This window comes from Zingiber officinale, chromosome 1B, assembly GCF_018446385.1.
Source record: "Zingiber officinale cultivar Zhangliang chromosome 1B, Zo_v1.1, whole genome shotgun sequence".
Classification (NCBI taxonomy): Eukaryota; Viridiplantae; Streptophyta; class Magnoliopsida; order Zingiberales; family Zingiberaceae; genus Zingiber; species Zingiber officinale.
In genome coordinates this window covers 110,647,418-110,791,596 of record NC_055986.1, presented here as the reverse complement: position 1 = coordinate 110,791,596, position 144,179 = coordinate 110,647,418, and the positions used below count along the sequence as shown (strand labels likewise).

The 144,179-nt window shown below is 40.2% G+C and overlaps 4 protein-coding genes across 4 annotated transcripts; 1 reads left to right on the top strand and 3 right to left on the bottom strand.

Moving 5' to 3' along the window:
- The first annotated feature begins 45,839 nt into the window (after positions 1-45,839).
- On the top strand, positions 45,840-48,371 carry LOC121987278 (probable receptor-like protein kinase At4g39110). Its single transcript, XM_042541177.1, has one exon. It carries the CDS (start codon positions 45,840-45,842, stop codon positions 48,369-48,371), a length of 2,532 nt encoding a protein of 843 aa, XP_042397111.1.
- Positions 48,372-55,917: 7,546 nt separating this feature from the next.
- LOC122040987 (basic endochitinase A-like) lies at positions 55,918-58,642 on the bottom strand. The gene is made up of 3 exons (XM_042600504.1): positions 58,622-58,642; positions 56,265-57,835; positions 55,918-56,139 (listed from the first exon to the last, which is right to left on the bottom strand). Exons 1-2 carry the CDS (start codon positions 58,640-58,642, stop codon positions 57,308-57,310), a joined length of 549 nt encoding a protein of 182 aa, XP_042456438.1. The 3' UTR covers positions 55,918-56,139; positions 56,265-57,307.
- Positions 58,643-58,786: 144 nt separating this feature from the next.
- On the bottom strand, positions 58,787-62,266 carry LOC121971912 (probable inactive receptor kinase At5g67200). The gene is made up of 2 exons (XM_042523435.1): positions 60,713-62,266; positions 58,787-59,604 (listed from the first exon to the last, which is right to left on the bottom strand). Exons 1-2 carry the CDS (start codon positions 62,172-62,174, stop codon positions 59,051-59,053), a joined length of 2,016 nt encoding a protein of 671 aa, XP_042379369.1. The 5' UTR covers positions 62,175-62,266; the 3' UTR covers positions 58,787-59,050.
- Positions 62,267-65,491: 3,225 nt separating this feature from the next.
- LOC121971905 (UDP-N-acetylglucosamine transporter UGNT1-like) lies at positions 65,492-72,332 on the bottom strand. The gene is made up of 10 exons (XM_042523422.1): positions 72,082-72,332; positions 71,218-71,294; positions 68,434-68,580; positions 68,204-68,337; positions 67,872-68,002; positions 67,748-67,792; positions 67,543-67,640; positions 67,342-67,449; positions 65,999-66,055; positions 65,492-65,914 (listed from the first exon to the last, which is right to left on the bottom strand). The coding sequence occupies exons 1-10, from the start codon at positions 72,224-72,226 to the stop codon at positions 65,840-65,842; spliced, it is 1,017 nt and encodes a 338-aa protein (XP_042379356.1). The 5' UTR covers positions 72,227-72,332; the 3' UTR covers positions 65,492-65,839.
- Between the last annotated feature and the right edge of the window lie 71,847 nt (positions 72,333-144,179).

Below are 144,179 nucleotides of genomic sequence, written 5' to 3'. Positions count from 1 at the left end.
CTATATCCATGACTTGTGAGATCAAGTCATCGAGTTGACCTACATGCTAGTCTTATTACATTAACATTGTCCCTGAATATTAATACTCGACTAGGAATGATTAAGAGTAGTGTTCCCTATATCATCTCACTATCGGTTCAACTAACCGATTGATATAGGTGAGAACCTTCTACTCAAGGACGTTATTATACTTAGTTTATTTGGCACCAATACAAGTAAGTATAATAACCAAAACTAATGCATTTTATTTATATAGAATATGATACAACAAGTCCATAATACAATCATCAAATGATTGGCTCTAGGGCTCTAGCTAATAGATTCTTTCTTAAGAAATTTTCTAAAAAGAATTATATTAATTCTTTCTTAAGAAATTTTTCTAAAAAGAATTATGTTAATTCTTTTCTAGAGATTTTTTCTAAACAGAAATCTATTACTTTTTCTCCTTTTTTGTCTGGAGCAAAGGGTTATAAAAGGAGAGGAGGTTGTGCCACAAAAATCAACAATTCAATTAAGAATTGATAAGTTCCTCTCCTTTACCTTAAGGTCAGCGCCCATTTTTTCTTTTCTTTCCTCTAGGACCGGCGCCCCACTTCTTTTCTTCTTCCCTTTCTTCCCTCTAGGGCCGGCGCCCCATCTTCTCTTGGTGGCCGGAGCTTGAGGAAAAGAAAATGAAGAGACGAAGCACCTTGGTGGCCGGCAGTTTGGAGGAGAAGAAGAAGGAGGAGGCATTCCTTTCTTTTCATCTTTTGGTGGTAGGCGGCTTGGAAACAAAAGGGGTTCGGGTGTTTTTGTCTTGGTAGATCATCGCCCACACGACATCCAAGAAGAGGAGAGGAATACGGCAGAAAACCAAGAGGTGTTTGTCTACGAAGAAAGGTACAACTAGTTATTTTTTCGCAGTACAACTAGTTTTGTTTTCTTTGTATGGATCCTGAAATATCAACACAAGAGGCTAGCGATTTTGTATTTTCATTTTTTTGCTTCGATTTTGTGTTTGATCTTGCTCTTTGATTGAGGTCTCTGCAGTTAAACCTAAGGTTATTGTGAAAAGTTTAAATATTCAATTTCTTTGAAAGGTTTTGTCTAGGAAGTGGTGGATGATCCCATAACCAAGAAGGCCTAGTGTCTTGCCAACGACCTGGAAGCCAATCCTTGAAATAGATATTTAATCAACTTCTGTAATATGGTTTAACTTCAGAAGAACACAAGGGTTGAACTTGGAGTAAAAATGTTAAGTTTCATTTCCAATCCAAGTTTAACTTTGAAGAACGAACTTGGAGTAAAAATATTAAGTTTCATTTCCAATCCAAGTTTGACTTCTGAAGAGCACATGAGTAGCTAGGAAAAGTTCTGTGCTTGTACAAATTTTTTTACAGGGGAAATAAAACGGTATTCCGAGTAGCACCCATCACTTCTCTGTCTAGGCTGCCGTCGAGGACCATATGCGCACTGCCTGTCTCATATATCCCTCCTCACTCCTCTTTGCTGGCCGCACAAGTATCTTCTATCCGGCCATCCCCGATGTCCAAGTCCACAGGCAAAGCGACTTCCGAGGCTTCTGGTTCAAGTGGCCAGAGACACATAACGACCATCATCCACTTGCCCACTGATGAGTGGTGTCACCCAGATGACGTCGAGCCACATCCCCCGAGCACCAGATTCGGATCAAAGGGTCATTGGCACAAGTGCGGGTCGATGCTAGGGCCCGCGGGTGACCATCTCCCCGGGGGAGCTCGCGGACATCCATACCTAGAAGGCCACTGGAGTATGTACATTGTTTTTATATTTACTTGCTTATTTCCCACTCGACACTTACTAACTTATTGCCACCACAGTTCTAGGTTGAGATTCTGGCCATGTGCCAAAAGCTATTTTTTTTTGGAGCACGAAGTCCAACAGATGCGCGCTTCGAGTGGCCCATCAGAGGCTTCCTAGGCATATGCTTGGAACAACTGACTGGCGAGGTGGCCAAATTGAAGGCCAATCTGGAGAGGAGCTCCAAACAACTTCAAGCTAAGTGGGACAAGAGTGTCGAGCAAGCCTCACGAATTAAGCGGCTCAACAAGAAGGCTAGCAATTTTGAGTCCAAAATCAACTCCACCAATACCCGAAAGCTTCATGCCATAGAGGACTTAGAGGTTAAAAATAAAGAGGCTAGGGTCCTGGCACAAAATCTGAAAGAGTCTAAGGCCGCTCTGGTCACCGAGCGGGAGAGTTGATCAAAAGAGCAAGCGGATGCTAAGCTCCAGCTCGACGCTAAGGATTCCTAGTTGGCTTCGGTGAAAGTCGAGTTAGAGGTGTCCCGAGCAGCTTCAAAATTTACCAAGACACAAAGCCCGACCGGTTTGAAGTTTTCAAGCATGATTATCTCCGATCGGATCCCTTCGACGATCGGCTCACTGATCAGGCACTTTGCCTCTTCAATTTTGGCATCGATGGGACTCTCCAACAGCTGAAGGATAACGACTATCTCCCTCTCACGATGACCAACAAGATCATAAATAGAGAAAAGCTAACTAAGTCATTGTCGGATGACGAGCTCGACTATCTTGAGTAACCTCCTCTCTATTTCTCAGGCCACCTTTTGTACTCCCTCCAGGCGTGCTGTAAAAAATCTTCTAAGTGTTAATGAATGAATGCCCATTCGACTCTTCTTCCTTATGTTAAATTTTACAAGTGTTCCTCCATGCATCACCGTTCGACACCTTGGGGTTGTCTAACGCCTTAACCACCTTATAGCATTTTGTGAAAATTTTCTAAGTATGCATTCTTGTACCTTCGCTCGCCAATGTAACTAGTTGACGAGCCGACGGACCACCTGTTTCCGTGTATGCCGAACAACCTCCTTGTTTTTGTTAGTGAGAATCTTTTCCTCCAATCGGTAGTTGGACTGGTGTTTGTAGTCGCCACATGACTTATCCCTAGTTTTGATCTTGGGTTTATAGTCGTCGTTCGGTTGTCATCGTAGACTCGAGGGTTTATAGTCACCGCTCGACTGTTGACGTAGACTAGGGTTTATTGTCGTCACTCGACTATTGACGTAGATTAGGGTTTATAGTCGTTGCTCGACTATTGATGAAGACTAGTATTTATAGTCGCCGCTCGACTATTGACGTAGACTAGGGTTTATAGTCGCCGCTTGACTTTTAACTTGGCTGATCGGCACAAGAGTCTAGGACACTTGTGAATTTTATTCATTGTTCACCTCCATTTACAGGACATATGTTGATACAATTTTATCTGGATTTAACCACGTACCTCTCACCCGACCTTATAGGGATAGAGATGGTTCGCGCTCTAGGGCCGTTCGAGCCTTCTCCCGTCTTTGTCCTGCAGGCTCCTGAGTGGAGCTTCTGAATGACTCTGTAGGGTCCTCCCCATGAGGCTTCTAGTTTGGTGATATTGCCAACCGGCTTCACTCTCTTCCACACCAAGTCGCCAACCTGGAATGACCTTGGGATTACTCTCCGATTGTAATTCTGCTTCATGCACTACCTGTACGTCATGAGTCGGGCGGTGGCCTTATCCCGCGCTTCATCAACCAGGTCAAGCTCCATGAATCTCCGCTCGACGTTTCCATCATCGTAGAGTTGCACCCGGTCAGACTCTAATTCGACTTCCACCGGATCCACTACCTCACCTCCATATACTAGATGAAATGGGGCGATGTCGGTTATCTCTCTTAGTGTGGTATGATGAGCCCACAATACGCTGGGAAGTTTATCGGCCAAACTACCTCCAGCATGGTCGAACCGAGCCCATAACCCTCTGAGGATTTCCCTGTTGGTGACTTTCGCCTAGCCGTTACTCTAGGGATAAGCCACTGAGGGGAAATCCTGTATAATGTCATAGCCTTCGCACCATTCCTTGAGCCTCTATCCTGCGAACTGTCTTCCATTATCTGAGACGAGCCGGTGAGGGATGTCGAATCGACACAAGATATTTTTCCATATAAATTTAATGACCATATGCTCGATTATCTTGCCTAGTGACTCGGCCTCCGCCCATTTTGAAAAATAATCTACTGTCACGAGTAGAAATCTTCGTTGTCTGGTCACCATAGGAAACGGTCCAACGATGTCCATGCCTCACTGGTCTAATGGACAAGATACCGTGGACTCTTTCATCTCCTTAGTGGGTTGATGCGGGATGTTATGATACTTTTGACACAACAAGTAAGTGGCTACTGTCCGAGCGACATCATCTTGTAATGTGAACCAAAAGTATCCCACCAATAAAATCTTCCGGGCCAGTAATCTATCGCCCGGGTGATTACCGCAGGAGTCTTGATGAACCTCCTGCAAGATGTACTCAATGTCCTCCGATCCAATGCACTTATGCAGCGGTCTTGAGAAAGCTCTTTTATATAACTGATCCTCGATCATGGTGAACGCTCGGTCTTTTTTCCCAACAAATGAGCTTTTTCTTGATCAGTGTTGGGATATGCCGATGCGGTGTGTGTTAAAACATGTTTCGTAAACATGCATTGTAAAAAATAAAGTAATAATAATTCCTAAATTATTACATCCCACGCACCACACGCATATAAGGATACAACATGTGAAAAATGATTGCATAAATAAATTTTTATGGAAAGTAAATTTATGGTAGGTATACCTTACAGATGACCTGTAACAAGAAGAGCATCAACCGTAGTGACGTTGTTGAACCTTGCCTCTATTCGTATCCACGCCAAGCTCCTCAAAATAACTCCTTTAGTACAAGCCTCTCCTTCGGAAGTTACTAGCCACGAGCGAAGAAGAGGAATCAAGAGAAAGAGGAAGAGGAAGAGGAAGAGGAAGAGGAAGAGAAGCACACAAGGAAGAGATTTCTTCCTTGTGGTGGTCACGATAACAAGGGGAAGGGCTTCCCCTTGTTGGCGGCGGCAAAGAGAGAGGGGAGAGTAGAAGAGAAATTGGGTTAAGGTTTTCCAAAACCTTACAAGCCAATTAATGATCTCATATATCTAATTTTCTCTTAACCATATCAATATATAGCCCTCATTAATGAGTTGGATTAGAAAGTCCAAATCCAACTCATTATCCCTTAACCAAAAATTAGCCCATTAACCCCTTAGTTTGGTTCACAACTAAACCAAGTTGGTTCACGACTAATTCATGATTAAACCAAATATGATCTAACTCTTCCATAAGAGATGTGGTTCATCCCGCTTCCATTGCGACAAATATTTCCATATTTATCTTATGTATGGTCCAACCAAACATTTATCTCTTAATCTAAGAATCATATTCTTTAACTTATTTTACATCTTTTAAAGCATCGTTTGTGCTTGTGACCTAATAGTTTCCCGGTTTATCTTAGTCATCCATAATTAACTACTTAATTATAGAACGATCGTGAGTGGCACCTAGTAGTACACCATGATCTCCAATTAGTCAAAAAATCATAGTTGATATTAGAATTAATTCTAAACTCTTCAACAGCTACAGTGAGTTGTGTCTCGTTTCTTTCACTCGTCTTATACCCACTTGGTTCAGGACATGGTCTATGTGTCCTGTCCCCACTAGGCTGACTACGTCACACCTAGCCCAAGTAATACTTCCTTGTTATGCAGATTCAAATTACTCATACATGTGTACAAGAGTCTCTCACTCTTAACATATGATGTTTCGGCTAAAGACTTTGAGTAATAATCCTAACGAGTGGACATAGGGTATACATCTCCTCGCAATGAGCGATGAAACCTCTATGGGCTATCCAAATACCTTCGGGCACTTCAACTTATACCCAATCATCCCGGGTCCACACCTCAATGAGATGCTTGCTTAAGATGTCAAAGTATAAGTTTCCATGACCAAGATGACTCGTATACCTCAAGTTGAAGGAAATTTACACTCGTGCTGCAGTAAGAACTTCACAGACATATATATATATATATATATATATATATATATATATATATATATATATATATATGTAGAAAATCATATGAAGTCTTACAACGAGTCACTCCAATGAACTAGTTACCATAACCAGTATCCACGTTTAACTCTCGACATTCCAATATCTCTAGCCAGTGAGAAAATAGCTGCTTAGCCGAACCAAGGAGTATAACTCGTGCTAGTCTTACAGAATTGATGATGTTCGAATGCATCAATTCGATGACTAGGAAATTTTTTTTTCAATATATTCATAATTGTACATGTAGAGATAATCACTAGTTGTGATCCAATCAAAAATTCTCTCATGCTATGAATTATATTACAGATATTCAATAAATGAGTTTAAGATAATCAAACATATAATATGCACTCAAATAGTGAATTTATACTTATCAAATGAATAGAAAAAAAATCGTAAGGCGATTGCCTTAGGACATCCCTCAAATTCTAACACTCCAACTTTGCCTAAAGCCCATCACCACAGTGTCCTAAATTGTAAGCATAGACATGACTCTCAAACTTGCTTTATGGTAGAGCCTTTGTCAAAGGATCCACTAGATTCCTTTCAGTGGGAATTTTCTCAAGTTGTATTTCTTTCCTACTAACGATCTCCCTGATCAGATGATAATGGTGAAGCATATGTTTTGATCATTGATAAGACCTCGGTTCCTTTGCTTGTGCAATGGCTCTAGTGTTGTTGCAGTAAACAGGTAATGCTTCAACAATTGATGGAACCACTCCATGTTCAATAACGAACTTCTTAATCCAAACCGCTTCATTTGTTGCTTGCGAAGCTGCAATGTATTCTGCCTCACAGGTAGAATCTACAACAGTATCTTTCTTGGAACTTTTCCAACTAACTGCGCCTCCATTTAATATGAATATGAATCCAGACTGGGACTTGGAGTCATCCTTGTCCGTTTGGAAACTAGAATTTGTATATCCGCGTATAGTCATATCACCATCTCCATAAACTAAGAACATATCCTTAGTTCTCCTTAAGTACTTAAGGATCATCTTGACAGCCACTTAATGATCCATTCTTGGATTAGACTGGTATCTTCTCGTAACACTCAGAGCATATAATACATCGAGTCTTGTACATAACATAGCATACATGATAGATCTTATTGCGGACGCATAAGGTATCTTATCCATGCAAATCCTCTCGTCTTCTATGCATGGGCACATAGACTTTGAAAGTTGAATTTCATGCCTCATAGGTATGAAACCTTTCTTGGATTCAGACATGCTAAACCATTTTAGCACTCTGTCTATATATGTCGACTATAAAAGACTAAACAACCTTTTCAATCTATCTCTATAGATTTTCATCCCGAGAATGTAAATTGCTTCTCCTAGGTCTTTCATGGAGAACGTATTGGACAACCAAACTTTAATTGACTATAGAACTGACACATCATTTCCTGTAAAAAATATGTCATCAACATATAATATTAGGAATACAACTACACTCCACTAACCTTTTGATACACACAAGGTTTGTCTAGATTTTGTGAGAAATCAAACTGTTTGATTGCCTCATCAAAATAGATATTCCAACTCCTGGATGCTTGCTTTAGTCCATAAATGGACCGTTGAAACTTGTATACTTTATTCTTGTTGACAGATGTCAAGCCTTCAGGTTGTGTCATATACACATCCTTGAGCATATTTCCATTAAGGAAAGCTATTTTTACATCCATCTGTCATATCTCATAATCATGATGAGTTGATATGGCTAAGAGTATCCGAATGAATTTAAGTATGGCCACAGGTGAGAAAATTTCATCATAGTCAATGACTTGCCTTTGAAGATAGTCTTTCGCTACCAACCTTGCCTTGTAGGTAATAATATTACCATCCATGTTAGTTTTCTTCTTGAAAACTCATTTGCACCCTATAGGCGTAATGCCTTCAGGTGGGTCCACCAAGTTCCAAACTTGGTTTTCGTACATAAAATCCATTTCCGACTTCATGGTTGTAATCCACTTGTCCTTTTCTGAACTATTCAAAACCTCTTCATAATTAGTAGGTTTCTCATCCTCAATGAGTAACACATCATTCGATTCTCTTACAGGAGAACCATATCTCTCAGGAATATTGCGTGTCCTACCTGATCTACGAGGAGGTTGTGTCATAATTGGTTGTGGTTCTTGACTAGGCATCTCGTAGTGTTTATTAGAGTCTCTTGAACTTCATCAAGTTCAATCATACTCCCACTTGCTTCCTGTAAGAGAAATTCTTTCTCTAGGAAGGTAGCATGCCTTGAAACAAACACTTTTTGTTCCAAGGAGTGATAGAATTGGTAACCCTTAGTTTCCTTAGGGTATTCAATAAATAAACACTTATCAGACTTAGCGTCCAACTTGTCTGATATAGTCCTCTTCACATAAGCAGGATATCCTCATATCTTCAAATAAGATATGAGGGGGTTCTCACTAGTCCATATACCACATATGGAATAATTGAGATTGCCTTCATCGGGATTTTGTTTAGCAAATAAACAGCTATCATGAGTGCATAACCCCAAAAGGTCTTGGGAAGATCTGCACGATTCATCATTGATCTAACCATGTCTAACAAGGTTTGATTACGTCTTTTCGATACACCATTATGTTGTGGCATATAAGGCAGAGTCCATTGAGACAATATATCATTATCCCTTAGATAATCTAGAAACTCTTGGCTTAAATATTCACCACTTCGATCGGATTGAAGTATCTTAATATTTTTACCAAGTTGTTTCTCTACTTCACTTTTGAATTATCTAAACTTTTTAAAGGCTTCGGACTTGTGTTTCACTATATACACATACCTATAAAGAGATTGGTCATCAATGAAAGTAATGAAGTAACTACAACCTCCTAATGCATGAGTTGTCATTGGTCCACATACATCGGTATGTACGAGCCCAAGTAACTCATCAACTCGTTCACCCTTTCGAGAAAAAGGTAACTTTGTCATCTTGCCTTTTAAACATGAATCACATGTATCAAATGTATCAAATGTATCTAATTCAAATGATTCGAGAATCTTTTTCAATTCAGACATGCGTTTCTTGCTTATATGGCCAAGGCAACAATGCCACGAGTAAGAGGTTAATTGATTATCTATTCGAGCGCGTTTATTGCTCTTTTCGATATTGAGTGCATCACTAGATATATTTAACGCGTAGATGTTATTGCATAAAGTTCCAGTACCATAAAAAAATCATTTAAGGTTATATAAAAATAATTGTTACTAAAACTTAAATGGAAACCTTTTCTATTTAAGCAAGAAATAGAAACAATGTTCTTTATTAATGTTGGAACAAAATAATAATTATCTAGTTCTAAAACAAGTCCACTAGGAAGCTTTAACAAGTATGTTCCGATGGCGACTGCAACCTTTGCTCCATTCTCAACTCGCATACTTGTTTCTCCCTTGACGAGTATTCTACTATTTCTTAGCCCTTGTATGTCATTACATATATATGAGCCACACTCAGTATCCAATATCCAAGTGTCTGAGAAAATAGCATGACAATCAATAATAAAAATACCTGAAGAGGATGGGGCATCAGATGCCTTATTCTTCTTCACGGATTCAAGATAGATCTTGCAGTTTCTTCGCCAGTGTCTCATCTTGCCATAATGATGGCATGGGCCCTTTTATGGCGGTTCTACTGTCTTGGCCTTTTTGCTCTTCCCTTTAGCCTGATGTTTTGGTTTCCTCTTAGAACTTTTCTTGGAGGAGTCTATTAACATCATAATTTTCTGTTCACCCTTAACAAAAGGCTCCACAGTCTTGAGCATATTTATCATCTCGGGGATGGTCGATTCCAAATTGTTCATCTGATAGTTCATCACAAATTATGAATGACTTTTTAGTAAACTATGTAGAATTAGGTCAATACTTAACTCATGATCCATTGTAAAACCGAGTGATGCTAAATGCTCTATATAACCGTTCATCTTTAATACGTATTGTACTGCAGACGAACCCTCCTACATCTTTGAGCAAAAGAGAAGCTTTGAGACCTCGAACTTTTTGGATCTAGCTTGCTCATCAAATAGCTCACGAATATGATAGACAATATCATACGCATCCAAATGCTCATGTTATTTCTGTAATTCAGGAGTCATAGTGGCTAGCATGATGCAACTAGCAAGTACATAATCATCCTTATGTTTCTGAAGGACCAACAGTTGGTTCGCAGTTGCATCAGCATCAAGACTGGTGGGAAGAGGTTGATCAAGGACATAAGCTAGCTTCTCATATTTGAGAACAATTCTCAAATTTCAAAACTAGTCCAAGAAGTTCAACCCAGTCAATTTGTTCGAATCCAAAATCAAACGCAGATTAACAGAAGTCATAATTAAATGATTAACCAAGAAATACAAAAACGAGAATGTATAAGAGACATGATTTTATTTATGTAAACAATTTACATAAAAGAATGCTTATTTATCAAATTCAAATACCTTTATTTTGAATTTGGGAGATGATAGGTTTTCTCTAAGTGGGTTGATATCCACCATAAATAAGAATAACCTTGAATTTTGCCAACAAGCTATTCTTAGCTATATCGGTAGATAACATATTTATTGATTACATATCACTTATATGCAACTATCACATTATGCTAGCAACTAATTGATCTTAGTATAAATATTGGGTTGTTAACATATTAACAAGTATACAGTAAATGCACATCACCCAACTTCACCTCTATCCACATTGATCATGGCTTTGGCACAACAAATCAACACTTCAAATTTAAAACCAACCCGTTAATCATGAGATTGCATCTCTATGGTTTGAACATATTTAATTTCAAGTTGAGCTTGACTTTCGGCAACAACTCAAACAAGAACTCAAACTCTGATTGTTACCATATTAACGGAAGGTGTATGCTTTAATATTGAGTAAGGGATTTAAGTCTCATCTACATCATGCAAAATTCTATCTATATGACATTACACGCATGACATTAATGATGACTTGACACATCGCACGCATGACATAAATGATGACATGACACATTACACGCATGGTATAGCATGACACATCATATATATGGTAAGATCTAATCACATCACACGCTTTGCAAAATCTAATCATGTCATAATTAATGTATCTACATGGCATAAATTTACAATAATTCTATTTTAGAAATAAAAATATATTATAAATCAGATTTTAATAAATCAATATTTATCTAATCAAATTAGGAAACCAATTTTCAAATTTAATTAACATATCTCATCTAGAATCTTTAATTATTTTTGAAATAAATTTTCAAATTAATTTTCTAACCATTTAGGAAATAAATAATTAATATTTATTAATTTATTATAGAATAATTCATAAATCCAGATTTTTTTTTTATGATTTTTAAATCTTTTCAAATTTGGTATTTTCTAAAAATTTAAGAAACTTTCCAAAACATGGAATATTTTAATAAATCTGAAATTTCCAGAAAATATTAATTCTATAATTTAATTTAGAATATCTCAAATCTGGATTTTTTATGATTTTTTAAAATCTTTTCAAATTTAGTATTTCCTAACAATTTAGGAAACTTTTCAAAAATAGAATATTTTAATAAATCTAAAAATTCTAGAAAAGATTAATTCTATAATTAAATTTAGAATATCTTGATCTGGATTTTTTTAAAAAAAAATCAGAATCTTTCCATATTTGGTATTACCTAACAAATTAAGAAATTTTCTAAAAATAAAATATTTCTTAAAAATTTAGAAATGATAATTTTTAAATTAACCAAATATTTATAAATTTAATTTTCTGAAATTATATCAGAAACTTTCTAAAAATGGAATTTCCTAACAATTTAGGAAACTTTCCAAAAATAGAAAAATCTTAATAATTCTAGAAAAAAATTTAAAATTAATTACAACACAAATTAAGAACTGTAAAATAATTTTACGATCATGTCGAAGCACAATCAAGTTCTGATGCCACTGTTGGGATATGTCCGATGTGGTGCGTGTTAAAACATGTTTCGTAAACATGCGCAGCGGAAAATAAAAAAAATAATAATTCTTAAATTATTATATCACTCGCACCACACGTATACATGGCAAAAATGATCGTATAATTAAATTTTTATGGAAAATAAATTTACGCTACGTGTACCTTATGGATGATCTGTAAAGAGAAGGGTATCAACCATTGCAACGTTGTCGAACCTTGCCTCTATTCGTATCTACGCCGAGCTCCTCAAAATAACTCCTTGAGTATAAGTCTCTCCTTCGGAAGTTACTAACCACGAGTGAAGAAGAGGGATCAAGAGGAAGAGGAAGAGGAAGAGAAGCACACAAGGAAGAGATTTCTTCCTTGTGGTGGTCATGGCAACAAGGGGAAGGGCTTCCCCTTGTTGGTGGCGACAAAGAGAGAGGGGAGAGGGAGAGTAGAAGAGAAATTGGGTTAAGATTTTCCAAAAACCTTACAAGTCAATTAATGATCTCATGTGTCTAATTTTCTCTCAACAATATCAATATATAGCACTCATTAATGAGTTGGATTAGAAAACCCAAATTCAATTCATTATCCCTTAACCAAAAATTAGCCCATTAACCCCTTAGTTTGGTTCACAGTTAAACCAAGTTGGTTCATGACTAATTTACGATTAAACCAAATATGATCTAACTCTTCTATAAGAGATGTGGCCCATCCGCGCTTCCATTGCGATAAATATTTTTATATTTGTCTTATGTATGGTTCAACCAAACATTTATCTCATAATCTAAGAATCCTATTTTTTTAAACTTTTTTTACGTCTTTTAGAGACTCATTAGTGCTTGTGACCCAATAAGTTCTCAGTTTATCTTGGTCGTCCATAATTAACTACTTAATTATAGAACGATCATGAGTGATACCTAGTAGTACATCATGATCACCAATTAGTCGAAAAAACATAATTGGTCTTAGAATTAATTCTAAACCCTTCAGTAGCTACAGTGAGTTATGTCTCGTTCCTTTCACTCATCTTATACCTACTTGGTTCAGGACATGATCTATGTTTCTTGTCCCCACTAGGCTGACTACGGCATATCTAGCCCAAATAATACTTCCTCGTTCTATAGATTCAAATTACTCGTACATGTGTACAAGAGTCTTGTACTCTTAACATATGATGCTTTGGCCAAAGACTTTGAGTAATAATCCTAACGAGTGGCCATAGGTTATATGTCTCCTTGCAAGGACAATGAATCCTCTATGAGCTATCCAAACACGTTCGGGCACTTCAACTTATAACCAATCATCCCAGGTCCACACCTCAATGAGATGCTTGCTTAAGATGTCAAAGTATAAGTCTCTATGACCAAGATGACTTGTATACCTCAAGTCGAAGGAAACTTGTACTCATACTGCAGTAAGAACTTCACAGACATATCTATATATATGTAGAGAATCATATGAAGTCTTATAGCGAGTCACTCCATTGAACCAGTTACCATAACCAGCATCTACGTTTAACTCTCGACATCCCAATGTCTCCAACCAGTGAGAAAACAGTTGCTTGGCCAAACCAAGGAGTATAACCCGTGCTAGTCTTATAGAATTGATGATATCCGAATACATCAATTTGACGACTGTAGAGATAATCACTAGTTACGGTCCAATCAAAAATTCTCTCATGCTATGAATTATATTACGGACATTCAGTAAATGAGTTTAAGATGATCAAACATATAATATGTACTCAAATAGTGAATCTATACTTATCAAATAAATAGAAAAAAATCGTAAGGCGTTTGCCTTAGGACATCTCTCAAATTCTAACAATCGGCTGGTGTGGCGTCCGATCGGAGGAACTCTATCGGCGACGTCCTCTAGTCGCATGGGAACTCTATCCCATACATCCTGTCGATGTATGCTACCAGTGAGACTTGTTCGATTGCCCTATCTATGATGATTGGAGATAATGAACTAGCTAACTTAACCAGCTCGTCAACAGCCTGGTTGTCCGACCGAGGGATCTTCTGTACAACTATTTCTTGGAAGTTTGCCTTCAACTTCTTGAAAGATTCGGTGTATAGCTTGAGTTGAGCGTTACTTATCTAGAACGTGCCCAGTAGCTACTGAGCTGCCAATTGAGAATCCGAGTTAATGAGGACCCTTGTGGCTCCTACATGCCAGTTGCCTTTAATCCAGCTTGTTGGAGTGTATACTGAAAGCCTAAGCTTTTGTAAACATTTGTTTTGAATAAAAATCACATTTGGTCAAATTATCTCATTTGTTTGTAGTTGTTCATATAATTTATATTGTAGATAACATAGTATGTGGTGTCACATGCAGAAGATGATGTTATCAGTACCTTATAAATTAGAAACAGTTGCTCACGACTAAAATGGAAAGGAACAAACCATTAGAAGGTCGTAGTGTAATTAGGTATTAGTTTATCTTAATTATATAATTACACTAGTACACTCAGAGTGTATTGAGTAGGACCATTTGAGGTCGTTTCTTTTATACTGACTTTATAAAGGAACAAAGACCTCAGTTATTATGGAAGTGTGTGCTCTTAATCCTAATATAATAACAAGCACATATATTTGATATTTATTTCTTTAATTTATCAATGGGTGAGATTTAGTTCGATGAATCAATAAACCCGATAAGTTGGGAAATGGTATCACTTATAGTGTGTGTTGTTGATTATAGAAGGAAACTGTGTCCTAGAGATACTAGGTTGATAATGTCCTCAAGAGGAGCTCATAAAGATTGTCATGTTAAACCCTGCAGGTGGACTTAGTCCGACATGATAATAAGGTTGAGTGGTACTACTCTTGGACTTAGATATTAATTAAATGAGTTGTCGTAACTCACTTAATTAGTGGACATTCGATATCTTAAACACGGAGACTAACACACTCATAATAAGAAGGAGCCCAGAATGTAATTTGGGATTGGTGCGGTAGTTCAATGATAGTTCTCTAGTGGAATGAATTATCATTGATAAAATTAAGTTGTGTGTTCGGGGCGAACACGGGATGCTTAATTTTATCGGGAGACCAAAACCAATTCCTCCTCTCGGTCCCTATCGTAGCCTCTTATTTGTAGAGTTCTATACCCACCTATACTCACCTTCTATACCCACCCAATAGGGTGTTGGGCTCTTGGGCCGCGAAAACCGCTTTTTGGGTGGCGGACTTGAACCCAAGCTAGTAGGGCCGGCCAAAATAAATTAAAAAGAATTTTAATTTTATTTTTTTTATTATGTGGAAGAAATAATTTATTAAAGAGAATTAAAATTAAATTATCTCTCTTGTAAAATTTACAAAAGATTAAAGGAAGAGATTAGATCTCTTTCCTTATTTGTAGATTGGTGAGATATTTTATTTTCTCTTTAAAAATTATTCACATGTTGATAAAAATTAAAATTATAGAAATTTCTTTTATTAACCATGTAGAGATTTTTAAAGAGAAATTTTAATTTTTTAAAATTTCCGGAAACAAATTAGGAAGTTTTAATTGTTGATTGAAACTTGTCCAATTTGTTCTCCAATGATGTGGCTGGCCAATGTAGATTTAATTGGGAAATTTTATTTTATTTTTCTCAATTAAATCATGTCAAGGAAATTAAGGAAATTTTATTGTAATTAAATTTCCTAATTTGCCTAGGCCAAGGAATATAAAAGAAGGGGTGAGGGTGCCTTCATGAGACACAACATCTATTATTTCTCTCCCTCTTTTGTTCCTTGGTGTGGCCGGCCATCCTCTCCCTCTCTTCCTCTTGTGGTGGCCGAATCTCCCTCTTCCATTGGAGCTCTTGTGGTGGCCGGATACTACTCGGAGAAGAAGAAGAAGAAGGAGAGAAAGCTAGCATCTCTTGGAGCTTGGTTAGTGTTTTGATTTTCTTCCTTGGTGAAGCTTCCTCTTTGTTGGCCGAACCTAGCTAGGAGGAGAAGAAGGTGATTGGTGGTTTCTCGTCTCGGAAGATCGTTGCCCACACAACATCCGAGGTTAGAAGAGGAATACGGTAGAAGATCAAGAGGTTTTTCTACAAGGTATAACTAGTAATTTTTCTTTCCGCATCATGCTAGTTATTTATGGAAATAATACTAAATACAAGAGGCTTACGTTCTAGAATTTCGAATATGTTTTTCGATGTTGTGTTCTTTTGGTTTTTCTTTTCCTTGTGATTTGATTGTTCTCTTTGGTTAACCTAAAGTTATTTTAGGAAATTAAATATTAGATTTCTATAAAAGGTTTTGTCTAGTCGGTGGTGGTTGCTCCCATATACAAGAAGGCCATGTGCCTCGCCACGTCAGTACTGGGAACCAATTATGGAAATTAATATTTAATGGAATTAATAACTTAAGGAGACTTGGGTCGAACATGTTAAGTTCCGCAGGAGATCCAAGTCAAAACCTAAAAGAACAAATAGATTAAGTTTTGGATCAAACGTGTTAAGTTCCGCAGGCGATCCAAAATTTAATTTAAAAGAACACATGGTAGCTAGGAAAAGGTTCAGACCTTTGTACAAAATTTTTGTACAGTGGAACCTATAGGTTTTCCGAGTAGCAACCAACACAGCTATCAAGGTCTCATACTCAGCTTCATTATTTATAGCCCAATAAACTAACCACATGAACAACTGCATCCTATCCTCCCGAGGTAAATTAAGAGGATGTCGATTCAGCTTCCTTGCTGGGTGGATGAACCATCTACATAGATCTTCCAAGTCACATTAGGCTCGGCGTACTAGATCTCGGTAACAAAATCAGCCAAGGTTTGTGCTTTGATCGTCGTTCATGGTTGATATTGTATGTCAAATTCGTTCAGCTTGGTGGTCCATTTGATCAGCCGTCCGGATGCTTCTGAGTTAAGGAGGACTCTCCCTAATGCGCTATTGGTCATCACAATGATTGGATGTGAGAGGAAGTATGGGCGAAGCCTCTGAGCAGCGAGCACTAGCGTGTACGCTAATTTTTTGAGACCGGTGTAGCAGGTTCTACGTCTTTTAATATATGACTTAGAAAGTACACTAAAAATTGCTCAGAGCCATTTTATCGTACCAACGCCAATCTAACTGCATATTCTGAGGATGACAAATAAATCTAGAGTGGCTCGCCAGTGTTGGATTTTGCCAATACATGAAGAGAGGTGAGGTACTCCTTAAGCTGCTCCAAAGCCTTGTCGTACTCCGCGCCCCACTGGAACTTCATTGTACGATGCAACACCTTGAAGAATGGGTGACTCTAGTCGGACGACTTGGAGATGAACCTTGATAATGCGGTGATCCATCCGGTCAACCTGTAACGACCCGCCTTCTAACTACTAGGCTGTAAGGCGAATCGCTACAGTTATTGCTAAACTATACTGTGCGGAAAGCTAGGCTAATTAAAATTTTTCTACTAAACTGATCAAAACTTAATACTCTGGGTGTACCTAGGAGTTGTACACTTGCTAGGGGAGACAACCTATGCCTCCCGGATGACCTGCTAGCTGTAATCAGGCATTTCAATCGATCCACCGATCGATTGGGCTGTCGGATCGATCACGGGATCGATCCAGCTTGATACTGGCATGGCAGAAGTCTCTGGATCGGTCGGCAGACCGATCCAAAAGCTTTCTCTTCTTCTTTCTCTTCTGTACGCACCTGGATCGGTCTGCCGACCGATCCAGGACCTCACTGATCGGTCGGACTGACCGATCAGTGAGCCTCCGTGCGTCTGCTGCGTTGGGCGCAGCTGGATCGGTCTACCGACCGATCCAGGAGCACCCTGATCGGTCGGTAGACCGATCAGTTCACCTCCCATGTCTCTGTTCGCCTCTGGATCGGTCGGCTGACCGATCCATGAGGATACAGTAGCATACTGTATCTGTCTGGATCGGTCGGCTGACCGATCCAGTGACACAGCCAGGCCTTGATCAGTATGGAGACCGATCAGAGTTCTGATTTCGAATCTGAACTCTGATTTCAGCCCCTGGGTTGTGCCAAGACTCCACCTATCAACCATCCCATGCATGATAACTATTCTAACAACATGTAATAACAATTTTAGACTTAAGCTAGAGTAAGGTTCACTGGTTCATGGCATTTTATGTCACTAAACACATTTAACAATTGAAAGTGTATGAAAGTAAAAATTGCTAGAGTTCTAATTGGTTAAACTTGCTAAGTCCCCTAAGGACCTTTGATTCCGGTTCCTGCCACACACACCATCTTTGCATTGCCCTCCAGCTTCCTCTGTTAGTCCATCTTTCCTTTACCTTTATCTGCAGTATAAGGAAAAGTAGAATCTGTAAGCTTAAAGCTTAGTAAGAAACCATCTACCTCACAAAATCATGCATTCGATGCAATATGCTTTTAAATCATGCTATTTGAAAATATGCGCTGAACTTGCTAAGACATGGTATACTGAACTCGTAAGGCATAACATATAAGCATGGCATAAGCACTGAATCATATCGTAGCAAGCAACAAAAGCACTGAACTGAACATAAGCTAAACTAACTGAAACTAAATCTGTAACTGGAAACAAACTCAACTAGCATAATTGATTTTGAGTTTTGAAATCTAATACATAATAGGTGAAAATACTAAACATGCTGTTGGGCCCGGCAACTGTACTTGCTGTGCGCGCATCCCTACTAGACCCGGGTTGCAAGGCTATCTAAACCTAGGGACGACTGTGGGAGTCCAACCCAATGGATATCTAATCCAGTACAGTGCCACTGAAAATAAAATACTGATATCTATAGCTGACTGATATAACATGCTGTTTCTAGGTTATCTGAACCTAGAGCTAGGTTATCTGAACCTAGAGGCGACTGTGGGAGCCCACCCATTAGACCGTAGTCCCATAAAACTGAACTAAACTAATATGCTGGTTTAAATGCCTCTAATGCATTTAATTGAGCTATTAAACATAACTGAGGTGGTATTTAGCTACACTAACATTTTACCGAACACTTGGTGTGCTCCAACTCTCTCCTCTAATAGGGAGATCACCTCTAGGCACCCGACAACGTCTAGAATCTCCAACTAAAAGAGGGTAAGCGTGTCCAGCCCATCTAAAGGTGCTCAACTAAATCCCTAAATCTGAGAGGAGGGTTAAAACACCCTACATGTCAACAAAATCTGCATATTACTAATCTAATGCATAGAAAATCCAAACGGAGCTATTATACTGCAGGTGAGGGGTTTCTTACTTCTTGATCGTAATTTCTTACGATTCTATTCGCTAGAGTTCCGGTGGAGATGATCCTCTCGACGATCCGATCACGTCTTCGCGTTCCTCTCGCGGAGAAGAACCTCTTTCGTGTTGGAGTCGTCGCCGGAAAGTGATCCGAGAGCCCTTGGGACTTGGGCGCCGAGAGAGGAAGAGGAGAAGGGGTGTTCGGCGTTGAGGGTTTGGAGAGGGAAAGTGGCGTGAGGTTTTCGTGAGGAGGAATTGCCGAACCAACTTGAAAATAAACCAAACCCCAACTTAAGTTCTTATTTATATTAAGTGGGTAACTAGCCCAATTCTAATATAAATATAATTGATTCCTCTTTCTTTCAGCACGGCCCTGCTGGGTTCACCGGTTACTAAACTTACCCGTAAACCATAGGTCTCGGGTTCGATTCCCGCCTAAGCTATTTTACGGTTCTAATTATTTTTGCTACTTCCGCTACTCGGAAAATTCCGGAAAAATATCTAAAAATTCCAGAAAAATCATACTATATTTCTAAAACAGTTTTGAGAATTTTTGGGCTTTACAATCCCCCATACCTTATAAAAAGTTCGTCCTCGAACTTAGAACAATTCTGGATACTTCTGTCTCATGCTGACCTCTGTCTCCCAAGTCGCCTCGGCGGCTGTGTGATTTTGCCAGCTGACTTTGACTAATGGTACCTCCTTATTCCGTAATTTCTTTACCGCCCGGTCTATTATCTGAATAGGCCGACTGTCATAGCTGAGATCATCACGGACCTGTACCAACTGGGGCTCAATCACCTGGGTGGCGTCTGGAATATGCTTCTTCAGCATGGAGACATGAAATACGTTGTGGACAGCTGACATCTCCTGAGGTAGCTCTAGCTCATATGCTACCTTGCCCACTCTCTTCGTGATAAGGTAGGGTCCCACATATCTGGGAGCTAGCTTGCCTTTCTTCCCAAAACGCATGACTCCCTTCATGGGAGCTACTCTGAGGAAACTGTATCCCCAACTAAAAACTCTAGGGGTCTGCGTCGTGTATCGGCATAGCTCTTCTGACGGCTCTGTGCTGTCTCTATCCTTTGGCGAATCTGCTGTATGGCTGCTGTGGTATCTGCTACTAGATCTGTCTGAAGCTCTAGTTCCTTATGTTCACCACTCTCATACCAGCAGATTGGTGATCTGCACCTCCGCCCATAGAGTGCCTCATAAGGAGCCATGCCGATAGTGGCCTGATAACTGTTGTTGTATGCAAATTCTGCTAGACTCAGATATTTGCACCAACTTCCCTTGAAATCTAGGGCACAAGCTCGGAGCATATCTTCGAGTACCTGGTTTACTCGCTCCGTCTGACCATCTGTTTGAGGATGGAAGGCTGTGCTGAATTTTAACTGGGTGCCCATAGCTGACTGCACACACCTCCAGAAGTGTGATGTAAATCTGCTGTCTCTGTCTGATATAATGGTCCGTGGGACTCCATGCAGCCTGACAATCTCCTTGAGATACAACTGAGCTAGCTGCTCCATGGAGTAGGATATTCTAATAGCTAAAAAGTGGGCTGATTTAGTCAACCTGTCGACTATTACCCAGATGGCATCAAAACCATTCGTGGTTCTGGGTAGTCCCACTATGAAGTCCATAGAGATATCCTCCCACTTCCATTCTGGGATCTGTATAGGCTGCAGAACTCCTCCTGGTCGCTGATGTTCTGCCTTGACCCTCTGACAGGTGAGGCAGATGCTAACATATCTGGCGATGTCTCGCTTCATCCCGGGCCACCAAAAACGGTTCTTGGTACATTTTGGTGGAACCTGGATGCATCGCATAGGGAGTCCTGTGAGCTTCATCTAAAATCTGTCTCCGTAGCTCCTCCTGATCTGGAACACAGAGTCTATCACCAAAATACAACACCCCGCTATCGGACACTCTGAATTCTCTACTTTCTAATTCTGTTAGCCCTTGCTTGATTTTCTGAATTTCAGGGTCCTGATCCTGAGCTGACTGAATATCACCAAGCAAGGTAGACTCTAAGGTCATAGTAGAGAGCTGTCCGACGATGAGTTCGAGACTAAAATCCGCGATCTCCTTCTGTAGGGGTGGTGACATGGCTGCTAGAGATAATAAGGTAGCGCTGGATTTTCTGCTAAGTGCATCTGCTACCCTATTGGCTTTCCCTGGGTGGTAGAGGATGTCTATGTCATAATCTTTGACTAGCTCTAGTCACCTGCGCTGTCGCATATTCAGATCCTTCTGAGTGAAGAAGTACTTCAGACTCTGATGATCTGTATACACTCTGCACTGAGCTCCATACAAGTAATGTCTCCAAATTTTGAGAGCGAACACTACTGCTGCAAGCTTAAGATCATGAGTAGGGTAGTTCTTCTCATAATCCTTGAGTTGTCTGGAGGCATAGGCGATTACCTTGCTATCTTGCATCAGCACTGCTCCTAATCCCAATTTAGAGGCATCACTATATATATCGAAGCTGTATGCATTTAGCAGTGTCAGAATAGGTGCACTAGTCAATCTCCTCTTGAGTTCGCTGACTCTATCCACTGAAATTTCTTGTTCTTCCGGTGAGAGCTGAGTGGGGAGGCTATCTGGAGAAGTCCTCTACAAACTTTCGTAATATCCTGCTAATCCCGAGCTCCGATCTCTGGCGTTCTTGGGTCTCTTCCAGTTACTACTTCTATCTTGTTGGGATCTACCATAATACCATCCTTTGAGATGATGTGACCCGGGAAGGACACGATCTAGCCAAAATTCACATTTCGTGAATTTGGCGTATAACTGTGAAGGGTCTGCAATACTAGTTTCGGTGCTCCGAGTGTTCTTCCCGAGTTCTGAGTAGATAAGAATGTCATCGATAAACACAATAACAAACCGATCTAAATACTCCCTGAATACTCTATTCATGAGATCCATGAATGTAGCCGGAGCATTTGTCACGCCAAAGGCATGACTACGAACTCGTAATGTCCGTATCCAGTCACGAATGCTGTCTTGGGTATATCACCTTCCTTGACTTGGTGATATCCCGATCTGAGGTCAATCTTAGAGAACACCGCTCCCTTTAACCGGGTCGAGCAGTCATCTATTCAGGAAGAGGATACCTTCTTGATCGTGACCGATTCAGGCTCGTAGTCTATACATAGCCGCATGCTTCCATCCTTCTTCTTCACGAACAACACAGGCGCTCCCATGGTGAGTGACTAGGCGTATGAAGCCCTTGTCAAGTAGCTCCTGTGGCTGCTCATGAAGTTCCTTCAGTTCTCTGGAGCCATGCGGTAGGGCGCTTTGGAAATAGGATTGGTGCGGGGAAGAGCTCTATCTCAAATTCAATCTCACAGGCTGGCCACGTAACTCTGGAAAGGCTTCCGAGTAGTCACATACAACTCGGACCTCTGCTAGTTGTTGGTCGCCCTGGCTGGTAGTGACTACATGTGCTAGGTACCCGTACATCCCGAATCCATCAACCACGTGCCTTCATAGCTGAGAGAAATTTTCTGGCTTTTCTCTTTGGTTCTCCGATGTACTCGAACTGTGCTTCTGCTTCGGGTTGGAATACGACTTTCTATTTACGGCACTCTATGGAAGCACCGTATCTGATCAGGAAGTCCATTCCAAGGATGACGTCGTAGTCAGTCATTTCTAGCAGGATCAGATCACAAAAGAGTTCCCGGTCTGCTATAATGACTGGCACTGCTCTGAGCCAGTGCGTTGATATCATGACCTCTCCTGAAGGTAGTGCCGTCAGAAACTGACCACTGAGTACCTATGGGGGTATTTCTAATTTCTCGGAGAACATCCTGGCTATATATGAATGGGTTGCCCCAGTATCAAATAGAACAGTAGCACTATACTAAAAAATGCTAATCTGACCTGTGACGACTGTCGAGGCATTTGCTACGTCCTCTCTGGTGAGTGAGTAGATCCTCGCGTTCGCCATAGCTGGAGGGGCTTCTAATCGGCCCTGGCTGATAAGTGGACCTTTTAGAGTGGCCTGCATCTGATGTAACTGAGCTGGCTAGCCTGCATACTGAATCTGTTGTGGCTGAGGAAGACCGGTCTTGTTCGGGCACTGTTTGGCCATGTGCCCTTCTTGTCCACATTCAAAGCATCCTCGTGTGCCCTTGCGACAAACCCCTGGGTGGAATTTCCCACAAGTGACACGCTTTGGATAACTGGGTCGCTTGCTAGATGGTCCTCCTTTTGAGTCACTCCCTGATTTGCGCTTGCTGTTGGAGTTCCCTTTTTAGTTAGAGCCGTGGCCTTGCTGTTTTTTGAGTGTGAGAGTTTCCTTAGCCCTTGGACTCTGAGGAGACTTGCTTCTGCTGCTTCATGCTGTTCTGGTAATGCTCTGTGGTCAAGGCACTGCTCACTAACTCCTCTTTGGTTTGTGGCCTATGTATGCCACCAGCCACGTTCACTGCTATCTCTGGCCTCAGCATCTTGAGCATCAACCTGATCCGTTCCTTTTCCGTGTTGACTAGCTCTGGGCATAGACGAGCCAACCTGTTGAATTTCTTCACGGCTTCCTCAACTGAGAGCTTGCCCTGACGAAACTCAGTGAACTCGTCATAGTGGCGGTTTGTAACCCGCATATGAAAGAACTCCTCAAAGAATTCCTTCTCAAAGTCGGCCCATGTCATCTGGCTCACTGGGCGCTTCGTTCTGATTCTTTCCCACCACATGCGCGCGTCTCCTATCAGGCAGAAGGAGGCACACTTCACCTTCTCGTGTTCTGGCCAGTCCAGAAGCTCCATCGTGCTCTCCAGTGTTTTGAACCAGGCTTGTGCATCTCATGGTTCACTAGCGCCTGAGAAGTTCTCTGGCTTGACTCGCTGCCACTGGATCAGATAGGCTTCCTTTCTTGGCTCAGCTGCTGGGGCTACTGGTGCTGTAGGCTGAGCTGGTGGAACCTCTAAGACTACCGGAGTCGTCAAATTCGGTTCCGGGGTGACTGTGGGGGTATTCTACTGATTAGCCTTTAAGGTGGCTATTTCCTGTTGCTGTTCAGCTAGTTGCTGCTGTAACTGAGCCACTAACGCTGTAAGATCTGGAGGAGGCACTGAACTGCCTATCTCTTGCTGGGGCTCAGTAGCTAGTGCCCTTCTAGCTGGGCGTCCTCGTGCCATTTCTAAAGACATAGAGAACATATGTATAACTAATACTATCACAGTTCTATAATCACTGATATCATGTTCAAAGACTATCTCATACAAGCAGGAAGTAGGCATATAAACATGAACTGTAACTAGAAAGCAATAACAATAAGGAGAGTAGAGGTATTCTTACTTGGAAGCTGCAGGTACAATGCTGATGTGTGTGTAGGAAGTATGGAACACTGCTCTGATACCACTCTGTAACGACCCGCCTTCTAACTACTAGGCTGTAAGGCGAATCGCTACAGTTATTGCTAAACTATACTGTGCGGAAAGCTAGGCTAATTAAAATTTTTCTATTAAACTGATCAAAACTTAATGCTCTGGGTGTACCTAGGAGTTGTACACTTGCTAGGGGAGACAACCTATGCCTCCCGGATGACTTGCTAGCTGTAATCAGGCATTTCAATCGATCCACCGATCGATTGGGCTGTCGGATCGATCACGGGATCGATCCAATTGATCGGCCGGTCGGTCGGCAGACCGATCCAGCTTTCTCTTCTTCTTTCGCTCGTCCGGCCTGAGAGATTCCCGGCCGACCGATCGGTCGGATGACCGATCGGTGAGCTCCGTCGTCTGCTGCGTTGGCGCGGTGGATCGGTCTGGGCCGATCCAGAGCACCTGATCGGTCGATGGGCGATCGTTCACCTCCATGTCTCTGTTGCCTCGGATCGGTGGTGCCGATCCGATCCATGAGGATCAAGAGCATATCAGATGTCTCGGATCGGTCGGTGACCGATCGATGCAACCAGCCCTCGATTGGTGCGAGACCGATCGAGTTCGATTTTGAATCGAACTCGATTTCACCAGGTTGTGCCAAGACTCCACCTATCAACTATCCCATGCATGATAACTATTCTAACAACATGTAATAACAATTTTAGACTTAAGCTAGAGTAAGGTTCACTGGTTCATGGCATTTTAAGTCACTAAACACATTTAACAATTGAAAGTGTATGAAAGTAAAAATTGCTAGAGTTCTAATTGGTTAAACTTGCTAAGTCCCCTAAGGACCTTTGATTCCGGTTCCTGCCACACACACCATCTTTGCATTGCCCTCCAGCTTCCTCTGTTAGTCCATCTTTCCTTTACCTTTATCTGCAGTATAAGGAAAAGTAGAATCTGTAAGCTTAAAGCTTAGTAAGAAACCATCTACCTCACAAAATCATGCATTCGATGCAATATGCTTTTAAATCATGCTATTTGAAAATATGCACTGAACTTGCTAAGACATGGCATACTGAACTCGTAAGGCATAACATATAAGCATGGAATAAGCACTGAATCATATCGTAGCAAGCAACAAAAGCACTGAACTGAACATAAGCTAAACTAACTGAAACTAAATCTGTAACTGGAAACAAACTCAACTAGCATAATTGATTTTGAGTTTTGAAATCTAATACATAATAGGTGAAAATACTAAACATGCTGTTGGGCCCGGCAACTGTACTTGCTGTGCGCGCATCCCTACTAGACCGGGGGTTGCAAGTCCCGAATTTAGAAGGGTTGTCTAGGCTATCTAAACCTAGGGACGACTGTGGGAGTCCAACCCAATGGATATCTAATCCAGTACAGTGCCACTGAAAATAAAATACTGATATCTATAGCTGACTGATATAACATGCTGTTTCTAGGTTATCTAAACCTAGAGCTAGGTTATCTGAACCTAGAGGCGACTGTGGGAGCCCACCCATTGGACCGTAGTCCCATAAAACTGAACTAAACTAATGTGCTGGTTTAAATGCCTCTAATGCATTTAATTGAGCTATTAAACATAACTGAGGTGGTATTTAGCTACACTAACATTTTACCGAACACTTGGTGTGCTCCAACTCTCTCCTCTAATAGGGAGATCACCTCTAGGCACCCGACAACGTCTAGAATCTCCAACTAAAAGAGGGTAAGCGTGTCCGGCCCATCTAAAGGTGCTCAACTAAATCCCTAAATCTGAGAGGAGGGTTAAAACACCCTACATGTCAACAAAATCTGCATATTACTAATCTAATGCATAGAAAATCCAAACGGAGCTATTATACTGCAGGTGAGGGGTTTCTTACTTCTTGATTGTAATTTCTTACGATTCTATTCGCTAGAGTTCCGGTGGAGATGATCCTCTCGACGATCCGATCACGTCTTCGCGTTCCTCTCGCGGAGAAGAACCTCTTTCGTGTTGGAGTCGTCGCCGGAAAGTGATCCGAGAGCCCTTGGGACTTGGGCGCCGAGAGAGGAAGAGGAGAAGGGGTGTTCGGCGTTGAGGGTTTGGAGAGGGAAAGTGGCGTGAGGTTTTCGTGAGGAGGAATTGCCGAACCAACTTGAAAATAAACCAAACCTCAACTTAAGTTCTTATTTATATTAAGTGGGTAACTAGGCTCAATTCTAATATAAATATAATTGATTCCTCTTTCTTTCAGCACGGCCCTGCTGGGTTCACCGGTTACTAAACTTACCCGTAAACCATAGGTCTCGGGTTCGATTCCCGCCTAAGCTATTTTATGGTTCTAATTATTTTTGCTACTTCCGCTACTCGAAAAATTCCGAAAAAATATCTAAAAATTCCAGAAAAATCATACTATATTTCTAAAACAGTTTTGAGAATTTTCGGGCTTTACACAACCGTTGGACCTCCTTCAAGTTACATGACAGGGGCATGTCTCGCAATGCCCTCACCTTACTTGGATTTGCCTCGATCCCCCATTCTGTGACGATGTATCCAAGGAAGCGGTCACTCTTTGCTCCGAACAGGTATTTGTTTGGATTCAACTTGATTCCATATGCCCTTAGAGTTTGACAGGTTTCTTCAATATCTGTGTCTCAACGACTCAGAGAGATTTTATCAGGATGTCATCGACGTATACCTCCATGTTACGGACGATCATCTAGGTCCTAATGTAAGATGTTTACTCTTTGGAAGAGTAATATGTGTCAAATTTTGAAGATTTGAACTTAATTCAAATTGACACATTTAGAAAAGGATAAGAAATATCAAGTTGGGGGTTTGACATTTTCTTAGAAGGTTAAAGGCGAATCTAAGCCTTAATTTGATTCATTTACTCTTTGAAAGAGTAAAATGTGTCATACTTTGAGGAATTTGTTTAATTTAAAATGGCACAAATTTAGAAAGGGAAAAGAAATGTCAAAATTGGATTTTGGCATTTTCGTGGGAAATCATGGGCAATCTAGGGTTAAATTTTAAGTTAGCTAGGGTTAAGAATACTTAGATAGGTAATCTAGGTAAACTTTATTTATGCTAACCTACCATGATTATTTGCCCATCATATGCCATGACATTATATTTAGCATTCATATTTTATTATGAAAAATATAAAAATACCATGTCATACATACATCATGTAGCTATAGCATATTTTTTCTTTTGAAAATTACTTATTTTGATATATGCCATTAATCATCATGTATTATGTCAATTTCCTTGTAATTAAGGACAAAAGACATTTATTATGTATGGAAGTATCCCAACAAGAGGGATCATATCAAATGACATCCTAGATATATAGATGATCATGATTTTTACAATGCCTAGATAGAGATGCATGATCCCTTAGTTTAGGGCAAGACCAAATATACATCTCACAAAGAACTATAAGGTGACTTGTATGTATTTTAATACACGTTAGATACAAGTGAGATGTTAGGATGGTGAACAAAACTCAAGATGTTGATTTAGTGCATCTTGTTGAGTTTTAAATTCATCAAAACACATAGTTATGTATTTTCCAATCATTGGGAAAGCTAATGTACAAGTCATGTGCATTGAACCCAAGGAATATGGTTGGATATTGGTTTTGAAAATGATTTTAAAATGCTTTTGGAAAACCTTGGTGAAGACTATCTTTTGAAAGATAGTGATCATCATTGAATAGTTAGACACAAATTTGAAAAAAACACTAAAGTTTTTACAAATTTTCAAATTTGTGTCAATCTTTAAAAATAAGAAGTATTTTCATAGAAAAATATTTTTCCTTGATAATATATACCCTAAGTAATATCTACATGAAATTTCACGATTTTTGGAATTTTGTAGAATTTTTGAGGAATTTTTGAAGTTGGCTGAAGTCAACTTTCAGACATATCAGGCATTCAATCGATCACCCGATCATTTGAGATGCCTCAATCGAACGGGCGATCAATTGAGAAGGCGTTTTATGCCAACAGAAATGTAGTGGATCGATCCACCGATCGATCCACACTGCTTCAATCGATCCATTGATCGATTGAAGTGTAGGTTTTGGCTGAAAAAGGCTGCTTTCAGCATTTTAAACCAACTTTAGTCTATAAAACCTTTCCTAATCCCTTGAAACACCTTTATATACATTTAGGGGGAGTTTTCATGATGAAAATAAGAATGAATTGGTTAAGGAAGACTAAGTAGAGGTTTAGGTTGAGGTTTAGTTTCAATTTTGAATCTTTGAACCTCCAAACTTCTCAATTTGGGGTTCCTATATGTTTAGGGTTTCCAAGTCATTGTTGGTGCAATGATAGAAGTTTGACCATGTTTTTAGGGGGAGCTACTCCTTGAATGCATGAAAATTTAATTTCAAGGACCTTGGAAGGGGGTTAAACCTTCATGATGGATAATACTTAGGGTCGAGTATTGGGGAGCAATGGAAGATTGGTTATCTTCATTGTTAGGATAATAAATGCTCTCGGATGAGCATTGTGGAGTAGATTATTGCTCAAGGGGGAGCATTGGGTTAATGAAGGGGATCGGACTTTCATTGGTAAAGTGAAAAATGCTCTTGGATAAGCATTGAAAAGAAGATTACTGCTCAAGGGGGAGCATTGAGTTAATGAAGGGGATCGGACCTTCATTGGTAAAGTGAAAAATGCTCTTGGATGAGCATTGAGAAAACGATTACTGCTCAAGGGGGAGCAATGAATACAATGAATGGGAGTTTTATTGAGAAGTTGATACATGCTCTAGGATGAGCAGTGTGAAGTGAAATAGAGCTCAAGGAGGAGCTTTGGCGGCAATGAAGAATATGAGATCTTCATTGTGGGGTTGTTAACAACATATGAGGTTGTAAACAACATAGAGTTAACTCTTCTGGAGAAGCCTTTATTTCCAGTTTTTGATGTGTGACAAAGGGGGAGAATGGAAGGTTAAGTGAGGTCTTCATCCCAAGCAGGGGGAGTTTGCCTTCTAGGAAAGGGAGAGAATGAAAGAAACTTTCATTCATGCCTTGTTATGAAGAGGTTAAGGCTATGGGATTTAGCCTTGATATAAAGAAAAAGTTAAGGCTATGGGATTTAGCCTTGGTATAAAGAAAAAGTTAAGGCTATGAGATTTAGCCTTGGTATAAAGAAGAGGTTAAGGCTATGGGATTTAGCCTAACTTAGAGGTATTATCAAACATCAAAAAGGGGAAGATTGTTGGGGCAATTTCCCTAGGTCAAGTTTGACCAGTTTGACTAAGCTTGAGTTGAGTCAAGCTTGAGTCAGGATTTGAGTTTTGATGTGAGTTGAGTCAAGCTTGAGTCAGGATTTGAGTTTTGATGTTTGACAATATAAGGAGATTGCTGGAGCAATTGTCCGGTTATGGAGATGATCAAAGGGTTGACCAAGTTGATGAGAATACAAGTCAAGTAGGTCAAGGTTGACAGGAGACTTGATTGGGAAAGTCCTAACTGGATATTAGGCATTAGGAAAGTCCTAGTGAGGAGCTAGGCAGGAGAAAGTCCTAGTGAGGAGCCAAGCAACGGGAAGTCCTAGTGAGGAGTTAGGCAGGAGAAAGTCCTGGTGAGGAACCAGGCAAGTGGAAAGTCCTGGTGAGGAGTCAGGCAATTGGGAAGTCCTGGTGAGGAGCCAGGCAACGGGAAGTCCAAGTGTGATCTTGGCAAAGGTTGTAAGTCCAAGCATGTACGTCTTGGCAAGGTAACTCCTAGTGTGACTTGGCAAGGAGAACTCGATAACTAGGATGAGACCGAAGGAAGCTCTTGAAGGCAAGGCATGAAGGATAGGGAGATATCCGAGGGACGCAAGGCTGATGGAGGAGGTTAGAAGGCTAGTTCGAGGTTGGTTGAGTGTGGTGGTATAATCCGACAACTAGGATGAGGCCGAAGGAAGCTCCTGAAGGCAAGGCGTGAAGGATGGGAGATATCTGAGGGACGCAAGGCTGATGGAGGAGGCTAGAAGGCTAGTTTGAGGTTGGTCAGGTATGGTCAGAAGCTAGGCATGATGTATCAACAGGTCATGGATTGACCAGATGTTGATTTTAGGGGGCTTTGGACTTGATTGGGCAAGTCCACAGGAGATGGATCGATCAACCGATAGATTGGCTCATTTCCAATCGATCGGTTGATTGATTGGGAGAGCACCCACGACAAAGGGTTCTCCCAATCGATCCATGGATTGATTGGGAGCCTTTACCGATCGCACAGAAAGCCTCCCAATCGATCGGCCGATCGATTGAGAGCCTCCAATCGATCGGCTGATCGATTGGGAGGTTGGATTTTCATGCGATATCTCTGGAAATCACACGAAACACAGTGAATCGATTGGGTAATCGATTCAAGGGATTTCCAAAGAGCACAGAGGCACTCTGAATCAATCGGCCGATCGATCCAAAGCCTCCCCAATCTATTGGGAGTAATCCAATCGATTGGGATTCGACCGTTGGCGCAGATAAAGGCATTGACGTGTGATTTCTTCGGTAGAACTTGATTCTTTTCTACATAAGCTTGCAAGGGTGATTTCCACAGTTTCTCCACAGCTCTCCCCGCCAGTCTTGAAGATTCTTGGAGGCACATCCAAGTCAAGAGGCGAGTTAAGACAAGAAGAAGAAGAAGCTAGGGTTTTATTGTATAAAATCTTGTAAGAGTTATTTGTATTTGGCTTCCTTCTTGCTTATTGTTGTATTGTGAGCTTGTAAGGCTTCTCCGCCTTCGGTAGTTACCATAAAAGAGGGTTTTCATAGTGGAGGGTGTGTGAGTATGTTGATCCGTGGACTAGTCACCTCTTCTTGAGGTGGATACCAAGTAAATCTACGTGTTAGCGTTGTAGTGCGTTGTTTCTTGTATTTTCCGCTGCACATCATCACAAGAAGCAAACCGACGCAAACGCGACGAAACACTATTCACCCCGCCCCCCCCCCTCTAGCGGGCACATCAGTCCCAATATACCCGAGCTAAAGGAAGACACGGTCGTCCGGATCTCGCACGGTCGTGCCACTCAACCCCAAAGGGAAGAGGAAGTTGGTCGTACGGATCTCGCACGGCCGTGCCACTCCACCCGAAGAGAGGGAGGAGCTGGCCATGAGGATCTCGCACGATCGTGGCACGGGTCGTGTGGCGCCCGTGCCCTAGCCTATATAAAGGGCCTTTAACCCTTCTCTGAGGGGGGTGGGGTGAGCCGTCAGAGAGAGATATACCTTGGTGTCATTCCACGCCATCCCGGACCTCCGTTTGACGATCCGAGATGACCTCCATCACCGTATCAACTCCAGAAGCAAAGGATTGGATCAGAAGATCACTGGATGACATTGAATAAGCATCTATTTTCCCTCTCTCTTCTAGTTTGGGATTATATGCCTAATTATACTATGACTTCGGGTTTTTCTCCCGCGTCTATAGAGTAGATTCTTTGTTCTAGGATCAGAGAGTAGTTGTGGATATGTATTGATGTAAGACTCATGTTTATGCTTTTTTCTCATTGAATGATTTCACTTGTCTAGTTTCTATTTGATATGCATGAAACTTGCTTCAAATTACCATGTCGTATTAATTGATTGTTTAGGAATTGCTAATTTCGTAAAGATAGGATCTTAGATTGTATACCCGAGGGGCCCTAGTGATAGGGGTAACACGTTTACGGACATCTAGGATACTCTCTTGAAAGGAGAGACAATTCCTCACAAGGAAGTAGGAAACCAAACCAAACCCCTATCTTTATTCTTAATGATACTGATCAGATTCGCATTCTTGTGATCTACCGCGGCACCCTAGTGACAGGGGTTAACAGTAACAAGATTTTAAAAGAATCTTCTCTGTTTAGTGCTTAAGGGTAGTAACTTGAACTTTCAACGAGTACGTGTTGATTGACGATGAGGAAAGGATAGAACATGATACATCAACTACCACCACAACGAAACCGAACTCCTAGAGATCTTCCCAAGCCGAGTAAAACTCTCTCTCTCTCTCTTTCTCTCTCACACTAGTTCTCACATATACTTCCCAAGTTCTTTTATTCTTAAGAAATAGTTCACCTACAACCATCGATAGTTTAGCTAATTCTACATGAGCAATCGCTAGTGCTTATAACCAGTCCTCGTGGGATCGATAACCTTTTATTACTGACGACGTATCCGTGCACTTGCAGAAGCGTAACACATGGTCTATGTGTCTTGTCCCCACTAGGCTGACTACGTCACACCTAGCCCAAATAATATTTTCTCGTTCTGTGGATTCAAATTACTCGTACATGTGTACAAGAGTCTTGTACTCTTAACATGTGATGCTTTGGCCTCGCAAGGACAGTGAATCCTCTATCGGCTATCCAAACACCTTCAGGTACTTCAACTTATAACCAATCTGAAACACCCAAAAATTCTCAAATTAATTTTAGAAATATTCTATTATTTTTCTAGAATTTTAGAATATTTCTATAGAATTTTTGAAATAGCAGAAGTAGCAAAAATTAACTAAAAACGTAAAACGGCCTAAGCCGGAATTGAACCCGAGACCTATTAGACTCTATGACTTATAGATGACCTTAGTAACCAAGGGGCCCTAACAGGGGTGTGCTGAAAGAAGAGGGGAACAATTATATTTATGATTGAGTTGGGTCATATTTACCACTTAATATTAATAGGGAATTAAGAGAGGAGTTATTATTTCTAAACGACAACTTCTCTTTTCCCTCACCCTCACCCGACGCCATCTCTCTCTCCCGCACCCTCTCTTCACGCCAAGTCCAAGAGACCTAGGGTTCCATCCCTAGGGTTGTAGGAGCACCTTCCGGCGACGACTCCGGCACAAGGACGCTCCCCTCCGCGAGAAGAAAGCGTAGACGTAAGAGGATCGTCGAAAAGACCGTCTTCTCCGGAAAACTAGCGATCATATTCGTAAGAAAACTAACGCAGGAAGTGAGTAACCCCTCACCTGCAGGATAAGTAGCTATTTGCATGCTTTTATGTCCTTAGTTTGCTCTTATGTTCTTAGCGCAACCATATGCAGAGTTAGAGCACACCAGGTGCTCAATAAAATGCCTAATACAGTTATATGCTACAGTAGGTGTTTTAATAGCTTAGTTAAATACCATAGGTGCATTTTAAATAGTATACATAGCCTTGCTTCAGTTATATGGGACTACGGTCCAATGGGTGGGCTCCCATAGTCGCCTGTAGGTTCAGATAACCTAGCTCTAGGTTCAGATAACCTAGTAAAAGCAAGGTAAGATAAATCGGTTTATAAATAGTATTTTACTTTTATCAGTGGCACTGTACTGGACTCTCAGATGTCCTTGGGTTGGGCTCACATAGTCGTCCCTAGGTTTAGATAACCTAGTAAACCCTACTCAATTCAGGATTTGCAACCTCGGGTCTAGTTAGGGATGTGCGCATAGCAAGTACAGTTGTCGGGTCCAACAGCAGCATGATTATTATTTTGATTTATGTATGAAAATAGTTTTCAACTTCACAAACCAGATATGTGAATACAGCTTAGCTCCAGCTTAGGTTGCTTAATGTTGTAACAAATAGCTTAGCTTATGTATCGATTTAGTTAGCTTGTTGATACAAAGATTTGTTTTTCCTTGTTCAGTATTTGTTAGCATGACTTAATTGTCTATATGCCATGTTTTATCACTTACGCATGATCATCAGCATATACTTCAAATAGCATCTTTTGAAAGCATGATTTTATCGAATGCATGTTTTTGTGAGGTAGATGGTTTCTTACTAAGCTCTCAAGCTTATAGTTGCATTTTTCCTTATACTGCAGATAAAGGTAAAGGGAAGATGGAATAGCGGAGGCTGAAGGCAATGCGATGAAGGTGTGTGTGTGCAGGAACTTGGAATAAAGATCTTTGGGGGAACTAGCAAATTTAAGAACTTAGTGTTTCAGTTTTGGTTATTTTCTGCACTTCTAGAATATTAAGTGTATTGAATTGTGGATGTGGGCACTATACTATGCCTAGACCTCTAGTTACCTTAATGTTAGTCATAAGTTATGGATCATGATCTGTTTAGTAAGAGTTTAGTGTTTGTTAGATGATATATCCATGTTTTGCTCGAGATTCTGAATTGCAGCAGAAATCATAGCTCCGATCGATCAGCCGATCGATTGGAGGGTCCTCAATCGATCAGCCGATCGATTTGGAGGTAATCTGTCGCGTACAGAGAACTGTGGAATTGATCAGTTGATCGATCGGCCATGGATCGATCAGCCGATCGATCGGGAATTTAATTCCCGCGAACAGAGAGCTTCTGAATCGATCTCTGGATCGATTGAACAGATTGGATCGATCAGCCGATCGATCCAGTTTTGACCCCGTGCACAGTAGTGAGTTGAATCGATCATTGGATCGATCAGACAACTCCAATCGATCAGCCGATCGATTGGAATGTCTGATTTAAGCTAGAAGTGCCAAAATTCAGATTTTGACCAAATAGAAGGTTAAGTTCCCTTCTTTAGCATATGTATAACTTCAGGAATGTATCCTGGATATAAATTAAGATGTTATGGCACACAGCATAAAATTTTAATTAGTTCAGTTTTTTTTCTTTTCCGCACACGAATAGTTAGCATAATGTAACCCCCGACCTTACAGCATAGTCAGTAGGAGGCGGGGCGTTACACAATCATTCCGGGTCCACATCTCAATGAGATGCTTGCTTAAGATGTCAAAGTATAAGTCTCTATGACCAAGATGACTTGTATGCCTTAAATTGAAGGAAACTTATACTCGTACTGCAGTAAGAACTTCACAGACATATCTATATATATGTAGAGAACCATATGAAGTCTTACAACAAGTCACTCCAATGAACGAGTTACCATAACCAGCATCCACGTTTAACTCTCGACATCCCAATGTCTCCAGCCAGTGAGAGGACAGCTGCTTGGTCAAACCAAGGAGTATAACCCGTACTAGTCTTACAGAATTGATGATGTCTGAATACATCAATTCAACGACTAGGAAAATTTTAATATATTCATAATTGCACATGTAGAAATAATCACTAGTTACGATCCAATCAAAAATCCTCTCATGCTATGAATTATATTACGGACATTCAATAAATGAGTTTAAGACAATCAAACATATAATATGCACTCAAATAGTGAATCTATACTTATCAAATGAATAGACCTTAGGGCATCCCTCAAATTCTAACAATCGGCTGGTGTGGCGTCCGATCGGAAGAACTCTATCAGCCGCGTCCTTCAGGCACATGGAAACTCTATCCCGTCCATCCTATCGATGTATGCCACTAGTGAGACTTGTTCGGCCGGCCTATCAATGACGATTGGTGAAAATGAACTGGCTAACTTAGCCAGCTCATCAACAGCCTGGTTGTCCGACAGAGGGATCTTCTATACAACTATTTCTTGGAAGTTTGCCTTCAACTTCTCGAAAGATTCGGTGTATAGCTTGAGTCGGGCGTTACTTATCTTGAACGTGCCAAGTAGCTGCTGAGCTGCCAGCTGAGAATCCGAGTGGATGAGGACCCTAATGGATCCTACATGTCGAGCTGCCTGTAATCCATCTATCAAGGTCTCATACTGAGCTTCGTTATTTTAGCCCGATAATCTAACCACAGGAACAACTACATCGTGTCCTCCCGAGGCAAAATTAAGAGGATGTCGATCCCGCTTCCTTGCCGGGTGGATGAACCATATACATAGATCTTCCAAGTCACGTCAGGCTCGACATTCTAGACCTTGGTTACAAAATCAGCCAAGGTCTGTGCTTTGATCGCTGTTCATGGTTGATATTGTATGTCAAATTCGTTCAGCTTGGTGGTCCATTTGATCAGCCGTCCAGATGCTTCTGAGTTAAGGAGGGCTCTCCCCAATGCACTGTTGGTCATCACAATGATTGGATGTGAGAGGAAGTATGGATGAAGCCCCCCGAGCGATGAGCACTAGCATGTACGCTAAATTTTTGAGACCGGTGTAGCAAGATTCTACGTCTTTTAATATATGACTTAGAAATTACACAGGCTATTGCTCAGAGCCGTTTTATCGTACCAACGCCAAGCTAACTACATATTCCAAGGATGATAAATAAATTCAGAGCGGCTCGCTGGCGTTGGATTTTGCCAATACATGAAGAGAGGTGAGGTACTCCTTAAGCTGCTCCAGAGCCTTGTCGCACTTCGCATCCCACTGGAACTTCATCGCACGACGCAACACCTTGAAGAACGTGTGAATTTGGTCGGACGACTTGGAGATGAACCTTGATAATACAGTGATCCGTCCGATCAACCGTTAGACCTCCTTCAAGTTGCGCGGCGGGGGCATGTCTCGCAATGCCCTCACCTTACTTAGATTTGCCTCGATCCCGCATTCTGTGATGATGTATCCAAGGAAGCGGTCACTCTTTGCTCTGAATAGGCATTTGTTTGGATTTAGCTTGATTTCATATGCCCTTAAAGTTTGACAGGTTTCTTCGATATCTGTGTCTCAACGACTCAGAGAGATTTTATCAGGATGTCATCGACGTATACCTCCATGTTACGGTCGATCTATCATCGGAACACCTTATGTATTAATCTTTGATAAGTGGTGTCGGTGTTCTTCAGTCCGAACGGTATGACGTTGTAGCAGTATGTCCCATCGACCATAATAAAGCTGACCTTTTCTTGATTTTCACTAGTGAGTGGCACCTTGTGGTAGCCCTGGTACACGTCGAACATGAAGATCAATTCACAGTCTGCCGTGGAGTCCACCATTTAATCAATTCAAGGCAACAGATATAAGTCCTTCGGGCAAACTTTGTTCAGATCATGGAAGTTGATGCAGACTCGTCACTTGTTGCTCGGCTTGGAGACCAGCACGACGTTGGCGAGCCAGCTCGAAAACTGCACCTCATGGATGTGGCCGCCTTCCAGTAATTTCTCTACTTCCACCCGGATGATTTGATTCTACTTTGCACTGAAGTCCCTCTATCTCTATTTTACTAGCTGAGCGTTCGGGCAGACATGAAGCTCATGTTGATCTACGCTTGGCGAGATGCCCGGAAGCTCGTGTATTGACCAGGCGAATACATCATTGTTTCGCCTAAGGCGAGTAACCAGCTCTTCCTTCTTCTCTTCTTTTAGGTCGGTGGTGATGAAGGTGATGGCTTCCGACCGGCTAGGATGGTTTTGCATTTCCTCCTTTTCCTTATAAATTAGAGTGGGAGGTTCCTCCATGATGGCGTTCACCTCCAAACACTGAATCTTCCATGCTGCCCTCGCCTCCATCTTAACCATCTCGACGTAACATCGCCTCACGGCCAGTTGGTCTCCTTTGACTTCGCTTACCTCATTGTCCACTAGAAATTTTATTTTCTAGCAGAATGTAGACACCACCGCTTGAAACTCATTGAGGGCAGGTATGCGCAATATGACATTGTAGGCAGATGACACATCCACCACAATGAAATTTGTGGTCCTGGTCCTCTTGAGAGGTTCCTCTTCCAGCGATATCGTCAGTCGGGCCTGGCCAATCGGCAACACTTCGTTGCCTATGAACCTGTATAACAGAGTCATCATTGACTACAATTCGTTCCAGTCGATGTGGTGCTGGTCGAACGCCTTGTTAAAGATTATATTCTCTGAGCTACTTGTATCAACAAAAGTTCGGTGAATTGTATAGTTAGCTATTACCGTCCGGATAATCAAGGTATTATCGTGAGGGATCTCCACTCCCTCTAAATCTCTAGGGCTGAAGCTAATCTCAGGTCCCTCGGTCTTTTTCTTGTTGCGTCCAACAGTATGTATATCTAGTCGTCGGGCGTGAGACTTCCTTGCTCAGTTGGAATCACTGTCGATTGGCCTACCGGCGATCATTTCAATTTCACCCTGAGCGGCGTTGTTTCGGTTCTCCTCCTCCCAAGTTGAGGGCTTGGTCTGCTTAGCAGAACCTCGGAAGGGACTTGTGTTATTTCTTCTTTAAGGCTGACAATGGCATTGTTTGTCCGCTAGTTTGTCTTCATCCCATCGCTCGGTTGATCGGCGCTAATGATGTCGAACGTTAGATGGTGACCGACAGCGATATTCTCATGGAGCCGGTTTGCTTGAGATTGGTGTTAGGTGATAGCAGTCACGTGTGTTGTGCGTCGCCGGCTGATGGAAGGAGCAAAGCAACGGCGTCCATGACTTGTCTCTTGGTGTGATTGTGTTACTCCCGATCGGGGGCCTTTCGGCGGTTGATGATTGGTGGTCGGCTGTCGTTCCGCGGGAGTAGTATGCTTAGCCGGTGCTTCCTTCCTCCGTGCCGCCTAGACTTCCTCCACATTTATATATTTCGTGGCCCTCCTAAGTAGGTGGTCCAAGTCCTTTGGCAGCCTCCGGATGAGGGAGCAGAAGAATTCCCCTTCGGTAAGCCCTTGGGTGAAGGCATTTACCAATATCTCCGAGGAGACCGATGGAATATCCATGGCCACCTGGTTGAACCGCTTAATGTAGGCTATCAGTGCCTCCTTGGGCCCTTGCTTCAATGTGGACAGATTAACACTTATCATCTGGTAGCGGCGACTGCTGGCGAAGTGATGCAAGAATGCCGCTCAAAAGTCTTTGAAGTCATGAATTGATACGATTAGCAATCGCCTAAACCAACACTGTGCTGACCCAGAAAGGGTGGTGAAGAAGACCCGACACTTTACTTCATCGGTGTATTGATGGAGCGTGGTCATGCTATCGAACTTGGCCAGGTGGTCGTCCGGATCAGTCATTCATTATATTCCCCGATCGTCAGTGGGGTGTAATGCCGAGGCAGAGGGTTGTCCAGGATCCCCTGAGAGAACTGTTTGTTGATTTGCTCAGGAGAATCATCAATTCTAGGTTCTTTCCCTTTCCATGCATCTCGAACGGGCGCGTCTTCTAAAGAGGGTCCCGATTCTCTCTTCGCTCGACACTATTCCTCTGAGGGAGTCTGGAACAACGCGCGATGAAAGGGGACCGGCACATTGGGTGCGTCCCCGTATGTGCCGATTGGCTTCTTATTCTGCCCTTGAATGGACATATGCTCTGCTCGGTCCTTGTATCAGGCCTGCTGACCACTGCTAATGTCACGGGCTCATGTACCTGGCGCTCGACCAGCACCTGCTGATGTCATTGCTCCACCATTTTTGCTGCTCAGGCTTGTATCAACATATCCAACTCCTCCTTTGTTAAAGTCAGCATGGTGAGTCGTCCAGCATCCTTCATCTTCACATATCATATGCAGGCTACGTTTCCACAAATGGCGCCAATATGATCCTGTCCAAAAATCATGAACAAGGCTGGCTGGGGTTGTGGCCTCTGGGTTGACTGCGTATAGTTCTCTCTCCACTCTGTAACACAAGAAGCGTCAGTGCCGAACCAGGGAAGAGGTCTCATGCGTTGGCCCTCCGACACTCAAGTTAATCACCGAAAAGATGGAAGGAAACGCGTATCTCTGCCGATGCATCGACTCCCTCTTTATATAGCACCCCAGCGGGCAACACACACACTCCTCAAGGCATGGGCACATTTTCTAAATTATCCTATAAAAGGACATGTTAGAAAAATGACTCTGATACCATACCTTAACAGGGCACGTAAATCCTTGACAAGACAATAGAAGCTTCCGTTATACAATCTGCCTGCTGACCATAGCTCATTGTCAATGGTGTTGGGGATCTTGCGGCCGGCTAGAAGAGGGGTTGAATGGACGGTGCCCCCAAATCGATAGCTCATACACTTGTTAGCTTGCGCAGTGGAATACAAGCAAATACAAAGTAAAGACAATAAAGAAAAGCACAAACCGCTAATAAGCTCGTTTATGTGATTCGGAGATAACTTGCTCCTACTCCATGGCTATCCGTAAGGTAGACGATCCCTCAATCCGTCGGTGGATTAGTCCCCGGAAACTCCGGCTAGCTCAAATCTCCTTGTGGGTGGAGAAACCTCACCACAACACTCACCAAGAATCACTTGGACACAAGGGAAACCTTGAGCACTAGTAGACTACTAATTAGACTTTAACCAAGTCAAATTTTGTCAACCTCAACCAAGCTCTAAAACCTTGGTTATATAGGCCACGGGTTGGAAAACTCTGCCTACCAGTTGACTGCCAAAACCATCAGTCGTCTGCTCTCTATGAAAATTTGAACGTTACATCCCAACAGCTGAATACCAGTCGACTGGTAAAAGTACCAGTCGACTGCTCCACACTGGCCGAGCGAACAGAAGCATTCAGTTTGCTCCCAGTCGACTGCCCAGTTGACTACACTAGTCGACTGATGAAACCACCAGTCGACTGGTACCCGAGTATAATCTCTCAGCACTCGGACCCTCACCCTTACGACTCACTTGACGCTTCTTTGCAATCTTGACTTCCTTACCTTCAAGCCTATTTCCTTTGGTTGTCGTCCCTCGAATGCATCCAAGCTCGCGGCTCTCCCTAATGTCATCCTTCGCGTATGCCTCGTAGTCACTTCCCTCGGCCCTTGTCCTTGCTGCCTTATCCACAGTCCCTCCGATGCTCCATCCTTCACCGGACCCGAAGCCATCAACCTGAGTCATATGTGTATTTTGCAAACCTGCACACTGACATACACATATCAAATAACAAGGGTGAACCTAACTTAAACCTTTTGCTCAAATACCAAAATACATGATTGCACGGACCATCGGGATCGCTCCAACAATCTCTCCCTTTTTTATGTTTGGCAATACATTTAAGTTAGGGAAAACATAATAGGAAAATAATATGCTAAAAATAATGGATTTACGATGCTAAGGCTACACACTTGGACTTACACTGCCGAATGGACTTACGTTGCCAAGGCTACACACTTGGACTTACACCGCCGAATGGACTTACGTTGCCAAAGCTACACACTTGGACTTATACCGTTGAAACAAAATGTAAACATGCATTAGAACCTATCACAAGGCTCCCCCTACACCTAAGTTCCCCATTGAGCTAGGAATTTTCCACAGGGATATTTAAGAACCTATCACAAGGCTCCCCTATGCAAAGGTACTAAAGTTTTCCCAACTAAACATTACTTCTCCCCCTTTGCCTAACATACAAAAAGCTCTCCAACAATATCCCAATTGTTGAAAATTTGTTATCCAACTGACCCTAAACTCATGTATTAATTCTCCAAAGATCTCATACACATATACGAGCTGACTCGGTCACAAACAATGCTGAAAAATAGTTTTAGGCTGGTATTAATCGACTGCCGCAAAAACACCAATCGACTGCTCCTATCAAATTCAACACACAGAATCATTCTGTGTTTGAAATATACTGTTACCAGTCGACTGGTAACTGTACCAGTCGACTGGCACCCTAATTCCAGCCTAATCAGCATTCTGAACACAATTTCATAAATGCGCCAATAATTTCACAGACATTCAAAAATCCTCAAATTTTGTGGAGAGGTTTGTTTTACTCGTGTCTATTTGGAAAAAATATATTCAAAAATGTATTTATCACTAATCCCAAGATTGATATAAAATCCAAAACTAGCTAAATGGTTCAATTGAACCTTGACCTGAAATCCTAGTTTTGGCTTCCTCTTGATGTATTTGCTCATATTAACCCACAATGCATCCCTAGCGTTGGTTTATATAGCATTTATTCATCAAAAATTAATTATCATGTAATATGACCCCAATGTCATATTTCCAAGTATGAAACACATCTCAATTGTACCAAATCTCTAGGTTTGAGACTCAAGTCCGTCTCCAAACCACTTAGCACATTCCATGACCCAACTTACACTCCCAAGTAAAACCCCACTTGAGATCCATTGGTCATGAGTCCCAATTTGACTCTTTGAGCTCCCCTAGAGCTCTTAACCTTAGTCACCTCCCTAGGCGACTCATCCATAATTGCTAGGTCATATCGGTGCACCTCCGGTGACACTTGGCCTACAAACCTAACCTTTTTAACCTTGAACACCTTGTCCTTGGTTAACTTCTTCTTACCATTAAATGGTTTTCCCTTGCCATTTATTGACTTCTCCTTATTATAGTTATATGCAACCCTAGTATAAGACTTTCCCTTAGCATTGGAGACATTAGATCGGTATCCCAAATTCGATCTATCATTGTTGGGTCTTTGGCTACCCAACACCATACCTAAACCCTTAGATTCAACATTGAATCTTTCTAGAGTTTTATCCAACTTATCAAGCTTTGCCTTCAAAGCTTGATTTTCCCTTTCTAAGTTCGTAAACCTAGAGTCAACATGCCCACCATGGACATTCCTAGACCTACCCTTTCTAGGCATGTGTCTCCCTTTCTTGGGATTAATGCCTAGGTTCTTCTTAGGTCTACCATTTCTAAGTTTATCATGCATAGATCTCCTAGGGTTATGATCTACATTTACTCTATTTCTATCATGATATTTAAATTCGAAATTTTGCATGGGTAAATAATAAAAATTATTTCTAGCATGCATAGGAGTATAAGAATTATAATTGCAATTCAAGTTAGGGTATACCTCCCTTATCCTTGAAGCTCCCCCTTGACTTGAGCTCCTCTTCTTCTCTTTCTTCCATTTCTTCAATTGCGCTAGCTTCTTGATCTCTCTCTTCTTAGGGCATTTGGTGTGGTAGTGGTCCTTCTCCCCACATGTGAAGCACACAATGCGCATTTTCCTTCTTTGGAATTCTTCATTCCTACAACCCTTGTTAGTATTCAAATTAACTTGAATGGGTTTAGGATTTACCTCTTTCTTACCCAATGAACATATACTCTTGTAGTGTCCCTTTTCATTACCACTGAAGCACACAATATGATCCTTTGACTTTGCTTCAGTGGAGATGCTCACTAGGTTGACTACTTCCAAGACCTCTTTTGCATCCGTCTTGGCTTCTTCTTCAACCTTTGAGGATGTCTCCTCATCCACACTTGTGGATGACATTTCCTCATCCTCCTTCTTCTCGAAAGTTGAGCATGCATCAACTTCCGGTTGCTCCACCTCCTCTTCTTGAACACTTAAATCCATCTCCTTGGGCTCTACCTCTTCATGTGTAGCCAAAAGTTCTTCTCCTAGAATTTTCTTCACTTTGCTCCATAATTCATGGGTGTTCTCATATTTATCTACACGACTCACAATATCATTAGGCAACATATCAATTAAAATTGATATTACCTTTGAATTTGCCTTCGATCGTTTGGTTTGCTTCTCTGTCCAATGTCGTGGTCAGAGCTTTTTTCCTTTCTTGTCCTTCGAGACTTCAAATGGTTCTTCCACCACCATCATTATGTCACAATCCATCTCGAAGAAGTTCTTCATCTTCACTAACCAAAAGGTGATGCTCCATAAGCTTCATCCTTCGACCTTTGGCGGTTCTATCAAGCCGGCCATCCTTGCTTCCTCGGTGGTTAGTCCGATGGAGAGTGACCTCGCTCTGATACCACTTGTTGGGGATCTTACGGTCGGCTAGAAGGGGGGTTGAATGGATGGTGCCCCCAAATCGATAGCTCTTCCTACACTTGTTAGCTTGCATAGCGGAATACAAGCAAATACAAAGTAAAGACAATAAAGAAAAGTACAAACCGCTAACAAGCTCGTTTACGTAGTTCGGAGATAACTTGCTCCTATTCCACGACTGTCCGTAAGGTGGACGATCCCTCAATCCATCGGTGGATTAGTCCCCGGAAACTCTGACTACCTCAAACCTCCTTGTGGGTGGAGAAACCTCACCACAACACTCACCAAGGATCACTTGGACACAAGGGAAACCTTGAGCACTAGTAGACTACTAATTAGACTTTAACCAAGTCCAATTTCGTCAACCTCAACCAAGCTCCAAAGCCTTGGTTATATAGGCCACGGGTTGGAAAACCTTGCCTACCAGTCGACTGTCCTCTGTGGAGATTCGACCGTTATATCCCAACAGCTCGATACCAGTCGACTGGTAAAAGTACCAATCGACTGCTCCACACTGGCTAAGCGAACAGAAGCATTCTGTTCCCTCCCAGTCGACTGATGAAACCACCAGTCGACTGGTACCCAAATACAATCTCTCAGCACTCGGACATTCACCCTTACGACTTACTTGATGCTTCTTTACAGCATTGACTTCTTTGCCTTCAAGCTTACTTCCTTTGGCTCTCGTTCCTCATATGCATCCAAGCCCGCAGCTCATCCTAATGTCATCCTTCATGTATGCCTCAAAGTCGCTTCCCTCAGCTCTTGTCCTTGTTGCTTTGTCCACGATCCCTCGAATGCTTCATCCTTCACTGGACCCGAAACCATCAATCTGAGTCATATGTGTATCCTGCAAACCTGCACACTCACATACACATATCAAATAACAAGGATAAACCTAACTTAAACTCTTTGCTCAAACATCAAAACACATGGTCGCATGGACCATCGAGATTACTCCAACAAATGATACTATCTCCTAAAGGGATATCAATGGATATGAGAGAAGTCCCACTGCTTGACCAAACGGAGGAGTCGCTCGGTTAGGAATCCCCGCTCGGTAGACTTCTACTGCTTCCATGCAATGACTTGGTTCGGTAGATTATTTCCACCCGACCGAGAGAGCGCTCTAGTCGCTTTGACATTCTTCACTTCTTAATGAGCATCTGATGTTCTTGTCGTAGTGCTCTTGACTATACGAACGTTCTGCTCGAACAAGCCGCTTGTCGATCGGACACTTCATGCCCGATCGACAACTGCAATAGACCTCCGTTCGATCCACCTTCGATGAGTCTATTGATTCCCTGACATTGATCGTCTTAATTTTGACCTCTACATTAATCTTGAGTTTAACCTCCACATCATCTATTACATCCGCCCTTATATATACTAGGTGGACCCCTTATCACGGTATCAATATAAATTTTGAGATTCATACTATATCGTAGGTCCTTTGTAATAAATACAACAATTGACGCGCATTCCTAATTTACCTCTCACTTTGATACTGGATTAACAGAGCAACACTGGTATTGTATTTCAAAAGTCAACACTAGTGCTACATTTTAAAATTCAGTACTATTGTTACGTTTTAAAATATAAAAATCCGACACTACAATGAGAATGCAGCACCGGCAAAGGTAAAATTTCTTTTAATCAATTGTTGTACTAAATACCATTAGATTAAGTAATGTCGGATTTGAGACTTAACCAAGAGCTTTTGTATGAAAGTGCACGAAAGATCTGCTAGTTTTGCCCGAGAAATAGGAGACACTCCCTGCGATTTTTTCTCTATAGCTAATCTTATTTTGATCTCTCCATAAATAGTACGGATCTTAAAAGATTATCAAAATCAAAGGTCGTTCATGGAGCAAATTGCGCCATAACAACAATTATAGTCACTTTTCTTCTTCTTCCGCTTCCTCCTCTTCTTCCTCCTCCTTGTTCTTCCTCTTCCTTTCCACTTGATCCCCGAAGGGGATCGGAGAGAGAGACAAATCGAGTGTTCATTTGGCAGAATTGATGGTGTTTTTCGATTTGTTCTTCGTAGTCTGGGCTATGGCCTTTGCAACGCCGACAGCCGCCGGCGCCGCCGCGTCGTCGACGTTCACTCCCGCGGATAACTTCCTATTGGACTGCGGCGCCACTTCGGCGGCCACGATGCCAGATGGCCGCGCGTTCGAGACTGATGCAGAGTCCGCGCCATTTCTCTCTGCCAACGACGACGTCAGCGCCTCCGTGCCCTCCGTCCCCGGCGACGTCCCCTCCCCGCTCTACCTCTCCGCCAGGATCTTCAAGGGAGATGCTACCTTCAGCTTCGCCCTCTCCCGCCCCGGCTGGCACTGGATCCGCCTCCACTTCTTCCCCGTTGAATACCCGGACTTCAACCTCACCCAGGCCGGCTTCTCCGTCTCCACCGACGAATTCGTGCTCCTCCACTGCTTCTCCGTCGAGGGATACTCCGGCGGTTGGGTCCTCAGGGAGTACCTTGTCAACGCCACCCACCCACGCCTCGCCCTGCACTTCTCCCCTCAACGCAACTCCGTCGCCTTCGTCAACGGCATCGAGGTCGTCTCCGCCCCCGATGCGCTCCTCCCTGACTCCGCCTCCACCATCGCACCCGTCGGAGAGACCGCCGGACTCTCCCTCCACGCCTTCCAGATGGCGCACCGGATCAACGTCGGCGGCCCGGCCATCACCTCCGCCAACGACACCCTCGGCCGAACCTGGGGTCCCGACGCGCCCTTCCTCCAATCGAGCGCCGGTAAAAACGTCTCCGTCTCCCCCGGCATCATCAAGTACCCGGAGGGCGTGACGCCGCTCATCGCGCCCAACTCGGTCTACGCCACCGCCGTCGAAATGGCGGACGCGGAGGTGGCAAATCCTAATGTCAACGTGACGTGGGGCTTCCCCGTGAACCCCAGCTTCGCTTACCTCCTTCGCCTCCATTTCTGCGACATCGTCAGCCAGTCGCTCAACGACCTCTACTTCAACGTCTATGTCAATGGCCAGATGGCGATCTCCGGCCTCGACCTCTCCACCATCACCGGCGAGCTGGCTTCGGCTTACTATAAAGACATCGTCCTCAATGCCTCCGTGGCGGCGGACCAGATCACGGTCCAGATTGGCCCGATGAAGGAGCCTGCAGGCCGAGTCGACGCGCTGCTCAACGGCGTGGAGATTTTGAAGTTGAGCAACTCGGTCGGGAGCCTCGACAGCGAGTTCGGAGTCGACGGGTCCAAAGCCGACGACGGCGACTGGAAGATCACGATGGTGGCGGTGGGATTCGCGATGATGCTCGGCGCATTTGTGGGCCTCGGCGCGATGGTGCTGAAGTGGAGCAAGCGGCCAGAGGGTTGGGAGAGGCGGAGTAGCTTCTCATCGTGGCTCCTGCCAGTGCACACCGGGAACACGAGTTTCACGGCGAGCAGAGGGTACGGCTACAGCACGAACAAGAGCAGCGTCTTCGCCTCCTCCACGATGGGCTTCGGCCGCTACCTCTCCTTGGCGGAGCTCCAAAGGGCGACCAAGAACTTCGACAAGAACGCGGTCGTCGGCGTCGGCGGCTTCGGGAACGTGTACCTCGGCGAGCTGGAGGATGGCACCAAGGTGGCGGTGAAGCGCGGGAATCCGCAGTCGGAGCAGGGGATCAACGAGTTCCAAACAGAGATTCAAATGCTGTCCAAGTTCCGGCACCGGCACTTGGTGTCGCTCATCGGCTACTGCGACGAGAACTCGGAGATGATCCTGGTGTACGAGTACATGGCCAACGGCCCCTTGAGGGACCACCTCTACGGCAACGGCTTGCCTCCCCTGTCTTGGAAACAGAGGTTGGAGATCTGCATCGGGGCGGCGCGGGGGCTGCACTACCTGCACACCGGCACGGCGCAGGGGATCATCCACCGCGACGTGAAGAGCACCAACATCCTCCTCGACGACGCGTTCGTGGCCAAGGTGTCGGACTTCGGGCTGTCCAAGGACGCGCCGGGGATGAACCAGACGCACGTCAGCACGGCGGTGAAGGGCAGCTTCGGCTACCTGGACCCGGAGTACTTCCGGAGCCAGCAGCTGACGGACAAGTCGGACGTGTACTCTTTCGGGGTGGTGCTGCTGGAGGTGCTCTGCGCGCGTCCGGCGCTCGACCCGGCGCTGCCGCGGGAGCAAGTGAACCTGGCGGAATGGGCGATGCAGTGGAAGCGGAAGGGGCTGATTGAAAAGATCATCGATTCCCACATCGCGGGTACCATCAACCAGGACTCGCTGAACAAGTTCGCCGAAGCGTCGGAGAAGTGCCTTGCGAATTACAGCGTCGACCGGCCGTCCATGGGAGACGTGCTCTGGAGCCTGGAGCGCGCGCTCCAGATGCAGGAGGCGAACCCGCCGGCGGCCGCGCTGCAGCAGCAGCATACGCCGCCGCCGAGAGAATATAAGGAGGCGTCTGGAACGACCACAAGTCCAGTGGTGGCGGCGCCGATCATCAACCAGTCGCTGGAGAACTCGAGCACGGCGATGGCGAACGAGCTGTTTGAACAGTTCTCGGCGAAAGGAAGGTGAGGAAGAAGAATATGGGAAGTCGACAGCACGTGCTTATCACATGCTTGTATTTTTTTTATATTTTTTTTTACCTTCTAATATCTTCTTAGTCTTGATAAGGTAAGCAAATTGCAAAAATATGATAAAATTCGTGTTTATGAAAACACAAAACATGTAACGCAGTAGCAATTTTGATCGGTTTAATCGATCACATTTTTGTATGATTTGAAATTAAGTAGGCATCTTCTCGTTGTTGCTACAAATGAATGAAATTATTGTTGGTCCGCGGCTACGATGCAATAAAAGAGCATCAAGTTGTCACTCACTTAGGTACTCGCAGTTCATCACGGGATATTCGGTTTCTATACCGTCTACCGCAAATACTTTCTTATTTACTCTAATGGTCAGTGAGAAACTTCCATTGGACCGGACCTATCGCCCCAGGTTCAGTGTTACTTGATTCAAGATTTTTACAAATGAATGAAATTGTTGTTCACCTCCTAACCACTTAGTGGTCGGCTATAAGTTAATCTCATGATTTACTTTCTTTTATATAACATGAGGATGGACTGTGAGAGACGTCTCAGAAAAGCATAATCACCTTTTACTACAATTGAATGAAATTATTATTGCCCTCGGACATAGCTCATATACATAGCCCAATTGGTATAACATGGCAAGTTTATTGATATGCATAAATTATATATATTTTATGCATTATTTGATACATATCTACTTATATTTATTGATCATGATTTGTATTATCACATCCTATTTTATCATTGTATCAACATAATTTTTCTTTTTATTTGGAGATATACTTTTTACTTGTTTTTATCGACAAGATGCATTTTGGAATGAAAAGGGAGCAAAAATAAACATTTAAAGAACTTTGAAGGAAAAATAGCAAATATGGTTGTTTCCCTTAGCACGATCATGTTTTTCTACCTGACAAGGTCGTGTCTCATGAGACACGATCGTGTCTTCCCAGAGCAAGCTAGAGCGTTTCCAGAGGTGTACACGGCACGATCGTGCCCAAAGTATGACCGTGCCTCGCTCTAGCAAGGCCAACACTGGGGTCGTGTCTTTTGGCACGACCCGTGCCTCACCTCCAGAGCTTCACACGGGCATGTCGTGCCCTAGAGGCACCTCCATGCTTCATTTTATGAAACGTTGCACGGCTCAGTCATGCCTCTTTGGCATGGTCGTGCCACATTTCTATGGATCCAATGGCACGACCGTGTCATTCAACCAAGTTGTGTGGTGTGAAAGGTAGGAGTTGTGTCCCCTGCCTATAAAAGGGGATCTTCTTCCCTTTTGAAGGAGAGAAGGGTTTTTCCCATAAGAAAACTCATAAGCTTTCCCTTCTCTTCTCTTCTAGTTCTGAGTTGTAGATTGGTTCTTTTGATGTATTTGGATTGTAAGTTCCTTGTTATGAAGTAGATCTCTGAATTATAAGATGTAGAGAATAATTGTAATATGATGTTGATGTAAACTCTATGGATTTGTCAATTTCCAAGTTCAATGACATGTTTATGTTTTATTCTTGTTTGATTGAATGTGTGTGTAGTGATTAATTACTTATATGCATTGTTTGATTGAATAGATATAAAGATTGTTCTCCACGTAGAGGGGAAACTCTAGATCGAATGACTAGGGAGCCCTTAGTGTTAGAGGGTATCTCTTTAACCGGACCTTCTAGAGCATTGCCTTGAAATGGAGATCAATTATCCATAAAAGATTGTCTTATTAGAGCTTAATGGGTTTACCCCTATTCCATGTTACGAAGTCATCTGTGTAATTTAGACTGCATGACCGGGGGTCCTCATGTGATAGGGGCATCCCTTTATCTGGACTCTCTACGCTACCCTCTCTACTTAATAACATTGAAATTCAACGGTAAACACACTTTGATATAACCATCACGAGGTTGTATTGACATTTAGTTAGAATCTCTATGAGAGCATAAACATATGGGATAGGAGATAAATAATTCATAGTACATCAACTAGCATTACGATGAAACTGAAATCTTAAAGTCATTTTTCTAACTAACTTTCCAATCTCAAATCCTCTAGACCCCTCTCTCTCTCTCTCAATCTCTAGTTCTTAAGATTTTAAACAACATTTGATAGTCTAGATAATTTATTTCGCAAACTCAGCTAGTGCTTAATCACAGTTCCGATAAGATTGATATTTTTATTACTTGACGACTTAATCGTGCACTTACAATGAGACAACAAGTTTTTGACACTATTATTGGGGACCATTTGTGATTAACATTAACTGATAAGTGATTTAGTCACTTTAGACATTTTTCCTTTTGTTAATAAAATTCTCAATTTAATCATTTTATAAATATCTTGCAATTTCTTTCCCTTATTTCTATATTTTATTTCTTGCTTTTAAATTCTATATTTTCTTACTTACAAATAATCCTGATTTAACACTTTCTCTTGTATGCAAAGGTCAAATACTGTAGAAAATTTACTACCTATTGATCTTAAGATTGACAAGACATTTAGAAGAAGGAGAATCCCGTAAAAACAACGGGAAGAAAAGTAAGCACAAAGAGCTATAACAAACAATCCTCTAAAGGACTACACAACACCTTATGCAAGGGGTCTCAAGTATAGGATCACCAGACCTCCCATTGAGGCCAATAATCTCGAAATCAAATCTGCAGTTATTTCTATGATCCAATAGAATCAGTTTGGGGGAGGATCCACCGAGGACCCAAATCAACATCTAGAGGTTTTCTATGAGATATGCGGTGCAATGAAGATGAATGATGTCCCAGCCGAGGCCATAAGATTGCTTCTTTTTAGCTTTTCTTTAAGGGACAGAGAAAAAGTCTAGCTCAATTATTTGCCCGCTAACAGTATAACAACATGAGAGTAGTGTTAACAAAGATTCTTGGAGAAGTTTTACCATCCAAGCAAAATAGCTCATATGTGAAATCTAATTGCAAGCTTCATGCATAATGAAGGAAAATCTTTATTTGAAACTTGAGATAGATTTAAGGGAATACTAAGATTATGCCCCACCATATATTGGAAAAATTGTTAATACAAATATTGATCAATTATCAAACTAAAGTTTCCTTAGACTCTGCAACTGGTGGACCTCTCATGAACAAGGAATTTGATGAAGTAAAAGAGATAATTGAAAGTGTGGCACTCAATCATCATCAGTGGCATTAGAGCATAACGGCAATCCAATCATAATCCTTAGGAAATATGACATAGATGCTCTGAATTTAATTTCTACAAAGATAGATGCTCTAACCAAAAGATTCGACATGATGAATACTAATCTGGTGAATGCAATAGTTACAAATTGTGAAATGTGTAGAAATACAGAGCACACAAAAAAAGCTTGCCCACTTGGAGCTATTACTGCACAGTTGGCTCAAATTGAACAAGTTTATGCAATTGACAACTTCAATGCATGACCAAACAACCCATACTCGAGCACATACAATCCCAAATGAAGAAATCATCTAAATTTCTTCTATCATAACATTCAAGACAAGGGCAGTTATCCGGCTATCAACAAAACTACTAACCCTTAAAAATAGAGAGGCTCCTTGAAGAAATTCAAGCCACTCAGTTGAAAATGAAGAATGATTCCAAGCAACTTAATGTAAGGATAGAAAATTCTAAGAAATATTTGAAGGTATTTGACAATCAAGTGACACAATTGCAAGTTCTTTTTCAAGAACTCAAAGGACTTTTCTAGGGAAGTAAGAGCTGAATCCTATTGAACACTATAATTTTATTGAGTTGAGAAGTGGACAGACCTTGGGGAGCTTCAAGTGATTGAAAAGATCATCGAATCCTACATCGCCGAAACCATCAACCCGGACTCGTTGAACAAGTTCACCGAAGCGGCGGAGAAGTGCCCGGCGAATTACAGCGTCGATCAACCGTCAATGGGAGACCTATTATGGAGCCTGGAGTACGCGCTCCAGATGTAGGAGGCAAACCCGTCAGCTGTCGCACTGCAACAGCAACATATGCTGCCACCGCCACCATCGCCGAAGGTGAGAGAGGATAAGAAGGCATCTGGCATGAGCACAAGTCTAGTGGTGGCGGTGCCGACCATTAACCAGTCGCTGGAGAACTCGAGCACGACGATGGTGAACGAGCTCTTTGAATAGTTCGCCACAAAAGGAAGGCAAGTAAGAAGAATATGGGAGATTGATAGCAGTACTTATAACATGCTTTTATATATATATATATATATATATATATATATATATATATATATATAAAAGTAAGAAGAATATGGGAGATTGATAGCAGTACTTATAACATGCTTATATATATATATATATATATATATATATATATATATATATATATATATATATATATATATATATATATATATATAAAAGTAAATTTCTACAAGTACCCCGTGATAGTTTTGATATGATCAACCAAGTCAAGTTAGGTCTTGTTGTGTTCTGACGCCTTGTGTCAAAGTGTGTAGGAACTTAGGAGCACAGAAAGTCAAGCGAAAGACGCAGCTAGCGAGAAAGATGGCACGGAAGAGAGTCGGCAGGCTCGATGCGTTTGAGGGACAAGGCAATGCGGAAGAGTACGCTGGTGGACGAGAAGGAAGCGTGCAGCGTTTCCGAGAGACGAGAAGTCGGGTCGGAAGGTTACTTGAGAATGTCGGAAAATGGATTCGGATGAGTCCTATTTCGAATGGCCGAAATCACCCAAGTGAGCGGAAGCCAGAGGAAAAGTCAACTTACTGTTGAATGTGGTTCAGGCGCCTGAAGCGATTCCAGACGCCCAGACCACTTCAGGTGCTGAGGGCGCTCCCGAGGGCACCCTCGATTGTGGATCAAGTTTAATAGGGTCACAATGCTCGGAGCGGGTCCAGGCACCCGAACCAAAAAGTTTATCGAGACACCACTTGTTGCGATCCGATGCGACGTGGATAAAGTTCTATCCATGTCTAGGCGCCTAGAACCCTTTCAAGAGCCCCTATCAGGGCTATAAATACAGCCCTAATTCCAGTAGCTAAACACAACACTTGTAAATGATTCTTTTTTTTATTTAGTTTTATAATTGAGCGCTTTAATTGTTGTAAGAGAATTCTCCGTCTAAAGAAGATTTATAGTGAGCTTTCTGTTGGTGCAATCGACGTCTAGGGTTTCGATGTTTGACAATATGACCAAGGGTTGACCCAAACAAGACCTGATGTTTGGGAGAGAGAAGTCTAGTCAGGACTAGATGACTGGCAAAGGTAAGTCCTAACTAAAGGCTAGGCAAAGTGGAAGTCCCGGTGAGTGAAGTCGGGCCTTAGTAAGTGAAGCTAGGTGGAGGAAGTCCTGGTGAGTGAAGTCAGACCCTAGTGAGTGAAGCTAGGTGGAGAAAGTCCTGGTGAGTGAAGCCAAACAATGGAAGTCCTAGTGAGTGAAGCTAGGCAACCCTAGGAGGTAACCCTAAGTTATACTTGATATCTGTTAATACTGTGCTAACTCAATATTGCAGGGAAGCTCAACTAGGTCGACGGGCTGACCAGGTAGCTGACACGAAGTCCAGACGGGTCGAAGGGCTGACCAGACGTCTAGCAGGTAAGTGAAGGTAAGTCACTGGAGGGGAGTGACTGTGAAGACGCGTTCCCGGGAAGAGAACTTAGGCGTCGATCCGACTTAGAACCATTTCGGAGCTCTAAGTCGAGATATTGACTAGATTCCGGTCTCGGAGAGACGAAATCTGATTAATACTCTAATTGTTTAACTCAAACTGTGCTAACACTTTGTTTTGCAAGATATATGTATTTACCTCCGGACTAATGTTTTCTTGCAGGAAGGAAGCTGCTGGAAAACTGGGATCCGGGCGCTCGGGAGGTACCCGGGTGCCCGGAGGCGAAAACTTATCCCCAACGTCTCCTCGCTAAGTGGAGCTCACTGATTGGATCAGGTACGTCACATCCAGGGCGCCCTGAAGGTTCTAGGCGCCCCAAACCTCATATATAAGGAGGGGCAAGGCTGGAGCCAGACACAACAACTCAGAATTTGCTTTCCTGTGCTCTTGCGACACTACGAAACTACTCAGACCACGCGCTGTTCTGTTGTTTTCTTTCTTTTGTCGGTATTGCTTTCCTATTAGCATTCCTGTAATTTAGTTTGTAATCAAATATTCGAATTGCTAGTGGATTGTCCATCGAAAGCACTCTTGTGTGCGGGCCTTGGAGTAGGAGTCGACAAAGGCTCCGAACCAAGTAAAAAACGACTCTTGTTAGCATTGCTTTATTCTTTTGTATTTACTTTTCCACTGCGTACTTTCGACAAGTTTTACATCGATATTCACCCCCCCCCCCCTAATCGAACTCATCGATCCAACACTTTCAACATTTTGGATTAGCAATCCTCTGATTGCAAACCAATGAAACATCTGTGTCTCTTTCTTTTTGTTAATTAATTTCTTTTTTCAAGTGTTTATTATTTCCAAAGATCGAGAAAGACATTTTTTTTGTTATTGTACAGGGCAATTCACTCCTCTCTTACCGGCTGAAAGGGGCTAACAATTCCTTCCATCCTTAGCCACTTAGCAGTCGAATACAATTATATGAAATTATTGTTGCCCCCAGACGGAGCTCAGTTGATTATTACATGACACATTTGCATTATTGAATGAAATTGTTGCAGTTCCTACAGGAGTATCCAGTTGGCTAGAGGGTGACAAAATTACTACAATAGGACAAGAATTAATTCCCAACGAATGCATGCCCTCAACAAAAAAGTCCTTCCATCTCTAGCTAATTAGTGGTCGACTATAAGTTGACCCCTTCACATAACCTGGGAACGAGCTATAAGGGGCGCTTGGGATGAGCATAATCACTTTTTTGCTACAATTGAATGAATTATTGCAACTCCATGGGTAGGCGCAATTGGTATCTGCATGGGTGATTGCTCTAATAGATCTTGGAATCAATTTCCAACCGATGCAAATGTCGATACTAAGGCAAAATGTCTCTCGTAATTTACCTGTCCATATTTTATCGTGGGGCTATCAATACTGGGCCACTTGGAGTGAGTAATATTACCTTTTACTCCAATTGGATGAAATTGTTGTAGTTGCCCCCACAAGTTGATGCAGTTGGTATCTGCATAAGTGGTTGCTCAAATAAATCTTGGGGTCAATTCTCATCGGATACAAAATATCTTGCTGGATGTCTAACCTCCCCATGCAAAGGACCGTTGTGTTAGGGCAAATGCCCCGTGTGAGTTACCCTTTCTCGATAGTGAGTCGCTAAGGTGATGATTTCATCTTTTGCTCTAATTGAATGAAATTATTGCAAGGGGCCGCTGTACTAGGATAAATGCCCCCATAATTTACTTCCTTCCAAAATTACAGTCTTAAAGGGACTGCTAAGATGATGCATTCACCTTTAGATGCAAGAACAAAGAGTTGCAGCAATAACAATGAAATTATTACCCCCCCTACGGGTGTAGTCAGTACTCGATGGCAAAGTTTCTTCATTGAATGAAATTGTTGTGCAATAACAAAGAGCTAGTTAAAAGAAGAAGAGAAGAATGATAAGCTGATCAAGAACAGCCCTACCAGCAAAAACTTGCATTCATCCTATCAAATATGATTCACATTGAAACAGATATTGTAGTTTCAAAAAATAAACTAAAAAATTAACAGACATTAACATGAAAATACAAACTGCATGATGAACAATTGCATATGAGAATAGAAGTTGAGGCAAAAGATTGAAGTATTCTTCCAAGGGCACCGCCATAAGTCCATAGTTGTAGTTCCTGCAAATCATCAATAAATTATCAACAACTTTAACTTCAACAAGATGATAGAAGCAAAAATTATTTTCTAGTCATATTCGGTCTTAACGAATAATACAATATAATCGAAGTGAGTATCCACATACCAGTAAATAGGTAGAGCACCTCGTCCATAGTATGAAGCTCCCAGCCGGCGCACATGGATATAGAAAATTTGGAGAACAGTAGTCTTGGCTTGGTCTCAATTCATGGTTATTGCAACACCATATCCACCTGAAATACCCATGTCGGTAACATACATATGATGCATGTTTCTGTAATATCAAGAAATGTTAGCAAACAAAACAAACAGCCATGATGGATCATCTCTAGATACAAGAATATTTCTTCAATCGGGTTTTCTGTGGCCAGGAAACAAATTTGATAAAGAGATAAGAGATTATTTAGCAGTTCAGGATTCTATCTTCAGAAGGGGTGATGCAATTCAAACATTCATATTGAAACTATTCATCATTTAATTTTGTGGAAATTGTAAAAAATTGATCTTCCTGGGTTCCCTGTCAAGTAGGACACTCAGGATAGAAAGCAGTTAGTAATCGCCTATTAGAACTCAAAGAGATGCATCTAATCTTAAGTAGAGTAAAGGAGAAGTCAAACAACTAGAGCTTGACACTAGATTCATTATGGTTAGCTCTTCTTTATTGCTTTCTTTAAGTAGTAGCAGCAATTAACAATGTTAGATGTGCCTGTGCTTAAGATATAATCGGTCATAATCTTGGTGCAATTAGTCACTGTCTTTGCTGATCATCATAATTTTGGATAAACGATCTTTAAACTTGCAAACTGAGTCAACAGAAGAACAAACTTGGTAGAAATGAATTACTTTCAAGGTGTTCCTTGGACAAACATATATATAGAGGATGGATAATTGTTTATTTTCAATATGCATTAATTAGTCCTTTTGTCCAATTTTAGACAGAAGTCCACACCAACTGATGCACAAATGAAGAACCAACTAAAATATAGGAAATTGTTGATAAGAACACCTAGTTTGGTTTTGATCAATTGTCCATCAATGAGAATCAAAACAAGAAGCAATAGGGATTGTTTTCCTCACATATTCTTATTATCTATCTCAAATTTCATACTTGGTGGTCTTTGGTTTCTCATTATCTCTGTGTCTGATTTCTTATCTTCCAAACCCTATCGTTCTCGACTTCTTGTACATACATACTGATGCAATTGTAAGATCAAGAATGCAAATGAAGAGGAAATTTGCAGAAACGAGAGGTAAGATGGAATTATTAACATCAAGGAAGGATCGTTGTGCCTTACAGGAGGTATGGATGCCGACATGGCCGAGGAAGGCGGCGACCTCCCTCATCTTGGTCTCCTTGTCGCCGGTCGTGCCGAATCCGAGCGGCTCGTAGACGGCGGCGAGGGCGATAAAGGACTGGTAGTCCCAGAAACCGATGGCATGAGCGATGGGGGAGTTGCGCTTACTGAAGAGGTTCTCGAACTGGTAGACCTCGAAGTAGCCGGTTATGGTCCCATTGCAGCAGTAGATGCTGCCGGTGCACCCCCACCCCCTTATCGCACTTCTTAAGCTTCTCCCCGACCGCGGCGACCGCCGCCGCCTAAGCCCCAACCTTCTGCATCGGATCTGCCATCGTTTGTGCCGGGAACCGGAGAAAGGGGTTTTATGTTTTAATTTGGGCTTATTGAGAAAACTTTATTTCGCCCCACCCTACTTTATCTATTTTTATTTTAAAGTCAACAAGATGTTATTTTCATTTCTACAAACTATGGATGGTAGAATATAATATTTTTAAACTAGCTAAAGTAGGAGGCCAACACAACAAATTTCCTTTTGATTAAGTTTGTAAATTAAGTGCTAAATAATAATTAAATAAGCTTCTTTAATATAAAATTATAGTTGGAATAGCTAATTAGTTAGAAGATAACAGATTTATTATAATAGAATATAGATCAATTTTTTTAGTCCCTATGGGATATCCAGTTGACTAGAAAATTATAGATTTATTATAATGAGGTATAGATCAATTCAAACTCTTGAAACTCCATCCACCCCTAGCCATTTAGCGTTTGATTATAAGATGATCCTATAATTTACCGTCTTTCAAATAACCTCACCTTTTGCTATAACTTATTATAAATCTAAGTTTTATATTTTTGCTGATCCGATAATTTATCTTCCTACCCATACCCTCACCTTTTTGCTACAACTTCATATATTAAATTGATCATTTAGTCACTAATCTCATGATTTACTCCTTTTCATATAATTTCATCTTTTGCTACAACTTGATATAAAATTATAAATCTATTTTTTATATTTTTCTTTTGATTTTTAATAAATAAAATAAAATTATCAAATCATATCCTTTATTTTAAAAATGAATCGAATTAATCAATAATTTTAAAAAAACTAATTTCTGAATTAATTTATTTAAATTCAATCAATTAATTTATTTAAATTAACCATTTGCTCACCCCTATCCATCACTATCCCATTATATTAGCAAACAATAAACAAGGACCTCATTTAAGCACCTCATTTTTTTTATTTTCACAATTTGATGTATTGGAATAATAAGAGTTGATTGAGAATGAAATGCCACTAAATCAAAAACTAATAAAACACTCATTAAAAAAGATTTATTATAATGCTAAGAACAATCTTACAATCTCCTTAACACCATTTGAAGTTCCAACTTGAGCCTTATTTAACCTGAGCTTTATAATGCAACTTATAAGTCGTATAGAACAGTTAAGAACTACAAGGTAAATGAGCCAATAGTTGTTACCAATCAATCTTACCAAAAGGATGGTTTGATGTTGCATTCAAGGGCAGTGAACCAACCAACTCCTCAGAACAAGATCTAAGATATTCTTTATTGAGTCGGTAAGATTACGAAATTGATGCTGAATCATTGTCATTGTTGCCGGTGTCGGCCTCCTTCACTTCCTGAATCATTTTCAGCACCTGCCATGTGGTTGGCCTACTGTCTGGTGATGGCTGGACACAGGCTGCCGCAATGTGGGCGATCATCATTAAGCGCTCATCATCGTCACTGTCTTCTCGTGTCGATTGAACCCAAGCAGGCACTTCAGTTGCGCTTAGGATTGGAAATTGCAGTGGAGATTTTCCGGTCAGAAGCTCCAACAACAGCACACCAAAACAGTAGATGTCTGATTTGGGAGTGAAAGGGCCATTACATTTTTGGGTTTCAGGAACTCGATATCCTGATATGTCTTCGCTGTCTGATGGCTCGATGAGAAATGAGAGACAATTGTCAGTTAGGCAAGCCTCAAAATCAGAGCCAAGGAGGATGTTGGAAGCTTTGATGCTTCCATGAACTAATCGAGAAGCCTGGTGGACGTATGCAAGGCCTTGTGCAACATCTTCTGCTATCTTTAGGCATGAAGTCCAGTGAAGGGGCTTCGGACTTGTGGATCTTGAACCTATATAACAGAAAATAACAATTAGGATCACTCTCTTATTATAAAGACATAATGGATCGTTGCACATCGGGCATAAAGTTAACTAACTTCGACAAACAACACTGAGAAAGTTTAGCTAATTAGTGCTGGTATGAGCAACTCCATTTTCATTTAATGGTTACAAACAGATAGTAAAACTGAAATGACAAGTAGCTTCAGTTGCATCAGATTTTGCTCCATAATTTCGAAACAAAAGAAAAGATAGTTGTTAGACCAAACTGCACATACTCAACAAATCAAGGTATTATCATAGTGTTTGTTGCTTTCATGAACATATACCTATCTAGCAATAAATTAATTAATGATTTTGTTAAAGGATCCATATAATTTGTCCTTGATATCCAAAATGCTCACAAGCCAAGAACAAGAGAACAGAATACTGATCCATATTCAGATAGCAGAGGAGAAAAAAACTAGATATTAAAACACTTACGAGCTGATCTACCACAACATGAGAAGTGAAATTTCATGCCAAAGTGCAAATGTTGCCCGTGGCAGTGATAGTTAAGACAACAATTAAAATTGACAATAAGTTGTAGGTAGACTAAATGCAAAGGGCTAGTTTTTAATGTTCTAAATATAGCAAACATATTCGAACAAAAAACACAAATTTGACTTCCGATTTGGTAACAAAGATATCCAATACACAACAAAAGAAAGAATTGTCATAGACACAGGAAGATACCATTCACAGAGATGGTAGGCAAAAGATCCAAACCAACAAAAATCAGTGCATTAGAGATGAACAAAATACAACTAAATCAAGATGTTTACATGCATGAACTGATAACCAAAGTCAGAAAGGCAAAACAGAACAAAATACAACACTTAAATCATGCTCAGTTTATATTTAAGCTTTAAAGAATCATATCAATGCAGGTTAGTTGGAACCAGATTCAGAAGAAGATAATAACATTATGGTGGTGGATTTAGAATTCTCCTAAAACAGATGAGAAATAGGAGGGAAAAAAAAATCTAAAACAGGAAGTAAAGCACAGTAAAATTTGAACAATGGAAGAAAAAAATGGTGAAAAAACAATGCAAAGCAGTGAATAAGAGAAGTCGATACCATGAATCAATGAATGGAGGCTTCCATTGGGCCTGTAGTCATACACTAGCAGCCTCTCCTCCTTGGAATGGAAGTATGCTCGCAATGGCACCAAGTTGGGGTGGCGCAGCCTCCCCACCACCTGCATGTGCCGCTCGAACGCCTCCTTCCCCGTCGTCGCCAGCTTTGTTGCGTCCAGCCTCTTCACAGTCACGATGAGCCTGTTCTCCAGCACAGCCTTGTACGTCGTCCCCAGACTCCCCCTCCCCAGCATCTCTGCCGACGACTTCATCAGTTGCTCCAGCGTGTACACCTGCGCCTCCCCCGCGCAGAACACCAAGCACCCGCTCTTTGCCAACTTCTTCACCTTCTCCTCGGACACCGCCATCGCCGCTGCTGCAATCAGCTCGTTGTTCCTACTCTCTATCTCTTTGTTGTAGCTCTCCACAGCTGCAGCGGCAGGGTCCGCCACCCCCACAACACCGTAGCTGTTGCGCTTCACCGGGCTTAGACTCTCCCCCCGCTTCATTCTCTTCCTCCGTCTCTGCGTCACCAACAACACACCCAGGATTCCAATCGCCAGCATCGAGACGGCCAGGAGCCATATGGCGACGACGGCCCCCTTGTGCATCTTCTGAGACGGTGACGACGCAGCCGCGCCGGGGAGATTGATCCCGTTGTTTTGCCCAAAGCTAGGGTTCGTGGGAGATGGCGCATTGTGGGAGTCATTGTCACCATGGAAGAAGAGCACATGGGCTCCGTCGCCGCACTCCCTTTTGAGAATCTCTCCGCAAAGCCCGGGATTGCCGGCGAAAGAGGAGGCAGCGAAGGACGACAACACGGCCGTGGTCGGGATCGCGCCGGAGAAGTTGTTGAAGGAGACATTGAGACTTTTGAGGGAGGATCGGTTGAAGGCGGGAAGGGAGCCGTTGAAGCGGTTGAAGTCGAGGCGGATAGAGACGAGACGGTCGAGCGAGGCAAGGGCCGGCAGGACGGGACCGGCGAGGTGGTTTCGGGAAAGATCGAGGACGCGTAGACGGCGGAGGGAGACTATCGAAGGTGGGAAGCTGCCGCCGAAGCGGTTGTGGCCGAGGAAAAGAGCTCTGAGGTTAAGCAGCGGGGAGAGGTCAGGGATGGGGCCTGCGAGGGAATTCTCCTGCAGGCTAAGGATGCGGAGCTGATCGAGGCGGCCGAGAGTGCCGGAGGTGAAGAAACCAGTGATGCCGGAGTTAACGAGGACGACGCGAACGACGCGGCCGGAGGAGGAACAAGAGACTCCAGGCCAGAGGCAGTGGGCGGTGGAGTCGTTGGAAGGGGGAGGAGGGAAAGTAAGTCGGTTACCGGGGTCGGCCGCCGACTTGAACGCGAGAAGAGCGGCGGCGTCGGAGGAAGCGCCGGTGGCGGGAGCAACGGCAGCGGCGCAGGAGAGGAGAAGCAGCAGCACGGCCGCGTCGAGCATTGCGATGGGGCGACGAGAGGCCATGGCTTCTCCTACGCTCGCAGTGACCTCATCCGTGTGCCGCTGCTTCTTCAGTTCTTCTGCTGTCGTCTTCTTTTCCTTTCTAGTAATTTTCAATTTCCCTCCCGAGATTTAATAGAATTTTTAAAACTCCTTTGAAATCTAAACCTTTTCATTTTGATTTTTGCTATTTTTAATAAAAGAGATTTTAAAGGAATAAAGTGCATATTTTAATAAAAGATTAAAAAAATTAAAGCATTTTTTATATTTAATCAAATAGATTTTTTTTAAAAGATGTTATTTTTGTTGATGTTTATTATTAATAAGTTATATCATCACATATCAGTGTTCATATTGAATAATGAAATCTTGTCACATACGATCTTAGAGTCTGAATTTTTTTTTTCCTTATATCTTAACCACCTACACTAATAACCATTAGTCATCTATGATTTACCTTCTCCATATTAATTTAGAAACGGATTAACGAAGATACTAGGAGCAAATGAATATCTTTTTACCATATATTGAGTAATGAAATGTTGACTTGTCCCAGGGCAAGTGTATCTAGAATTTAAAACTCAACTGCGGTATATTATAGAGGATTTTCTCTCTAATGGATAGCGGACCCAAAAACGTTGGCTGTCATGATGTGTCTTCATGTACATTTTCCCGATTTACTTAGATGGTTTGTGGGATTCGTGGGAAACTTCCATGGGGTCAATTCCATGAGATTGGCCGATGACCCCAGGATTAGTTGAGCCAAAGGCTTGGATACCCGGTGTCAACTAAAAAAATAAAGTACAGACTTGCTATAATAGGATAAGGGATCAATTCTCGACAGATGTATACTCAGAAAAAAAAAAACCTCTCTTTAGCAACTTGGCAGTTGGCTTTAAGCTACCCCCGTGATTTACTTTGCTTCATATAATCTAGGGACAAGCTGTGAGAGATACTTGGGGTGAGCATAATCACCTTTTACTATAATATTTGAATAATGGAATTTTTAGGATTGACATAGTTGATACATATATGAGTGTTTACTCTAATAAATGTTTGGATCAATTCTTAGCAAGTATAAATTGTCTCGTTAGGTATCTAACCTTTCTCATACAAAGGATCACTACGCTAGGACAAAATATGTCCTATGATTCACATGCTTTTATCTTATTGTGGGGGCTAACAATACTAAACTATTTGGAGTGAGTAATATCACCTTTACTCTAATATTAAATAATGACACCCCCAAGGGCACATGACACTTAGTGAAGGTTTGATGGTGAATCCATAAAGTGAGGGTTCGATTCCCATTAGGCATACGCTTGCGATCGAACTACGGGGAGGGGAGCCAAGTCTTACACCCTTCTCCTCTCAAGAGAAGAATTTTATATTGAATAATGGCAATTAATGGCCTAGGGCACAGACGAGTTGGCAAGAAGTGCGATACATTGGGTGTCGAGGGTTTGATTTTCTAGCAGCGCACTTTTGGATAGTTGTAATGCTCAAAAATTTAATGTGTTGGGCCATCGATATGTGGATTGATTTATTTTCTAAATTTACTTAGTGGACGAAATGCGAAATGGGGAGTGTATTCTAGAATTAATTTGGAGGGAGGGTGGAGATTTGAATATATGGTATAAAGAAATTTGGCAATTAATGAATTAGACAATGATGTCAAAATGTATTGGCATTTTTTTGTAGTTTAGGAATTACAAAATTGTATACAAAATATGACCCAGATTTAGAAATTACTAAAAGAAAATAAAAACAAAATACTCGATTGGATGTCCAAAATCAGCTGGGGAGAGAATACCTGGGGCGTGACTGTGCCGCGGCAGGCGATCCCAAAAGAGGGAGACAAAGGGAGGGATGGTTAGAGAAAGGGGTCCGCCTCGTCACGTGAAGGCGCCATGAAAAAGATTCAAAGAGCCACTCACCCTACTTTGATTTGAAGTTGAACCGAGCCAATCTATCCAAATCACCCCTTAATTTTACCATATAAAAATTAGACCCTTTCCTTACTCAGCACGCCTGTGCCTCCTTCGATTTAAAGATCCATCCGAGGATTAATTTTTAGAAAAATGATATGTTCAAAGAAAAAATTTAAGGAAAAGTTCAAGGATAGATACATAAAATGATGGTGCCCATAAAAAGTGAAATAGTAGACCATGACTTTATATGTCTATTCTTGAACTTTTCCTTAAATTTTTTTCCTTGAACATATCATTACTCTAATTTTTAAACTTTTTAAATTCATCCTCTATCTTCTTCCGGGTCACACCTCTATCCTCAACTGCACGAGCCATGGGCATCTTGCACGGCTACCTCACACAACCTTGAGTGGGCCGACCTTGCGGCCTCATTCGCGGGCACGACCAACCTTGCACGCGTCAGTCAGAGACTTCACAACGTGACTTTCGGCACAACTGTCCCTCGTGTTTCTCTCTTCCTTTTACTAGGATTCTTTTCTAATTTTTTTTTTTCCTTTAAGTATTTTTTCCCCTCTTTAATTTCTCCGCTTACTCAATCCACACCTCGAAAGAAACACAGCCTTAGTTTCATGCAGTGGAATTTAGCACAAATATCACTTCGCAAAGAGGGAAACCACATCATCTTTCCCTGTCACTCTTCTCTCCTCCTAGTAAACAGCCAAAAAAACAAAGAGGATCATTATGATGGAATTTAAAAAATAAAACAAAAATAAAGTACAGTATAATAAATGACATCCAATAAAGTAAGCAGAAAATAGCTGGATCGAACTGGGCAAATGACACGGACTTATCAGTGCCTTTCATGCTTTCTAGCTGTTGCACTTGGCTCTCAAGGCACATTAATAAATGCCTCAATGGATGCAGAGGCAGAACAGAACAAGCCCCCTCCATTCCGCCTTTTGTTTCCTTTACTTCTCCTTCAATAATTGCAACTAATAAGTGACTCCTCACTGAATTGTTTAGTGTATGATGAGGTGATGATATCACTCACAGGACAGCAAATCTAGATTAGATCAGATTACATGTCCTAGAAAACAGTCAACAATGGATTAAGAAAACAAGTGGATGCTTACTGTTTTTCTTAAGTTTACTACTGTTGTTTTACCTTACTGTCATTGTTAAAGAAATGGAGTAGGATATGTTTTACAGATATTCTAGGGCTGTGCTAGGTTGATACTAATATGATTTATATTACTGATCTCATTAAGAATTGGGTTACCTCTTGATGGTTGTTGTCAATCTCTGATCAGGCCATGGCTCTAAGGTATAGCAGCTTTGTGCGGTAAATCTACAAACTGGAAGAAAATGTACAGAATAGCAGACAGAATGTTTGCCAAGCAGAAAAGAAAATCACACAATTGCATATAAATTATAATTGGGAGGGGTGAATGATGTGAGTACATAAATATATTCAAGTTCAGCATCTGCAAAAACAATGATATCCTGGAACCTATGCAGGTGATACAACGTCAGCATCCAATATTTAATTTCTTATAACTGTATATCACGTCGATCGGAAGGGGGATATGTGAAAATATCAGCTCTAAACAAAAATTAGCGCAGACAAGGATTACTTGCATCCAAGCCACCTGGATGAGACTTGCTTGATCTTCAAAGCTCCATCGCAGATGTAGCCATGGACGGCCGATTTTGGAGCTCGAATAGTATCACGGATACACGAGATAAACTGATGAAATTCTACTTTCCTTTGATCTTGCAGTATGCATAAAAGCCAGAGCCCACAAAACCAAGAGCTTGGCCGATGACATTCAACTGGGAAGAAAATGCAGCATGCTGCTTCATTAGTTGTGAACATGGAAAAGAATTGAAGAGGTAAAAAGGAATATTTGAAGTTACCGCATCGAATGGAAGCCCACCAAACAACAACCAGCCAAGTCCGATGGTAAACAGATCCTACAACAATATGCAGATTAAGTTTGACATTGTTATGGAAATGGCATGTGATTATGTATACCATGAGGGTGTTTGAGTAATTATCCATTAATAGCATTATATACAGAGGCAGTGAGGGGCTACGTAGGATCAAGAATAATTCTCCCTAGCCTAACATAGTATTAGAGCCATCATTCTTCCTCGGGTAGCCTTTCATCTATTCCTATTCAGGTTGCTCTATGCTGATCATCTATGCAATAATTCTCCCTAGATGAAACGGAGGCCAACCAAGAGGTTGAGGTGGTTGGTCTAGCAATTATAATAGGCCCAAGTGTTCCCACTAGAATTGACTTGGACGTGTCAGAGATACTTGTTATGCTCCCTTCTTCCCTTCACATTCATCGTCCTTAGAGTCAATGCAAGAGGTTCTATTCTATTCTTACACTATTATCAAATTTGCCATTGTTGAAGTCAATCCTTCCCCTCCTTCAGCTCAAGTTCCCACTATTGAGGCTCACCCTCCCTCCTTCAGCCCCAAATGTGCATAACTCCTAAATATGCCTCCTACCGCAGCCCCCCGACATGCATCCAGCCATTGACAGCAGCGTGATGTTGCTCTGGTGACTTGTTTTGACTCTACTGCACCCCATTGACATGCTACTATCCTGGATCTCTCTTGTTTTGGATGCTCTCATACCCAGGCAGCAGGACCCGAGAGACCATATGTCTTAAAGCAATCATCAAGTTCTTGATTTGGGAATGTAGTTCAACTTCTTCAGTATAACATGATGAAGAGTGTGGAGTTACCAGATCACTCGTGGTGGCCAAGTCAAGTGTAATGCAAGGTCATGGCCTTAGCAACACATGATCTCATCTGGGTTAAGCATTTGATGGTCGAGCTAGGATACAACCCTACAGAGGTAATGGAATTGTATTGTGATAACCAAGCTATTATGCGTTAGCCTCGAATCAGTATCTTATGAGAGGACAAAACAAACATTGATTGTGACCTCATTGGGTAGAAGATACAATCTAATAAGATTGTCATATCATATGTTTGTAATAAGTTGGGTCTTGCAATATATTTGAACCAGCTTGAATAGGAGAATGTTATAAACATGGCATGTGATTATGTAAACTACGGGGGGAGTGTTTGTCTAATTGTCAATTGATAACATCTATATATATAAAGGTAGTAGGGGCTGCCTAGGATTATGAGGAATAATTCCCTCTAAACTAACAGGTAGCCCTGCATAAAGAATGCTGGAAGATAACCAGAAGAGGGTCTGTTGAAAAGGAAAACCAACCTTCAGATTTCCGCACATTGTTTGTGTGAGAGCAGAGTTCAAGGTCGTGTTCAAGAAAATGCAGTAGTTCAAGAAAAATGCCAAGATGCAGGAAAATAGCATCAAAGCCTGCAAAGTAAATAGGAAAATGTGTTTCAGCATTGCAGACTCAGTGCTGAGATTTTCTAGTTCGATGATTTCTAGTATGGATAAGAAATTTACCTGAAAACCAAGCGAATGAAGATCAGGAAAGTTCATTGTAAGTTCCAACTCACCACGAATATACGTCAAGAATAACAAAATTGGTCCGCATACTATTCCTGAAATCACCGACACAGAAATTTACATTCCACATACTGCATAAAATGTTAATTTTTCAGTTGGTTACAGGTTCTACACAATGGTCTCCCGCCCCTTGGGGTATTACCATTACACCACATGAGCCCAAAGCTGTTTAGTCCACTGGATTTTCCTGGGAAAAATATGTAGCTAACCGTCAAGATAAATTAAACAAACTATATAAAGAACAAAGAAAAAGCATGCAGTTATACCAACGCGGTTTATCGTTGCTAGATAAATTGCAGTTGTCATGTTAGCAGTGAAGACCATGCCATAGCCATAAAAATCAAAGGATAGGTCTCGAGCTCCAGCAACAAAAGCTCCAAGGACAATCAACACAACACTGATAAAACCATTGGTATAATCATTAAGTATTGAACTGGAACGAAGAGACAGGGTATATATAAAAGAGCTTATGTAGCATAAGAGGTTTTAAACAGAGGCCTACAATACAATCATGAATTGGTAACATTAAATTTGAGAAGATATATATGAGTGACAGAGAAGTCCAAGCAGTAAGAACAAAAAGTTTGATAAAAATTACCTTCCGACAATGGGATATGTGTATTTTTGCCTCGTAAGTAAGTACTCTACAATCATCGTAAATACAACAGTTGTACGTCTAAGTGTGGTATACATTGGAACATTTACTCCACGAACAGACTCCATTACAGCCAACTGTACATAAAAAGCAGATGATAATCATGATATAATTAGTGGCAGGGAGTATGAAAAGATAGGCAAGTACATTGTTAAACCATGTAGGTTATGTACCATGTAAAGTAAATATGCGATAGACAGAGGAAGGGTATGCAAAACAGTTTGAAGTGGCACCAAGCCTGTTTTATGTGATTCACCATTTGCGAAAGAAATAATCCTCCATCGCCTCATTGCATAAAGCAGGCACATTGAACTGATCATCTGCAAAATACCAGAATTTATCATAGAAAGAATATAGACTTGAAGAACATGTAGTTTTACTCTTAGTTGCAGACTTAGGAGTTGCTTTCTGTATGTAATTAGAGCTGAATGTCTTGCTAACTAAAGCTCTCGCAATTAGATGGACTGAATATAAAAAAAAAGAGCAGCCCGGTGCACGAAACTTCCGCCATGTGGGGTCCCGGGGAAGGATCTATTGTACGCAGCCTTACCCTGTTTTTTTGCAAGAGGCTGTTTCCAAGATTCGAACCCGTGACCTTTTGGTCACATGGCAACAACTTTACCATTGCGCCAAGGCTCCAATTAGATGGGCTGAATCTATGGTGATAAATTGAAAAGAAGCTAATTAGAATGGTTGATGAATTGAATCTATGGTAATCAAACAGATAGAAGCTAATTAGAGTTTGTATCAGAAGTTAGAGATTAGAAAGAGGTAGAGAGGATGTGATTGTAGAGATAATAATTTCTAAATACAAATTAAACAAGATTCTACAGCCAAAGGACTGGTAATGCTTTAGCAATACTTGCATCTATTTTTTTTTCAAAATCTCAAAATATATTATTAAAATGAATCTTAGACAACAGAACTGGAAAGAAAAAAAAAAAGACCAAGATCTAAAATATTATGAAAAATGGATAAGTAAAATCATTGAAAAGACACTAATTCTCGAACTACTAGTACGACTGAATAGGATGAAACTGCGGAATATGAATTAGCAAATAAACTAGAAAATACTCCATACTCACTTAAAGAAACAAGAGATGCTTATGGATCTAAGTTTGATGAGATCTTTCAAACTTCAACATACGGAGAGCAAATCAGGACTTACTATAAATAGAAACATGTTAAATCCTATGGGGATTCAAAAGCTAATGATGAAAATAGATCATAATTCATAAGACATCAGGCAGGTTATATGGCCAGCTAAAAGAAATCTATTGGATGTTGTGAATGCAGAAAACAATATAAAACATGTTTCTATTTGAAAGGAAAAGAAACTGATATTTTTTGTAAACAAGTGTAAAAGTAAAAAAAAATGGTATGAATCTTAAAATGACAATTAGCATATATTACAAAAAGAAAATTAGAAATTAAGACAAAAAATGAGAACAACAAGGAGAAAGGCATCATCCATTAGCCAAAATTTATTTATCATTGCTCAATTCTATAATACATTTATAGCTCTTCAAAATAGAGTTTGTATTTATATATCCCTGCTAAATAAAGTCAATACAACCTAATGGACAAGATTTTTTAACTTTACTGAAAACCAATCATTGCTTAATAGCTATTAATACCAGTAATTGCTTTCATGGTAGACTTTGTATACAAAGATGCCTGATAAAGTGAGTAAATATACCTATAAGACAAGACTTTTAGCTTTATGGACATTAAAGTTGATTGGCTAAGCTGTTAGGATGTAAAGTGAGTCAATATAGTCTCCTGGTCTAGTAGCATCTTAAAGATGACTATCTAACCAGTTATCCTAAAAGCTTGGGTTGTTAGTAAAGGGATAAATTTATATTTATTTAATGAATCACCATACTTGTGAGTGTGGGACCAATGGGCATTGAGTCTTCTAATTTCAACATGCCCATTATTGACTTAGAGGTACAGGATTTTTTTAGATAATTAGGAATCAGACCTTGGACATCCTCCTACTCTGGTACTATGTTAAAGTTGACTACTAATTTCTTGTCCCCAAAGCTCAAGTTGTTAAAAAAGGAACTGATTTATACAACGCACCGCCGAATGTGTCCATTTGGGACCAATGAGCATGGAGTCTTCTAGCATCAACAATAGAGAACTTTCTCAAATCCTTATAGCTCTACACTTTCTTAGTTCGCTCAAATAAGCATATACAATATAAACATGAATATATCTCAAAGGTAAACTAAAACAGATCTTGCAAAAATGTTCAAATTAATGATAAGAACAAAAAATATGTATGACTTGGAGTAAAGATGAAAGCAAAATCAACTTAGAAACAATAGCAATGTCCAAGAACAATATCCAGTCATATATGACATTATAAAGGCTAAGGAACTGATGTCCTATGATCTTATTTTGATATTACATGCTTAGAAGTAACTTCTGAGATAAGTTTAATTGTCCACCTATTTGACATATTTGACTAATTTTCTTCATAAATTTTTCATGCACGTGATATATCTATTAGCTGCTAGAATAAACCTCTCAATACAAGCTGAAACAAAAAGATTTCAAATCCAACCAAAACCAACAATGGCCAAGTGCAAGCAAGGAAAATGGTACACAAAGACACTCGGATTAAGTTTGACAGTCACATATGCAGAATGTAAAGCATATAAGAAATAATAGTCTATATTTAAGAGAAAAAATAGTACAGCTGCTGAGAGATCCAAAGTTGATACAAGAAACTGTTATAAGAGCAACTGAGATTAAGATGGATATAAGATAAAGGGGTCACATCCTCCTGAAGCATATGGAGAATGATTAATCTCTGATGGAAAGAATGTTGTATTTGTTTTATTTATCTTATTACCAAGCAATGTCAAAGTCAGCAAATATATTAACTCTTATATAAATAAATTGAGATACTGTATCCTGAGGTAAAACCTACAGAACTCATGGAATACCTGAAAAAGAGTAATAACATTAGCAGACGGGAAATTATACGAAGATAGAGCTGCTTTATTGAACATAACCAGAAGAACTGCAAAAAAGAACAAGCAAAAAAAGGTAAATTAATCGATATGAAAAACATATTAGGCCAGAGATATTGATAAATCCATAAAAAAATATTCATGGAAGCTTGATATCCTATATACTTGCCAACATCATTCCATATACTTGTTAAGATTAAGCATACCATATCCTTGTCAAGATTAATCATTCCATATATTCATACACCATCCTGAAAATCTCTGAAGTACTTGCTTGTAAACTTAAACATCTGTACCTTAACTAATTAACCACAAAAATCTTGTCTTTATCCAGAACAAAACTTAAGTATATCAATATTTTCTGTTATGCTATGTAAGCAGATAACAACTAGAGAGAAAACAAAAACACTCATTATACTTCCAACACCAGTAAACAGTCCGACTGTTTCTCAATAACCTCATACCAGCAAAAAAAATTAATCCTTTCAGTATAATTTACTTTTATGTGTTCCAGAACTATCCAGAAAATGATTGCCTCTATACATGAGATCACTGTTTACTCAAAACTCCTAAAATGACAATTTATGTATAGAGCACTTTTGAAGCGAGATCACGTAGAACTGTGCCTAGAATTTGAGCGGACTAGGACGACAAATGAAAAAGGTTCATTTTTGCTGAAAATTGAAAAAAATTTCAAAATTGAAGAAGAGCTGAACTCCAAATACACTAAACTTCCTTCATATACCCAAAATAAAAAAACTCAAAAAGCACTCGAGCACAGGACAACTTATTCCAAGATCGAACACAAGAAAAGATGATGAAAAATAGGAGGACTACCTGCGCAGGACATGTAGGAGATGGCTGCAAAGGCACCTCGCCTTGTCATGGCGGATCCTCGGAAGAGGGGGGCGTTGTCGTCCACTCCTCGTAGAGGCGGCGGCGGGGGATCGGACACCGGTAGCAGCACGCTCTTCGGTGCCATCTACAGTCGATGCAGATCCACCAAGCGGCCTCTCTATCGATCTTGGTCGTGTTCTCCCGGCGAAAGCAGGAGCGGAGAGAAGGTCAGAGCAAAAAACGAACTTGCTCCGTCGATCCGAAGAGACTTTTTATTCACCCCACAGGGCCCACACACACATAACAAAGGCCCCGGCAATAAAAAATTAAAATTATATTTAAAAAACATAGAGAAAAAAATATTTTTGATTTTAAATTTATTTTTAATTAATATATGTTGTATTAGTTTCAGTAAAAACTTATTATAATAATACTAGAATAAAAGTATTTTTTAAATAAAAAATAAAATAAAATATTTTTAATATTTTTTTTTAAAAAATAGGTACTATTTTAATAAAAATATATGTGTTGGTGCAGCGGAGCCGGTAAAGATAGGTGAATTACCTGTAAAATAAAAACAATCTCTTTCTTCTTTTTTAATTTAGATTAGTAACGCAAGTTAATTAATAAAAAACAATTGACATAAAGAAATAACAACTTAAAAGAGTAGATAAAAGACCAGATTCACTTGATTACAACTTAGATGGTTGTTAATCTAAGACAGATGGAAGCTCACTAAAATTCTCCTTCGTTGAAGACGGAGAAACCTTTTACACACGTTGACAGCTCATAAATGACTAGAAAAATTAATACAGAAGTTGTATCTTTCCTAAGTCCAGAGATCTTTTTATAACCCCTGAAAAACATTATCCGAGGTCAGAAGGTGCCTTCAATAGGCTTGAAGGCACCTCTAGTGTGGCAAAGCTTATCACCGAAGATAAAATCTTATCTTCGGCGTTTGCCCAGTTTAAGGTGCCTTCAAGGGGTTGAAGACGCCTTCCATAAAGGCTCGAAGGCACCTTCAAGGGTTGAAGATGCCTTCCATTAGAAAGGCAAGAGAGCGCCTTCAATACCATTGAAGGTGCCTTCAGCAACTGTTACCGAGCTCCACACTTCTCCATTAGTTCTTCTGTTGCTCCGCTCGCTTGGGTGATTTTGGTAATCCGAAATAGATCTCACCCAAATCCATTTTCTGGCCTTCTCCTAGAGCAAACTTCCGCTCTGGCTTCTCGTCCCTCAGAAATGTCGTGCGCCTCCTTCTCGTCCATCAGCGTACTCTTCTGCAGCGCCTCGTCCCTCGGATGCACCGAGCCCATAGGCTCTCTCCCATACAGTCCTTCTCACTAGTTGCGTCTTCCACTTGACTTTTTGTAACGCCCCAACTCCTGGGTACTAAGCTGTGAGCCGGATCGCTACATTAACTACTGAAGCTACCGTGCTGTACTGTGCCCTAAACTGGGTAAAATAAAGTTTCACTAACTGACTCTGTTAAACTGACAACTGGTACACCCATGCTGTTATAAGGAAGGGTTCAAGACCTTTCCGGTTGGGGTATATGTGCTAAGGAGGATACTTGACCTCCCGTCTGAGCTAGAACTCCAAGCTAACTTCCCAGCTAGCTGCTGTTCGATCCACGGCTCGACCAAACTTGCCGCGATTCTGTGCCCTGCTGGATCGGAGGCTGGATCGATCGGCAAGACCGATCAGTGTGTGCGGATCGGTGCACCGATCCGTGCACCGGAGACGCCGGGATGCCTTACGTTCGATCTTTGGGTCGGTCGGTGACCGATCGAGGGGATCATGAGGCTATCAGATCCATCTGGATCGGTCGGTGACCGATCCAGAGAAGGAATAACCGGATCGGTCTGGACCGATCCAGTTCGATAATCGAAATGAAATCGAATTTCGATTTCCGACCGATCGTGCCAAAATCACATACACAAGCTCTATATACATGAAAAACACTCTAGCATGTAAATACTAACGTTCTAAACATGATAAACTAAACAAGACATAGTTTACTAAACTATAACACCTAGTAACAAGACTAAGTCATAAAACTAGACATGTTAAGTACTAGAACTGAAATAAAAGCGTATAGATCCCAAGGATCTTTATTCCAGACCCCTTGCACACACACATCATCGTAGCATCGCCCCCCAGCCTCCGCTAGTCCACTTTTCTTTTACCGGTATCTGCAGTATAAGAAAAATAGCATCTGTAAGCTAAGAAGCTTAGTAAGAAACCATCTATCTCACAAAAACATGCAACGATGCGATTATGGTTTTAAATCATGCTGTTTGAAAACTGAACGGAGCATGGCAACATGGCATGGCATACAACATGTACTGAACTGATCATGGCATACAAACAAGCTGAGCATAACATACTGTATCTAAACTAAGCATAAATACTGAATTGATCATGCATATACATCTAACTGGTCATGAACTCAAATCATGAAACTTAACTGAGATAATTAACTGAAACTGAAACTAAGTTAGTGTTTCCATCACTGATTACATATTTGGAAAACTATATATATAATAATAGATGAAAATACTAAACATGCTGCTGGGCCCTGGCAACTGTACTTACTGTGCGCGCATCCATACGAGACCCGGGATTGCAAGTTCCGAATCCAGCAGGGTTACTAGGTTATCTGAACCTAGGGACGACTGTGGGAGTCCAGCCCATGGATATCTGATCCAAGTACAGTGCCAACTGAATAAAAGTAAAATACTGTTTTATTTTACTTTGCTGTTCTAGGTTATCTGAACCTAGAGCTAGGTTATCTGAACCTAGAGGCTACTGTGGGAGCCCACCCAATGGATATCTGATCCATATAGCTGTAATAACTGATAATATGCTGAATAAAATGTTTCTAATACATTTTACATGCTGTTAGGACGCCTACTGGTGCATCCTTCTGAACTGGGCATTCTACCGAATGCTTGGTGTGCACTAAAAGCACACCCTAAAACTGAAAACTGTAGAACTGCTGAACTAATGCCAAAACTAACAAGCGAGAGCAATTATACTGCAGGTGAGGGGTTTCTTACTTCAATCGCAAGATTTTCTTACGATTCTATCCGCTAGGTTTTCCGGAAAAACTGCTCCGTTCGACGAACCGCTTACGTCCTCGCGTTCCTCTCGCGGAGAAGAACCGACTTCGTGCTGGTGTTGTCGCCGGAAAGTGAACACACGATCCTAGGGAAGGAACCCTAGGTCTCCTTTGCTTTGTTTGCTGCGCCGAGAGAAAGAAATGGGAGAGGGAGAGAAAGGCTTCGTTGAGGAGAGAAATACCAAACCAAAAAAAATAAACCAATCCCACTTAAGTTTTCTATTTATATCGAATAGTTATTTCTCCCAAATCAAATATAAATATATTTGATTTCCTATCCTTTCAGCACGGCCCTGCTGGGTTCACTTGGTTTCCGGAACACATAATAAGTCGTAGGCTCCGATGGGTCCCGGGTTCGATTCCCGCGTAAACCATTTTGCGACTTATTTGTTTTTGCTACTTCCGGTACTCCAAAAATTATGTAAAAATATCCTAAAAATCTAGAAAAATCATAGGGTATTTCTAAAATAAATTCGGGAATTTTTTTCGGGCTTTACAATCCCCCATACCTTATAAAAAGTTCATCCCCGAACTTAAAACAATTCTGGGTACTTCTGTCTCATGCTGGCCTCTGTCTCCCAAGTCGCCTCTGCTGCTGTGTGATTTTGCCAGCTGACTTTGACTAATGGTACTTCCTTGTTCCGTAATTTCTTTACTGCTCGGTCTATTATCTGAATAGGCCGACTGTCATAGCTGAGATCATCACGGACCTGTACCAACTGGGGCTCAATCACCTGGGTGGCGTCTGGAATATGCTTCTTCAGCATGGAGACATGAAATACGTTGTGGACTACTGACATCTCCTGAGGTAGCTCTAGCTCATATGCTACCTTGCCCACTCTCTTCATGATAAGGTATGGTCCCACATATCTGGGAGCTAGCTTGCCCTTCTTCCCAAAACGCATGACTCCCTTCATGGGAGCTACTATGAGGAAAACTGTATCTCCAACTGAAAACTCTAGGGGTCTGCGTCGTGTATCAGCATAGCTCTTCTGACGGCTCTGTGCTGTCTCTATCCTCTGGCGAATCTGCTGTATGGCTGCTGTGATATCTGCTACTAGATCTGTATGAAGCTCTAGTTCCTTCTGTTCACCACTCTCATACCAGCAGATTGGTGATCTGCACCTCCGCCCATAGAGTGCCTCATAAGGTGCCATGCTGATAGTGGCCTGATAACTGTCGTTGTATGCAAATTCTGCTAGATTCAGATATTTGCACCAACTTCCCTTGAAATCTAGGGCACAAGCCCGGAGCATATCTTCGAGTACCTGATTTACTCGCTCCGTCTGAGGATGGAAGGCTGTGCTGAATTTTAACTGGGTGCCCATAGCTGACTGTACACACTTCCAGAAGTGTGATGTAAATCTGCTGTCTCTGTCTGATATAATGGTTCGTGGGACTCCATGCAGCCTGACAATCTCCTTGAGATACAATTGAGCTAGCTGCTCCATGGAATAGGATATTCTGATAGCTAAGAAGTGGGCTGATTTAGTCAACCTGTCGACTATTACCCAGATGGCATCAAAACCATTCGTGGTTCTGGGTAATCCCACTATGAAGTCCATAGAGATATCCTCCCACTTCCATTCTGGAATCTGGATCGGCTGCAGAACTCCTCCTGGTCGCTGATGTTCTGCCTTAACCCTCTGACAGGTTAGACAGATGCTGACGTATCTGGCGATATCTCGCTTCATCCCAGGCCACCAAAATCGTTTCTTTAGATCCTGATACATTTTGGTGGAACCAGGATGCATCGCATAGGGAGTCCTGTGAGCCTCGTCTAGAATCTGTTTTCGTAGTTCCTCCTGATCTGGAACACAAAGTCTGTCACCACAGTACACTACCCCACTGGCGGACACTCTGAACTCTCCACTTTCTGATTCTGCTAACCCTTGCTTGATTTTCTGGATTTCAGGATCCTGCTCCTGAGCTGTCTGGATATCATCAAGCAAGGTAGATGCTAAGGACATAGTGGAAAGCTGCCCGACTATAAGCTCGAGACTAAAAGCTGTAATCTCCTTCCTTAGGGGTGATGACATAGGTGCTAAAGATAATAAGGTAGCACTGGACTTCCTGCTGAGTGCGTCTGCTACCTTATTAGCTTTCCCTATAATCCTTGACCAACTCTAACCATCTGCACTGTCGCATATTCAGATCCTTCGAGTAAAGAAATACTTCAGACTTTGATGATCTATATACACTCTGCACCGAGCTCCGTACAAATAATGTCTCTAAATCTTGAGAGCGAACACCACTGCTGCAAGCTCAAGGTCGTGAGTAGGATAGTTCCTCTCATAATCCTTGAGTTGTCCGGAGGCATAGGCGATCACCTTGCCTGCTGCATCAGATCTGCTCCTAATCCCAATTTAGAGGCGCCACTTAGATGTCGAAGCTGTATGTGTTTTCTGGTATAGCTAAAATAGAAGCACTGGTCAGTCTCCGTTTTAAGCTATTCTCGCAGTCCTCCGTCCACCGAAATTTCTTGTTCTTCCCGGTGAGAGTCAGTGGGGAGGCTATCCCGGAGAAGTCCTCTACGAATTTCTGTAGTAGCTAATCCCGTAAAGCTTCGATTTCAGCGTTCTGGGTCTCTTCCGATTACCGCTTCTATCTTGGGATCTACCATAACACCATCCTTGGAGATGATGTGACCTAGAAAGGCTACCTGGTCTAGCCAAAATTCACATTTCATGAATTTGGCGTACAGCTGGTTCTGCTGAAGGATCTGCAAAACTGTCTTCAGATGCTTTGCATGGTCCTCCTGAGTGCCTGAATAGATAAGAATGTCATCGATGAACACGATGACAAACTTGTCTAAGTATTCTCTGAATACTCTGTTCATGAGATCCATGAAAGTAGCTGGAGCATTTGTCACGCCGAAAGGCATGACTACGAACTCATAATGTCCGTATCTGGTCCTGAAAGCTGTTTTAGGTATATCACCTTTCTTGACTCTAACCTGGTGATATCCTGATCTGAGGTCAATTTTAGAGAACACTGTGGCTCCCTTTAGCTGGTCAAACAGGTCATCTATCCTGGGGAGAGGGTACCTATTTTTAATTGTGACCTGGTTCAAGGCACGGTAGTCTATGCATAGGCGCATACTTCCATCCTTCTTCTTCACGAACAACACAGGTGCTCCCCATGGTGAGTGACTAGGGCGTATGAAACCCTTGTCAAGAAGCTCCTGTAATTGCTCCTGAAGTTCCTTCAGTTCTGCTGGAGCCATGCGGTACGGTGCCTTGGAAATTGGATTTGTGCCGGGAATGAGCTCTATCTCAAATTCAATCTCCCTGTCTGGTGCTAAGCCTGGTAGCTCTTCCGGGAAGACTGCGGGGTAGTCACAAACGACTCGAACCTCTGATAGCTGTTGGTTCTTGTCCTGGCTGGTGTTGACTACATTTGCTAAAAATCCCATGCATCCTGAATCCAATAGCTGCTGTGCTTTCAATGCTGAGAGAAACTTCCTGGCTTTTCTCTTTGGTTTTCCCATGTACTCAAACTGTACTCCTGCTTCAGGTTGGAATATGACCTTCTGTTTACGACACTCTATAGAAGCGCCGTATTTGATCAGAAAATCCATTCCAAGGATGACATCGTAGTCAGTCATTTCTAGCACTATCAGATCACCAAAAAGTTCTCTGTCTGCTATAATGACTGGCACTGCTCTGAGCCAGTGCGTAGATGCCAAAATGTCTCCTGAGGGTAGTGTTGTCAGAAACTGACTATTGAGTACCTCTGGAGGTGTTGCTAATTTCTCGGCAAATGCCCTGGATACATAAGAGTGGGTTGCCCCAGTATCGAATAAGACAGTTGCATTATGCTGTAAAATACTGATCTGACCTGTGACAACTGTCGAGGCATTTGCTACGTCCTCTCTGGTCAGTGAGAAAATCCTGGCATTCGTGATAGCTGTGGGGGCTTCTAATCTGTGGACCATCTAAGGCAGCATACATCTGATGTAGCTGCGCTGGCTGAGCTCCATACTGTATCGGCTGAGGCTGAGGAAGACTGTTCTTGTTCGGGCACTGCTTAGCCATGTGCCCTTCCTGTCCACATTCAAAACAACCTCGCGTACCCTTGCGGCAAACTCCTGGATGATGTTTCCCACAAGTAGCACACTTGGGATGTCTGGAATGTTTTCCAGCTGGTCCTCCTTTTGGGTCACTGCTTGACTTGCATTTCCCCTTCCAGTTGAAGCTATGTCCCTGTTGTTTCTGCTGAGTACCTGAGCCAGCTTGTCCCTTGGGCTCTGTGGAAACCTGCTTATGCTGGGTGATGCTGTGCTGATAGTGCTCGGTGATCAGAGCACTACTCACTAGCTCCTCTGTGGTTTGTGGCCTATGAACGCCACCAGCCACATTCATTGCGATCTCTGGTCTGAGCATCTTCAGCATCAACCGTACTCGTTCCTTCTCTGTGCTGACTAGTTCCAGACACAGACGGGCCAATCTGTTGAATTTCTTCACGGCTTCCTGAACTGATAGGTTGCCCTGATGAAATTCTGTAAACTCATCATAGTGTCGGTTCGTGACTTGCATGTGAAAGAATTCCTCGAAGAATTCTTTCTCAAAGTTGGCCCATGTCATCTGGTTTACTGGCCACTTCGATTTAATCCGCTCCCACCACATGCGTGCGTCTCCTGTTAAACAGAAGGAGGTACACTTCACCTTTTTGTGCTCTGGCCAGTCTAGAAGCTCCATCGTGCTTTCCAGTGTTTTAAACCATGCCTGAGCATCCCATGGTTCGCTGGTGCCTGAGAAGTTCTCGGGCTTAATTCTCTGCCACTGGATAAGGTAAGCTTCTCTCTTAGCCCCTGCTACTGGGGCTACTGGGACTGGTACTGCAGGCTGAGCTGGTTAGCCTTTAAGGAGGCTATCTCCTGCTGCTGTTCAGCTAACTGCTGCTGTAGCTGAGCCACTAGTGTTGTAAGGTCTGGGGGAGGCACTGAACTGCCTGCCTCATGCTGGGGCTCAGCCGCTGATGCTTTCTTAGCTGGACGTCCTCGTACCATTTTCTAAATAGCAGAGAACACATATATATAACTAGGCTATCATGTTATAGTTAACTACTGGTAACATGTTAAATACTATTACTGTAAACATGAATTAATTAACTACCAACATGAGAGCAAACACGAAAGCACATATAACTGATATGAAAGCCGAAAACAAAACTGAGTGAGAGATGTTCTTACTTGGAAGCTGTAGGCACAATGCTGATGTGTGTGTAGGAAGTAAGGAACTTGCTCTGATACCACTCTATAACGCCCCAACTCCTGGGTACTAAGCTGTGAGTCGGATCGCTACATTAACTACTGAAGCTACCGTGCTGTACTGTGCCCTAAACTGGGTAAAATAAAGTTTCACTAACTGACTCTGTTAAATTGACAACTGGTACACCCATGCTGTTATAAGGAAGGGTTCAAGACCTTTCCGGTTGGGGTATATGTGCTAAGGAGGATACTTGACCTCCCGTCTGAGCTAGAACTCCAAGCTAACTTCCCAGCTAGCTGCTGTTCGATCCACGGCTCGACCAAACTTGCCGCGATTCTGTGCCTTGCTGGATCGGTCTGCGGACCGATCTAGCAGAGGCTGGATCGGTCGGCAAGACCGATCCAGGTGTGTCTGGATCGGTCTGCAGACCGATCCAGGCACCTGGAGACGCTGGGATGCCTTCTGTTCGATGCTGGGTCGGTCGGCTGACCGATCCAGGGAGATACAGTAGGCTACTGTATCCATCTGGATCGGTCGGCTGACCGATCCAGGAGAAGGAATGGCACTGGATCGGTCTGCTGACCGATCCAGGTTCTGATAGTCTGAAATGAAATCAGAATTTCTGATTTCCAGCACTGATTCGTGCCAAAAATCACATACACAAGCTCTATATACATGAAAAACACTCTAGCATGTAAATACTAACGTTCTAAACATGATAAACTAAACAAGACATAGTTTACTAAACTATAACACCTAGTAACAAGACTAAGTCATAAAACTAGACATGTTAAGTACTAGAACTGAAATAAAAGCGTATAGATCCCAAGGATCTTTATTCCAGACCCCTTGCACACACACATCATCGTAGCATCGCCCCCCAGCCTCCGCTAGTCCACTTTTCTTTTACCGGTATCTGCAGTATAAGAAAAATAGCATCTGTAAGCTAAGAAGCTTAGTAAGAAACCATTTACCTCACAAAAACATGCAACGATGCGATTATGGTTTTAAATCATGCTGTTTGAAAACTGAACTGAGCATGGCAACATGGCATGGCATACAACATGTACTGAACTGATCATGGCATACAAACAAGCTGAGCATAGCATACTGTATCTGAACTAAGCATAAATACTGAACTGATCATGCATATACATCTAACTGGTCATGAACTCAAATCATGAAACTTAACTGAGATAATTAACTGAAACTGAAACTAAGTTAGTGTTTCCATCACTGATTACATATTTGGAAAACTATATATATAATAATAGATGAAAATACTAAACATGCTGCTGGGCCCTGGCAACTGTACTTACTGTGCGCGCATCCCTACGAGACCCGGGATTGCAAGTTCCGAATCTAGGTTATCTGAACCTAGGGACGACTGTGGGAGTCCAGCCCATGGATATCTGATCCAAGTACAGTGCCAACTGAATAAAAGTAAAATACTGAATACTGTTTTATTTTACTTTGCTGTTCTAGGTTATCTGAACCTAGAGCTAGGTTATCTGAACCTAGAGGCTACTGTGGGAGCCCACCCAATGGATATCTGATCCATTTAGCTGTAATAACTGATAATAAGCTGAATAAAATGTTTCTAATACATTTTACATGCTGTTAGGACGCCTACTGGTGCATCCTTCTGAACTGGGCATTCTACCGGATGCTTGGTGTGCACTAAAAGCACACCCTAAGACTGAAAACTGTAGAACTACTGAACTAATGCCAAAACTAACAAGCGAGAGCAATTATACTGCAGGTGAGGGGTTTCTTACTTCAATCGCAAGGTTTTCTTACGATTCTATCCGCTAGGTTTTCCGAAAAAACTGCTCCGTTCGACGAACCGCTTACGTCCTCGCGTTCCTCTCGCGGAGAAGAACCGACTTCGTGCTGGTGTTGTCGCCGGAAAGTGAACACACGATCCTAGGGAAGGAACCCTAGGTCTCCTTTGCTTTGTTTGTTGCGCCGAGAGAAAGAAACGGGAGAGGGAGAGAAAGGCTTCGTTGAGGAGAGAAAATACCAAACCAAAAAAAATAAACCAATCCCACTTAAGTTTTCTATTTATATCGAATAGTTATTTCTCCCAAATCAAATATAAATATATTTGATTTCCTATCCTTTCAGCACGGCCCTGCTGGGTTCACTTGGTTTCCAGAACACATAATAAGTCGTAGGCTCCGATGGGTCCCGGGTTCGATTCCCGCGTAAACCATTTTGCGACTTATTTGTTTTTGCTACTTCCGGTACTCCAAAAATTATGTAAAAATATCCTAAAAATCTAGAAAAATCATAGGGTATTTCTAAAATAAATTCGGGAATTTTTTTCGGGCTTTACACTTTTTATGTTCCTAAACTCCTGCACACTTAGACACAAGGATCAAATACAACATGACCTAACTGAACTTAGTTGACTATATCAAAATTACTCTGGGTTCTAACAATCTCCCCCTTGTTGATGTGTATCAACCCAAGTTCAAGTAGGGCTGTAAACAAGCCGAGCCGAGCCGAGTTTTGGGTTGTTCAAGCTTGTTTGATAAGATAATCGAGCCGAGCTTAAAATGAACCAAGCTTTTGAAATGAGTGTTCAAGCTTGGCTTGGTTTATTTTTTATGAGCTTGAGATTGTTTGAAGCTTGGCTTGAGCTTGGTTCGTTTAGATGTTATCAAGCTCTCAATTCAAGCTTGGCTTGAGCTTGGTTTGAGCTTAGTTCGTTTAAATGTTATCAAGCTCTCAATTCAAGCTTGTTTGATTGTTTGAAACTTTTAATTGTTTGATTGGTTATTAAAATTGATAATTTAAATTTATTTATTTATTTTATTGTTTATTTAGCATATTGAAAAGAATTTTATTAATAAATATTGTTCGTGAACATTATTCACGAACGTTGTTCACGAACATTGTTCACGAGCATTGTTCACGAACGTTAACGAGCTGAACACATATGTGTTCAAGCTTGTTTGTTTAGCTTAACGAGTTGTTCAAACTTGTTTGTTTAATTAATCTAATGTATATTGAACGAACATAAACAAGCTCTTACCAAGTCGAACACCAAGCTTATTCACGAATACTTGGTTCATTTACAACCCTAAGTTCAAGTTAGGGTTAAAATTGTAATAAAATAAAAGTGATAACAAATTGCTTGCAAAATAAGTAAAAAAAATTACTTGCAAACAAATAAATAAAAATTCTAAATCCTAACTCCCCTTGAACTTGTACTATTTCTCCCTCTTTGATCACATCAAAAAAAATTAGAAAAAATGAAACAGGTAGAAAAAAATTTGAAATAGATTTCTTAACAAGAATTATCAGTAAGCTAACATGTTTTAGAAATAATTTCTATTTTGTACAGATAAAATTTTGAGCAAAAAAATTGACCAGAAAGTTAATAAAAATGATTAATTTTATCGATAAGAATAAATCAGGTAAATTAAATTTCTAACATGCATTACTTTGTCTAATAAAATAAAGATAATTGAGGCATGCAAACAAAAATTTATTTAATTATCTAAATAAAATTTAGGAACTCAAAATAAGTTGTGTCATACTGGGTTAACCAAATATTTTTTGGAAATTAACTATCTTTCCACTTTTATAATTTGGTCCTTATGGTAGCTAAAATATCAATTAAGTTTTCGATAATATTTGTAATTTCTTTCTGGAGAATGTAAAGAATTTGAGTATAAATTATCTTTTTCTAGCAATTCTATTTTATCTTTTAATTTATCATTTTCAAATTTCAATTTATCAAAGTCTTCTAGATTGTATGCATTTGTTAAAATCAATTTTAACTTTGCATTCTCTTTTCCTAAATCCACCATATTTTTAGAAAATATTTTAATGAATTCAAATAATTCCTAAGGAGGTCGGGAACGTACCTTACTTATCATTAGGATTTCGTTATCCGATACTCCCCCTTTGTCGCTACTTTCTTCCGAAGACTCTCCCCCTTCATCGATGCTTATCTCGGATGAACTTTCTTTATCTTCAGGTAGGTATTCGGTTATAAATGTTGTTCCGACAATTTCGTCGGTCTCGGGTTCTTCGGACGACGACTCAGTGCCCATCGAGGAGTTAGATTCAGCTTATTTTGGTCTTCATAAAGGTTCAAGAACTTTTCCCAAAGTTCTTTTGTACTTTTGTAGTTGTCAATTCCGTCGAGTTCCTCAACCGATAGTACGTTTATAAGGTGAAATTCAGCCTTATCATTTGCCATAAATTTGTCGCGCTGCTTTCTGGTCCAGAGGTGTTCTTCGAGTTCTTCTTTATTTGTGTTCTTTGGTGTTTCAAAATCATATTTCATTATTAATAAAATATTAAAATTTGTCTTAATGAATACCTTCATTCGTCGCTTCCAAAACACGAACTCCCCCTCGAATACTAGTGGGTGGATGCTAGTTCCGACCATCATCTCTGTGCTTCAGTCGACAGTTAACCTTTTGAGGTATTCTGGCTTTGATACCATTTGTTGTACCCAAAGGATGCCCACATATCTCTACAATGACATGATATTGTCCACTTTGGGTTTATGCCCTCATAGCTTTGCTCTTGGGCTCTCTCCAAAAGGCCTCATCCAATGGAGATATCCTAGATCCTTTTAAACCCATGATCTTTACCAAATCTTTCTAATATGGGACTTTGATTGAATCCTAATAATCCTCCCCTTAAATGAAAGATCACAATTACTCTCATGGTTCGAGCCTCCCCACGAGCATCTAGTCACCTTGACCTACTTTAGGCCTCCCCGCAAGCATCCGTATTGGTCACCTTGACCTGCTCCGGGCCTCCTTGCAAGTATTTGGTCACCTTGACCTACTTCGGGCCTCCCAGCGAGCATCTGGTCATCCTGACCTACTTGCCTCCTCGCAAGTATCCAGTCACCCTGACCAGCTCTAGGCCTCTCCGCAAGCATCCAGTCATCATGACCTGCTTCGAGCCTCCCCAAGAGTATCCAATAACCCTGACCTGGTTCGGGTCTTCCAGCAGCATCTGGTCACCCTGACCTACTTGCCTCCCCGTAAGTATCTGGTCACTCTGACCTGCTCCGGGCCCACCCTCAACTTCGTTTAAGACCACCTCACATGGTATCTGGTCTGGACCATGCCTCTTCTGCTACTCCGCTCGCTTAGGTTCTGAAATCAAATCCTTTGTCCCCAAATTCCCGTGCCCCCGTGTCCCATCACCGATTGGATGGGCTAAACAGCCTCGTGATGTGCACTGCATCCTTGAGATGTGATTTAGCCCGTTCGATCGGAGATGGGACACATGGACACGATGTTAGGATGTATACTAAAAGCCTAGCTTTTGGTATAAACATTTATCTAGAAATAAGAATCACATTGGTCAAATGTCTACATTTATGATAAATGTAGTTGTTCAATTAATTTATATTGTAGATAACATGGTGTGTGGTGTCACACACAGAAGATCATGTTATCGGTTCTTTATAAATTATAAACAATTGCTCACGACTAAGATGGAAAGAAACAAACTATTGGAATAGTCGTAGTGTAATTAGGTATTAGTTTATCTTGACTAATAAATTACACTAGTACACTCTAAGTGTATTGAGTAGGACCATTTTAGGTAAGTTCTTTTTATACTGACTTAATAAAAGAACTAAACCTTAGTTATTATGGAAGTGTGTGCTCTTAATCCTAATATAATAACAAGCACATATATTTGATATTTATTTCTTTAATTTATCAATGGGTGAGATTTAGTTCGATAAATCAATAAGCCCGATAAGTTGGGAAATGATATCACTTATAATGTGTGTTGTTGATTATAGAAGGAAACTGTGTCCTAGTGATCTAGGTTGATAATGTCCCCAAGAGGAGCTCATAAAGATTGTCATGTTAAACCCTGCAGGTGGACTTAGTTCGACATGACGATAATGTTGAGTGGTACTACTCTTGGACTAAAATATTAATTAAGTGAGTTGTCAGTAACTCATTTAATTAGTGGACATTCGACATCTTAAACACAGGGAGACTAACACACTCATAATAAGAAGGAGCCCAAAATATAATTTGGGATTGGTGCGGTAGTTCAATAATAATTCTTTAGTGGTATGAATTATTATTGATGAAGTTAAGTTGTGTGTTTGGAGCGAACACGGGAAGCTTAGGGGGCGTTTGGTTCTTTCCTAGGAATAGGAATCGGAATGGGAATCATTGTATTGTGGAATGGGAATGGGTATGAGCATGGATATCACTCTTAAAAGCAATGTTTGGTTAGTTGCATATCTTCTATCGGAATAAATCAAAATTTCCTTTTTTACCCTTAAAGGAAAATAAGAGAAAAAATTAGATGTGAGAGAAAGATGAATATGAGAGAAAAATATGATGAAAGAGAATGATGAGAGAGAAAATATGATGAGAGAGAAAGTGTGATGAGAAAGAATGAAGAGAGAGAAAGTGTAATGAGAGAAAATGAGAAAAGAGAGTGTGATTGGAGAGAGCATGATGAGAGAAAATGAGAGAGAAAATATGTTGTGAGAGAAAGTATGGTGGGAGAGGATGAAGAGAGAGAAAATATAATGAGGAAAAATTGAGGAGAGAGAGTGTGATGAGAGAGATTGAGGAGAGAGAAAGTATGGTGAGAGAGAAAGTATGATGAGAAAAAAAGAGAACAGTGAGTATGATGGGAGAGATTGAGGAGAGAGAAAGTATGATGAGAGAGAAAGTGTGTTGAGGAAAAAAGGAGGGAGTGTGACAAGAGATATTGAGGAGAGAGAAAGTATGATGAGAGAGAAAGTGTGATGAGAAAAAAGAGAAAAGAGAGTGTGATGGGAGAGATTGAGGAGAGAGAAAGTGTGATGAGAGAGAAAGTGTAATGAGAAAAAAAAGGAAGAGAGTGCGATGAAAGAGATTGAGGAGAGAGAAAGTGTGATGAGAGAAAAAGTGTAATGAGAAAAAAAGGGGAAAGAGAGTGTGATAGGAGAGATTAAGGAGAGAGAAAGTGTGTGATAAAATGATGAGAGAGAAAATATGATGAGAGAGAACAAAGAGAGAGAAGTGATATGAAAGAAAAAATAAATAAATATATTTTGATATTTGATATTAATGGAGAAAATTTTAGTTTTAAGTCAAGGGTATTTTTGGAATAAGGGAATATTTTGATTGATGAAAATAGGGTAATGGCTCATTGAAGGGGAGATACATGGGAATGAGTTATTACCCAATTTCAAGGATTCATTCCCTTATTTGTATTCCTATTCCTATAATCCAAACATTAACAATGGTAATCAATGATTCCCATTCCCATTCCCTACTTCTATTACCCTAAACCAAACGCCCCCTTAATTTCATCGGGAGACCAAAATCAATTCCTCCTCTCGGTCCCTATCGTAGCCTCTTGTATATAGAGATTTATACCCACCACATACCCACCTTCTTACCCAACCTATAGGGGTCGTCCAAGCCAAGCTTGAAGCTCAAGCTTAGGGCCAGCCAAGCCTAAAGGTTTAGCCTTAAGGTGCCCGGCCAATTGCTTGGAACCTAAGCTTAGGTGGCCGGCCACATCATATTTAAAAGGGATTTTTATTAAAATTATTTCTAATGTGGATATCATGGTTTTAAAAGAGAGTTTGAAATTTAAATCTTTCTTTTTTTAGCTTTCTACAAAAGATTAAGAAAAGATTTGAAATCTTTCCTTATTTGTAGATTGAAAGATAGATTTTAATTTTGAGAAAACTTTTCTTTTTAACCATGTTCATGATTTAAAAGAGAGTTTAAAAATTAAATATCTCTTTTATAAGTTTCTACAAAAGATTAAGAAAAGATTTGATATCTTTCCTTATTTGTAGATTGAAAGGAGATTTTAATTTTTAGAGATAACTTTCCTTTTTGAAAATTATCCACATGTTTAAAAGAATTATTTTAATTTATAAAATTTCCTTTTTATAATCCACCATGAAGGGAAAAATTAGTGGAGAATTTTTTTATAAATTTCCGGAAGCAAATAAGGAAGTTTTAATTTGTGTTTAAAATTTTATTTGCTTGGAGATTTGAATGTGGCCGACCATTGTAATTGAAAAAAAGAATTTAATTTTAATTAATTAAATTTATCTTTTTCATGGCAAAAGAATTAAGGAAGTTTTTATTTAAATTTCCTTATTTGCCAAGACCAAGGATTATAAAAGAAGGGATAGAGGTGCCTTCATGGTTAACGACTCTATTATTTTTCTCCTCTCTTTTTCTCTTTGGGTGTGGCCGGCCCCTCCTCTTTCTCTCTTCTCCATCTTGTGGCCGAACCTCATCTCATCCTTGGAGTCCTTGTGGTGGCCGGATCTTGCTTGGAGAAGAAGGAGAGAAAAGGAGGCGATATTTCTAGCATCCCTTGGAGCTTGGTGGTGGCCGAACCTCTTCATCTTTGGAGGAGCTCTTGGTGGCCGAAACCTAGAAGGAAGAAGAAGGTGCTTGGTGGTTCTCATCTCGGAAGATCGTTGCTCACACAACGTCCGAGGTTAGAAGAGGAATACGGTAGATGATCAAGAGGTTATTTTTGCTTACAAAGAAAGGTATAACTAGTAATTATTTTCCGCATCATATTAGTTTTCTTTGTATAGTTATTTTTGGAAATACCAAACACAAGAGGCATATGATTCTAGAGTTTTTCGAATTTATTTTCGAGTTTGTGTTTTTTTTACTTTGTCGAATTTGTGATTCGATTGTTCTTTTTGGTTAACCTAGAATTATTTAAGGAAATTAAATATTAGCTTTCCTTAAAATACTTTTTCTAGGTTGTGGTGGTTGCTCTCATATCCAAGAAGGACATGTGCCTTGACATGCAGTCCTGGAAGCCAATTTTGGAAATTAATATTTAATGGAATTAATAACATAGGTGGATTTGAATCAATAGTGTTAAGTTCCGCTTGCGATTCAAATCTGAACCATTAAGAACAGATAAGTTAAATTTGGAATCAATGATGTTAAGTTCCGTCTGCGATTCCTAATTTAACTTCTAAAGAACACAATAGGTTATTTAAGGAAAGGTTCGACACTTGTACAAAATTTTTGTACAGTGGAACCGGTACGATTTTCCTAGGACTAACCAACACACGGGAATCTGGGGACAGAGGATTTGATCTCGTGATTTCGATCATTCGGAATATGGCTCACCTGAACCCATTTTCAGGTATTCTCCTTGAGCAAGCTTCTTCTCCAGTTTCTCGTCCCTCAAAAACATCGCGCGCCTCCTTCTCATTCGCTAGCGTACTCTTCCGTAGCGCCTCATATCTCGGACGCATAGAGCCCGTCGGCTCTCTCCCGTGCTGTCCTTCTCACTAGCTGCGTCTTCCGCTCAACTTCTTGTGTTCTTAACCTTCTACACACTTAGACACAAGGATCAAACATAACATAACCTAACTGAACTTGGTTGACCACATCAAAATTACCTTGGGGTTCTAACAAAAAGGACCCTTTTAATTTTTACATTTGAACTTAATATTTTACAAAACTCATTTATAAACTACCCAACACTAAAAAATTTTAGTTAAAATTTAACTAAATATTAGGGCATCCTGGCATGAGATTTTTTTATAATTTCATATTAATATCACATAAAAATAAAAAAAAACTACTAACAACTTCTTATAATAAAATATTTAGAAAATAGAAAAAAAAATTAAAGAGAAGAAGAATTGTATTTCTTTTTGTCTCATGAGATTATAAAAATGTCTATTTATGCGCCTTGTGAGAATTAATGAAAAGACACCCATTTAATATGATAATCCAAAAGTCAGTGGTCACTCTTGAATATGGTAACGCAAAAGCTAATGGCACTCATGAATGTGATCATTCATTCAAAATGTGACATACACAATAAATATATATCATTTATAACACTTCCCCTTGATGTTTATGTATAAAGAATATACCTCGTTAAAACATTACTAGGGAAAAAATCCAGTGGGACAAAAAACCCTAGTAAATACAAAAGGGTTGCATCCTTTCTTATACATGTATTTTGATATTACACTCTCCTGTTTAAGTCATCATTTAATATCTTTTGAATGCCGCATTCCAATCTTATGAATCAATTTCTCAAAGGTTATAGTTGGAATGCTTTTGTGAATAAATATGTGATGTGCGTAGATTCACATATTTTGAGCATGTTTTATCTATGCATTTTCGTACTTCCAGCTTTCCTTTTAGCATATTTACTCATTTTGTTCGGAGATATGCTTTTGTGCATTTTCTGTATATAGAGGTTGAATTTGGTGAAGGATTCATGTTTGAGGCCAAATCTACAAGCGAAGCTAGAGAGGAAGGCGTTGTACTTGAACCTCACACGGCCCTGCCATGGAGGGTTGGCCAGGCCGTGTGGAGATCCTTGGTCGTGTGGTTGCAGCAGAAAAGGAAGTGGCCTTGGTCGTGTGAACCTCACACGGTCGTGCCAAGATTTGAAGCCAAAAAAGCCTCGGCCGTGTATCACACACGATCGTGCAAGGTTTCCAGAGACCAAGAGGGCCCTGGTCGTGTGCACCATACGGCCGTGCAAGGTTTCCAGAGGCAGAGGCAGTGCAAACCGTGTAGATCTACACGACCATGCAAAGGGAGTTGTGGAAGAAGCATGTCACGACTGTGTATCACACATGACCGTGTAAGGTAGGCAGAGAAGGGAGTGGCCTTGGCCGTGTGAACCTCACACGGTCGTGCCTCGGGGCCGTGTGGCGCCCAACCCTCCCCTCTATATAAGGTCTCCTTCATGAATTCAAGGGAGATCTTCTCCCTTTTGGGGGAAAAGAAGATTTGGGTGTTCCTCCACCATCTTTGAGGGATTTTTCGGCGATTCAAGGGCGGATCTTCAACGCTTCGACTCCAAGATTGTGGATCGGATCCGGAGACGGTTGTTCATCATAGATAAGCTTTCTTTCTTCCTCTTCTTGGATTTAGGATCAAGAATGCTTGCAATCTTCCTCTCTTCGGATTTCTTTCCCCATTTTATGGAGTAGATTTCTTTGTTCTAGGATGGAGGGAGTAATTGTAAGGATGATTTGATGTAAAACTCTTGTAGATATGTCAATTTCCTATTTCTATAATTTTGCCCTGTTTGTATCCATTCTTTCTTTTGTGGATTGTTGCAATTAGGGCTTAATCACCATGTTTGATTGAATGTTTGGATATCTTGTGGATCTTGTAGAGGTAATTCCTCAATCAATTTTCCGGGGGACGTACGTGACAGACATACCCGTGTAAGGACGTTTGAGGGATGATCTTGAAGGTGAAATAGGGTTATTCAAGGGGGTAGGATAGATAGTATGCATTAATCTTTGTATCTTTATACGGTTGATGAATTGTGAATTCCTATGTTGATTATCCGAGGGACGTTCGTGACAGGAACAAGCCCGTGTAAGGACAACATAGATTCATACCTAATTGATCACATTTAGGTATAGATTTTAGTCCTACGCCGGTTGTCTATTGCAAGAGAGAACCGACAACTTTCTACAAATAATGGACAACTGAGGAATAAGATTTGGTAGACTATTTACATTTAATAACCTTACAAAGAAACCAAAACTCCTAGAACATCCCTTATCACTACCCTTATTCTTGTTTCTTATTCTTTTATTTCTGTCTTTACCTTTCATAGTTTCACTTTGTTTTTTTGGATCGGTTGATTAGATGTTTAGCTAATTTACGTTGAGACATCTTTAGTGGTTATTCTAGTCCCTGTGGATACGATATCTTTTATTATTACTTACGACATTTCCGTACACTTGTGTAGAGTCAACAAGTTTTTGGCGCCATTGTCGAGGACTGTACTATAACATTAGAGATTATCAATTGATTTAGACTAAACCTAACTTTTCTTTTCATTTGCATAGTTGAATCTAATCTTTAGAATTCTATTTTCATTTTGTATACCTTACTACTTCTTAATAATTCTTTTTGATCTTTGTAATTGCAATTTGTATCTACTAATTTTCTTCTTTTGCAACTTAAACATGATATTTAGATCATTAGAAGATTATACATTTTTCTTTCTCTTTTTGCATTTTCCTTCTTGTTTTCATTTTGCATTTTATTTCTTGTCTTTAATTCTACATTTTTTTTAGTTTTTCTTGAAATTATTTTTAGATATCTTGAGCACTAACATGTCAAGCAGGGCTTCAAAAGAATTTTTCACACCCATGAGCACAAGAGCAAGATCTTCCATTGATGAATATAATGATTCAAATGGCTATGAATTTGAATTCTTTTGTGGAGTGTGTGGTAGCACATCTCATCCAGCTGCTATTTGTCACTTTTTTCAAAAATCTGCTAATACTCCGGAACTTCAGCATTTGGTTCAACCTCAACATCAAGATACATATAAGCAAGTTCCTAATACTTATGGCTATGACTGGGGGAATCATCAAATTCAGAACCTTCAAGCAGAGTGAGCAGTTATTATTCCAGCAGCAGATCTCTGACCCGCCTCAACATTACAATCAATTTTGGATGGACCATCAAAATTTTGATTATAACTGCATACAAGATGTTGAGCATTCTTCCCATATGTATCAGAGTCAGTCAGAGTATCAGGATGATTTTTCATTAAATATACCACATCATTCACAACCAGATGAACCGATTGACTTGGAGGACTCTCAAAACCCAAATGTTCCTACTCCAAGTCAGATGAAGACCACAACACATGATTCTGAAGAGCTAATGGTGCAACGGGGGATCCTAGCCCTACGGTTATTACTACAAATTTCTAATGAAGCTATTGATCTTTCTATTGATGATATTGATGTTAGTGAACTCTTCACTACTTATGGTGATGATGTGGTGGATAAAAGTGTAGGGACATGTATTATGGAGGAAATGTCCCAAGAATCACCTCCTTTGATCACACAACCAATTGATGCTATAGAATTTGAAAGAATTGAATTGGTTGATAATAAATGTGTAGGGACTTGTGCAATGGAAGCAAAGCCCCAAGAATCACTACTTTTAGAGGCACCACCACTCGAACCAGAGCTAGAACCACTATAAAATTCTGAAGAGGTCACATCCACTTTGTAACGACCACCCTTCTTACTACTACTACTCTCTAAGGATGACCGTTACTTATCTACTAACTCTACTTAACCGGTGTGATTAAAAACCACATGGAAACCCTACCGAAAAATTTCGACAGAATCTCCCCTGTACCGGTGACCTTATTCAACAATACATGCAATATATATACTCAGCCATATGCGGCTGGAACACATATCAAACACACAAAAGGAATAACATCACCACGCAGTTTAATGAAATCAAATCATGCAAGTAATGAATAGCGGAAAAAATAAAAACATACAATTAACTAACAGCGGAAGACTAAATGACTCATCTAATACATTCTTAATAAATGGAAATCTTAATAAATTCTTAAACTAAGTCCCAAGGCTTCCATAATCCTGGCATCACACACCATCCGCGCCACCTTGTCGCCTTCCTTGCTAAATCTTTTCTTTTCCTTTATCTGCAGTAAGAGGAAGTGTAGTCTATAAGCAAAATTTGCTTAGTAAGCGCTATCTAACTCACAAAAACATGAATGTGCATGTATACGAAAAGAACTAGGAACTATATGCTCTAAAAAGAAATAAAGCATAAACATAACTGCTTATGTCAAACTAATAGCAAAGAAAAGCTAAGGAATCTACTCATGTAGTTCTAATAGTTAATCATGCTGCTCGTCTAATAGGTAAACATGAAAACTACTCATCTACTAGATAAACATGGTAGAATAAGGAACTAAACTTACTGATTTTTAGAACCATATGAAACTTATTTCATTTGTTCTAACTTAATCTTTAATACTTTATGTTTATGTAAAACTCGTTTTACTTGTTCAAAAACTTATACTTATAATACTTCAAAATAATAATCAACTTCTTCTTGGGCCCAGACATAGTACCATCTTATGCGCGTTCCCTAATAGGTTGGGGTAGCGAGCCACCAATCCTAAAAGAGCAGACCTCGGTCTACCAGGGCCAAGACCTCGGAATTGGACACCTGAATTTGTTTAACGACAACCTCGGAAGTCGGGTACTAGCCTCTTCTTAAAAGTAAAATACTTATAATCTTAATTGCTTCTTCTTTAAATGCCTTGGATTTTAATAGACACCTTGTGTGCCAAAAATCCCTAAAGTCTTGACTTTGGGATCTACTTAAGGCCTCGGCCTTTTCTTTTCTTTTCTTTATCTTTCTTATACTTTTCTTATAAAAGAATGTTTCTTACAAAACTGAAATGTTTAAACAAATTCAAACACTGCAATGCTTAGACAAAATCTGCATACAAGTTTAAACAGAAATCTGCATATTAAGCTTAACTAAAATCTGCATATTAAGCTTATCTAAAATCTGCATACTAAGCTTATCTAAAATCTGCATGCTAATCATGAAAGGATTTAAGCTTGGTACAGTAACAATGCTTTAACAAATCTACATATTAAGCTTATCTAAAATCTGCATACTAAGCTTAACAAAATCTGCTACCATACTTAAATCTATTCCTTCTAATCTGTCCGGAAATTCTGCAGTCAACCCAAGGAATACAATGCACACTAGGAACCTTTTTTAACACTTTGAAAATCCATTTTATCTACTACCAACCGAAACCTCACAGCAAGCTTCAAAAAAAAACTGTTTGTGCATGGTAGAATATAGGCTACAATTCTAATTGTTCATGATACATACAACATGGTTGCTGGACAAAAAGATGAAACTCCAAACCTAACATTCTTCACATGAACAACACAATTGGTTTCGTACTCATTACTGATTGGAATGCCTTTGGATCAGCTGATGATAAACTAGAATTGTATGCTTTCTTAGGGTGTATACTGATCTAGATGCATAAAGCAATCCCAGGTATTAGTTAATTCTAGTCAGGCCCGGCCCAGAGGCCGGGCGGTCCTGGGCGTCTGCCCAGGGCCCAATATTTTGGGGGGCCCAAATTTACAGATAAATATGTATTTAATAATTAGGTTAAATGTTATTTTCTTTTGTTTTTTTTTACATCCGCCGGCTGCTGTTTATTTTCAGTTTGCTTTTTGACTTTTGCATCCGCCGACAGCTGCCAACGTTCCTTTTGCTTCCTTTTGCTTTTTGGCTTTTGCATCCGCCGGTTATTTCTCAGTGCTTACTTTCCTTTTACTTTTCGCATCCTTCCTTTTTGCCTTTTGCATCCGTGCTTTTTGCATCCGCCGGGCGCCGACTACTGCTCCACGAAATCCATCGTCGGCGCTGCTCCTTCACCTCCGTCGGCCGACGGCTGCTGCTCCGAGCGCATCGAAGGGCCGCGCGATAGAGAGGGACAGCAGGGACCCTCTCCGCCAGTACTCCGCTCTCCCCCGCGCGGCCGCGCCACTGCCGGAAACACACTGCCCCCGACGCACGACTGCACGAGGCGTACTACTCGGCGCACCGAGCGGCATCGGAGGACGGAGGAGCTGAACTGCAGAAGAAGAAAACGCCGCTTCCCTACCGCTGCCAGGGCCTGTTCGGCTGTTCTGTTCAGCTGCTCTCCTGCTCCTCTGGCTTTGAGTCCTCGAATCGCTCCGCCTCTGCTCTACACGGCTGCTCCGCTCTGTTGCGACTTGCGAGCCGACGATTGCAAGTCTACAGACTCTACACGGTGCTGTACTAGGATTTTTTTTTTGTTAATTAGCTAATTGTTCATAGAATATGAATTTTTTGTTAATTAATTAATTGTAAATTTAGAATTTAATGTTGACTTAATTATTAAATTAATAACAGGTGTTTTACTACAGTCGACCGTGTCCGAGGCGAGGTGCTTAAGCTGCTAAGTGCTAAGCCTACAAATAATTTCAATCCAGGTGCTATTATTCCTTTTATACTCAGATTAAGTTGATTTAAATTATAGCTTTTTAATTGTGATTTTGTGAATTATAATATGTTACCTAAAAAACATATTTCTGGATGTGAAAAAAGAAAAAAAAGAAAAAGATTAGAACAATTAACTGAATCACAAAGAGGCGCTCTTAATAAATTCTTTGTTAAAAGTACAAGTTCTAATGAAAATATAGAAATTTTAAATAGGGATAATGTAAATGAGTCTAAAGAAATACATGATGTTAGCGAGGAGTCTAATGAAATTCATGATGTTAATGATGAATCTAATGAAATTCATGATGTTAATGAAGATAAAAATAATTTAAGAGAGCATGAAAATGTTACTAATGTAATAGATAATGAGAATAATAATATTGATAAACAATTTATTCCTCCACTTGATATATATGACCCAAGAAATTGGGATAATCTTGATAACAATGCACGTGATATTTTAGTTGAAAAGGGGCCTACAAGAGAAATAAATCTCACATTTCCTTTTGATCACTACTCTAGACATTTTTCAAGTACTTATTATTTTAAAAAGTTAAGTAATGGAGAGGAAAGAGATCGAAAGTGGTTGGTATATAGTAAACATGTAGATAAAGTTTATTGTTTTTGTTGCAAGTTATTTAAATCTGAAAACAATAGAAGTTCTTTAGCGAATGATGGGTTTAGAGATTGGAAACATATCAGTGAACGACTTAAAGAACATGAAAATTCTATTGAACATATTACTAATATGAACTCTTGGAAGGAATTAAAAATGAGATTAGATAAAAATGAAACAATTGATAAAGATCTACAACGAGAAATTTCTAAAGAAAGAGAGCGTTGGAGACAAGTTCTTACAAGAATATTAGCAATTGTAAAATGTCTTTCTAAACGTTGTTTGGCTTTTCGGGGATCTAATGAGAAACTATATCAAGAAAGTAATGGAAACTTTTTAGGGTTGATTGAAATGATTGCTGAATTTGACGTTGTGATGCAAGATCATATTAGACGCATTCAAAATAATGAAATTCATCATCATTATCTTGGTCATAAAATTCAGAATGAGTTGATTTCTCTTTTAGCCGATAATGTTAGAAGTATTATCATTAAGAAAATTAAGGAGGCAAAATATTTTTCAATAATTCTTGATTGTACTCCGGATATTAGTCATCAAGAACAAATGACTTTCATAGTACGATGTGTTAATATGTCATCTAGCAATGTGAAAATAGAAGAGTATTTTTTAGAGTTTCTAAAAGTTAATGATACGACTGGTCTTGGACTTTTTAATGAATTAAAAAATGTTTTGAAATCACTTGATCTTAGTATTGAAAATATTAGAGGTCAAGGTTACGATAATGGTTCTAATATGAAAGGAAAACACCAAGGAGTTCAAAAGAGATTGCTTGAAATAAATCCAAGAGCATTATACATGCCATGTGCTTGTCATAGTCTTAATTTGACTCTTAGTGATATGGCACATTCTTGTGTTAAAGCCGTTTCTTTTTTTGGAGTAGTTCAGCGCATATATACATTGTTTTCAAGTTCTCCTAAAAGATGGAAAGTTTTACTTGATAATGTGAAAGGATTAACTGTCAAATCTTTTTCAAACACGCGCTGGGAAAGTCGTATTAAAAGTGTTCAAGCTATTAGGTTTCAAGCTCTTGAAGTGCGAAGTGCTTTATTAGAGTTATATGACATTTGTGATGATGCAAAGTCTAAGAGTGAAGCTGAAAGTATAGTTAACTCAATTGAAAGTTTTGAATTTTTACTTGGTATGGTTATTTGGTATGATATTTTATTTGCTATAAACATGATAAGTAAGAAGTTACAATCAAAATCTATGTGCATTGATTCTGCTATGAAACAATTAGATGGTATAATATCATATTTTGAAAAATATAGGAATGATGGTTTTGCAACAAGTTTGACTATTGCTAAAAGTCTTGCATCTGATATGAATATAGAGCCAGTATTTTCAACGAAACGTCGTATTTTTAGAAAAAAACAATTTGATGAGAAAGAAGATGATGAAATTTCACTATCACCTGAAGAATCTTTTAGAATTAATTATTTTGTGATTATTGTAGATATGGCAATTTCTTCTTTGAAAAGTAGATTTGATGAAATGAAAACATTTGAAAATATATTTGGTTTTTTGTTTGATTCGAAAACATTAAAATCATTAGATAATGATGAGTTGAGAAAATGTTGTGTTAATCTGACATCCACTTTTACGCATGATAATTCATTAGATGTTGAGTTAGATGATTTGTTTACAGAATTAAAAATACTACAACTAACTTTACCAAATGAGATAATGTCGGCAATTGATATTCTTAATTTTGTAAAAAATATAGATTGTTATCCAAATATTGCAATTGCTTATAGAATATTGTTGACTATGCCTGTTACTGTAGGATCAGCTGAAAGAAGTTTCTCAAAATTAAAATTACTGAAAACATACATGAGATCAACGATGTCGCAAGAGAGATTGAATGGATTAGCAATTTTATCTATTGAAAAGGAGATTTTAGATAATCTTGAAATTAATAATATTATAGATGATTTTGCTTCTAGGAAAGTTAGAAGAAGTCATTGTAAATAAATTTTACTTTATTAAAAAAATTAGGGCCTATTTTATCATTTTGCCCAGGGCCTCCTGAATGTTAGGACCGGGGCTGATTCTAGTTTCTTCATTAACCATCTTATAACTCACACATTAATTCCAATTGTCCAGCAAACTGAAACCAACTCAGAAAACAACCGGAAACTTCTTAAATCTGGAATCAAAAGACAAATTGAAACCCCATGAAAACTAGAGGACTTCTTCCAAATCACTTTGCACACCTACTCCTCCACAAGACACAATGTTCTCAAGTGAATCCTGTGGTCAACAGATAAATTCTCTAAACCATAGTTATGCCAGAAACAAAACCAATTCAAGTTAAATCCCTCAAGCCTACATAACTATTCTATGACATAGAGCATCAACGAATTTATTCTACATCATCCTAATCTGTTCATAATTCATTCTGCATGAAGAAAGCAAGCACAGCTCCAAATCAGAATCGAAACTACCCCAAATTCTATCCCAAAATCGTCGAAATCAATTGGAAAGCAAGATTTCATGCAAAGCTTCGGAAACAAGGAAAGGAACGAGGAATAAACTTCGAAACTATCCTACTGCAGGTGAGTAGCAACTTACCTATCCTTGGACTCAAAACCGGGAAGAGGAAGGGTTCTAGGGTTCGGATAACTCGATCTCTTGGTCTCTTCTTGCGCTCACAGCTTCCTTCTTGACGAGAGGAGCTCGATGGTGAGAAGACTTCACCGAGAGGGGCGCTCGCCGACCGCCGGAGACGCCGGAGAAAACCCTATTCTTGGCTTCGGTTTCGCTCGGGCAAAAATCGCCGCGCACGCGAGAGGAGGAAGAGAAAGCTAGGTTACGGGTAATTAGAATTATCCCACCCTAAGTTCCTCTTTTTATAACCTTAATATTCTGTTAATTAACTAATTCTTAAATAAATTTGCTACCAATTCTAAACAGAACCGGTGGCTGGATCACTTGGTCAGCCGGGATTTGACCGAGCCAAAGGCCGCAGGTTCAAATTCCCAGCCGAGCCTTTTATTCTCCTTTTATTCTGCTATTAACTATTTATTACTTAAATACAATTCGATCCTTATTTGATCAAGTAATAACTGCTAGCCTAGTTGGTTAGCCGGGTTTTGCTCGGGTCAGGGGTTGCCGGTTCAAGCCTCAGCTTGGACATTTTTTTGTCGAAACTTCTTTCGTTTAGTAAAAATACCAAACGACCTCCAAAAATTGCATAAAAATATTCTATAAATTTCTAAAAATCCCTAGAATTTTTCTTAAGTATTTCTAGATTTTAATAAGGTCTTTTAGGACTCCAAATCATGAAATTTGGGGTGTTACACACTTATTTAGATCTTTCAGGTACATCTCAACACTACAAGGTTAGTATTCTTAGTGATCTTTTGGAAAATTTTATAGAGGTACCTATAATTGATTTTATTGGATGTGATTCAATTTTTGATATGTACTCAGTTCATACTAATATGGTTCTAGCTCCTTCTTATATTACAAGCTTGTGGGAGGTTTGCCTTTCCTTTAGGTGTGTAGGTTTTCAAGAGGCCAATAATTGGAAGCTCACACTGAATCGTCTTTAACCACCCAAAAGAACTTCAAAGAAGACGAAGATGGAGAGAGCGTTACTTCACTTTTTAATGCCAATGTTGAAAGCTCCCTTCATAATAAGAGCCCTTAGTAGGAGGGTGTTGAAGTATCTTACCCCTCTAAGATCGCGATTTCATTAAATCTAATGAGGTGGTCGAGCTAATGACTTTAAACAAGCGCTTCTTGGGAGGCAACCCAAATTCATTTTCTTTGTTTTCATTCATGTCTTTAGTTCTTTCTAGTTTCATTTCTTTATAATAAACTTGTATCCTCTACTTAATTTTTCTTGTCTATCTTATTTTTGTAGATTTCAAAGTTGTGGAGGAATGTGAGCATTGGATAGAGGAGTATCTTTAAAAACATGAATGCCAACCATTTGGAGCTCATCACTTGGTAACTTCTCTAAACTTCACAAATCTCCTCCATATATCATTTATAGTTTTCATTGGGACAATGAAAAGTTTAAGTCTGGGGGGATACATTAGATGCATTTGAATTGCTTTGTTTGTTTTTATTTTTGCTTATGTCTTGCATTTTGTTTTGATTTTTCGTGGCATACATCTTGAGAACATCAAACTTCACTTATATGCTTTCTTGTCTTTAAGTGAAAATGTTAGCATGTTCATTATCTAGATTCATGATGTTTAAATGATGCTAGTAGTATACCTAGTGTACTTCTTTTCTCTATCTTGGGTAGCATGAAAGAAGCTAAGTATCATATGGAGATAAGTTTTAGTTTTGACTTGACCTTAAGGGTCTTACCTTCAATTCACTTTACTTGGGCTTGGATTGTTGATATCATTGAAATAGTCATGATTCATCTTATTTATTTAGTACTTAGTTTCCATGATGATTTCTCAAACTTCATTTTGGTTACTGGATGATGCCCAAATCATGTAAGCTCATTTGGAAAAATCATAATATCCCAACATTTGTGCTAAAAATACATTTATGAATAAGATTTGCACAATGCAAATACTTATGAAAAAAAAAGTGAAAAAAAGTGAAAAAAAAGAAAAAAGTGAATAAGGGATATAAAAAATAGTTGTCGTGAGTGGAATCTAGCAAGTCACCTCTTTGAAACTGAGTTAGGTTACTGGGGAAATGACTGCTTAGCTTCTCTTAAGATTGAGCACGCCTTTGAGACCTTGGGTTGATTGAGAAATATGAACCAAGTGTGTGGCAAGTAAGTGCCTATCACTGGTTACTTGTCTATCACCAGAAATATTAGGAATTTAAATTTGATGATGACTTGACTAGGACATAAATTGAAACTTGAAGAGTTTTGAGTTACCTTGCACTATGCATAAGAGACTTATGCTTGAGCCATACTTAACTTGTTTCCATGATCATGCTTGTTAATGAAACTTTTTGATAGAGTTAGGAGAATGCATTAGGGACATGAGAGCATTGTAAAATATATGAATTTAGATTGCGGCATTTTGCTTGAGGATAAGCAAAGGTTTAAGTCTGGGGGTGTGATGTGCATAGATTATATACACTTTTAAGCATGTTTGGACGCACATTCACATATTTTGAGCATGCTTTATCTATGCATTTTCGTACTTCCAGCTTTCCTTTTAGCATATTTACTCTTTTTGTTCGGAGATATGCTTTTGTGCATTTTCTGTATATAGGGGTCGAATTTGGTGAAGGATTCATGTTTGAGGCCAAATCTGCAAGCGAAGCTAGAGAGGAAGGCGTTGTACCTGAACCTCACACGACCCTGCCATGGGGGGTTGGCCAGGCCGTGTGGAGATCCTTGGTCGTGTGGTTGCAGCAGAAAAGGAAGTGACCTTGGTCGTGTGAACCTCGCACGGTCGTGCCAAGATTTGAAGCCAAAAAAGCCTCGGCCGTGTTGTTGGTTAATCCTAGGAAAACGTACCAGTTCCACTGTACAAAATTTTTTGTACAAGTGTCGAACCTTTTCTTAAATAACCTATTGTGTTCTTTAGAAATTAAATCAGGAATCGCAGACGGAACTTAACATCATTGATTCCAAATTTAATTTATCTGTTCTTAATGGTTTAGATTTGAATCGCAAGCGGAACTTAACACTATTGATTCAAATCTACCTAAATTATTAATTCCATAAATACTAATTTCCAAAATTGGCTTCCAGGACTGCATGGCGAGGCACATGGCCTTCTTGGATATGGGAGCAACCACCACCGCCTAGGCAAAGCCTTTTAAGGAAAGCTAATATTTATTTCCTTAAATAACTTTAGGTTAACCAAAAAGAACAATCGAATCACAAATTCGAAAAAGAAGAAAACACAAAATCAAAAAATAAATTTGATAAACTAGATCTAATTGCCTCTTGTATTTAGAATTCATACAAAGAAAAATAACTAGTATGATGCGGAAGAAAAATACTAGTTATACATTCTCTTTGTAAGCTAATGACCTCAAGATCTTCTGTCGTATTCCTCGCCTCGCCTTGGACGTCGTGTGGGTGACGATCCTCCAAGATGAACACCACCCAAAAGCTTCCTCCTTCTTCTTCTAAAATCCAGCCACCACCACCACCAAGGAGAAGAGAGCAAAGGGAGAGGAAGAAGGGAGAGGGCCGGCCACCAAGAGATCACCCAAGCAAAAGAATAAGAGTTGTGTCTCATGAAGCCCCCTCACCCCTTCTTTTATATTACTTGCCCAAGGCAAATAAGGAAAAACCTTTTACAAACATTAAAATCATCCAAGAGTTTTTCCTTTTCCCTTTTTATTTTTCCTTTTCTTTCCTCTTGATTGAATCAATCACCAATCAATGGTTATGATCAATCCTATTTGGTTTAGGATTGAATTTGGTTTAATCCTATTGGCCGGCCCTTGCTTGGGCACCAAGCAAGGTGGCCGACCACAATTAAAAGGAAAGGAAAAATAATTTTTAAAAATTTTGCAAGAAGAAATCCTCTTATAAAATTTACAAGCTCTCTTTCTTAAAGTATGAGTTAAAAAAGGAAAGTTTCTAAAAATTAAAACCATGTTTTAAAATTTAAAAACTCTCTTATAAAATTTCCTTTTTTAACATGGTGATAGAAAATTTAAATTTTAAAACTTCTTTTCCTTTTTTTTTCTTAAACCATAAGGATGGTTAAAAAAGGAAAGTTTTAAAATCTTTTAAACTCTCTATTTAAACATGTGGCCTAATTCAAATAAGGAAAGTTTTAAAAATTAAAATCTCTCTTTTAAAACTTATAGTTTTCTACAAAGAGAAGATTTTAAAAATTCAAAACAACCCTCCCTTTTTAAATTATTATGGCCGGCCCCTACAAGCTTGGTCACCAAGCTATAGGGTCGGCCCCTTTCAAGAGGATGTGGCCGGCCATTGCTTGGTCACTAAGCAATGGTCCGACCCTCTTCTTGGACACCAAGAAGAGCCTTACATTTGGATGGACTTGAGGCTATAATGAGGCTACGACAGGGACCTAGAGGAGAAATTGGTTTTGGCCTTCCGATGAGCTTGAGTATCCCGTGTTCGCCCCGAACACACAACTCAAGTTCATCGATAATAACTCATTCCACTAGAGAGTTATTACCGCACTACCGCACCAATCCCAAATTACATTATGAGCTCCTTCTTATCATGAGTGTGTTAGTCTCCCTGTGTTTAAGATTACGAATGTCCACTAATTAAGTAAGTTACTGACAACTCACCAATTAATATCTAGCACCAAAAGTAGTACCACTCAACTTCATTGTCATGTCGGACTATGTCCACCTGCAGGGTTTAACATGGCAATCCTTATGAGCTCCTCTTGGGGACATTCTCAACCTAGATAACTAGGACACAGATTCCTTTTATAATCAACAACACACACTATAAGTAATATCATTTCCCAACTTATCGGGCATATTAATTTATCGAGCTAAACATCACCCTTTGATAAATCAAAGAAATAAATATTAAATATATGTGCTTGTTATTATATTATGATTAAGAGCACACACTTCTATAATAACTAAGGTTTAGTTCTTTTACTAAGTCAGTACAAAAAGAACATACCTAAATGATCCTACTCAATACACTTAAAGTGTATTAGTGTAATTTATTAGTCAAGATAAACTAATACTTAATTACACTACGACTATACTGATAGTTTGTTCCTTTCTATCTTAGTCGCGAGCAACTGTTTATAATTTATAGAGAACCGACAACATGATCTTCTGAGTGTGGCACCACACTCCATGTTGTCTACTATATAAATCAATTGAACAATTATATTTAATAAATAAATACAGATATTGACCAATGTGATTCTTTTATTTTAACAAATAAATGTTTACAAAAGCTAGGCTTTTAGTATACACTCCAACACGTGTATCACACACAATCGTGCAAGGTTTCCAGAGACCAAGAGGGCCCTGGTCGTGTGCACCACACGACCGTGCAAGGTTTCCAGAGGCAGAGGCAGTGCATGCCGTGTAGATCTACACGGCCATGCAAAGGGAGTTATGGAAGAAGCATGTCACGACCGTGTATCACACACGACCATGTAAGGTAGGCAGAGAAGGGAGTGGCCTTGGCCATGTGAACCTCACACGGTCGTGCCTCGGGGCCGTGTGGCGCCCAACCCTCCCCTCTATATAAGGCCTCCTTCATGAATTCAAGGGAGATCTTCTCCCTTTTGGGGGAAAAGAAGATTTGGGTGTTCCTCCACCATCTTTAAGGGATTTTCTGGCGATTCAAGGGCAGATCTTCAACGCTTCGACTCCAAGATTGTGGATCGGATCCGGAGACAGTTCTTCATCATAGATAAGCTTTCTTTCTTCCTCTTCTTGGATTTAGGATCAAGAATGCTTGTAATCTTCCTCTCTTTGGATTTCTTTCCCCATTTTATAGAGTAGATTTCTTTGTTCTAGGATGGAAGGAGTAATTATAAGGATGATTTGATGTAAAACTCTTGTAGATATGTTAATTTCCTATTTCTATGATTTTACCCTGTTTGTATCCATTCTTTCTTGTGTGGATTGTTGCGATTAGGGCTTAATTACCATGCTTGATTGAATGTTTGGATATCTTGTGGATTTTGTAGAGGTAATTCCTCAATCAATTTTTTGAGGGACGTACGTGACAGACATGCCCGTGTAAGGACGTTTGAGGGATAATCTTAAAGGTGAAATAGAGTTATTCAAGGGGGTAGGATAGATAGTATGCATTAATCTTTGTATCTTTATGCGGTTGATGAATTGTGAATTCCTATGTTGATTATCCAAGGGACGTTCGTGACAGGAACAAACCCGTGTAAGGACAACATAGATTCATACCTAATTGATCACATTTAGGTATAGATTTTAGTCCTAGGCCTGTTGTCAATTGCAAGAGAGAACCGACAACCTTCTACAAATAATGGACAATTGAGGAATAAGATTTAGTAGATCATTTACATTTAATAACCTTACAAAGAAACCAAAACTCCTAGAACATCCCTTATCATTGCCCTTATTTTTATTTCTTGTTCTTTTATTTCTGTCTCTACCTTTCATAGTTTCACTTTGTTTTTGTGAATCGATTGATTAGATGTTTAGCTAATTTGCGTTGAGACATCTTTAGTGGTTATTCCAGTCCCTGTGGATACGATATCTTTTATTATTACTTACGATATTTCCGTACACTTGCGGAGAGTCAACAATATGTAGGATTCTCACTCGATTGAATTTTCTATATGTCAATATCTCTACTTTATAGTAGATCATGTGTGAAAAATGATTATCCTCTCGGGATGGACAGTTGGCTAGCGCATAGTGGTGTTACCACTATGATGTATGGGGTCAAATTCTAGCTAGTAGCCGGATACCTGCCCTCCCCTATGCGTTATTCAACTGTCTAAGACTAGTAATCATCCGTGATTTACCTCTTCCATGTCGGCTTAAGGATGGGCTGACGGAGGCACTAAGGGCCAGTAAATCACCTTTTGCCACTATGTGTGAAAAATAATTTTGGGGAGATATGTTTCGTCCTATATATCACCTTGGTTGTATCCACCTTTTAATTGGGAAATGCAAGTTGCATTATCTTTATAAAGTATCATTGGAGTCATCTTGTTTATTGATAAACCACATGATTCTTGAATGTGATAAGTCATTGACCTCAACCACACACATTCATGACTTGCCTCATGGAGTGTAATTATTTCAACATGATTTGATGAAGTAGCAGTGAGTCTATTTCATATATCTCCAATATATCGATGTTCCACCATATGTGAATACATAAGTTGATTGAGAGTTAGCTTTGTGTGGATTAGATAAGTATTCTGCATCTGTATACCCAATTAATTTTGGATTTGACTCATGAGGATAAAATAGACTCATATCAATTGTTCCTCAGAGATATCGAAAAATATGTTTAATTTCGTTTCAATGTCTTCTGGTTGGAAAAAAAAAACTATATCTTGCTAATAAATTTACAACAAAAGCAATATTAGGTCAGGTATTATTAGCAAGATACATTAAAGCACCAATTGCACTTATGTATGACACTTCAGGACAAAAAATTTTCTCATTATCATCTCGAGGACAGAAATAATCCTTTTGTATATCAAGTTTCCTTGGCAGTATATCAATTTTCTCATTATCGTCTTGTGTGTATTGGTTTCCTTCACCTTCAGTTGATGATACCCTGATCGAAGATCTATTTTTGAAAAACCATAGCCCCTTATAACTAATCGAAGAGGTCTTCAATCCTTGGCAGTGAGTATTTATTCTTAACTGTCACTCGATTCAATTTCTGATAATCAATACAAAGCCTCATGCTATCATCCTTTTTATTAACAAATAACACTGGTGCACCTCACGGGGAAAAGCTAGGGCGAATAAAACCTTTCTCTCGTAGCTTATGAATCTATTCCTTTAATTCTTTCATCTCAATTGGTGATAGTCGATATGGTGCCTTTGAGATTGGCACCGTACCTGGCATAAGCCCAATAGAGAACTCTATCTCCCTCTCGGGAGGAAGACCACCAACATCGTCGAGGAAAACATCTAGAAATTCCCTGACAACTTCCATCTCCTTTAATGATGGGCAGCCTACAACTATGGTCAAATTAACTCTCATTAAGAACGTTTGGTAGCCTTTAAGCATGAGGTTCCTTGCCTACATACAAGATATCGCTCACGATGAACGTTGGCTTCGATCTGGCTCAAACACATGTTGGGGTTGATTTGTGGTAGAGGAGGGGGAGGGGGTAAATAGCTCGTCGTGTGCTCATCGTTAGCTTGCTTCATGATGATGTGCAGCGGAAAAGAACTCGAAGCAAACACTCACAATTCTAACACAAGGGATTTACTTGGTATCCACCTCAAGAAGAGGTGACTAATCCAAGGATCCACACACGACGCTCACTCCACTAATAAAAACACTCCTTCTTGGTAACTACCAGAGGTGGAGAAACCTCGTACAATACTCACACAATAAATACAACACACGTAAGAAGAAAAATATAAGAATACAAAGAAAAACCTTCTTCTTACTCACTTGTTGCTTGTTGATGCCTCTTGAACCTTGGAAGTGCACTTGCACTTGCCCCCAAGAGCTTCCAAGATCTGGCGGTGAATGTCGTGGAAGAGCGCGTGAAGATCGGGAAGAAGGGTTGCAGTGTTCAAACGCTTCGTTGCATTTATATGTGCTCTTCTAGGGCTTCCAATCAATTGGGGCTCCTCCCAATTGATTGCTACGTCAAATCCCAGTAATATCGGTCGTCCAAAACATGTATCCTACACAACGGTCGTATCCCAATCGATCAGCTGATCGATTGGGGAGGCTTGAATCAATCGGTCAATCGATTCAGAGTACCTCTATGTTCTCTGGATGAAGGCTTGAATCGATCGACCGATCGATTCAAGATTCCTCGCGATCGCATGAGAAAACCAGCTGTCAATCGATCGGTCGATCGATTGGCGGTGCCCAATCAATCGGCTGATCGATTGGAAATGCTTCTGTGCGCGCGATATAAGCTCCCAATCGATCAGCTGATCGATTGGGCTGCTATTTATCGCAGCACTCTCCCAATCGATCAGCTGATTGATTGGGCTTCAGTTTAATCGATCGATTGATACCCCCTTGACTTACGTAACTCAAGTCCAAGGTCCCAAATCCAACATCAAGTCAACCGTGACCTGTTGGGACTCCTCGTGCCTAGCATTCGGTCTACCTTGACCTGCTGGGACTTCTTCACCAAGTGTCTGGTCAATCCTTTGACCCACTTGGACTTTTCTCCTTGTGCCAAGTGTCTGGTCAACCTTGGCCCACTTGGACTTATTGTCTCATGCCAAGTGTCCGGTCCTCCATGACCCACTTGGACTTCCACCAGATACCCGGTCACCCTTGACTCATCTGGATTTCCTCGTGCCAATTATCCAGTCAATCCTTTGACCTACTTGAGCTGCCAAACACCAAGTGTCCGGTCAACCTTGATCCACCTGGATCTCCATGTGCCCGGCTTCACTCACCAGGTCTTTCCATCTTCCTAGCTTCACTCACTAGAGATTTCTATCTACCTGGCTTCACTCACCAGGACTTTCACCTAGCTTCACTCACTAGGTCTTTCCTTCTGCCTTGCTTCACTCACCAGGATTTTCACCTAGCTTCACTCACTAGGGTTTTCACCTGGCTTCACTCACCAGGATTTTCCCATTGTCTGGCTTCACTCACGGGGACTCTCACCTGCCTAGCTTCACTCACTAGGTCTTTCACCTGGCTTCACTCACTAGGATTTTCAACTGCCCGACTTCACTCACTAGGATTTTCAACTGCCCGACTTCACTCACCAGGACTTTCACCTGCCTAGCTTCACTCATTAGGTCTTTCACCTGGCTTCACTCACCAGAATTTTCCCTTGCCTAACCACCAGTTAGGACTTTCCCAGTCAGGTATCCGGTCAAGCTTGATCTACTTGACTCTTCTTCACATCTAACTGGTTAGTCCTTGACCAGAGGGGAATTGTACCAACAATCTCCCCAACCGGACGATTGCACCTGCAATCTCCATGTATTGTCAAACATTGAAACCCAAACATCAGACTCAAGCTTAAGCCAACTCAAGCTTAGTCAAACTTGACCTAAGGATATTGCACCAACAATCTTCCCTTTTTTGATATTTGACAATACCTTTAAGTTAGGCTAATCTCATAGCCTCAACTTATTCTTTATGTCAATGCATGAATGAGGGTTTTCTTCAATCTCCACTAAACTTTTCTAGAGCAATAATGAAGGCCTAACTTAAACCCTACATTCTCCCCCTATTGGCACACATCAAAAAATCTCCCCCTGAAGAGTTACTCAAAAATTGTTCACAACTTCACTCGTTGTTCACAACACCATAATGAAGGTCTCATACCCTTCATTGTCTTCAATGCTCACCCTTGAGCATTAACCAACTTTACAATTCCAATGAAGGTCTCAAACCCTTCATCGTATCTAATACTCACCCTTGAGCATACTCCTTTTCTACAATAAAGATATTCAATCTTCCATTATTCCCCAATGCTTAACCTTGAGCATTTTTCCAAACGAAGCATTTACCACCTTCAATGGTTTTGGAAAAATATTTTCATGTTTTTAAAGAGTTGCTCCCCCTAAAAACATGCTTTAAACTTCTGTCGTCATTGCACCAACAATGACTTGGAATTCCTAAACCTTTAGGAAACCCAAAATTAGAAGTTTTGAGGTTCAAAACTCCAATATTGAAACTAAACTTCAACCTAAACTTCAACTTAGTCTTTCTTAACCAATCCATCCTTGTTTTCATCATGAAAACTCCCCCTAAATGTATGCAAATGTGTTTCAAGAGGTTAGGAATAGTTTCCTAGACTAAGAATGACTTAAAGTGCTAAGATCAAGTTTCCCAGCCAAAATTAGTCTTCCCAATCAATTGGGGTTGGGGCTCAGTCGATTGGCACTACTTCAATCAATCCATTGATCGATTCCACAAGCTTCTGCTCATAAAAAAATCTGCGTGAATTGATCCACTGATCGATCCAGGCTTGGGTCAATTGATCGATTGATCGATTCCACGACACTCTGTTAGTGGAAAATGGCTTTCAATCGATCGGTCAATCGATTGAGGCTTACCAATCGATCAGCTGATCTATTGGGTTTCTGAAATTCTAAAATTCAATTTCAGCCGAATTTCAAAAATGTCCTAAAAATTCTACAAAATTCTAAAAATCATGAAAATTGTTGTAGGCATTATATAGGGTATATACTATCATGGAAAAATAGTTTTATAAGAAAATACACCTTATTTTCAAAGATTAACATAAAATTGAAAACTTGTAAAAACTTCAATGTTTCTTCCAAGTTTGTGTCTAACTTTTCAATGATGATTACTATAAGTAAATTTAAAATATTTTTCAAAACCAATTTCCAACCATGTTCTTTGGTTTCAATGCACATGACTTGTACATTAGTTTTCCCAATGATTGGAGTACACATAACTATGTGTTTTGATGAATTCAAAACTCAACTAGATGTACTAAATCAACATCTTGAGTCTTGTTCATCATCTTAGCATCTCACTTATATTTAATGTGTACTAAAACACATACAAGTCACCTTATAGTCTTTGTGAGATGTAGATTTTGATTTTGCACTAAACTAGGGATAATACATATCTATCTAGGCATTTTGAATTATGAACATCCACCTAAGATGTCACTTGTTAGTAAATGTCATTATCCTTAATTGAAAGGAATTAAAAAGTAATGCACAATGATTTATGGTATATATTACAACAACAACAACAACAACCAAGCCTTTTCCCACTAGGTGGGGTCGGCTGTATGAATCCTTTTACGTCATTGAGCTCTATCTCCTATTATATCATCATCTATATTTAAATAAATTTTATCTTATTTTATTGTTGCTAACCAAGTCTTTTTTTGTCTTCCTCTTCCTCGTTTGATATGCATGTTTATCATAGTTTCACATCGCCTAACTGGAGCATTTATTGGTCATCTAAGTACATGTCTGTACCATCTTAAATGTATCTCTCGAAGTTTGTCCTCAATATGGTATACATTAACATAGAAATAATTTCCAAAAGAAAATATGCTATAGCTACATGATGTATGTATGACATGCCATGGTATTTTTGTGTTTTTCATAATGAAAATGAATGCACACATGATGTCATGACATATGATGGGAAAACAAAGCATGATAATTTAGCATACGTAAAATACCTAGATTATCTATCTAAGTATCTTTAAACCTTAGCTAACTTAAAATTAAATCCTAGATTGTCCACTTTTTCTCAAGAAAATGTCAAACTCCCAATTTGACATTCCTTTTGCTTTTCTTAATTTGTGCCAATTTAAATTAAGTATAATTCCTCAAGGTTTGGCACACTTTACTCTTTCAAAGAGTAATCATTTTAAATTAAGGCCTAAATTGCCCTTACCTCCCTAAAAAAAATACCAAAATCCCAACTTGACATTTCTTATCCTTTTTCAATTTGTACCAATTTAAATTAAGTCCAATTCCTCAAATTTTGACACATTTTACTCTTCCAAATAGTAAACAATTAATCCATTTCATTTTCAAAGGTCAACAAAAATCTTAAAAATACCTCCAAATGTCAACTTCATCAAGGTTGGGTTAACTACCCTTCCAATCTAGAGTTGACACTCTCTAACCCATCTATGGTGTAGAGAATATACTCCTAGGAACCCAAAACTGGTTGGTGCTCCTTAAGTGTTCTACGTATTCACTAGGGATAACCTCCCTAGATATCTTCCTAATGACCTTTCTAAGCTTTTTAGAAGTCTTGGTCACTTCCTCTAGGTAAACTCTAGGGATAGTTGTTATGTCACCGCAAGTGCATGGTTACGTCGTCAGTAATACAAAAGATTATCGATCTCACATGGACTGTTGATTAAGCACTAGTTAACTTCGCATGGTGAATTATCTAGATAATCTAAAGTTGTTAACAAATGCTTAAGAGAAAGAGAAGAAAAAATAGAGAGAGTAAAAGTGTAAGTGAGTGAAGAGGGATGATAGATGCTAGGATTTCAGTTTCGTTGTGATGCTAGTTAATGCCCCAATGCATTGTACATCTAACTAACTCCATGCTTACATTCATGTAGGAGTTCTAACTAGAGTCTAGTACAACCTCGCGAATATCGCACCGAAGAGTTTACTCATGTTCTACCACCATTAAGTAGAAGAGGTAATTTAGGAAGTCCGATTATAGGGAATATCCTTCTCACACAAGGGCCCATGGTCCATGTTCCTAGATTGCATAGATCACTTCCTAATGGTAGATTAATGCAATTAAGTAGAAGAGGTAATTTAGGAAGTCCGATTATAGGAAACATCCTTCTGTCACCAAGGCCCATGGTCCAGGTTCCTAGATTACACAAGTTACTGTAGGATCGAAAAAAATTTAGATATTTCCACAATAGTATGATATTGTCCACTTTGGGCCTAAGCCCTCATGATTTGCTCTTGGGCTTTACCCAAAAGGCCTCATGCCAATGGAGATATCTTTTCTCTTATAAACCCATGATCTTTCCCATGTGTTTTCAATATGGAACTATGTTTGCAACCTTACAACCCCAACAATCTCCCCCTCAAACAAAGGACCACAGGCTTCTTACGTCCGATCCTTGACCCACCAGGTCTTCCTGCTCCTCGGTCCACCCAACCTACTAGGACTTTTTGCCTGGTGTTTGGTCCTCTTGATCCAAACATAGGAGCCCCCACTTTCTTTGTTCGAGGTCAATATTGTATCCACATGACTCAATCAAACCATAACTCTTGTGCACAGTCAGTGGTTAAACCTTCTGACAGTCCGAGCTCTGATACCAATTGTAGGATCAAAAAGAATTTACATATCTCCACAATAGTATAATATTGTCCACTTTCGGCCTAAGCCCTCATGGTTTTGCTCTTGGGCTTTACCCAAAAGGCCTCATACCAATGGAGATATCTTTTCTCTTATAAACCCATGATCTTTCCAAATGTGTTTTCAATATGGGACTATATTTGCAACTTTGCAACCCCAACAGTTACTTCCTAACATTAATTTGGGAGAACCCTTTAAATTCTAATTAGTTTTCCTAGTAGAGAGTCAATCCCCGTTTCAAGGAACTATCGTAGAAAGTAAGGGATCATTTTGTCCCAAGGTCCTATGATCTTACATTCTAAGGCTCTTCCTCTACATGGTGATCTAACCCAACATCTACATGGATTTACCTCACACACATTTCGTCAAACGCATACAAAGCATAACACACATAGATGATGATATAAATACTTTATTGCATAGGAAAATGTCCAAATACATAGTTCATACATCACAACATAGATGTGTGGCTCACATGGCCTGGGCATGCACGACCTTTGGAGAAATAGCACGGTCATGCCATTTGGCACAACCTTACATTGTTTTTGTTAGGATGTATACTAAAAGCCTAGCTTTTGGTATAAATATTTATCTAGAAATAAGAATCACATTGGTCAAATGTCTACATTTATGATAAATGTAGTTGTTCAATTAATTTATATTGTAGATTGTTAGGACCAAAAGTAGCTAGAGGGGGGGGGTGAATAGCTCGTCGCGTGCCCGGTGTTCGGCGTTGCTTGTTTCTTCAAAGATATGGCAGCGGAAAATACAGAAACAAATCACACAACGCTAACACGGTTGGTTTACTTGGTATCCACCTCACAAGAGGTGACTAGTCCAAGGATCCACACCTACACACACACCCTCCACTAATAAAACTCTCCTTTATGGTAACTACCAAGGGTGGAGAAGCCCTACAAGACTCAATACAAGAAGAAAGGGAAAGGTAATGAAATACAAGCTCACAAGCTTACAATGAGTGCAAAACCCTAACCCTAGTTTCTTCTCCTTGCTTTGATCCGCCTCTTAACTTGGAAGAACCTCCAAGAACCTTCAAGAACTGGCGATCTCGAGCTTGAGAAGAGCTGTGGAGGAGCTGGTGAAGATCTGAAATGAATCGGTGAAGAAGTGCTGAAGGAGACGCTCGCCTGCAGCTCAAATACGACGCAACGGTCGGATCCCGATCGATTCGAAAACTCCCAATCGATCGAGGAGGCTTTGGATCGATTCACGGATCGATCCAGAGCGCCTCTGTGCTCTGGAAAAATGCCTGGATCGATCCAGCGCTTATCGCGCGAAGCAGCAGCGTCCCAATCGATCGGCTGATCGATTGGGACCTCTGGATCGATTCAGAGGTTCTCTGTTCGCTAGGAAAGGCCTGGATCGATCCACTGATCGATCCAGCTCTTGGTTTTTGCCCAAAACCAAGTCCCAAGCCTCTCAAACTAACATCCGGTCAACCTTGACCTGTTGGTACATCATACCTAGCATCTGGTCACTCCCTTGACCTGCCAGAACTCCCCACCAAGTGTCCGGTCAATCCCTTTGACCCACTTGGACTTTTCTCTTCGTGCCAAGTATCCAGTCAATCCTTTGACCTACTTGGACTTCCCAACACTAGATGTCTGATCATCCTTGATCCATCTAGATTTTTCCTTGCCTGGCTTCACTCACCAGGGCTTTCACCTAGATTCACTCACTAGGACTTTCACCTGGCTTCACTCACCAGGATTTCCTTCTGCCTAGCTTCACTCACTAGGACTTTCACCTGGCTTCACTCACCAGGGTTTTCCATTCTGCCTAGCTTCACTCACTAGGACTTTCACCTGGCTTCACTCACCAGGATTTCCTTCCAGTCAGGTATCCGGTCACTTTTGACCTACTTGACTCTTCTTCATTCACACTGATCAGTCCCTGATCAGAATCTCCTCATATGAACAACTGCACCTGCATTGTCCATGTGTCTACATGTATTGTCAAACATCGAAACTATGACCAAGACTCAAGCTTGGTCAAACCAGTCAACCTTGACCTAAGGGATATTGCACCAACATAGATAACATGGTGTGTGGTGTCACACACAGAGGATCATGTTATCAGTACCTTATAAATTATAAACAGTAGCTCACGACCAAGATGGAAAGGAACAAACCATTGGAAGGTTGTAGTGTAATTAGGTATTAGTTTATCTTAACTATATAATTACACTAGTACACTTAGAGTGTATTAAGTAGGACCATTAGAGGTCGTTCCTTTTATACTGACTTTATAAAGGAACAAAGACCTCAGTTATTATGGAAGTGTGTGCTCTTAATCCTAATATAATAACAAGCACATATATTTGATATTTATTTCTTTAATTTATCAATGGGTGAGATTTAGTTCGATAAATCAATAAGCCCGATAAGTTGGGAAATGATATCACTTATAGTGTGTGTTGTTGATTATAGAAGGAAACTGTGTCCTAGTAATCTAGGTTGAGAATGTCCCCAAGAATAGCTCATAAGGATTGTCATGTTAAACCCTGCAGGTGGACTTAGTCCGACATGACGATAAGGTTGAGTGGTACTACTCTTGGACTAAGATATTAATTAAATGAGTTGTCAGTAACTCACTTAATTAGTGGACATTCGATATCTTAAACACAGGGAGACTAACACACTCATAATAAGAAGGAGCCCAAAAATGTAATTTGGGATTGGTGCGGTAGTTCAATAATAGTTCTCTAGTGGAATGAATTATTATTGATAAAATTAAGTTGTGTGTTCGGGGCGAACACGGGATTCTTAATTTTATCGGGAGACCAAAACCAATTCCTCCTCTCGGTCCCTATCGTAGTCTCTTAATTATAGAGTACTATACCCACCTATACCCACCTTCTTACCCATCCTATAGGGGCCGACCAAGTTAGCTTGGAGACCAAGCTAGGGTCGGCCATGGCTTGGTTCATGGGTGAATTCATGTGGCCGACCCTAGCTTGAACTCAAGCTTAGGTGGCCGACCCTATTAAAATAAAAAGGAATTTTAATTTTAAAAATTTTTCTTATGTGGATAACTTGATTTAAAAGAGAGTTTAAAAATTTAAATCTTTCCTTTTATAAGATTCTACAAAAGATTAAGAGAAGAGCTAAATCTCTTTCCTTATTTGTAGATTAAAAGGTTGATTTTAATTTTGGTAAAAACTTTCCTTTTAATCATGTTCATGATTTAAAAGAAAGTTTAAAAATTAAAAATTCTCTTTTATTAGTTTCTACAAAAGATTAAGAAAAGATTTAATATCTTTCCTTATTTGTAGATTGAAAGGAAATTTTAATTTTTAGAGATAACTTTCCTTTTTGGAAATTATCCACATGTTTAAGAAAAAAATTTTAATTTATAAAATTTCCTTTTTATTAACCAATCATGAAGGGATAAAAATTATTGGAGAAATTTTTATAAATTTTCGGAAACAAATTAGGAAGTTTTAATTAAAACTCTCCTTATTTTGGGGAAAGAGGTGACCGACCATTGTAATTAAAAAAATGAAAATTGTTTTAATTAAAATAATTTTTCTTTTTCATAGCAAAAGAATTAAGGAAATTTTTATTTAAATTTCCTTATTTGCCAAAACCAAGGATTATAAAAGAGGGGGTAGAGGTGTCTTCATAATAAACGACTCTATTATTTTTCTTCCTCTCTTTTCTTCCTAGGTGTGGCCGGCCCCTAGAGGTTTCCCTTCCCCTTCTCTCTTCTCCTTCTTGTGGCCGAGACTTCATCACCTCTTGGAGACATAGAAGTGGCCGGATCTAGCTTGGAGAAAAGGAGAGAAAGGAGGCTTGTTTCTTGCATCCCTTGGAGCTTGGTTGGTGGAAAAAGTTCTTCATCCTTTGAAAGTTTTTGCTTGGCCAAAACATGAAGGAAGGAAGAAGAAGGTGCCTTGGTGGTTCTCATCTCGGAAGATTATTGCCCACACAATATCCGAGGTTATAAGAGGAATACGGTAGAAGATCAAGAGGTCATTAAAAGTTCACAAAGAAAGGTATAATTAGTAATTATTTTCTGCATCATACTAGTTTTATTTCTTTGTAAAAATACCAAATACAAGAGGCATGTGATTCTAGGTTTCGAATTAGTTTTTGATGTTGTGTTCTTTTGTTTTCTTTTCGAACTTATGCTTCGATTGCTCTTTTTGGTTAACCTAGAGTTATTTAAGGAAATTAAATATTAACTTTCCTTAAGAGACTTTGTCTAGGCGGTGGTGGTTGCTCCCATATCCAAGAAGGTCATGTGTCTCTCCATGTAGTCCTGGAAGCTAAATTTGGAAATTAATATTTAATCAACTTTGTGACCTAGGTGATTTGGATCGAACGTGTTAAGTTCCACAGGAGATCCAAGTCTAAACCTAAAAGAACAAATAAATTAAACTTAGGATCAAACGTGTTAAGTTCTGCAGGCGATCCAAGTTTAATTTAAAAGAACACATGGTAGCTAGGAAAAGGTTCAGACCTTTGTACAAAATTTTTGTACAGTGGAACCGATAGGTTTTTCGAGTAGCAACCAACAATTGGTATCAGAGCTAGGGTTTTGCCTCTGTGTATTTGGTATTAGTTTAATTATGCACATGTTATACATAATTTAGGCAGGATAATAGTTTGATGTGCTAACTTTGTGGATACAGGATCCAACTATTATGGCTTATAGATATTGTGTGTGTGATTGGACCCTTGGACATGTCAAGGGCATTTGGTTGTGTGTGCATGATTGTATTATAAAATACAGCAGGAGCTGTATTTAGTTTTATTAGGATTTTATTTTTTGATCTAGTTACATGTGCATTCCTTTTATGGAATATAGGATCAATGGATGTAAATTTTATTTTATATTCGATCTAGTTTACATGTACATTCCTTCGAGGAATATAGGATCGAAAAATTTAAAATTTTATTTATGTCGTGGATCGAATCTTGCAAGGCATGGAACCTTTTGAGGACCAGAGGCGCAGCAGAACAAGGAGCAAGATGGATGCGACAACTAGACCCGGTGGCGGTGGCCAAAGATGGCAACAGCTAGGGTTGACGACACACGGAGGACAACAATAGATAAAAGTTATAATAGTTGAAAAATTAGTTTTTCTATTTATTGTTTTTTATGTTGTGTTGTGTGTGCTTGTTAGTATGCATGCTAAGTAGGCTAGCATAGTCAAAATTCCTCACTTTAAATAACTAAGTGGGAGAGGGATTTATTTTTTAAATAAATTCCACGGTCTCCATTACTGGTTTATAAGTGATGCAACAAGCTTGCGCGTTGGCTCTGAGTGCCTTCCTCCATATCGGATGAGCTTGTTTGTGATCAGCTTAAACTTCCATTTTGGATGACTATAGGAAGTTAATTAAGAGCGTGTGATCTTCCCCATCGGAAGGGGCACAATCTTATTAATGGACTTAGTGTCAACTAATGGTATACACTTAGACACGTCTAATAGTATCCTCCCCATCGGAGTCACTGCTATTATTTGTGTGACTGAAGAAAACCAACTATTAATTTGTCAAATAAATAGGTTGACAAGATAATAAAATTAAAAACTTCTCTTACAAATGTTTGATTTTGTATACGTCTACACTATCGTGGCATACAAAATTCAACGGTGTTTGAGGTAATTTTATTTTGTCATAAAGATTTATTGACAAGATAATTAATGGGTAAAACCCTCCTCTTATAAATGTTTAAATTTTGTATACGTCTACACTATCGTGGCATGTAAAATTCACGTTGTTTGAGGTGTTGGTGAATTTAAATAATATTATTTGAGGAATCAATGTTATTTTAAATTCAAAAAGTTTTGACCAAATATTTGATCAAAGACAGATCAACTATTAATTTTATTCATCATAAAGTAAAGTTGACGAGATAATAAAATTAATGGATAAAATCTCCTCTTTGATTTTGTATACGTCCACACTATCGTGGCATACAAAATTAATGGGGATTTTAAAGAATTGATCTTGATCAAATATTTTTGTGATTCTTAGGATTTAAAATGTTTATCAATTCCCTAGTTGTTATACTATAGAAAAGACTTAGTAGTCCCAATTGTAATGATTGGAAATAGGACTTGGACATTAAGGTAGACTGTCTTCTTAGAACTAAGAACAATATAGGTGTATTTAATTCATTAGTTGAAATATTTTTAGTGGTGTTATCTACCAGAACCTGGAGTGTAGATATAGATATCATTAATCATGTTCGCAATTCATTGCAGGGTTCCAGGAAACCCGACAACTAAATGAAAATAAAAACACCGTCCACATGGGCACTGCTGTAAAAGTGGTAGCTGTTGTAGTGGGAGATGTTTATCCTTTGATAAGAATAAAACATGGATTTTGAGTAATTGTCTTTACGTACCAAGTTTAGAAAGAACAAGTTTTCAGTTTCTAAACTATTCAAAGAACTTGATATTCTACCTCTTTTAATAAAGTTGTTATCAAGAAAAAGAGGGAAGTTATCTGTTCTGGTACGTTGGTTGATAATTTATAAATCCAATAACTCTCATGATGCAACAAATGGAAATTAGTAACACATCTTCTAACTTTAAGAGAAAGCAACCTTCGGAAATGAACCAATTATATCTTTGGCATCTAAGGCTAGGTTATATTAACTTGAGTAGGATTCAATGGTAGTTGATGAACTTTTGGGTTCATTGGTAGTGGAAATCTTTCCAACCTGCGAGTCTTACTTGGAAGGAAAAATAACCGAGAAGCTTTTAAGTATAAGGGGTATGGAGCCAAAGATACATTAGAATTGGTTCATTCTGATTTGTATGATCCTATGACTATCCAGACAAGAGGTAGTATCGAATATTTCATCTATTTTATAGACAACTATTCAAGATACAAATACATTTACTTAATGTTCCGCAAGACTAAGTGCTTTGATTAGTTCAAAGAGTACAAGGTTGATGCGGAGAAACGTTAAAGTAAAAGTATCAAGTCACTATGGTAAGATCGTAGTGGCAAGTATCTCTTGGGACAATTTAGGAGTCACTTATCAAAAGTAGGGATTCAATCCCAATTAACTGCACCTGGTACACCCCAACAGAATGGTGTAGTAGAAAGAAGGTATAGGACTCTTATGGAAATAATTAGATTGATGATGAGTTATTCAGAAAATTACCAAGTTCGTTTTAAGGATATACTCTGAAAAAGAAAGTGAACATAGTACCTTCCAAAGTCATAACTCTCTACTCATATAGAATTGCTGAATAGGCGTAAGCCTATTTTGAAGCATATTCAGATTCGGGTAGTCCAGCACATATGCTGAAGAGAGACAATGATAAGTTGGATAGGAATTCACTTGTTTGTGGGTTATCCTAGAGAAACGAAAGTAGGTTTATAGTCTTAAAAATCAGAAGGTCATTGTTAGCATCAATGACTGATTTTTAGAAGAGGACTATATAATGAACCACAAGCCCATAAGTAAATTTGTTCTTAATAAAAGACACGTCTAATCTAGTACCAACTGTACAAGATGAAATATCACAAGAAACTGCAACACGTATCATAATTGATACACAATTATAGACTGTGCATCATCGTAGTGGGAGGGTTGTCAAGCAAACCTAAAAGATTCATGTTTTGGGAGAGTTTTTGGACTTGATCCCAAATGAACATGAGCCTGATCTCTGACATATGATGAAGCATTCCAAGATAAAGTTGCAGCATCTTGGCAAAGAGCAATGAATACAGAATTAGAATATATGTATTCTAATAAAATCTGGAAGCTTGTAAAACCACCAGATGGTGTAAAAGTCATTGGGTGAAAATAGGTCTACAATAGGAAAAGATGGATAGACAGGAAGGTGGAAACTTTCAAAGTAAGGCTTGTGAAAAAGGAAACTTTTTCACTGGTAGCCATGTTTAAGTCTATCCGGATTCTTTTATCTATTTGGCAAGTGGATGTCAAGACAACATTCCTTAATGGAAGTCTTGAAGAAAGCATCAATATAAAGCAACCAGAAGGGTTCATTGCAAAGGGCAAAAAGCATCTTGTGTGCAAGCTCAATCAGTCTATGGACTGAGGCAAAGCTTCAAGGTCTTGGAACATCCGGTTTATCAAAGTAATCCAGACCTATGAATTTATTTGATAACCGGATAAGTTTTGTGTATACAAAAAGTGTGATAGAAACGTAGTGGTATTTCTTGTACTATACGTAGATAACATTTTTGGTAGTTGGAAACAATATCAAAGTGTTGTCAGAAGTAAGGGTATGGTTGTCCAAATAATTCGATATGAAGGACTTGGGAGAATGTATATATTCTTGGGATCAAAGTAATAAGGGATCGCAAGAAAAGAATATTTTACTTATCCCAAGCTTCATATATCGAAAAAATCCTTTCTCGTTTTAAGCATGCAGAACTCCAAGAAAGGTTTCTTACCTTTTGGGCTTGGAGTAGCTTTATCTAAAGAGATGTCTCCGAAGACATCAAAGGAGATAGAGGAAATGAAGGCAGTTCTTTATGCTTCGGCTGTCGGAAGCCAAATGTATGCTATGCACGAGATCAGAAATTTGTTTTGCCAAGGACATAGTGTAACGACCCGCCTTCTACTGGCTAGGCTGTAAGGCCGGACCGTCACATTATGCCGTGATAAGCTATATCCATGACCATTACGAAGTCTAGGTGCAGAAAACTGTACCAATTTAAAACTTTGCCAAGCTAATACAAATTCTTGTTCCTACATGTACTGAGGGATGCAATCTAAGGTATACATGGCATATCCTACATCCCATATGGTCAAGGAACTGAATTACAAGGGTTCCTGGTCGAAACCTTGCTTCCCAATCGATCCAGATTGAACTCAATCGATTGCAAGCTGTTGAATCGATCCATGGATCGATTCAGATTGCTACTGTAACAACCCACCCTTCTTACTTCTACTCTCTAAGGGTGAATGTTACCTAACTACAACTCTCTATCTAGTGTCACTGACGCTATTATTAGAGTCAATTAGATTTATCACGGTTCAGAGAAATTCCTACCGAAAAATTTCGACAGAGTCTCCCCTGTACCGGTGACCAAATCTATAATACACAAGATATATATACGCAGCCACATGCGGCTGGAACACATTTTATTCACAACCACGCAGTAATAAATTCATACTATAACCAAAAGACTAGACTAGCAACAAGAACTAAACACAACTCCCAGAATAGGACATAAATAAGCTACAATACGAATCAAACTCAATCACAATCACATAAACTTCATAACAGTATTTAAAGAAAAGAACTAAAGCATAAACTCTAATCATTAGGTCCTGCAAGCTTGCTAACACTCTCTGGATCTCTCCATAGTCCAATCATCACACACATTCATCATCACCACCACCCTGTCGCCTCCCTTTCATATCTTAGCTTTTCCTTTATCTGCAGTAGGAGGAAAGAAAACAAAAGATCTATAAGCGAAAACGCTTAGTAAGTACTAATCTATCTCACAAAACTCGAAGTGCATAAAAAGAATGCAACAATACTAAAACTGAAAGGCTAAAAGCAAAGCTGCATGTACTCATGGTATACAGAAATAAAACTGAATACTAAACATGCTCACTACTGACAGGAAAGCAATGAAACAACTACTGTAAGCTTAGAATTAAAGAACTAAACTTTTATTGATTCTAAGCATAAAACTTGTTTCATTTTCTTATATCCTTATACTAGAAAAATAAATCTTTTAATTTCTCTTTCACTTTCTTCTTCTTGTTCTTCTTACTTTTCTTATACTAGAAATTAATCTTTAATTTCTCTTTCACTTTCTTCTTCTTGTTCTTCTTACTTTTCTTATACTAGAAATTAATCTTTAATTTCTCTTTCACTTTCTTCTTCTTGTTCTTCTTTTCTTCTTCTTTTCTTTTCTTTTCTTTGGGCCCAGGCTTAGTACCAGCTTAATCTTATGCGCGCTCCCTAATAGAGACTGCTGTAGTCCCACAGGGTAAAGACCTCGGTCTTACCAGGGCCGAGACCTCGGAAACGGTCACCTGGATTTGTTTAACGACAACCTCGGAAGTCGGGTACTAGCCTCTTACTTTAGTTTACTTGTTATCTCTTTTTAACTAGACCTTGGTCTCTTTCTTTTTACTTAGTTTCCTCATAATCCTTTATTAGAGTTTATTAGAATCCTTTAGATATACCTAACAAGTGTAGGATTACAATTAACTAAGCATGCTATATAAAAACAATACAAGAGAAGCAAATCTAAACTCTCTCTAAGCATGTTATAAAACAAAGCAACAGAAAAGCAAATCTGAACTTTCTAAACATGCTGTAAAACAAAGGAAAGAAAGCACATCTTAACTTAGAAATCATGCTCTAGAATAGAGCAAAAGAAAGCTAACTTGGACTTACTACACATGCTGTAAAATAGAGCAAAAGAATGAAACTTTAAGCTTTCTAACTTGCTGTAAAATAGGGCAAAAGAAATCCATTTTGCTGGAATTTATGGCAGCAATTAGACTTACACGGATACAACATTTAAGAGCTAAAGGCATGCTTAAAACACAAGCACCGGTTGGAAACAGGGCTGTTCAGCTTAACGAAGAATTCAAAACAGAAATTCTATGCAAGAAATGCTCTAACCTACCTGGTATAAAGGACCTCAATTCGGTAATAGCATAAACTTGAACTAATAGCATAAACAAATATCATAAACGAGGAGCTAATAGCACAAACAGAGAATGCTATATTCTTCAACAGAACACCTCTAAGCATGGAAAACTCTCGGCAGTTTTAAGCACAAGGAAACATCAAATCCGAAATCCTTAAACGAATGAACAAGGAATTTGTTCCCAGAACACTTCTATGCATAGGAAACTCACGGCAGTATTAAATGGCAGCAATCTTCACAGCAAGGTAAAACCACAACCTAAACTCTTAACCACCGAAAATCAACTACAACAGAAGTAAAGGGAAGAATCAACATGATTCGGAGCTATCCTACCACAGCAACACAACCAACTACACAACAACTCTAGTTTATCAACTTGGTACAGCCAATCTTAACAGAATTGAGCATATGTTTCTGTACAATAGCAAAATCCGAGAATGGCATCTCAACAAAGCAAGGAAGAAAACCCTAGCATATTCTTCTACTCGGCACAACAAGATCCGGAAGCAAGGGAATGAAAACCGAAAGCTCGGAGCAACTCCTACCGCAGGTGAGTAGTACTTACACTTGATTGCTAGGACTTACAACCGAAGGAGAGCAAGAAGATCTAGGGCTCGGAGGCTTGAAATACTCGGCTTCTTCTTGTGCTCGCGCCTCTTCTTGACGAGAGGAGCTCGGATCCGCAAAGTTCGCTGGAAGAAGACCTTCGTCGGCCGCCGGAGACGAAGCTAGGGCTTCGTATTTTCTACACTCGGCAGAAACGGCGCCGTCGCACGCGAGAAGCAGAGGAGAAGAAAGGGTTTCGGGAGAAAAATATACCCTAATCCCTCTTAACTTATCCTTTTATAACTAGGTCTAACTTTGCCCTCTACTTAACTTATATATATCTCGTTTCATACTTATTAACAAACCACACGTAGCCCAGTTGGTTGGATGTGTCCGGTTGGGGTCAGGTTTGACCGGAGGTCTTGGGTTCGAGTCTCCCCTTCAACATTTTTTTTTTGGTCAAAACTTCTTTCTTTTCGTAAACATACTAAACGACCTCCAAAAATAACGTAAAAAAACTCTAAAAATTCCTAAAAATCTCTAGAATATTTTAAAAGTATTTCCAAATATTTTATGGACTTTTAGAACTCGAAATAGGGAAAATTGGGTCGTTACAATTCCCCATATCTTATAAAAAGTTCGTCCTCGAACTTAGAATAGTTCTGAATATTTCTGTCTCATACTGTCCTCATGCTCCCAAGTGACTTCCTCGTGCTTCTGGTTCTTTCAGATGACCTTCACTAGTGGTACTTCTTTATTTCTTAGTCTCTTGACTGCTCTATCCACTATCTGTGTAGGTCTGCTCTCATAATTAAGATCCTCTTGGATCTGCATTGACTGAGGCTGAATCACTTGGCTCGGGTTGTGGAGACACTTCTTTAGCATGGAGACATGAAATACATTGTGTATTGCTGACATGTCTTGTGGTAAGTCCAACTTGTAAGCTACCTTCCCAATCCTCTCTATGATCAGGTAAGGTCCTATATAGCGAGGACTTAATTTGCCCTTCTTGCCAAATCTCATCACTCCCTTCATAGGAGCGACCTTGAGAAACACTGAATTCCCTACTTGGAATTCCAATGGCCTACGGCGTGTGTCAGCGTAACTCTTCTGTCTACTCTGGGTAGTCTCAATCCTCTGTCTGATCTTCACTTTGCCTTCTCTGTATATCCTCAAGCAAGGTAGGCTCTAAGGTCAATGCGGAGAGCTGTCCGTAAATAATTCCAAGTCTAAAATTTGACAACTCCTTCTGCAGTGGCAGGGTTAATGATGACAGAGACATCAGGGATGCACTGGACTTTCTGCTTAGTGCATCTGCCACTTTGTTAGCTTTGCCTGGGTGGTAGAGGTTCTCACAGTCGTAATCTTTGACCAACTCCAGCCACCTTCGCTGTCTCATGTTTAACTCTTTCTGGGTGAAGGAATACTTTAAACTCTGATGGTCTGTGAAGATTCTACACTGAACTCCATACAAATGATGTCGCCAGAGTTTCAGTGCAAAGACCACAGCTGCCAGCTCAAGGTCGTGAGTGGAATAGTTCTTCTCGTAGTCTTTGGGTTGTCTGGAAGCATAAGCTATAACTTTTCCTTCTTGCATGAGTACAACTCCTAAGCCCATCTTGGAAGCATCACTGTAGATGTCGAAACTCTTGTCACTCTGTGGGACTGTCAGAATGGGAGCACTGATCAATCTCTTCTTTAGCTCTTGGAAGCTCTGCTCACATTTATCTGACCATTCGAATCTCTTGTTCTTTCTGGTGAGGGCTGTTAGCGGAGAAGCTATCCTGGAAAAATCCTCCACGAACTTCTTGTAGTACCCCATTAAACCAAGGAAGCTTCTGATCTCTCTGACGTTCTTGGATCTACTCCAGTTGTTGACCGCTTCCACTTTGACTGGATCCACTTGAATACCTTCTTTAGAAATAATGTAACCTAAAAAAACGCCACCTGATTTAACCAGAACTCGCACTTTGAGAATTTAGCATAAAACTGCTTTTGCTGAAGAGTCTGCAGTACCAACCTCAAGTGCGTGTCATGCTCCTCTGGGGTCCTTGAATAGATCAGAATGTTGTCGATGAACACAATGACAAACTTGTCAATGTATTCTCTGAACACTCTGTTCATCAAATCCATGAAGACCGCAAGTGCATTAGTCACTCCAAAAGGCATGACTACAAACTCGTAGTGCTCGTATCTGGTCCTGAACGCCGTTCTAGGTATATCTCTTTCTTTCACCTTCAGCTGATGGTACCCAGAACGTAGGTCTATCTTTGATAACACTGTTGCTCCTCTTTACTGATCAAATAAGTCATCGATCCTGGGAAGGAGGTACTTGTCCTTAACTGATACTTTGCTCAATGTTCTGAAATCTATGCACATTCGCACGGATCCGTCTTTCTTCTTAACGAACAACTCTGGAGCTCCGCGGAGTGAATGACTAGGGCGAATGAAGCCTTTGTCAAGTAACTCCTGTAGTTGTTCTTGTAACTCTTTCAGCTCCGCTAGAAACATGCGATACGGAGCTTTTGAAATCGAACTGGTTCCAGTAACCAATTCAATCTCAAATTCCACTTCTCTGTTGGGGGGGGGGGGGAGTCCAGGTAGCTCTTCTGGAAATTCTTCTAGACACTCGCATACTACCCGAACATCCTCCTGCTTGCGTCCTTTCTGCTCTTCTGCCTTTACTATGTATGCAAGAAAACCTGCACACCCTTTAGCTAATATCTGGTGAGCTGCTAGAGATGAGAGAAGTTTCTGGGTCTTCTTTCTTGGCACTCCTGTGAACTCAAAAGCTGGTTCACCTTCTGGACTAAAAATCACTTTCCTTCTGCGGCAATCCACTGACGCACTGTACTTGCTGAGGAAATCCATACCAAAAATGATATCGAAATCCTGCATGGCGAGAACTATCAGATTTACATATAGTTCTTAGTCTGCAATTCTGACCAGTACAGCTCGGAGCCACTGATTGGATTCCATGACTTCCCCAGAAGGTAGGGTTGTCAGAAACTTGGAGTTCATACTTTCTGTAGGCACCTGTAATCTGCTAGCAAAGGGTACTGATACGAAAGAATGGGTTGCCCAAGTATCAAATAGTACAGTAGCTAAATGCTGAAAAATAACTACTTGACCTGTTACAACCGTGGGGGCACTAGCAGCTTCTTCTTTGGTGAGGGAGAATACTCTGGCACCATCCAAGGCTGGAACTGGTGGAGCTTCTAACCTTCCTTGACTGATATAGGGTCCCTCCAATGCTGCTTCCATGTGGTGCAACTGTGCAGGCTGGCCTCCATATTGCAATGGTTGTGGTTGAGGTGCTTTGATTTTGTTAGGACACTCTTTAGCCATATGTCCTTCCTGCCCACAGGAGTAACATCCAGTCTTACCCAAAAGGCAGGCTCCTGGATGCATTCTCCCACATTTGGGACAGGGAGGAAACTTGGTCTGCTTGGTTGCTGGTCCTCCCTTCTGGCTACCTCCTGTGTTCCACTGCTTCCTTTTACCTTTGCCTTTCCAATTCTGTTTACTTGACTGTGATTTCTGGCTTCCTGCTGTCTTGTCCTCTATCTTCACTGGCTTATGTTGCGCTCGTTGTGCCTTGATGTTGTTCAGGTAGTGTTCAGCAATTAATGCTCTACTGATCAACTCTTCACCAGTATGGGGCTGATGAGCTCCACTGCTCACATTCAGTGCTATCTGGGGTCTCAGCATTCTGAGCATCAGCCTGACTCGCTCCTTCTCTGTACTTACTAGCTCTGGGCAAAGACGAGCTAGTCTGTTGAACTTTTTAGCTGCTTCCTCCACTGACAGGTCACCTTGCTTAAACTCTATAAACTCCTCGTAGTGCTTGTTGGTGATCTGCAGGTGGAAGAACTCTTCATAAAATTCTGACTGAAAATCAGCCCAGCTCATCTGATCAGCCGCTCTCTTGGTCTTTATCCTCTCCCACCACATGCGAGCATCTCCGGACAAGCAGAAAGAGGCGCACTTGACCTTCTCGACTTCTGGCCAATCCAGAAGCTCCATAGTGCTCTCCAGTGTTTTAAACCAAGCCTGGGCATCCCAGGGCTCAGTCGTGCCTGAGAAGCTCTCTAGTTTCAGCTTCAGCCACTGTATAAGATAAGCTTCTGGTCTCTGGGGTGCTGTGACGGCTCCCTGAGTAGCTGGTGGAGTCTCAGTTACCACTGGGGTCTCTGCAGTGACAGCTGGAGGAGGGGGAGAAACTGCTGGTTGATTTGCCATCAGATTGCCAATCACTTGCTGCTGCTCTGCTACTTGCCTCTGGAGCTGAGCAACTACTTCAGAAAGGTTGGGCTCGGTTGCTCTAGGCACTTCGTTCCCTTGAGTTGGTTCCTCAGTGTGAGTAGCACGGGGACGTCCTCTTCTTGCCATCTAATTATGCAAGGTAAAGGCTTGATATCTTACTTTAACCCTTCTAATCATAATTAAATACGAATAAAGAAAAGGGAAACTAAATCTTTTATCTTACTTTAGTACTCAAAAAGGAAAGTACTCTATACTGCAGTTAATAATCAGAAAAGCAGAAATAAGGAAGGATTTAAATACTTTCTTACTTGGAGACGGCGAGGATGATGCTGATGTGTGTGTGATGCTGGAGAATGGAACACTGCTCTGATACCAACTGTAACAACCCACCCTTCTTACTTCTACTCTCTAAGGGTGAATGTTACCTAACTACAACTCTCTATCTAGTGTCACTGACGCTATTATTAGAGTCAATTAGATTTATCACGGTTCAGAGAAATTCCTACCGAAAAATTTCGACAGAGTCTCCCCTGTACCGGTGACCAAATCTATAATACACAAGATATATATACGCAGCCACATGCGGCTGGAACACATTTTATTCACAACCACGCAGTAATAAATTCATACTATAACCAAAAGACTAGACTAGCAACAAGAACTAAACACAACTCCCAGAATAGGACATAAATAAGCTACAATACGAATCAAACTCAATCACAATCACATAAACTTCATAACAGTATTTAAAGAAAAGAACTAAAGCATAAACTCTAATCATTAGGTCCTGCAAGCTTGCTAACACTCTCTGGATCTCTCCATAGTCCAATCATCACACACATTCATCATCACCACCACCCTGTCGCCTCCCTTTCATATCTTAGCTTTTCCTTTATCTGCGGTAGGAGGAAAGAAAACAAAAGATCTATAAGCGAAAACGCTTAGTAAGTACTAATCTATCTCACAAAACTCGAAGTGCATAAAAAGAATGCAACAATACTAAAACTGAAAGGCTAAAAGCAAAGCTGCATGTACTCATGGTATACAGAAATAAAATTGAATACTAAACATGCTCACTACTGACAGGAAAGTAATGAAACAACTACTGTAAGCTTAGAATTAAAGAACTAAACTTTTATTGATTCTAAGCATAAAACTTGTTTCATTTTCTTATATCCTTATACTAGAAAAATAAATCTTTTAATTTCTCTTTCACTTTCTTCTTCTTGTTCTTCTTACTTTTCTTATACTAGAAATTAATCTTTAATTTCTCTTTCACTTTCTTCTTCTTGTTCTTCTTACTTTTCTTATACTAGAAATTAATCTTTAATTTCTCTTTCACTTTCTTCTTCTTGTTCTTCTTTTCTTCTTCTTTTCTTTTCTTTTCTTTGGGCCCAGGCTTAGTACCAGCTTAATCTTATGCGCGCTCCCTAATAGAGACTGCTGTAGTCCCACGGGGTAAAGACCTCGGTCTTACCAGGGCCGAGACCTCGGAAACGGTCACCTGGATTTGTTTAACGACAACCTCGGAAGTCGGGTACTAGCCTCTTACTTTAGTTTACTTGTTATCTCTTTTTAACTAGACCTTGGTCTCTTTCTTTTTACTTAGTTTCCTCATAATCCTTTATTAGAGTTTATTAGAATCCTTTAGATATACCTAACAAGTGTAGGATTACAATTAACTAAGCATGCTATATAAAAACAATACAAGAGAAGCAAATCTAAACTCTCTCTAAGCATGTTATAAAACAAAGCAACAGAAAAGCAAATCTGAACTTTCTAAACATGCTGTAAAACAAAGGAAAGAAAGCACATCTTAACTTAGAAATCATGCTCTAGAATAGAGCAAAAGAAAGCTAACTTGGACTTACTACACATGCTGTAAAATAGAGCAAAAGAATGAAACTTTAAGCTTTCTAACTTGCTGTAAAATAGGGCAAAAGAAATCCATTTTGCTGGAATTTATGGCAGCAATTAGACTTACACGGATACAACATTTAAGAGCTAAAGGCATGCTTAAAACACAAGCACCGGTTGGAAACAGGGCTGTTCAGCTTAACGAAGAATTCAAAACAGAAATTCTATGCAAGAAATGCTCTAACCTACCTGGTATAAAGGACCTCAATTCGATAATAGCATAAACTTGAACTAATAGCATAAACAAATATCATAAACGAGGAGCTAATAGCACAAACAGAGAATGCTATATTCTTCAACAGAACACCTCTAAGCATGGAAAACTCTCGGCAGTTTTAAGTACAAGGAAACATCAAATCCGAAATCCTTAAACGAATGAACAAGGAATTTGTTCCCAGAACACTTCTATGCATAGGAAACTCACGGCAGTATTAAATGGCAGCAATCTTCACAGCAAGGTAAAACCACAACCTAAACTCTTAACCACCGAAAATCAACTACAACAGAAGTAAAGGGAAGAATCAACATGATTCGGAGTTATCCTACCACAACAACACAACCAACTACACAGCAACTCTAGTTTATCAACTTGGTACAGCCAATCTTAACAGAATTGAGCATATGTTTCTGTACAATAGCAAAATCCGAGAATGGCATCTCAACAAAGCAAGGAAGAAAACCCTAGCATATTCTTCTACTCGGCACAGCAAGATCCGGAAGCAAGGGAATGAAAACCGAAAGCTCGAAGCAACTCCTACCGCAGGTGAGTAGTACTTACACTTGATTGCTAGGACTTACAACCGAAGGAGAGCAAGAAGATCTAGGGCTCGGAGGCTTGAAATACTCGGCTTCTTCCTGTGCTCGCGCCTCTTCTTGACGAGAGGAGCTCGGATCCGCAAAGTTCGCCGGAAGAAGACCTTCGTCGGCCGCCGGAGACGAAGCTAGGGCTTTGTATTTTCTTCACTCGGCAGAAACGGCGCCGTCGCACGCGAGAAGCAGAGGAGAAGAAAGGGTTTCGGGAGAAAAATATACCCTAATCCCTCTTAACTTATCCTTTTATAACTAGGTCTAACTTTGCCCTCTACTTAACTTATATATATCTCGTTTCATACTTATTAACAAACCACACGTAGCCCAGTTGGTTGGATGTGTCCGGTTGGGGTCAGATTTGACCGGAGGTCTTGGGTTCGAGTCTCCCCTTCAACATTTTTTTTTTTGGTCAAAACTTCTTTCTTTTCGTAAACATACTAAACGACCTCCAAAAATTACGTAAAAAAACTCTAAAAATTCCTAAAAATCTCTAGAATATTTTAAAAGTATTTCCAAATATTTTATGGACTTTTAGAACTCGAAATAGGGAAAATTGGGTCGTTACAATTCCCCATATCTTATAAAAAGTTCGTCCTCGAACTTAGAATAGTTCTGAATATTTCTGTCTCATACTGTCCTCACGCTCCCAAGTGACTTCCTCGTGCTTCTGGTTCTTTCAGATGACCTTCACTAGTGGTACTTCTTTATTTCTTAGTCTCTTGACTGCTCTATCCACTATCTGTGTAGGTCTGCTCTCATAATTAAGATCCTCTTGGATCTGCATTGACTGAGGCTGAATCACTTGGCTCGGGTTGTGGAGACACTTCTTTAGCATGGAGACATGAAATACATTGTGTATTGACATGTCTTGTGGTAAGTCCAACTTGTAAGCTACCTTCCCAATCCTCTCTATGATCAGGTAAGGTCCTACATAGCGAGGACTTAATTTGCCCTTCTTGCCAAATCTCATCACTCCCTTCATAGGAGCGACCTTGAGAAACACTGAATTCCCTACTTGGAATTCCAATGGCCTACGGCGTGTGTCAGCGTAACTCTTCTGTCTACTCTGGGTAGTCTCAATCCTCTGTCTGATCTTCACTTTGCCTTCTCTGTATATCCTCAAGCAAGGTAGGCTCTAAGGTCAATGCGGAGAGCTGTCCGTAAATAATTCCAAGTCTAAAATTTGACAACTCCTTCTGCAGTGGCAGGGTTAATGATGACAGAGACATCAGGGATGCACTGGACTTTCTGCTTAGTGCATCTGCCACTTTGTTAGCTTTGCCTGGGTGGTAGAGGTTCTCACAGTCGTAATCTTTGACCAACTCCAGCCACCTTCGCTGTCTCATGTTTAACTCTTTCTGGGTGAAGGAATACTTTAAACTCTGATGGTCTGTGAAGATTCTACACTGAACTCCATACAAATGATGTCGCCAGAGTTTCAGTGCAAAGACCACAGCTGCCAGCTCAAGGTCGTGAGTGGAATAGTTCTTCTCGTAGTCTTTGGGTTGTCTGGAAGCATAAGCTATAACTTTTCCTTCTTGCATGAGTACAACTCCTAAGCCCATCTTGGAAGCATCACTGTAGATGTCGAAACTCTTGTCACTCTGTGGGACTGTCAGAATGGGAGCACTGATCAATCTCTTCTTTAGCTCTTGGAAGCTCTGCTCACATTTATCTGACCATTCGAGGTAATATTCTGGATCGATCGGCTGATCGATCCAGACTGGCCAATCGATCCAGTGATCGATTTCAGAGCTCTCTGTTCGCGGGAGCGATTTCCCGATCGATCCCCAAACTCTCTGTTCATGACAGAATGCGGCTGGATCGATCGGCTGATCGATCAAGAAGCTTACTGTTCGCGGAACCAGACTCCCAATCGATCCGCTGATCGATTGAGGGCCCCCAATCGATCCGTTGATCGATTGGGGTTTCTGATTTCGCAGCAAAACTCTGATTTCAGCACTGCTTCGTGCCGAACTCACCTACAAGAGTTCTATAATAGCTGGAAACATACCAATAACACATAACTAGGATTATGAGCATAAGTACTAACAATCTAAGCAAGTCTTTCACGATTCAAGGCATTAAATAACTAGAAAATGCGGAAAATAACACTATATAAAACTAAAGTCTTAGTTTGCTAATTTCTCCAAGATCTTTATTCCAGGTTCCTTCCACACACATCTTCATCGCATTAACCTCCAGCCTCCGCTAATCCATCTTTCCTTTACCTTTATCTGCAGTATAATGAAAGAAGTATCTGTAAGCTTTACGCTTAGTAAGAAACCATCTACCTCACTAAAACATGCATACGATGCAATTTATGTTTTTAAAACATGCTATTTGAAATATATGCTGAACAGGTAAAAGCATGGCATGGCATACAAACAAACTAGTCATGGCAACAAGTGCTAACATAAACTATCATATTGTATCAATAGGAACTAAACTGATACAAAAATTGAGCTGAGCTAATTCTAACTAATGCTAAAGCTGTACTGAAATCACATATCTATTTGTGAAGTTTTGAAAACTATTTTCATAAATAGGTTAAAATAATAATCATGCTGCTATTTGGGCCTGACAACTGTACTTGCTATGCGCGCATCCCTAACTAGACCCGGGTTTGCAAGTCCCGAATTTAGTAGGGTTTACTAGGTTATCTAAACCTAGGGACGACTGTGGGAGCCCAACCCAATGGATATCTGATCCAGTACAGTGCCACTGCTAAAATAAAATACTGGTTATAGCTAAATTTTCTTATCTTGCTATTTCTAGGTTATCTGAACCTAGAGGCGACTGTGGGAGCCCACCCATTGGACCGTAGTTCCATAAAAGCTATAGCAAGACTAAATGTTCTATAAAATGCTTCTACTACATTTATCTAAACTATTGAAATGCCTATGGTGACATTTTTACTGAACTAAGCATTAAAGCAAACACTTGGTGTGCGCTAATTCACACCCTATATACTGAAAATTTTGCATATGACTAAACTAATGCATAAAACGTACGAAGAGCTACTTATACTGCAGGTGAGGGGTTTCTTACCTTCTGCTCTAATTTTCTTACGATTCTAATCGCTAAATTTCCGGAGAAGACGATCCTTTCGACGATCTTCTCGCGTCTATGCGTTCCTCTCGCGGAGTGGAGCGTCCTCGTGCCGGAGTTGTCGCCGGAAGGTGCTCCTATGGCCTTTGGATGGAACCCTAGGTTCCTTGGACTTGGGCGCCGAGAGGGTGAGGGAGAGGGGTCGGCGGATGTGTGAGGGTTTGAGGGAAAAGTTTTCTCGTTTAAGAAAATAACAATTCCTCACTTAAATTCCCTATTTTTATTAAGTGGGTAATTCGGCCCAATTCAAATATAAATATAATTGTTCCCCTTTCCTTTCAGCACGACCCTGCTGGGTTCACTTGGTTACTAGAGTTCACCTTAAGTCATAGAACCCAATAGGTCTCGGGTTCAATTCCCGCGTAGGCTATTCTATGATTCTATTTATTTTTGCTACTTCTGCTACTCTAAAATTCTGTAAAAATATCCTAAAATTCCAGAAAAATCATAGAATATTTCTAAAATAATTTTGAGAATTTTCGAGCGTTACAATCCCCCATACCTTATAAAAAGTTCGTCCTCGAACTTAGAATAACTCTGGGTACTTCTGCCTCATATTAGCTTCTGTCTCCCATGTTGCCTCTTCTGCTGTGTGATTTTGGCAAATGACTTTTACTAATGGTACCTCCTTATTTCGTAATTTCTTAACTGCTCGGTCTATTATCTGAATAGGCCGACTATCATAGCTGAGGTCTTCGCGGACTGGTACCGACTGGGGCTCAATCACCTGGGTGGCATCTGGGATATGCTTCTTCAGCATAGAGACATGAAATACATTATGGATGACTGACATCTCCTGTGGTAGCTCTAGCTCATATGCTACCTTGCCAACTCTTTTAGTGATAAGGTATGGTCCCACATATCTGGGACTTATTTTGCCCTTCTTCCCAAAATGCATTACCCCCTTCATGGGAGCCACTCTGAGGAATACTGAATCCCCAACTGAAAACTCTAATGGTCTACGCCGTGTATCAGCATAGCTTTTATGGCGGCTCTGAGCTGTCTCTATCCTCTGGCGGATCTGCTGTATAACTGCTGTGGTATCTGCTACTAGATCTATCTGAAGTTCTAGTTCTTTCTGTTCACCACTCTCATACCAGCAGATTGGAGATCTACACCTCTGCCCATAGAGAGCCTCGTAAGGTGTCATACCGATAGTGGCTTGATAGCTGTTGTTGTATGCAAATTCTGCTAAACTCAGATATTTGCACCAACTTCCCTTGAAGTCTAGGGCACATGCCCGGAGCATATCTTCGAGTACCTGATTTACTCACTCCGTTTGACCATCTGTCTGAGGATGGAAAGCTGTACTAAATTTCAACTTAGTGCCCAATGCTGACTGTACACACTCCCAAAAGTGTGATGTGAATCTACTGTCTCTGTCTGAAATAATGGTTTGTGGGACTCCATGTAGTCTAACGATCTCCTTGAGATACAACTGAGCTAGCTGTTCCATGGAGTAGGATATCCTGATAGCTAAGAAGTGGGCTGATTTAGTCAATCTGTCGACTATTACACAGATGCTATCAAAATCATTCGTAGTTCTGGGTAGTCCCACTATGAAATCCATAGAAATGTCTTCCCACTTCCATTCTGGGATCTGGATAGGCTGCAGAACTCCTCCTGGTCTCTGGTGTTCTGCCTTGACTCTCTGGCAAGTCAGACAGGTACTAACATATTTAGCAATGTCTCTTTTCATTCCAGGCCACCAAAAACGTTTCTTTAAGTCCTGGTACATCTTGGTGGAACCCGGATGCATCGCATAAGGAGTCCTGTGAGCCTCGTCTAAGATCTTCCTCCGTAGTTCCTCCTGATCTGGAACACAGAGTCTATCACCAAAATACAACACTCCGCTAGCGGACACTCTAAACTCTCCACTTTCTGATTCTGCTAGTCCTTGCTTGATTTTCTGAATTTCAGGATCCTGCCCCTGAGCTGTCTGGATGTCACCAAGCAAGATGGATTCTAATGTCATAGTAGAGAGCTATCCTACTATAAGTTCAAGGCTGAATTCTGTGATCTCCTTCTGTAGGGGTGGTGACATGGCTACTAGTGATAGTAAGGTGGCGTTGGACTTCCTGCTAAGTGCATCTGCTACCTTATTAGCTTTTCCTGGGTGGTAGAGGATGTCTATGTTATAATATTTGACCAGCTCAAGTCATCTACGCTGTCGCATATTCAGATCCTTCTGAGTGAAGAAGTACTTCAAACTCTGATGATCTGTATACACCCTGCACTGAGCTCCATACAAGTAATGTCTCCAAATTTTGAGAGCGAACACTACTGCTGCAAGCTCAAGGTCATGAGTAGGGTAATTCTTCTCATATTCCTTGAGTTGTCTGGAGGCATAGGCGATCACCTTGTCATTTTGCATCAGTACTGCTCCTAGTCCCAATTTAGAGGCGTCACTGTAAATATCAAAGCTATCTGTGTTTTCTGGTAGAGTCAAAATGGGAGCACTGGTCAATCTCCTCTTTAACTCGCTGAAGCTGTTCTCACAGTCCTCTGTCCACTGAAATTTTCTATTCTTCCTGGTGAGAGCTATCAGTGGGGAGGCTATTCTGGAGAAGTCCTCTACAAATTTTCTGTAATAACCTGCTAATCCCAGAAAGCTTCTGATTTCACTGGCGTTCTTGGGTCTTTTCCAATTACTCACCGCTTCTATCTTACTGGGGTCTACCATGATACCATCCTTTGAGATGATGTGATCCAGGAAGGACACCTGATCTAACCAAAATTCATATTTCGTGAACTTGGCGTACAACTGGTTTTGCTGAAGGGTCTGCAATACTATTCTCAGGTGCTCTGCGTGTTCTTCCTGAGTTCCTGAATAGATAAGAATGTCATCGATAAACACAATAATAAATCTATCTAGGTAGTCCCTGAATACTCTGTTCATGAGGTCCATGAAAGTAGCTGGAGCATTTGCAAACCAAAGGGCATGACTACGAACTCATAATGTCTGTATCTAGTCCTAAACGTCGTCTTGGGTATATCCCCCTCTTTAACTTTCACCTGATGATAACCTGATCTGAGGTCTACCTTAGAGAACACTGCTGCTCCCTTTAGCTGATCAAACAGGTCATCTATTCTGGGAAGAGGATACCTATTCTTGATGGTGACTTGGTTCAGTGCTCTGTAATCTATACACAGGCGCATGCTCCCGTCCTTCTTCTTCACGAACAATACACACGCTCCCCATGGTGAGTGACTAGGACGTATGAAGCCCTTGTCAAGCAGCTCCTGTAGTTGCTCATGAAGTTCCTTTAGTTCTGCTGGAGCCATGCGGTAAGGCGCTTTGGAGATAGGATTCGTACCGGGAATGAGTTCTATCTTAAATTCGATCTCCCTGGTTTGCGCTTGTTGCTGGAGTTCCCTTTCCAGTTAGAGCTGTGGCCCTGTTGTTTCTGAGTACCTGAGCCTCCTTGCCCATTGGGCTCTGAGAGGACTTGCTTCTACTGCTTGATATTGTTCTGATAGTGCTCGGTGGTCAGAGCACTGCTGACTAGTTCTTCGGTGGTTTGCAGCCTATGAACGCCGCCGGCCACGTTCATCGCTATTTCCGGCCTCAGCATCTTGAGCATCAACCGGACTCGTTCTTTTTCTGTGCTGACTAGTTCAGGGCATAGATGAGACAATCTATTGAATTTCTTCACGGCTTCCTCCACTGATAGGTTGCCCTGACGAAACTCAGTGAACTCGTCGTAGTGGCGGTTTGTGACCCGCATGTGAAAGAACTCCTCGAAGAATTCTTTCTCGAAGTCAGCCCATGTTATCTGGTTTACTGGGCGCTTCGCTCTAATTCTCTCCCACCACATACGTGCATCTCCTGTCAAGCAGAAGGAGGCACACTTCACTTTTTCATGCTCTGGCCAGTCCAGAAGCTCCATCGTACTCTCCAGCGTTTTGAACCAGGCTTGAGCATCCCATGGTTCACTGGTGCCTGAGAAGTTCTCGGGCTTGACTCTTTGCCACTGGATCAGATAGGCTTCTCTCTTTGCTTCTGCTGCTGGGGCCACTGGTGCTGTAGGCTGGACTGGTGGAACCTCTATAACTACTGGGGTTGCTATGTTTGGTTCCGGGGTGACAGTGGGAGTATTCTGCTGATTAGCCTTTAAGGTGGCTATCTCCTGTTGTTGTTCTGCTAGCTGCTTCTGTAACTGAGCCATGAACTGCCTGCCTCATGCTGGGGCTCAGTAGCTGGTGCCCTTCTAGCTGGGCGTCCTCGTGCCATTTCTAAAGGAACAAGGGACATACATAACTAAAGCATCATGTGTATATAACTACTATCACTATCATGTTAGTTACTATCACAACTAAGCATACTTTAGTGATCTTCAAACATGGAAGCAATAAACATAATAAAGTGAGAGGTATTCTTACTTGGAAGCTGCAGGTTCAATGCTGATGTGTGTGTAGGAAGTATGGAACTTTGCTCTGATACCACTCTGTAACGACTCGCCTTCTACTGGCTAGGCTGTAAGGCCGGACCGTCACATTATGCTGTGCTAAGCTATATCCATGACCATTACTAAGTCTAGGTGCGGAAAACTGTACCAATTTAAAACTTTGCCAAGCTAATATAAATTCTTGTTCCTACATATACTGAGGGATGCAATCTAAGGTATACATGGCATATCCTACATCCCCTATGGTCAAGGAACTGAATTACACGGGTTCCTGGTCGAAACCTTGCTTCCCAATCGATCTAGATTGAACTCAATCGATTGCAAGCTGTTGAATCGATCCATGGATCGATACAGATTGCTACTGTACTCGAGGTAATATTCTGGATCGATCGGCTGATCGATCCAGACTGGCCAATCGATCCAGTGATCGATTTCGGAGCTCTCTGTTCGCGGGAGCGATTTCCCGATCGATCGAACGATCGATCCCCAAACTCTCTGTTCATGACAGAATGCGGCTGGATCGATCGGCTGATCGATCAAGAAGCTTACTGTTCGCGGAACCAGACTCCCAATCGATCCGCTGATCGATTGAGGGCCCCCAATCGATCCGTTGATCGATTGGGGTTTCTGATTTCGCAGCAAAACTCTGATTTCAGCACTGCTTCGTGCCGAACTCACCTACAAGAGTTCTATAATAGCTGGAAACATACCAATAACACATAACTAGGATTATGAGCATAAGTACTAACAATCTAAGCAAGTCTTTCACGATTCAAGGCATTAAATAACTAGAAAATGCGGAAAATAACACTATATAAAACTAAAGTCTTAGTTTGCTAATTTCTCCAAGATCTTTATTCCAGGTTCCTTCCACACACATCTTCATCGCATTAACCTCCAGCCTCCGCTAATCCATCTTTCCTTTACCTTTATCTGCAGTATAATGAAAGAAGTATCTGTAAGCTTTACGCTTAGTAAGAAACCATCTACCTCACTAAAACATGCATACGATACAATTTATGTTTTTAAAACATGCTATTTGAAATATATGCTGAACAGGTAAAAGCATGGCATGACATACAAACAAACTAGTCATGGCAACAAGTGCTAACATAAACTATCATATTGTATCAATAGGAACTAAACTGATACAAAAACTGAGCTGAGCTAATTCTAACTAATGCTAAAGCTGTACTAAAATCACATATCTATTTGTGAAGTTTTGAAAACTATTTTCATAAATAGGTTAAAATAATAATCATGCTGCTGTTTGGGCCCGGCAACTGTACTTGCTATGCGCGCATCCCTAACTAGACTCGGGTTTGCAAGTCCCGAATTTAGTAGGGTTTACTAGGTTATCTAAACCTAGGGACGACTGTGGGAGCCCAACCCAATGGATATCTGATCCAGTACAGTGCCACTGCTAAAATAAAATACTGGTTATAGCTAAATTTTCTTATCTTGCTATTTCTAGGTTATCTGAACCTAGAGCTAGGTTATCTGAACCTAGAGGCGACTGTGGGAGCCCACCCATTGAACCGTAGTCCCATAAAAGCTATAGCAAGACTAAATGTGCTATAAAATGCTTCTACTACATTTATCTAAACTATTGAAATGCCTATGGTGACATTTTTACTGAACTAAGCATTAAAGCAAACACTTGGTGTGCGCTAATTCACACCCTATATACTGAAAATTTTGCATATGACTAAACTAATGCATAAAACGTACGAAGAGCTACTTATACTGCAGGTGAGGGGTTTCTTACCTTCTGCTCTAATTTTTTTACGATTCTAATCGCTAAATTTCCGGAGAAGACGATCCTTTCGACGATCTTCTCGCGTCTATGCGTTCCTCTCGCGGAGTGGAGCGTCCTCGTGCCGGAGTTGTCGCTGGAAGGTGCTCCTATGGCCTTTGGATGGAACCCTAGGTTCCTTGGACTTGGGCGCCGAGAGGGTGAGGGAGAGGGGTCGGCGGATGTGTGAGGGTTTGAGGGAAAAGTTTTCTCGTTTAAGAAAATAACAATTCCTCACTTAAATTCCCTATCTATATTAAGTGGGTAATTCGGCCCAATTCAAATATAAATATAATTGTTCCCCTTTCCTTTCAGCACGGCCCTGCTGGGTTCACTTGGTTACTAGAGTTCACCTTAAGTCATAGAACCCAATAGGTCTCGGGTTCAATTCCCGCGTAGGCTATTCTATGATTCTATATATTTTTGCTACTTCTGCTACTATAAAATTCTGTAAAAATATCCTAAAATTCCAGAAAAATCATAGAATATTTCTAAAATAATTTTGAAAATTTTTGGGCGTTACACATAGTTAACAGATATCAAAGTAACCCTGCACAAGGACATTGAACTGCAGTAAAGCATATATTGAAGTACCTTAGAGGCACTAGAGATTATATGCTAGTTTACAAGGCAGTTAATTTGGTCCCTGTGGGGTTGCACGGATTTTGACTTCCAATCGGATAGGGACAATATTAAGTCAACCTCGGGGTTTTGTGTTTACATTAGGAGGTAAAGTCATAACTATGGAAGAGTGATAAGCATAGGTGTTTTTCTGGACTCCACCATAGAAGCTGAGTATATGGCAAGCCCTTGAGGTAGCCATAAAAGATGAATGACTCAATAATCTCAAGATAGACTTAGATATGATTTCTGGTTTGTCCAAAGATTATTACAATTTATTGTAATAATAGTGGTGCAGTAGCAAACTCGAAGAAACCATGAGTCTATAAGGCAAGTAAACACAATAGAGCGCAAGTACCACCCAATACGAGAAATCGTATAAATGAGGAGAAGCTGTTGTTGCCTAGATTGCATCAGATGATGACCTATAGATCTTTTCACTAAGGCCCTTAAGGCAAGAGCTTTTGATGGGTATGTTGAAGGGTTGGGGTTCAGATGTATGGCAGCAGATATAGCAACTTAGTCTTTTAGTATAAGTGGGAGATTGTTAGGATGTATACTAAAAGCCTAGCTTTTGGTATAAACATTTATCTAGAAATAAGAATCACATTGGTCAAATGTCTACATTTATGATAAATGTAGTTGTTCAATTAATTTATATTGTAGATAACATGGTGTGTGGTGTCACACACAGAGGATCATGTTATCAGTACCTTATAAATTATAAACAGTAGCTCATGACCAAGATGGAAAGGAACAAACCATTGGAAGGTTGTAGTGTAATTAGGTATTAGTTTATCTTAACTATATAATTATACTAGTACACTTAGAGTGTATTAAGTAGGACCATTAGAGGTCGTTTCTTTTATACTGACTTTATAAAGGAACAAAGACCTCAGTTATTATGGAAGTGTGTGCTCTTAATTCTAATATAATAACAAGCACATATATTTGATATTTATTTCTTTAATTTATCAATGGGTGAGATTTAGTTCGATAAATCAATAAGCCCGATAAGTTGGGAAATGATATCACTTATAGTGTGTGTTGTTGATTATAGAAGGAAACTGTGTCCTAGTAATCTAGGTTGAGAATGTCCCCAAGAGGAGCTCATAAGGATTGTCATGTTAAACCCTGCAGGTGGACTTAGTCCGACATGACGATAAGGTTGAGTGATACTACTCTTGGACTAAGATATTAATTAAATGAGTTGTCAGTAACTCACTTAATTAGTGAACATTCGACATCTTAAACACAGGGAGACTAACACACTCATAATAAGAAGGAGCCCAAAAATGTAATTTGGGATTGGTGCGGTAGTTCAATAATAGTTCTCTAGTGGAATGAATTATTATTGATAAAATTAAGTTGTGTGTTCGGGGCGAACATAGGATGCTTAATTTTATCGGAAGACCAAAACCAATTCCTCCTCTCGGTCCCTATCATAGCCTCTTAATTATAGAGTACTATACCCACCTATACCCACCTTCTTACCCATCCTATAGGGGCTGACCAAGTTAGCTTGGAGACCAAGCTAGGTCCGACCATGGCTTGGTTCATGGGTGAATTCATGTGGCCGGCCCTATTAAAATAAAAAGGAATTTTAATTTTAAAAATATTTCTTATGTGGATAACATGATTTAAAAGAGAGTTTAAAAATTTAAATCTTTCCTTTTATAAGATTCTACAAAAGATTAAGAGAAGAGCTAAATCTCTTTCCTTATTTGTAGATTAAAAGGTTGATTTTAATTTTGGTGAAAAACTTTCCTTTTAATCATGTTCATGATTTAAAAGAAAGTTTAAAAATTAAAAATTCTCTTTTATTAGTTTCTACAAAAGATTAAGAAAATATTTAATATCTTTCCTTATTTGTAGATTGAAAGGAGATTTTAATTTTTAGAGATAACTTTCCTTTTTGAAAATTATCCACATATTTAAGAGAAAGATTTTAATTTATAAAATTTCCTTTTTATTAACCAATCATGAAGGGATAAAAATTATTAGAGAAATTTTTATAAATTTCAGGAAACAAATTAGGAAGTTTTAATTAAAACTCTCCTTGTTTTGGGGAAAGAGGTGGCCGACCATTGTAATTAAAAAAAAAAGAAAATTGTTTTAATTAAAATAATTTTTCTTTTTCATAGCAAAAGAATTAAGGAAATTTTTATTTAAATTTCCTTATTTGCCAAAACCAAGGATTATAAAAGAGGGGGTAGAGGTGCCTTCATAATAAACGACTCTATTATTTTTCTTCCTCTCTTTTCTTCCTAGGTGTGGCCGGCCCCTAGAGGTTTCCCTTCCCCTTCTCTCTTCTCCTTCTTGTGGCTGAGACTTCATCACCTCTTGGAGACATAGAAGTGGCCGGATCTAGCTTGGAGAAAAGGAGAGAAAGGAGGCTTGTTTCTTGCATCCCTTGGAGCTTGGTTGGTGGAAAAAGTTCTTCATCCTTTGAAAGTTTTTGCTTGGCCGAAACTTGAAGGAAGGAAGAAGAAGGTGCCTTGGTGGTTCTCATCTCGGAAGATCATTGCCCACACAATGTCCGAGGTTATAAGAGGAATACGGTAGAAGATCAAGAGGTCATTAAAAGTTCACAAAGAAATGTATAACTAGTAATTGTTTTCTGCATCATACTAGTTTTATTTCTTTGTAAAAATACCAAATACAAGAGGCATGTGATTCTAGGTTTTGAATTAGTTTTCGATGTTGTGTTCTTTTGTTTTCTTTTTGAACTTGTGCTTCGATTGTTCTTTTTGGTTAACCTAGAGTTATTT

What these genes read in the sequence shown, in the direction of transcription:
- LOC121971912 (XM_042523435.1), bottom strand. Translation starts at nt 62,174, where the DNA reads ATGGCCTCTCGTCGCCCCATCGCAATGCTCGACGCGGCCGTGCTGCTG. An exon ending in CCTCCATTCATTGATTCATG is followed by an intron (nt 59,605 to 60,712) that starts GTATCGACTTCT and finishes TCTGTTATATAG; the next exon opens with GTTCAAGATCCACAAGTCCG.
- LOC121971905 (XM_042523422.1), bottom strand. Translation starts at nt 72,226, where the DNA reads ATGGCACCGAAGAGCGTGCTGCTACCGGTGTCCGATCCCCCGCCGCCG. An exon ending in AGCAACGATAAACCGCGTTG is followed by an intron (nt 67,793 to 67,871) that starts GTATAACTGCAT and finishes TATTTTTCCCAG; the next exon opens with GAAAATCCAGTGGACTAAAC. An exon ending in GTGGGCTTCCATTCGATGCG is followed by an intron (nt 65,915 to 65,998) that starts GTAACTTCAAAT and finishes TTTTCTTCCCAG; the next exon opens with TTGAATGTCATCGGCCAAGC.
- LOC121987278 (XM_042541177.1), top strand. Translation starts at nt 45,840, where the DNA reads ATGGTGTTTTTCGATTTGTTCTTCGTAGTCTGGGCTATGGCCTTTGCA.
- LOC122040987 (XM_042600504.1), bottom strand. Translation starts at nt 58,642, where the DNA reads ATGGATAGGGGTGAGCAAATG. An exon ending in TGGATAGGGGTGAGCAAATG is followed by an intron (nt 57,836 to 58,621) that starts GTTAATTTAAAT and finishes TTTCTCAATAAG; the next exon opens with CCCAAATTAAAACATAAAAC.